Source organism: Balaenoptera physalus, assembly GCF_965194825.1.
Source record: "Balaenoptera physalus genome assembly, chromosome: 4".
In the NCBI taxonomy this organism is placed as follows: Eukaryota; Metazoa; Chordata; class Mammalia; order Artiodactyla; family Balaenopteridae; genus Balaenoptera; species Balaenoptera physalus.
In genome coordinates, this window is record NC_138891.1 from 78,433,975 (window position 1) to 78,578,153 (window position 144,179).

Sequence of the window (144,179 nt, forward strand, 5' to 3'; positions counted from 1 at the left end):
ACTGAGCCTGCGCATCTGGAGCCTGTGCTCCGCAACAACAGAGGCCGCGATAGTGAGAGGTCCGCGCACTGCGATGAAGAGTGGCCCCCGCTTGCTGCAACTAGAGAAAGCCCTCGCACAGAAACGAAGACCCGCACAGCCAAAAATAAATAAATAAAAGTGAAATTCTAAAAAAAAAATTAAAAAATAAAAATAATTGTGCAGCATGAAGTAAATCAGTTTTAAAAAAAGAGTATACATCTTATGATGCCTATTTAAAATTATAGAAAATACAAACTAACCTATTGTAAAGGAAAGTGAATCAATGAATCAATGATTGTCTGTAGGGCTGAGGAGAGTAGGGAATGAGATTCCAAAAGAGCATGAGGTAAATATGTGATAGATAAATTTATTTTCATGATTGTGATGATGGTTTCACAGCTTTACATGTATGTCGAAGCTTATCAAATTGTACCCATTAGGTAAGTGCACTTTGTTGCACGTCAACTATACAAACCCATGTTGTTCAAGGGTTACCTTAACCTTTGCTAAATCTTAGGAAAGCCTTAAAAAGTGGTTCCAAATAAAAGCTTAGATGTCCCACTTCTCTTGGAAAATTAGGTTGGCAACCCTGTATGGTCTCTACCATCTCTCTCCTTATGCCCTGGGAAGTGCAGCCTTGCCTTGGTGGCAGCCCATATTGGCGAGCAATGAAGGCTGCTGCCACTTGAATCAACAGAACTGCTCGCTGGGTCACAAAAGACACATCCTGGGACTACAGGACTGCCCTTCTCTCTATCCTTGTTTTCCCACCGGTAGAGCAATGCCCTTGAGGGAACAGCCCAGAAAGGCTATAGGAATCCACAAACCTCAGCTACAGGAAATACAGTTATGGAGATCCTGAGAATTTCTGTACACACTGATCACACAGGACATAGTCACTGGAGCATTTGTGGACGAACTTTTGGAAGAGGTACATTCCATCTAATTTACTGCAGTCTCCTCAACTCCCTATTAATCCAGTGTTTCTGCACCAACAAAACCAACCCCCCCGAAAACCAAGTCCCCCTGGTAAATTTATGATTAACATCTCTACACAAAACTGTATTCCTTTTCTTGTCCTGACCCTGTTCCCCTCAGGATTGAGGAGTATCAAATAAAAGCAGGACCCTGCGGGCCCTCCTGGGTACAAAAGCCCCTCCATGTGTCCCTTGTTTGTTAGCAGAAAGAGGTTTTAGTCTCCAAGGTCTTCCCTGAGTTCCAAAGAGCAGACTCAAGCAGTTCCTAATTAGGGAAGTGAGGGAATACAGAAACAAAGGAAAAGCAGTCAAGGAAGAAAAGTAATGACAGCTTAAACAACAGTTCAGCAATAAATCAGAGTCCTTGTTCCTCCTCAAGTGATATATATAACAACAATCTGACACATTTCTTTGTGCTGTTCGACAGAAACCAAGACCCCACCCAGGTGGAAGATGGTGACTAAATGCTGTCCACAAGCACAGGGACCCCAGACTGGTTGGAACTAGCAGGCTGATGATTAAGATAACTAAAACATCACCCTGTTACCTCAATACTAAGAAATCAGAAGAAAGTCCACGAGCTGCAACACTGAAACCAAATGTTGCCTTTAAAAACCCTTCCTTGAAAACCATCGGGGAGTTCAGGTCTTTTGAACATTAGCTGCCCACAATGGGCATTTTTTGATGAGCAGAAGTTTTTCATTTTGATGAAGTCCATTTTTTCTTTCATAGTTATTGCCTATGACATGTTTTAAAAATATTTATCTACCCTTAGGTTCAGAAATACATCTTCCTGTATTTTCTTTTAGATGCTTTATGGTTTTAGCTTTTACATTTAAATGTATGATCCATCTGTGAGGGAGGGAGTTCAAGTTTCTTTTGTTTTTCTTTACAGACTGCTAGTTGCTCCATACTACTTACTGGAAAAAGCAAAACAAAACAAAAAACCTTCTTTCACCACTGAATTTAATCAATGCAGTTGTTGATTGACTATATATATAGTCAATATATACAACTATATAAGTGTAGATCTATACACTTACTATATAAGTGTAGATCTATACACTTACTATTAAGTGTCTCTTTCCCATCAGGTCCTGATAAGTCAAGAGAAAGGGGAAAAGGGACTTCCCTGGTGGTGCAGTGGTTAAGAATCTGCCTGCCAATGCAGGGGACACTGGTTCGATCCCTGGTTCGGGAAGATCCCACATGCTGCGGAGCAACTAAGCTCATGCGCCAGAACTACTCAGCCCGTGCACCGCAACTACTGAAGGCCATGCGCTCTAGGGCCCGTATGCCACAACTACTGAAGCCCAGGCGCCTAGAGCCTGTGCTCCGCATCAAGAGAAGCCACCGCAATGAGAAGCCCACGCACCGCAACGAAGAGTGGCTCCTGCTCGCTGCAGCTAGAGAAAGCCCGTGCGCAGCAATGAAGACCCAACGCAGCCAAAAATAATAGATACATAAATAAAATTTAAAAAAAAAAGAGAGAGAAAGGGGAAAAGGCAGCAAATTTCAGGTATCTTTCCAAGGAAATCTAGATCTATAGAGTAAGGCACATGGAAGGAAATGGTACATGTTTGTTAAGTTTGTCCTTCCCTCGTCCCTAAGAACTATATTCCTATAATGCATATAGTTCTTCTGTTGGTAAAGGCATTAAATGCCAGGTTTGTAACCAGGTTATGTGAATTTAGGGAGTGACCTAGCCTGTGACTGAAGCTTTCAGATTTTCATCCTTTCCCCAATCCACTTTGCTGTTACTATACTCACCTACTTTCCCTGTCTCATCTATTAAAATTTACTCTTAGGAAAGAATCTGCAAAATCTGTCACAGAAAGGTACAAACGACTAACAAAAATCTTTCATGGATGTTGACATTCTGGCTGGAGTAAGTGCTTTGAGATGAAGAAATACGATGGTGAAATTTTATATATGAGATGAGCAAATACATTTTGGGAAATAGTTATAGTCTATTAATCTATTAATCACACCAGTTAGGTCATCACCTCCCCTTTTTACAGATAAAGCAGTGTTTCCTTGATTCAAAAACTTGTCTGACTTTGCTAAACCACAAATGCCTCTTCTACCTCCATCCTTGTCCAGGGACCCACCTTTATCCATTCCAACAACCTAAAGTTGGCGGAAGTTGCTCACAAGAGAGGAGGTAGTTTTTTTTTTTTTTTTTTTTTTTTTTTTAGCAAAAACCAAGAAGCAAGTAATTGTAAATTTCCTGATTAGAAAACTTAATGCTTTAGCCTTCCTCTCCGAAGCAGGCAAAGATAGACAAACTTAGGCCTGCCCAGCAATTAATGTTCCAATATTTTACCCTATTTGAAATGAACCAGACAGTCAATGAATTCTCTTCATTTAACTTAGTTTAGCTTCAAGTTACCAAAATCTGGAGAGACTATTTTAGATAGATATTCCCAAAACATAATTATTCCTATATGGTTTTTCAAAAGCCTCTCTTCCTTTTCTTCATTTACTCTTAGAGATCACATGTGATTAAAGTTCCTGAGAACCCAGGTAGATCATCTACATCTCAAAGGCACAAGAAGAGAATACCAATTGCCTCTAGAGAGCTAGCTTAACCAGTTACAAAAGCCTCACTTGGCTACAATGGCAGAACCGTCAGGGGCCATCGTTCTCCAGATCTCTTGGCAGCCCCCATTCATCAAGGACAGCCACCCGGGGATTTCCCCCATAACTTTTGGGATCACCCCTGGAACTTCTGGGCCCCACGTGTTAGTGGACAGCCCCCCACAGCTTTCCATTCCCCGTCGTGTATTTCTCAACATCTCGGCACTCGGGAGTTTCCTTGGTCTCCTGGCTGCTCCGCCAGTTGTTGGGCTACACCCCGCAGGCCTACAAGGCCTGCACTGGCCCAGCTTTAAAACCGAAGAAAGAGCCCGGAGTCAGCAACAGAGACATCAGTGGTTTAATGGATGGGAGAGCTGACAGGTCTGAAGCAGGGTCCTGGAGGGACACCCCACCACGTGCAGCGGATGGACGGTGGGCAGGACATGGTAACAGACTTTCTCCTCGAGGAGGTAGTTTTATAATATGGGAAAAACATGTTGGATTGAACAATTCTAGAGAAGAGCTGAAAACTTTGCAAAAAAGTATCTAATTGTCCCCATGTGTTTACATTTTCTTAAATTTTCACTAGATTTTAAACTCTATTTAAATATACAATTTAGTGATTGGTGTCTGCATTAAATCTTCTTTAATATTTTTTTTTCCGTCTCTTTCTTGAGGTATAACTAGTGAATAAAATTGTAAGGTATTGGGCTTCCCTGGTGGTGCAGTGGTTGAGAATCCGCCTGCCAATGCAGGAGACACGGGTTCGAGCCCTGGTCTGGGAAGATCCCACATGCCGCGGAGCAACTGGACCCGTGAGCCACAACTACTGAGCCTGCGCGTCTGGAGCCTGTGCTCCGCAACAAGAGAGGCCGTGATAATGAGAGGCCTGCGCACCGCGATGAAGAGTGGCCCCCGCTCGCCGCAACTAGAGAAAGCCCTCGCACAGAAATGAAGACCCAACACAGTCAAAAATAATAAATAAATTAATTAATTAAAAAAAAGTTGTAAGGTATTTAAAGTGTACATTGTGATGATTTGATATATATGTACATTGTGAGAGGATTCCAGCATTGAGTTAATTAACACCTCCATCACCTCAAATATTTACCTTTTTTGGGTGGGGGTAGTGAAAAACTTCAGTCTACTCTCTTAAAAAAATTCAATTATTCAATACAGAGTTATCAGCAATAGTCACCATATTTCTCATTAGATCTTCATACCTAGTCATCTCATAACTGACAGTCTGTACCCTTTTACCCTCCTCTCCTTATTTCCCCCATCCCCAGCCTCTAGCAACCACCATTCCACTCTCTGTTACTATGAGTTCAATTGTTTTTTTTCCCTTAGATTCCACATATAAGTGATACCATGTGGTATTTGTCTTTCTCTGTCTGGCTTATTTCATTTAGTAAAATGCCTTCTACGTTCATCCATGTTGTTACAAATGGCAGAATTTCCTTCTTTTTAAAGACTGAATAATGTTCCATATATCTTTATCTATCAATATATCATCTATCTCACATTTTCTTTATCTGTTCATTTGTTGATGAACACTTAGGTTGTTTCCATACCTTGAATGCTGTGAATAATACTGCAATAAATATGGCAGTATTCTTCGAGATAGTGATTTCATTTCCTTTGGCTATATACCCAGAAGTGGGATCGCTGGATCATATGGTCACTCTATTTTTAATTTTTTGAGGAACCTCCATACTGCTTTCCATAGTGGTTATACCAGTTTACATTCCCACCAGCAGTGTACAAGGGCTCCCTTTTCTCCACATTCTCCCCAGTATTTGTTATCTCTTGTCTTTTTCTCCCAGCTTTATTGAGATATTATTGACATATAACACTGTGTAAATTTAAGGTATACAAAGTGATGATTTGATGTATGTACCTATTGTGAAATGATTACCACACAATAAGGTTTGTTAACACAACCATCACTTGACATAGCTGCCTTTGTGTGTGTGTGTTGAGAACATTTAAGATGTATTCTCTTAACAACTTTCAAGTATACAATTACAGTATTGTTAACTATAATCACCGTGCTGTACATTGCATCCCCAGAACTTAGTCATCTTATGATTGGAAGTTTGTATCCTTTGACCACCTTCCTCCATTTCACCCACGCTTGCCCCTGGCAATGGCTGATTTACTCATTGACTCTCTGTTTCTATGAGTTTGGGTTTTTAAAAATTTTGTTCTTTTTTTTTGTTTTTTTAGCTAGCATATATAAGTGAGGCCATAAAGTGATTGTTTTTCTTTGACTTATTTTACCTAGCATAATGCCCTTGAGGCCCATCCACGTTGTCTCAAATACCAGGTTTTCCTTCTTTTTCAAATGGCTGAATAACATACACACACACACACACAAACACACACACACACGCATACATGCATATATATATATATATATATATATGCTTTATACATACATAATGCTGTAATAAACATGGGGGTGCAGATATCTTTTCAAGATAGTGATTTTGTTTTCTTCAGAAAAACCCAGAAGTGGAACTGCTGGATCATATGAATTAGAATTCAAGAATAAATCTTTCAGCAACCTGCAGCTTTTCTCACTTCAAAAGGGAGTGTAGCATCGATCAACTTCTTCTCTGCAGGACAAAGGAACTGTGATCTCAGCAAACCCAATGGCTCTTGGGAACTCTCAGAACAATGTAGAAAAGCTTGTATGACCTTTGCTCAGTAGCTTGGTTTCTGAGTTACATTGTGTTATTGCCCTTTGAGGGGACAGGGAAGGGAATTACAGGGGTTTACACACCCTGGATACTCATCAAGTGACCTGGCAGAATTGGAGTTGGCTCAGTCAATTTTTTATGACAAACGGTGAATGCCAGGGTGGAGTAGTATTATGCAATCAATGTTACTGCACCTCTCCCTAGGGGGAAAACTCTGTCCTGCTGTATACTCTAGGATCATAGGCGTCTCCCAGCATGGCTTCATGTCAACTTACACCCTGGGAAAAATGGACTCATACATAAACTTAAGGCTGTGCTCTCAAAGGTTTCTTGTTATATGTTAATTTATGAGTTTGGCTTGGCATGGGCTAATTGTGCTGCCGGTTCAACTTAGTAGTGCTTTCCAACATATGATCTCGGGGCCACCTACACCAGAATCCCCTGGGATGCTTGTTCAATGCAGATTCTGAGCCCCATCCCACACTTATTAAATTACAGTCTCTAGGGTGAGGCTTCGAATCTGCATTTTAGAAAAGCTCCCCAGGCAAGTCTTGTGTGCATTAAATTTAGAGACCTAGCAAATAACAATGTTGGTGTCCTAAGCTTACAGATGTAGTAGGGCAGTGAAAAGGAGGAAATCTGGAAGACCAGTCCATTGCTACTTGGAAGCCATTTTTACAAAGAGAAAACAAATGAACACAGCTCAAGGAAAGAGCTAAAGCAGATGTTGGTAATGTGTTGTTCATATCAAGTTAAAGACAAGTCAATTCTGGGTTTCATATTGTAGCACATTCAGCTGGGGGCATGTAATGAGCCAGTCCTTAAAAGTGCTTGTCCTAGTCCAATGGCCATGGCCCCAGTCCTAGCTGAGGATTCTGTGACCAGGCAGGTTAATTTATTTTTGGCTGTGTTGGGTCTTCATTGCTGCATGCGGGCTTTCTCTAGTTGCGGTGAGCAGGGGCTACTCTTCATTGAGGTGCGCGGGCTTCTCATTGTAGTGGCTTCTCTTGTTGCGGAGCACGGGCTCTAGGTGCCCAGGCTTCAGTAGTTGTGGCACATGGGCTCAGTAGTTGTGGCTCACGGGCTCTAGAGTGAAGGCTCAGTAGCTGTGGCTCACGGGCTTAGTTGCTTCGCGGCATGTGGGATCTTCCAGGACCAGGGCTCGAACCCGTGTCCCCTGCACTGGCAAGCGGATTCTTAACCACTGAGCCACCAGGGAAGTCCCAGGTGGAGCTATTTAATCAGCAGAGGACAGAAGATGATCATAGCCCCACCACATTGTTAATCAAAAGTCAAACTGATCAATATTTCTCTACAATCTATGGAATCCCTTTGCCTACTGTGTCATTTCCACTTTAACCTTTCTAGTGTTCCCTTTCCCCTGCACTGACTTAGCCACCCTGGGAAAGAAGGTAAGACAGAGCTAAACATTAAACCTTCTCTTATTTTACATCCACTGATATTTAGAAATACTGTATTCTTATAGAGGGCTTTCTAAAGACTGAAATGGAGCGTTAGCAACCCAAACCTAGCATTAAACTGAATAAATGAGGTCTTGGCATAATATTATTGAGATCCTGGGAAGCTAACTTAAAGGCTCAATTGCACAGAAACCCAGGGGCAATATTGCTAGGAATTACTGAAATACACTGGCAGTTTATGACTTTACAAGGTCTCTCAAATTCACCCTTCCTTGATTTCTCAGGTATCACTCCATCAAAACCGTCCTCAGGGCTTCCCTGGTGGCGCAGTGGTTGAGAATCTGCCTGCCAATGCAGAGGACACGGGTTCGAGCCCTGGTCTGGGAAGATCCCACATGCCGCGGAGCAACTAGGCCCGTGAGCCACAACTACTGAGCCTGCGCATGTGGAGCCTGTGCTCCTCAACAAGAGAGGCCGCGACAGTGAGAGGCCCGCGCACCGCGATGAAGAGTGGCCCCCACTTGCCACAACTAGAGAAAGCCCTCGCACAAAAATGAAGACCCAACACCGCCAAAAATAAATAAATAAATTAATTAATTAATTAAAAAACAAACAAACAAACAAACAAACAAAAACTGTCCTCATCCCCTTACTGGATTATTGCTGACGCTTCCTAGGTGGGTCTCGCCCTTCTAGTTCCTCCTGAAAATCAAACTCTTTCTCATTCACCATAAAAAATGTTGCTCCATAACTTGGGAATTTCCCGTCATCTATCAAATCCACCGTAAATTCTTAAGAATCGCACTCAAGTACTCAAGATCCTTCTTGAGCCAGCCTCCTCCCTCGGAACTCCCCTCCAGATGAGTCCTAGTGTCTCTCATACCCCTTCTTCATTCTCATTTTTGCCTCCACGTTCTTGCTCATACAATGCCCCTTCACATGGATGTTATTCTTCCTCTTCTCCATCAGTTTATGTTCAGTACTGCTTTCAAAAACCACACCACCCAGAGCTTTCTGCTTCCCCTTAGCTTTTGGTTTGCACTATATATATTCCTGTTCTCGCAGGTATTACACTTATATTTTGTTTATTTTCTCCACAATCTGATTGTAATCTCTTCCATGGCAGACCCTGTTGTCTTGGCTGCTACCCGTTGTATTTCCGAGGTTATCAAACACAGCATCTGCCTAGCAAATGTGTGAGAAAATTCATGTCTCGCCACTTTCATTTCGGAAGAAGGGGTCAACCACCCACCATAGACCTCTGGAGTCCTTGAAGGTCATTTGCTGAACACGTTTTGGTCAAGTTCTCCATTTTTCAGTTGAGGAAACTGAAGATCAGTTTGGGTTCATGGTGCTTGTTAATCATAGGACTGGGACTGGACTTAACTACCAGTTTAAATGATCTTAAAAACCACAAAGAAAGAGAAATCCAGTCAATCACTTTGCCGGCAGGCTGTAACACCTTCTGGTGTCTGTCTGCTTATTTGTGTCTCTCTCATGATAAAACATAGTTTCACATATATAAGAATGATAAGGGTCACATTCTTCCTCTTTTCTTGTTTCCCTTTCTTTCTTCTCTTCATACAGAGAAGCTGGGCTTACATTTTCCAGATAAGCTGAAAAATGTTTTCTGTATTTTCATACAGAAAATGGTTGGGCTCTAGAGAGACTGATAACTTAATGGCAAGAAAAGCAGGACACCCCTGGCAACTGTGGGTAGCCAGAGCCTTGGTGATCTCTGTCTTGGGCAGCAACTGAGGGCTAGCCAGGAAGCAGGTCAGAACTGATAAATCTGTGGAACAACTGAAGCAGGTTTCAAAACTGCCAAGGGAACTGTTGTTTGGCCCTGGTTATCATTCCTTACACATCTGGGTTTAAACAACATTCATCAACATTCATACAACAGCCTTCAATTTTCCATCTTGAACTGATTATCTATTCCACCCTGCAATATTCTAAAAAGGATTCCAATCAGCCTGCCCAGGTGCTTAAAACACATCAACAAGATAAACATGTACCATATGTAATTAAAGAAACAGGGAATGGAGGAGGGAAGAAAAATAAGGGTAAGAAGAAAAAAAAAATGAAGCCAAGGTGAGGTTATTACACTAAATGCTGGCATCTCTAAGGTAGGGTTAGTTGCTGGAGACAAACTACAAATTTGGCTTTTAAGGTCCTTGGAACCAAAGCAAAGAAGGAAACAGGATTACTTACACGATTCATGGAGATGAGAAAATAAGCTGAGAAAACCATAACTCAAAAAGACACATGTACCCCAATGTTCATTGCAGCACTATTTACAATAGCCAGGACATGGAAACAGCCTAAATGCCCATTGACAGATGAATGGATAAAGGAGATGTGATACATATATATAATGGAATATTACTCAGCCATAAAAAGAAATGAAATTGGGTCATTTGTAGAGATGTGGATGGACCTAGAGTTTGTCATACAGAATGAAGTAAGTCAGAAAGAGAAAAACAAATGTCGTATATTAATGCATATATTTGGAATCTAGAAAAATGGTACAGATGAATCTATTTGCAGGGCAGGAATAGAAACACAGATGTAGAGAACAGATGTGTGGACACAGTGGGGGAAGGGGAGGGTGGGATGAACTGGGAGATTAGGTTTGACATTAATACACTACCATGTGTAAAATAGCTAGCTAGTGGGAACCTGCTGTATAGCACAGGGAGCTCAGCTCAGTGCTCTGTGATGACCTAGATGGGTGGGGTGGGGTGGGGAGGGAGGTCCAAGAGGGAGGGGTTATATGTATACACATAGCTGATTCACTTCATTGTACAGCAGAAACTAACACAACATTGTAAAGTAGTTATACTCCAATAATTAAAAAAAAAAAGAGTTTCTAATGATAAGCATATCTGTTTCCTGATAGCAAGGCCTGATAGACTTTTCTCCCATGGGCCTAGAAAGAGAAGTTATGTAAAGCAATGAGGGCTGTCTTCAACACATCCTTACAGTAATTGCAAGTTCCACAAGGCTTACGAATTCTGTTTCTTATATACGGGTGGAAGGGCAAGGCAGAAAAAAGATATTTTGGACTTCCCTGGTGGTCCAGTGGTTAAGACTATGTGCTCCCAATGCAGAGGGCATGAGTTCGATTCCTGGTTGGGGAAAATCCTGCATGCTGCATGGCGCGGCCAGAAAAAAGAAAAAGCAATTTAAAAAAAATAAATAAATTTATTTATTTATTTTTGGGTGTGTTGGGTCTTCGTTTCTGTGAGAGGGCTTTCTCTAGTTGTGGCGAGCGGGGGCCACCCTTCATCACGGTGCATGGGCCTCTCACTATCGCGGCCTCTCTTGTTGCGGAGCACAGACTCCAGACGCGCAGGCTCAGTAGTTGTGGCTCACGGGCCCAGTTGCTCCGCGGCATGTGGGATCCTCCCAGACCAGGGCTCGAACCCGTGTCCCCTGCATCGGCAGGCAGATTCTCAACAACTGCGCCACCAGGGAAGCCCCAAAAAAGCAATTTTGAGAAGCAAAATAATCAGTGTAAAAATCCCTTGAGTTAGTTTAATCCAAAGATAAAATCAAAGAATCTAGAAAAATAGATTCATTGGATCTCCCCTGAAATAACAGCAATAGCTCCCCCCGGTCTCCCCCTTCAACCATGCTCCTTTTTTTTCGGCCGTGCCATGCTCAGCATGGGGGATCTTAGTTCCCTGACCAGGGATTGAACCCATGCCCCCTACATTGGAAACATGGAGTCTTAACCACTGGACCATCAGGGAAGTCCCAACCATGCTCCTCTTTAATCCATTCTTCACACAACAGCCAAATATGAAACAGCAAATCTGATCATATTGTTTCCTTAATTAAAACCCTTCAATAGCGTTCCATTGTCCTTAGGATACAGTTCTCCCTCTTTAACATAGCTCACAAGCACTTTCTGATTTGGTTCCTGATAAATTCTCCTAGAGTGCCTTTCTTGCTGCCTCTACTCATGCTGGAAACCTCTCCCAGTGCTTCCATTTGGCTGGCTGATTCTTCTTTATCCTTCAGGCCTGTTATGGGCTGAAGTGTGTCCCCCCTAAATTCATGTGGTGAAGTCCTAGCCCCCAGTATCTCAGAATGCAACTGTATTTGGAGACAGGGTCTTTAAAGAGGTAATTAAGTTAAAATGAGGTCATTAGGGTGGGCCTTAATCCAATATGGCTGGTGTCCTTATAAGAAGAGGAAATTAGGACACAAATATATAGAGGGAAAACCATGTGAAGAAAAGGGAGAAGATGGACATCTAGATGCCAAGAAGAGAAAACAAATTTCTATTGTTTAAGCCATCTGGTCTGTAGTACTTTGTATGGCAGCCCTAGCAAACTAACACAAGACCTAAGCCCTGGGGACACGATCTCCCCCAACTCCCCCTCCCTCAACTTCCCCTCCCCTCACTGCCAACTGTATGCCTCTGCTAGATACTCCTATGGCACTTTATGATTGTAATTTCTCTATCAGAGCTTTTACCACAGTGTACTGGAATTGCCTGTTTTGCTTTTTTTAGATTGTTTATTTTTCTTCTTATTAGTTTTTTTTTTGGATTGTTTATTTTGCTTTTGTTTTTTGGTCTGTGCTTCTATCTAAACCATAGCTTCACAGGCAGGGACCATGTCTCTTTTGTTCCCTACATCATCCCCAGTGCCTAGCATAGTGTCTTACACATTCCAAGCATTCAATAAATAGTTGAATGAATGAATGAATTGAGGATGGTTAAAGTCCTACAAGTTAAACTAATGTTAATTAAAAGTCACCTAGACCCAGAGGCTCAGGATGTAATTTTGAGGCTTTCTCTGAATATTCAGTGTCAGAGATCAGTTAAAAGAACATTAACCAGCACAAGTCATAGCAATCAACCCTCTTCTACCATTCTGGTTACACAATAACCCTGAAACCAAGCAGAAGACACTAGAGGATGACATTGTTGATTGAAACAAACCACCTAATATCTCCAAATGGAGCTAACTGATTCAGATAGAAGAAAAAAAAATAAAGTGCTTATAGGTGAGGTCAGGCCCAGATTCAGCAATGGCAAGCACGTTCTTATCCTTCATATCCATCATTCTGCACTAGACATGCCTCAGACAAGCACCATTCCTCCTTCTGAATATCCCTGCTTGGCCTCATCTGCTCTGCAAGCCTGTGCAAGAGGGTGGGGATGTCAAACAGCCAGAGCAGAGCTCTGAGGATGGAGTCAGGAGCTAGGAAGTCCAGGACAAGTAGTCAGACCAGATTTACCCACCAGGTTCTCAATGACTCACTTAACCTGTGATCCAGGACATTTCATAACCTGTATGACATATTCTGATTACTTCCTGGTTCTGCAGTCAGCTGTGGGAAGACTGCAGTACAATTTCCTCTTTGGATCAGTAATTAGTGTACATATGGTTTGCAAAATACTTTTCTTAAGCACAGTAGTATATGAGAATTAAAAAAAATAAGGAGCACATTTTCCATGGGATAGCCAAGAAATTTAATTAGTACAAAAGATTTCTTTGGTGAGCAAGGAAGCCCAGCCAGGGCTGAGATCATCTCAGGAGATGTTTCTTTTCTTTCTTATTCTCCTTGTTAAAGACCTCTGCTCTTTTTTATTTTTAAAAATCTTTTTATTGAGGTATAGCATATACGTGGTACACAAATCGTAAGCTCAATAAATGCTTAGTTTTTCAAATAACATTATTTCTCTGCTTATGAAAACAACATATGTGCATTGTAGAAATATTTAAAAATATGGAAAGGAAATAATTATCATTAATAATCCCATCACACAGAGATCCCTTTTGCCAGCGTTCAGTGGGTGTTCTGTAGGAGCAGTTCCACGTGTAGATGTATTTCTACTGTATCTGTGGGAAGGAAGGTGATCTCCGCGTCTTACTCTTCCGCCATCTTCTCTCCTCCCCCCAGAGATCCCTTTTAACTTTCCAGCCTTTTCCTATAGACTCTATTCAAGTATGTCCTTCATAAAATTGTGACTGTACAGTTCATATTGCCTTTATTATTTTTATTGTGACTAGTTCCCTATATTATCACATATTCTTCTACAACTTGACATTTAACTGCTGCATAGAATTTTATCATGTGATCTTACTCTATTTAAACAATTCTCCATTATTGAGCATTTAGGTTGTTTCAATTTTTTGCCAATATAAATAATGCTGCATAAACATTGTTCAATATAAACTCCACATATGTTTATTGATTAGAGGATGTTAGTATATCAATTTCCTTAGTGAAGATGATCAGATGCCCTGAATTTTGGGATTAGGTTTAGTTTATATTTTCAAGTCCCAGGATCCTTGGTATTACAGAAATACAGGGACAAAGTAGAGAGAATACTCAATTGAGAAAAGTGGGGTTAAAAGTAGAAATTAAATTTGCCAACTTAGTTAAGTAAGTGGGTTGATGACACATACAAAATTGTGCACGCGAGGCATCTAAGAGCCTATGTAAATACTGAAAAATAAAAGAATGGCCAGATAGTATTTCAGATATTTATCTATATTTTTGCTCTTCTTATACATCTCCCCTGCCCATTCAAGCTAGTGGTCACGCTGTCCTCATTGTCTTAAGGAAGGGATGTTGCATGTCAGAAAGCAGAAGTCTGCTAGACTTTCTGGCTTCTGTTTCTAAGAGGTTACGTTCTAGAATAGGGAGAGGTAAACAAGGTGTTTGAAACCAAAGTGAGACTTGAAAATATTGTCCTGGCTAAGGGGAAGGGAAGTGATGAATGAACAGAGATCGTGGGGCCCTGGAGCAAAGGAGGGTGGTAGCAAAACCCTAAAAAGGAAGCAGCTTCAAGGTGCAGCCAGGCATGTGGGATGCTAGGCAGCCTTGCAAAGATCCCTGTGCCCAAGTGAGGGGTGGGAGCAGAGGGGCAGGCTGATTGGAATGGTGGACATCTCTGTTGAGACTTGGAACCAGACTGTGACCCGTATTCCCCCATCTTCGGCATCATGTAAGGTTCTGGAACAACAGCACAACCCAGAGAAAGTAAGGGAAACCCCCAAAGAGTTAAAGCTGTTTCTCTGTGAGATGAGAGCTCAAAATAGGAATAGAAATACAGAAAATCAAGTTATATTTCTTTGATATTTAGACTATGGTTTGAAATTTATATCCACTCGTTTGTTTTTCTACTTTCTGTAGAAATTAATAAAAATTTTCCAAAATCCTAACAAAAGTACTAATGAGAAACAGGGTCATTCTCAGCTACATTGCTTCAAATCCAGGCACATAGTTTTATGGGGCATAAAGCTTTATGGGGCAGAATGGTAAGATATAATCCATCCAACATCTGATAATATCATGGAGTTGAACAATATCTGACATTCCTTCACACTATTTCAAAGGAATAAAGCAGTGATTTGGATATTTTAAGAATTAATTTATAGTAATCAGAAACTTTAGGGACTTCCCTTGTGGTCCAGTGGTTACGACTCTGTGCTCCCAGTGCAGGGGGCCCGGGTTCGATATCTGGTCTGGGAAATAGATCCCCCATGCCGCAACGAAGATCCCGTGTGCCGCAACTAACACCTGGCGCAGCCAAATAAATAAATATTAGAAAATAAAAAGCTTTAGAACTTTAAAGTATACTTTAGTTTTTATTAACTTTCAGTCATGTTAACGATGTCACGTTTTATAATTCAGTAAAGTCAAAGAGTGGCTTATCAGGGTCTCTAATGTTCTGACTTGATCTAATAGTCAAACTTGGAGTATTAAGAGCCTGAGCTCCACTCTCTCTGGCTGTCCTGCAAAAATAACATTTCTCACAACCAGGTTTGTGATAAGGATTGGATAGAGAACATTGCAGGTAAGATTATCTGGTAAATTCCCAGTGGACAACTTCTCTTTGGAGTCTTTTAACCTGGTTTGATTGGCCAAATAACTCCTAGGGGACTTTAATTATTCAAACATAAGTGACCTAATGCTTTCCAGGGAGGAGATGTTGAGATGAGACAGGTACATAGATGGCTAGACTGGACAGATGGATATGATAGAGAGACAGACAAATAGAATGAATGGATAACAGCTTTTCTAGGCAGGTCTGAATTGAGTCCTAGCTCCTCCTTGGTACAGGTGAGCTGGAGTAAGTGGGTTAAACCTCAAGGCCTCATGTGCCCCAGGGTGCACATGGTCTGCATGGACTTCACAGGGTAAACAGGCTCACACGAGAGATGATGTGACCCAATGTTGCTCTGCTGGCTCACCTTGGGCACTCAGTATTCACGCCCCCAGGGCATCTTTCTGATGAGGCTCCTTAACAGGGAAAGACTTATTTACAAAGATGGGCCATTTTATAATGTCCCATCCTTCCAGGAGAAGTTTTAAGGCTGCTCGTCACCAGGTAGGGGTTTAAAAGCAGCTAGCTTCTTTCTCTCCTCTACAGTTTAAAGACATTTTATGCAGATGGACCGTAACTGTAGATCTCCTACAGTTTTATTCTTGTAGCAATTGTAACCAGTTACGTGGTCATCAAGCTGATCAGATCTTGTCTCATGGTCTTAGGCGAACAGGGGAGAAGGGCAAGTGCAGGAACCCTTGCTCCCTCTCATACTGTGGATTCTGACAACGTGGAAGAAAGGAAGGACTGAGAGGAAGTGAAGTCCAGGTCTTACCTGGAACCCGTTGGTCCACGGAGAAAGCTTAAGTTAGCCATCCTCCCTTACACAGGAGTTTGTGGAAAACTGGTGTTCTTTTCCAGCAGAAAGGAGAAGTGAGGCTTCTGGGGGGTGCTTTCACACTGGGAGTTTTCAAGTCTAAGCAACTCTAAGGCGTTGATTTTCAAATGCACGAGCACAAGCCTTGGAATCTCCTTGTGGTGAGTTGAGAGGAAGGACATGTAAAGTTGAAAACCCATATTTGTACATGCTTGGGAGACCAAAGTTAGCTACCTCTAAAATATCGTGAACTACAGGGACTTCCCTGATCGTCCAGTTGTTAAAACTCCGCGCTTCCAATGCAGGGGGCGCTGGTTTGATCCCTGATCCCGGAGCTAAGATTCCACATGCCACGCAGCCAAAAAAAAATTGTGAGCTACATATGATGTGACATCTTTCTAAATCTTCTCTAATGGGATGTGAGTAAATAAAGCTTGAGAAACTGCTTTAGGTTGTAAAAGAAGGTGTAAAAGAAGTATAACCCCAGTGCTAGTTAAGTAGGGAATCAACAGCAGTTCAATCAACAGAGACAGGGGGCTGGAAGGGAGCTCAGAGGCCATCCAGCCCGGGGTCAGCAAATTACAGTTGTAAAAAAAGAAAAAATCAAAAGAAGAATAATATTTCATGACATGTGAAAACTATGTAAAATTCAGGTTTCCCACTGTCCATAACTAAAGTTTTACGGGGACACAGCCCTGCTTATTTTTTAATGTAATGTCTATTGCTGCTTTTGTGCTACCATGACATGGTTGAGTGGTTGTGACAATGTGTGGCCCACAAAGCCTAAAACATTTATTAACTGACACTTTACAGGAAATTTGCTGACCGCTGATCTAGCTCAGGGTTCAGGCGAAGAAAATGAGGCCCTGATAGGGTAACTAGCTAGCTCAGATGGCTAAACAGTAAGTGGGCTCTTAACACTTTACTAAGAGTTGAGGTTCTGGAGCCTTGCTTGTTCAATATGATGGTTACAGTTGAGAAAGTCCAGGACAGAGATGTCTGGTGCCTTCATTAGCGTGGGGGAGGGGAGGAGGGTCAAGAGATTGAAAAAAGAGGACACGCTGAGGAATGCCAATAACTTTTTCTTGGTTTCATATTTGGTTTAAAGTTTACTTACCACATCTGTATAACGAAGTGATTTTTAAAATTTTTCTTTGAATGTTTTATCTTCTACCTTATCTAAGGTCACTTAATATTGACCAGGGTGTTGGGAAGTGGGTTAATGCTCTCCATAGCCTATCCAATCAAGAATTCTGGTGGATTTAGCCTGCAAGTGATTTCTTCTAATCTACTGTCCATTGTATCTTGGCTTTATTAGTCCTTAAATCATAGCTAAAGTACCTCAGGTTAGGCTGTGTTTGTTCCTCTTCTCTTCCTGCCTCCTTCATTTCAATGAAGTTATGTAACTTTACAAAAGAAAGAAGCAAACAATAAACTATTTTCCTCCCCTGTATTCCCTCCTCTTCTTTTCAATGAAACTTTATTCATGTTATTCTGTGTGGACATACTATTCTGTGTCCTGCCCTCCCCCTTGCTATTATTTCTAAGCTTGATTACCTGCTTTGACTTAGTGCACATGCCTGTCACATCTGATGTTTGTGGGTGGGCTCTCCTGCAATGGGATCATTGCATAATTTCCTCAGCCATCCCCTGGGTGTTGGGTGTCCGGACTCTTTCTTATCTGCATCTCGGGACCTCAGCAGTGTGTCTGTGCTCCCCTGGGTTCAGGCCTCCCCGCATGTGGCCCCAGTGGGGGCTCATGTAGTTGTAACACATGTACTAATTGATTTTGCTGCCTGTTGGCTTATTTCCCTGGGAGTATACTCATAAAAGAAAAATTACTGGCACTAAAGCTAAGAGGGATCTGTTAAACCTATTGCCCGAGGACAATCCAGAAAACTTGAACCAGCCCACAGCTGGTTCATTTAAGGATAGGATCATAACAGATCATGTGAAGATCCAGGAAGACTTGTCTTTCATCAAGCTCCAACAAGGCCTTTCTGATATACTCCAGAGAATTGCTTTTTGAACCTTGTTGTAAAGGTCTTACATTAAAATTTTTTTGCTTTTCAACTAAAATTTTAGCTGCTTGGCAGACTTTCAGGTTCTTTTTGTTTGTGTGTTTGATGGACTAACTTCTCTTGTGATGAATAGGGCCATTCAAATCACTGAAATCTTTTGTGTGATTTTTTGACTGGTGAATCCTTTTTTATCCTTTGGCTGGTTTTTAACATTAATTTTTTAATGGAAAGTTTTTAAAAAATTTAAAAAATAGGAGTAGAAAAATGAAGCTCTATGTACCTATCACCCAGTTTCAACAACCATTAACTAACTTTCTGCTGTTCTTTCTTATCTTTCTCCCTACATCCTTATTTCCTCCCCCACTGTGGTATTTAAAACAAATTCCAGGCATCGTATGATCGCAACCATAAATACTTCAGTGTGCATCATATTTTGTTAAATGATCACAGTGTTGGCAACAAAGCAAATGTGGTAAAATGTTAATAATAAGTAAGTCTAGGTAGAAGTAAGTTTGAAATGATTTCTAAATAAAAAGTAAAAAAAAAAAAAAAAAAAGAGCAAACAAAAAACATGACCATAATATCATCACATTTGATAATCCAAGAAACAGATTTTTCGTGTTTTACTATAAGTCACACTCCTGGAAAAAAAAACCAGAAAAAATATTAAAAAGGAAATAAGAATCACTCATAATTCTAACCCAGACATAATCACTATTAAACGATTATGTATCTTTCTCCAGGCTATTCAACAAACACAGACAGACACACAAACTTTTGCATATCATTTAAAAAGTCCAATAGTGCTAATGAGCTTATAATCAAATTCCCATCCTCCCACCCCTCCAGTCCCACCCCCTGCAGTGCTGGCCCCTGCTTGCTCTCTCTTACCTGCCAGCAGCCTCTCTTTCATGGCAAAATGCCGGCTGCAGTTCTGTCTTCAGCACAGTATCTTTCTGTTCTATCTACCACAGCTGTTAAGATGAAAGGGAATCAAATTTTGCTTATTTTTTCTCAGCAGAGTGTGTTTTTCATTTTGTGTTTAACTTTTATTTATTTTTTAAAGATTTAATTTTATTTATTTTTGGCTGTGTTGGGTCTTTGTTGCTGCACGCGGGCTTTCTCTAGCTGCGGTGAGCAGGGGCTACTCTTTGTTGCAGTGCGTGGGCTTCTCATGGTGGTGGCTTCTCTTGTTGTGGAGCATGGGCTCTAGGCATGAGGGCTTCAGTAGTTGTGGCCCACGGGCTTAGTTGCTCCGTGGCATGTGGGATCTTCCCGGACCAGGGATGGAACCTGTGTCCCCTGCATTGGCAGGCGGATTCTTATCCACTGCGCCACCAGGGAAGTCCCTGTGTTTGATTGTAAACATGCTTTGTTTGTGGACAGTGGATACTGCAGACTGGCTCATTCATCATCCACCTTCTTCCAGCACGTTTTCCTGTACTCCAGAGGCTGGACAGCAAAGGCCACTTTTCCAGACTCTCTTGCACATAGAGTTCTGCATGTGACTGATGGGAGTCTTGGAAATCTGATATTAATGGGGCCAAGCACAATGGCAGAGGACTTTGGTTCCTCCAGCTGCAATGAAGGTTCTAGTGTCTGGTTCTGTGGGTCACAGGTGCTGAGTGCAAGGCATGGGAGGTAGTAAAGTTTTTGCCAAAATGACCCCATGGAGGAATTAAGCATTTCTTCTGGTTGTATTGTTCCTGATTGTGTAGCATTCAAACTTGGATCATTAGAAGTTTATAAGCTTCCTGGGAATTCCCTAGCAGTCCAGTGGTTAGGACTCTGTGCTTCTACTGCAGGGGCCCGGGTTCGATCCCTCGTTGGGGAGCTAAGATTCTGCAAGCCGTGTGGCACGGCCCAAAAAAAAAAAAAAATGTTTATAAGCTTTCTTATACCCTATAACAAATCCCCTTCTGCTTAAAGTTGCTAGGGTGGATTCCATTGTCTCTAACTAAGAAACTTGATAGATGAAACCATTGAATTCCATGGTACTTCTTTTTTTTTTTTTTTTTGAGTATTCAAAAGCAAACCCTTTTAACTTCAGTCACTTGTAGTGTTAATGATTTTCCATAGATTTCCCACGTTCCTGAAAGTGACTTTACATCAATTATTTTATTTGGAAAGTAACAATAATTGGTAATTATGACAGGTAATATTATATCCACTTTATACAAGAAAGCGAGAAAAAGAAAGATTAAGCAACTCATCCAAGGACATATAGTCTATCTGCTATGCTGCTTAGAAGCCCACTCCTGGTTTTACACTATTCCATATAGTGGAATAAATAAAACATGAGTAAATAAAACAAAAAATATTTCCGTAGAAGTCCTGGGACCAATTAGAGCTCTAGCAAAACTTTATAGGCGTGGCCACTGACCTAACAGGGTGATTCTTATTTAATATGGTATGCTCATCTGTTTAAAACTTCATTACATGGTGTAAGTATTGTTACTCCAGCTTTCTTTCGATTTCCACTTGCATGGAATACCTTTTTCCATGAAATCTCTGCTTATAATTTGAATATTTTCAGAGATAGAAACAAAAACATTTAGAGAAAATCGGGAAGTTTTGAGCAATAACCACATCTTTGGGCTGATGTCAAGGAGAACAGCCACATTCTTCAAAAAACATTTCCTGATGCTTTTGTCAGGAATCAAATCCTGTACCAACCCTGAGAATTATCTCTGGCTTTGATCTCTTACCTATTTTCACTATACTCTCAGGCATTTGCCCTCCATGCCCTGGGAACTCAGTCTTAGAGTTAATTGCTCATATTGGTTCTAACCTCCTACTACCCTAGCTAGTTACTCAGACAGCCAGTATCCAAATTTCAGAGGGAGGCAGCTTGTGATATATTTCTATTTCTACTCCCTTCCTCCAATCCAGCTCTTACTATATAAACAGGTACCCCTACCTCCACTCCAAACTCCCTCCACTCCAGTGCGGGACTTGGGGGAGGGAGGGATGTGGTGGTCATTCCAACAGAAAAGAAGGTGCTCTTAGCCCCGCTTGATGCTTGGGTCACAGTTGTCCCTCCAGTTCCTAGATGCACTTTCATGATGGTTCTTCCCAGTTTCCTGCCCCTGCTTGGCCTTCTTTGAGTAGTTCACTTCTCTTACCACCGGCTGAGCAGTTCCCATCAAGGCTAAAATTCTCCGTATCCTCGGAATGCACCTTTATTATTTCCATGGCTGGTCCTACCCTGTATGTATATCTCTGATCCCTACCTCTCTTTCTTTCTTCCTTCCTTCCTTTCTTTCTTTAATTTATTTTGTCTGTGTTGGGTCTTCGTTGCTGTGCGCGGGCTCTCTCTAGTTGTGGTGAGCGGGGCCTACACTTTGTTGCGGTGTGCAGGCTTCTCATTATGGTGGCTTCTCTTATTGTGGAGCACGGGCTCTAGGTGCATGGGCTTCAGTAGTTGTGGCATGCAGGCTTCAGTAGTTGTGGCTCGCGGGCTCCAGAGCTCAGGCTCAGTAGTTGTGGCGCACAGGCTTAGTTGCTCCATGGCATGTGGGATCTTCCCAGCCCAGGGCTCGAACCCATGTCCCCTGCATTGGCAGGCAGATTCTTAATCACTGCACCACCAGGGAAGCTGCTACCTCACTTCTTGCATAACAGCAAAATTCATTCAAATTTCTCGTCCAGGGACACCTAAATGTCCATCGACAGATGAATGGATAAAGAAGATGTGACACATATATACAATGCAATATTACTCAGCCATAAAAAGGAACAAAATTGAGTTATGTGTAATGAAGTGGATGGACCTAGAGTCGGTCATACAGAGTGAAGTAAAAGTCAGAGAAAAACAAAGACCTTATGCTAACGCATATATATGGAATCTGAAAAAGCGGTACTGATGAACCTAGCTGCAGGGCAGGAATAAAGACACAGACGTAGAGAATGGACTTGAGGACATGGGTGTGGGGGGAAGGGGAATCTGGGATGAAGTGAGAGAGTAGCACTGACATATACACACTACCAAATGTAAAATGGAAGGCTAGTGGGAAGCTGCTGCATAGCACAGGGAGATCAGCTCGGTGCTTTGTGTCCACCTAGAGGGGTGGGATAGGGAGGGTGGGAGGGAGGATCAAGAGGGAGGGGACATGGGGATATATGTACACATGTAGCTGATTCACTCTGCTGTACAGCAGAAACTAACACAATATTGTAAAGCAATTATAGTCCAATAAAGATATCTATATAAAAAAAAAGTTCTTGACCAATCCCTAGTATTTTTCCATGATTAGTGACAGGAAATACAGGGTCTCCTGGAGACGAGTGATCTCACTATAACGACTTCCTTCCACTTACCCCAATTCCACCCAGCTTTGGGAGATGCCTTTGTCTCCAGCGGACTCCTGAAGTGAGTAGCCAGGCTCAGAGCAATGCAGGCCGCCTCCCCCAGTGATTAACCAGCGCCCCTTACCGATGTTCCCCTGCTCTTCCAGCACTAACGAGTTCAAATGCAGGAGACGAGCAGAGGGAAGTTCTGGCTCCATGCAGAGCCAGCCCGCAGCTTATATGGATTGAGCCAGGCCAAGAGGAGAAATAATGTTGTCCTGAAATGCAACTTCTGGAGACAGAGGTAGGGCAGGCCTAATTTCCCCCAAGTTGAAACTAACGCAATTCAACAAGTTTTGATGATCATAGGGACTTTCAGGGTGAAATGTTATATACTGATCATTACCCCTAAGTTCCAATGTAAATTCTTAGAATCTGCTAAGAAACTCATTTGAGTGAAAATCCTTCATAACTATGTAATTCACTTTTATTTTCAAAAGAAAGATTGTCTCCCATTGCCAACGGACTCTAAAGAATCTTTCCAAAAACTTTTTTTTTTAATATTTACTTAATTTATTTATTTGGCTGCGCTGAGTCTTCATTGCGGCACACGGGATCTTCCTTGTGGCATGTGGTATCTTTCGTCGCAGTGGGGACTTCTCTCTAGTTGTGGCGTGCGGGTCTTTTTCCTCTTCTCTAGTTGTTGCGCACGGGTTCCAGAGCGTGTGGGCTCTGTAGTTTGTGGCAGGCAGGCTCTCTAGTTGAGGCACACGAGCTTAGTAGTTGTGGTGCGCGGGCTTAGTTGCCCCGCAGCATGTTGGCTCTTAGTTCCCCGAAGAGGGATCGAACCCTCATCCCCTGCATCGGAAGGCGGATTCCTAACCACTGGACCACCAGGGAAGTCCCTCCAAAAACTTCTGACTTCTTTTATACAAGAGAAAAACAAACTGCTTTTTTGAAGCTATTATTTTTCAGGTTTCTGCTACTAACAGAAAATAGACTGGGAGAACACGGCCATTAGTTGTCTAAAACCAAAACCCAGAAAGACTCGGAACACAAGGTTTATACTTCCCCAAGCAGATAGGAGGAAGGAAACTGTGGAGGAGAGAGAGGGAGCTAGCTGGAGGGGAGAGCGCTATAGCAGGAGCAGGTGTAGCTCTCTGAGAAAGGCCGTGGCCTGTTGCCCTGAGCTGCTGAAGCTCAGGAAAGGAGATGACAGTGAAAACGCTGTATATATTAGTTTCCTGTTGCTCCTGTAAAAAATTACCACAAACTTAGTGGCTCAAAACAACATCTATTTCTTAGGTTTTATTTATGTATCTAGGCTTATTACAGTTCTGGAGATCAGAAGTCCATAAAAGGTCTCACTGGGCTAAAATCAAGGTGTTGGCAGGGCTGGTCCCTTCTGGAAGCTGTGGGGGAGAGCCGGTTTTCTGGCCTTTTCCAGCTTCTAGAAGCCACCTGCATTCCTTTGCTTATGGCTCCCTTCCATATTCAAAGGCAGCAACACTCAGCGGAGTCTTTCTTACATGGTATCACTCTGACGCCGCTGCTTCTGCTTCCCTCTTTTACGGAGATGTAGTTACATTGGGCCCGCCTGGATAATTCAAAATAATCTCCCTATCTCAACGTCAGCTGATTAGCAACCTTAATTCAATCTGCAACCTTAATTCACCTTGCCATGTAACTTAACACAACCATAGATAGGTTCTAGGGATTAGGGCGTGGGCATCTTTGGGGGGCCATTATTCACCCTTCCACAAAGGCTTGTACAGGTTTGGCGATAAGCGCCCTGTTCCTCCTCTGGCGTTTTGGAAGCTTGTTAGCCTCTGTGACTTCTCCATACCGTCATGGGGAGGCCGCCGTCAAGCAGACATGGCAGTGGAGGGGCCAGGAGGGAGGGGCCTGAGAGCTGCCTGGTCATTCCCAGGCCCCAGGGCTGTCTCATGAGAGATCTGGCAGGCCCGGGAGGGGCCTCGTAGTTGGGACAAAGTGATGCAGCAGTGAAAATCACTGTGGATCCCATGACTCGGGATACATGGGGATGCGATGCCTCAGAGAATGCCAGTGTGGAGGCATAACAACTACTGAGGGTCAGATAAGAATGTTCTCAGAGATGTCAACAGGAGCTGCAGATGTTTGGGGAACACCGCCTCCTTACGCTACAAAAACCTTCCTGTAAGCGGGAAGGAAGAAACCTCTGAACAGATCCCCAGAAATCTAAATCGGTTCAGAAAGCTCTGAAGTTACTGAGAAAAACCCAGTTTGACTAAGATGAAGTTTCTGTCATTAGGCTGAATGGGAATTTGAGAAAGAAACTAGGTTGTTACAGAAAAATAATGAAGGTTCATATTTGACACCCCTGGTTGTGCGCTGAGAGTTGCGCCTGCTACGTATGACTGAGGACAGTGATGCCGTCTCCCTTCCTGACAAGGACGTGGGGAGAGATGACTTTATCTGCAAGCACTTGGTGAAGTGAAGCTCACTGTAAATGGTGTGTGTTTCCCCCGACGAGCCTCTTCCTCCAGCTCAGCCACGAGGGTTAGCTGTTTGTCACACCTGGGAAGTGTGAGCTTGAGTGTGCGGCACTCTGCAGAGCAAAGTAGCTGTTTCCGCATAGTTGTTCTGACCAATAAGACAAAAACCCAGCCATCAAATTTTCAGCCATTTCTTAAAAAGTCCAAGTAAAATGTTAAATATAAATCTTCACTCAGCTCTGGGCCTTGCTCAGAGGCGTAACCAGGGTGGGAGCGGCAGGCTGGGCCTGGCTTGAGGGAGATGGTGCCTCACCAGGTCTTCCTGTGTGACACCTTCTCCGTGTCTCACAGCGGTGCTCCCACGTGGCGCCCTCTAATGCCTTTTCATCCAGACTGACAACCATCATTTCCACAAGTCACTTTAAAAATCGTGGAAAGGTGGCCCTTTGGAGAAAAATGGTCAGAGGAAGAAGTCATCAGGACCTGTACACTTTGTGGCCTCACACAGATTTGATTGCTCTACCTGACCTTGGCTTAAGGGCAGCATTTAGAGTGACCTGGGAAACTAATGCCGGAATGGAATGGTCTCCCCTTGGTGCTAGAGATCTGGGTCTGGCACCACAGAGGTGGAGGTAGCATGGGGCGCTTGGGGGAGTGACCTTCTGGCTTCACCATGAGCAGTGTTGCTCAGGACCCCTTGAACTGGGCCCTAGAGTTCCAGGGCTTAGTATGGAGAAAGTTATTGGGCTCAGTGAGCTTGTTGTTAAAATCTGAATGGTAAATAAATGTGTTGTTTTGTATTTTAAACACGTGAAAAAAAATTACAGTAACAGGAATAATATTAACTAATATTTATTGACTGCTTATTATGGGCTAGGCACCATGCTAAAGTAGTTTACATACATTTATCTCATTTAATCCACATAAGAGCTCTGAGGGAAAAGAATGATTATTACCCCCATTTTAGACACAAAGAAGCTGGGGCTGAGTGAGGTCAAGGTTCCCTGCCTGTGGTCACGCAACTTGTCATTGACCACCCCAGTGCTTGAACCCCGGTCTCTCTAGCTCCGGAGCCTGACTGTTCAGCAGCATGCCGTTCAACATTCAATCCTGTAACTCCCCATGGGCAGACTCCCACTGCTGGAGGGGACGTAGGTACAGCATTTGGGGGGTAGAGTGCCAGGGTAATACCCCATGAGAGCGCTCTCAGAATCACATTTTCTTACCTCAGCAACTGGTAGGAGGCCAGTGACCTGCGAGCTTATTCTTCGCAGGGGAAGGCATGGATTTGGCTTCAGGAAGCCTTTGGGGCAGGGAAGCGGGGAGCTTCTGGATCCCTGGGGCCCTGAAAGGACTCACATAGGGCTTAGCTCATGGGGGTGCGGGTGGTGGGATGGGCAAGGAAAATGGAGCTCAATAATACTGCCTTATATAAACCAGACTGGGGCATTTTTTCCCCGTTTATATTGTCCACGGACTATTAACAACAGAAGCGTTTTCTTAAGGATAAAGCTACGTATGGCAATATTAATTACAGCTACAGCTCATTGCATTCATGTAGTCCCTGCCCTACAATGTGAGGTGATTCTTGTGATCATGGAATCTAAACACGACATCACTAACCCATTCTGGACAAAACCAGATGTCCTGGTACAGGAGAGGTGCTCACCTTCTCGATGTCACATGATAGCAGCAGCAAGTAAGAGTCTAAATATTTTATGGTTTTCATAAATAGGAGGGGACACATTCACCTTACAGTTTTGGACATTTCAAGTTCTTTCCATCGTCAAGGTGTTGGGCAGTGCTGGTGACATTCTGTCTTTCAGACTCAACTCTAGTGGTGGTCAATCTGATGTTCTGTCACTCTGCACACTTTTGTCTCTGGACCAGGCTGTCTGCAAAGTTCAGGGCAGACATTTCAATATTAAAACCAAAAACCAAAACCCAAAAGACAGGGGGGAGTAGGTGGGTAGTTTAAAGCCTTGGTTTCATCTCTGGGCTGTTGAGCGGGATGGAACAGAGGAGGAGAACAGCGGCAGGGACATGAACAGCGAACCTGACTACGGGGATCTCAGCGCTCTGACAAATCCAACCACAGAAGCACACAGCTCTCCTCTTTTTAATTTTAAAGGGAACATTAGTCAATTCACTGTCGTTTGTGGCAGTGCAACTAAGTTCCAGGCATTTGGGGGTGTCTCATTCCTCCTTCCTGGAGGAAAGGAGTCTGGGGCGATTCCTCATGCCTGTCGGAGACCGTGATCCCAGGAAACCTCTCCGGAATTCCCCCTGGACTGGCCTTCTCCTTCCGTTTTAGGAACGCAGCATGTTTTCTGCGACAGTGCTGCCTCCCCCGCTGATGACAAAGCTCCGTGAATTAGACACTACGAGTGCTGGGGACATCTCTTCCGGGCCCTCCGTCTCTGGCTGGTGGTCCCCACCCACAGGCCCCTGCAGGTCTGTCTCCTGGGCGGTCAGTTCCGAGTCTGTCTCCCCGCACTGCAGCGGGAGTAACGCCTGGTGCCTGGTCAGGGCGTCGTTGTTCTTCTGGGCCTCCAGGGAGTTCTGGTGCGTGGAATTCCTGTGAGCCATGGCGCTCTTCTGGGGCTCGTCAAAGCTCAGCGAGAAGGTGACTGTGCCACTGCCGAAAATGACCTTCTGCTTGCATCTGGGCTGCTGCTGCGATTGCTGCTGCGGCTGCAGGGTCGAGGGCGGCCGCGGCTGCGGCTGCTGCGCGCACTGGGTCAGGGCCAGCGGCTGCTGCTGCTTCTGCCTCTCGGGCTGCGGGAAGGGGTCCTCGCTGTTGCTCTTGCTGCTGATGGAGGAGGGAGGGGTGGATCCCGTGGAGCCCCCAAGGCTGCTGGACCGCTGGCGGGAGACATTGCTGCGGCGCAGCGTGGCGCGGGCCGCCACCTTGAAGGCGTGAGCCGCGGTGCTGCAGCGCACCTCCTCGATGGTGTTACGGGACGGCTTGAAGAGGATGATGTAGACCTTGTTGAAGAAGATGCAGGCCAGCAAGCCAAAGCTGGCCGCCAGGATAGCGATCACCTCCACGGCAGAGACAAACTTGCCGTAGGTGCTGGCGTAGGCGGGAATGAACGAGATCCAGACGATGAAGAAGATGAGCATGCTGAAGGTGATGAACTTGGCTTCGTTGAAGTTCTCCGGCAGCTTCCTGGACTTGAAGGCGAAGAAGAAGCAGATGGCAGCCAGCAGGCATGTGTAGCCGATCAGGAAGCCCAGTGCCATGAGCGAGCCCTCGTGGCAGGTGATGAAGATGATCTCATCCTCCAGCTCGTGGTTGCGGTAGCTCGAGGGGGGCGCGGTGTTGAGCCAGATGGCACAGATGACGATCTGCATGAAGGTGCAGAGGAAGACCAGCAGGAACTGCAGGTTGAGCCCCCACCACTTGCGGTGGAAGCTGGTGGGAATCTTGGCCTCAAACACCAGGAGGACGCGGTTGGTTTTCACCAGGATGCACGAGATGCAGAGCACGAAGCTGATACCAAAGGCCGGCTGGCGCAGGCGACAGGTCCAGTCCTGGGGCTCCCCAATGAAGAACAGGGAGCTGGAGAAACAGCAGAGCAGGGAGAAGAGGAGGAGGTAGGAGAGCTCTCGGTTGGTGGCCTTGACAATGGGCGTGTTGCGGAACTTGATGAAGACGCCCAGCACGAAGGCAGTGAGGAAAATGCCCAGCACAGCAAAGAGGGTGAGTGCGATCCCAAAGGGCTCAGTCCAGGACAGAAACTCAATCTCCTTGGCAATGCAGGAAGTGTGGTTCTCATTGGACCAGAAGTCATCAGGGCACTTGTCACAGGCACTCGCGTCTGTAAAACGTCCCAGTAAAGGGTTAGTACTGTGTGGCAAAGACTGAAATTTGTGAGTGTGAATGTGGTGGTGAGGGCACTTTAAATTTTCTTTATTGATGAAATAATTGTGATTTTTACGTTATCAAATAATGTATTGAACCCTGACTTATGCTTAATAATATACTTAATTTCATGTGTCTTTGATGGTTCTATTATTTTTTTCCTTTGTACATAACGGAGCTACTTGTTTCCTTTAACACTCCTTGCTGATGGTTTGTAGCAGAGAATGATTAGTCTTGCTGGGTAGGTGGCTGCCCTGCACGCTAAGGGTCTGGCACTGTCCACCAAATTTTACAGTGCTTCACGCTCAGCCTGACTCATTTTGGACATAAGGATGGGCTTTGTAGACATGCCAGAGCAGACTTCTTAGATCAAGGCAAAGTATTCCACGCATGTGACCTGTGCCTTCCTCATCCACGGCTTTCTAGTGAGGGAGTCTACAGACTCATTTGACCAACAAATGTTTATTAAGTCTCTGCTATGTCTCACGCAGTGTGCAGTTTTGGGGAGTGAAAGGAGCATGGGCTTTGCAGTCAGAGATCTGGATGGGAATCCTGGCCCTGCCATTTATTAGCTGTGTGACTTTCATCAGGCTACTTAAACATTCTGAGCCTCAGTTTCATCATTTGTGAAATGGAGGCAATAATAACCCCATTATTGTGGTGAGGATGAAATGAGTTAAAAACAATGATAAAATAATAATAGTTAATATTTATAGAGTGCTTCCAATATGCTAATCAAGGTTTTTATTTAACAAATATTTATCTATAATTTACCATGTGCTTTACCAATACTAACTCAATTAATTCCCCAAACTCTTTAAGATAGGTTTATTATTATTTCTACTTTATAGATGAAGAAACTGAGGCACAGGAAAAACATAAGTAAGACAGTAAGTACAGTGCCAGTCACTCAGCAGGCAATCTATCATGGCCTATTAACTTTGGAGACTGGAACAGACAGAACTTTGTTTATTCAATAGCTATATTCATTGTCTATTCATTGAGCTATAAGAAAAAGAAAACAATATTGGAGAGCAGTATCGAAGTAAGAGAAAGATGTGTAACAGGTGTGTTTGTAAGCTTTTATGGTATTACAGAGACTAACATTCCTCTTCTTACCCCTCAGTGCCCAGCCCAGCGTGATGCTCAGACACACCTTGTTAAATGAGAAACCGTGCTAAGCACCATCTCAGCCCAGCCCTTCCAGGGACTTCGCTGATCCCAGGGCCCCAGAGTGAACTGAGCTCTGCATGGTGTCCACGAGGGGCTGCTCCTTTACCTGTCTCATCACTATACTCCCCATCAGGACACTCCACGCACTCAAAGCAGCAGGTGGGTTCCCCCTCAATGATTCCTTTCCTGGTCCCTGCCAGGCAGTCTCGGCTGCAGTTGGAGAAAGGCACCTGGAGGACAGAGATCACAACAGTGAGGGGCTGCAGCCGCAGGATCAGTCTTCCAGCTCCACTGACACGTGTAAGACGGAGGGGCTGGGCACTAGGCCCAGTGCGGCAGACTCAGGCCCAATCCAGGCATAGGAAGGTCCAGAGGTCTTTGTTCCTGTTATCTGTGAAAGGGAGGGATGCGTATGGGCAAGTGCAGGCGTGCGCGCGCGCACGCGCACACACACACACACACACACACACACACACACACACACACACACACCTCAGTGGGATTCTAGAAAGATTAATTGTTGGGAGTCTACGCAGTGACAAAATCCTCCTTAAACAGTCTTCCCTTCCATCGTCTCCAAGTCCCATAATGAGACATCTGTTTACTTTCCATAGAAGTAAACGTTTGAAACAAACTAAAAGACACAGGGACATGGACCTACACACAGAGGGAGAGTCACAAGGGGAGATGCTGAGACGAAGGGAAATTTATTTGAAAATGAGACTTTGAACTTTGTAGTGAATTGCAATTCCTGTAATTTTCTTTTAGGCTTTATAGGGTGATTTCTGAGATCCTTGCAACAGCTCAGTGAGGCACGCAGGACAGGCAGGGAGGAGCCGGAAGTAAATGGATCAGAAAAACATATCAGGTAATTACTAACCAAAAGAAAGCTTCAGTAGCTACATTAACTTCAGATAACATAGATTTTATTTTATTTATTTATTTCCGTAGTGGACTTCAGGTGCACAGAACTTGATTAATCATAATCCTTGTTTCTTTCCATCATTACTTGTTCATGTTTGAACCAACTTTGGTGAGTCATTTTTAATGACTACCATCCAAGACAAAAACTAGGACTCGGACAGTAACCTACATCTAACTATACACTCCCCTCTCCACTTACTTCCTCCTCACCACATAGTCATACCTGAGATGACCATCATCCTGTGTTCACCACAGGCAAGTAGTACTAAACTCTCAAGGAATAGAGCAACCTAATTTTGTACAAACTCTATCAGAGATCAGGAAAATAATTTTTTTTTTTTTTAAAAGGAGTACCTTCCAACTCAGTCGTGTAAGGCCAGTATAATAACCCTGATTCCAAAACAAGACAAGGACAGCATGAAAAAGAAAAAAAAAAAAATTACAGGCCCGTCTCACTTATTAAGTTGTCTTCAGAAGCAGAGCTGAGTTGAGGATTTGTGAAGTGATTTATAAAGAAAGTTCTCCCAAGGGAACCAGGAAGAGACTAGAGGAAGTAGGACATAGAAGGGAGGAGAACAAGCAAGGGTGTGATCCCGAGCAAAGTCCCTCAGACTTCTGCCTGATCCCCCAGGGGAGCTCTGGACTGTAGGTTATACCCCAGAGCTGTCCTGATCTGAAGAAAAAGGGCTAGAGCTTTCACACTTCCACACCTCTCACAGGTTAAGGGAAATGTAAATTCCTAGGCTCTTCTGAGGTTCTCCTTTGCCTCTCTGAGCCTGTGAGGAAAATGGGTTCCATTAGCCTGCAGGCAGTCTTCTGAAAAAGAGCATCAAGTCCTGGTTATTGGAAGTAAAATTGTACAGAAGTCCTGGAGATACATGCAAAGTGTAAGGAATCTGAAAGGATCTGGAAAGAGTACAACTACTTTCTACTACTCAAAAATAGATGAAAAAAGCTAAAACTCAAAGGATATGAAAAAGAACATATACCGTGATCATGCGGAGTTTATGCCAGGAATGCAAACAAGTTTAATATTAGAAAATCTGTGTCATTCACTGCAATAATAAATTAACACAGAAAAATATGATCATCAATGGATGAAAAGTATTTGATGAAATTTAACACAAACTAGTGATAAAAACAATGAAAGAGAGTAGGAAGAAATACCTTTACCTTGAAAAAAACCCCCAAAATTCTTAAAAATCATTCTATTCTAATACACAATATTAAAAGCATTTACTTTAAAACAAGGCTGCTCAGTATCACCACTATTATTATATATTGCACTGGAGTTCCTAGCTGGTGGAATAAAACAAGAAAAATAAGGGCAAACATATTGGAAAAGGCGAAATAAAACTGTTATTTTTAATAAAACTGCAGATGATATGATTGTCCACATTAGAAACAACTGGAGAGCAGCCCCAGGCTAAAATGCCCAGACTGCCACTGTTCTTACCTGAGTTTCATTAGTTTTTCTTAAAAAAAAAAACCCTTCACCTTTTGATGTATGCTATTGGTTGATTTCTAGGTTCTTAAATGGTTGTTTTTGACAGTTCTGCCCAATTTACCATTGCTTCACCATTTCAGAAGTCCTGCTTCTATCTCATTCTCTGATCATGCCAAGTAACTGAGTACATTCTCTAGAAACTTATTGGGTATTTACTACCTAACAGTCTATGTGTATCAGAGATAATAGATGTATCATAAGAACGAAGTATACTTTGCAAAAGCATATGTTTCTTGAAGGTAGGGAGCAAGTCTTCCTCATTTTTGTAGCCCCAGTTACAAAGCCTTGCATAATGCTTGATATGTGGTAGGGCTCATACTATTTCCAAAATATCTCTTTAATAAGACTGTCCCCGTCCCCACGACTGCTTGAACTGGAGACATCTTACAAAGTTAAACACATGGAAAGCGATAAAATAATTATCATTGCTTCCAGCAAAAAAGAAATAACTGGCTTAACAAGGAATTTCAAAACACTTGAACAGAAGATGATTGGCACTATTTTCTAATGAAAGAGGAATAGAAATGGCCGTATCAGACCTGATGATTGCTAAGACTCTCAGGACCCTGGTTTGAAGGAAAGGATAAACTACATCTACAAACATTACAACGTTGTAATGTTTGGCTATCATTATGTTCCTGTAAATTCACTGCAAATTCTACTGGATCACGATATATTATATATTTTATACATTGGTGGTCCAAGTTTGTTGATATTTTATTTAGGATGTGAGCACATCTATGTTTATAAATTGGCCTATAATTGTCTTTTCTTGTACTGTTATTGTCTGTTTCTGGTGTTAACATTATATCAGCCTCATAAAATGAGTTTAGTAGCTTTCCCTCTTGGCTTCTGTTAGGCTGTGAGTGGCAAAAACCTCAAAATAACAAAATAAAAATGGTTCAATCTACACCAATTAGAGACAATCAATAATGTGCATCAATGGAGGTAAAATATAACCTGGATGAGTCAACAGCAGGGAAGACTTGATAATACAGCTGATCAATTTAGACTTCAGTCAGTTGAAACTTGTGATAATTTAGACAAGAGTATAATTAGTGGACAGAGGGATATAACCTCTGGAACCCCAAAAGTTCTGTCTGGAAAAGGTTATGGCATGTTTATAATTGAGAATCCACCCCCTGAGGTAGAAGCTAAAAAAGACTTGCACACTGTGGATGATATTCGCTATCTATAGGAGACCTTCTCAAAATATATCCTATATATTGGGAAACAGTGAAATTGTAGTATTTCATCAGAAACCCATCCACCTAAGAAGCATTTGGTAAAAAGATGAAGTTGAATTTTTGGTCATGTTATAAAAAGTGGTTCAAGACACTCAAAGGTGATAATAGAAAGGCAAAGGCAAAGAGAAATGTAGTGGGTCTCATCCAGGCTTCTTGGGAGAGTTAAAGAGGATGCCCGGTCCAGGGTCTGTTCCTACAGAGGATCCGGGTCCTCAGCAGCCTACTATATTCTAGGACACAACCATCATAGAATGGCTATTATTTCAGCATATCATGTGTCTTTTCCTTAAGCGCATATTCATTGGGTAATGTGCTTCTGGTTGTTAATCAAGCTTCTAGATGCAGTGGTACTCATGGAAGGGGGTCCTGATCATGGTCACAAGCATCCTCCTATTTGTTACAGGTCTCCCATAGCAGGAGAATAAATTGTCCTTTTGACTTATACGTCAATCCTGAGCTATCTGGATGACAGGGAACTACCTCTGTGTGAATTGTCCATGCCCTGCCTTGAGTGATGTTTTGCTCTGGTTGGGGAAAGTTTTAGCCAAGGAAACTATTATTAGCCAAGGAGTCAGGTTTGTAAAGAATAAACTTGTTTCAATATAATAAGTATGGGGCTCAGGTTCTGAAGATTCTCTTCTGTACAATAAACACTCATGGATTTCACAGGGAGCCCTGGCAATGCAGTTAGTGAGTTGAGGGAAGTGGACTCATGATTCTGGAAGTCCAGTGGTGAAGTCCAAGGCCCTCCCAAAGCCCAGCACAGTTTCTGCTTGTGGTGGAGGCATCTGGTATCCTGATGGACAACACGTACCTCCCTTGAGAATCCACTCCACAGGATTTTCTCCTCATTGATGAAGAGCCTTTCTCCTTTCTTGGCATAGACATTGTAATATCCAACTTCCTTAAACACTATGGAGCCATCCTCTGGGGAGAGGTGCCAATTGATGATGGAATAGTTCCCTGCCAGGTCTCCACATTCATCGAAAGTTACCTGCTCCCCCATGTTGTTGGTAAAGTTTAGGTGCCGTAGGTGCTTCAGGACCTGAAGAACAGAGATGAATATTCTGAATATAAGCCACAGGCTGCCATGTATGGTTATGTAGGTTGAGCGCTACACAGGACAGTAAACTATCTTGTTCAAACAAAGTGGAAGGAACATGACTTGAAGAAGAGAGGCCTTTTTGCAATTCACACTAAGGTACTTATATGTGTTAATGGCAGCCCTGGTAACCCATGAACTTTATTTGATACTCAACTTTATTTGATACTCAAATTGTAACTGGGGTAGGAAACACTTTCTTGAAGTCAGGAAAGGAAAAGGAATACATCTCACCATGGCCACTGGCCAAATCAAGACTTTTGCAGGTGCACCATCACCTGGCGGTGTCCAGGAGGGGGTCAGAGTTTGTAAGCCAGAGCCATCCCTGGTGTCTTCTGAGATGGGCTTCGGAAAGAGTAAGTACTCTTACGCTCTGCACCATCTTTCCCTATGCTACTGCTTCTGTAAAAGTGTCTTGTTGCCAAAGATCACAGAGGGAGGGTGGAAGGAAGAAAGAAACAAGGCTGTGAGTGGAGTCTTGGCCATCATTGTTGTAATAATCATGGCCAGTCCTTTACTTTTTACAGGGTTTTATGGGTCACAAAACCCTTGTACAAAAAAAGTAATGATAATAATTACTAAACCTTACTAGTCATTTTATTACCTTTGAGGCACAATGCCAAATACTTTATATTCCTTATCTAATCTTCACAACGAATAGTACTATTACCCCCACTTTATTGATGGAGAAACCGAGGCACAGAAAATAGAAGTATCTAGTCCAGGGTCACACAACCAGCAAGTGGTGCCAAGCCTGCGTCCGTAGTGGCTCTGCTCCACTGCAGCGTCATTAGGCTCCTGCCTCTGCTTCCTGTGTGCCCCTGACTTTGGTCAAGAGGGAGCAGTGGGCACTTTGCAGCTTATCTTTCACGCGGGACCCACCCAGGGCCAGGGGGTCATTGAGGCACCAAGAGAGAGTGAAACACACACAGTCCAGACTGTGAGAGTAGTGGTGCTCACTTCCACTGTACCTCACGACTCACGGGGCTTTCTCACTCTCTGGCTCTGAGTGCGTTTCCTCACCTGCAGGATGAGAGGGCTGGGCCAGAGAGGCTGCAGGAACCTCCAGGTTCTAGTATGAACTTCTCTCTGTTCTATGGTTTGGCGTACCCCAGGAGTACATTTAGAGGTCCCGCTCCCTTTTAGCATAGCTTTTTTTTTTTTTTTTTTGGCCGCGCTTCGCTGGATCTTACTTCCCCAACCACGGATTGAACCTGTGTCCCCTGCAGTGGAAGTGCAGAGTCCTAACCACTGGACCTCCAGGGAATTCCCTAGCATAACTTTTAAGTTACCTAAAAAAACAGTATCTGATCTGACACTGGGAAAACTTTGGGCCCAGCACCTATTATCCACATGTGTGACAAAGGGAGGCACCTTTCATGTTCCACTCCACTCCAGAGATGACACAGCTTTTAAACAGTTTATATCCGTATTGACTTTATTTCAAAGTAAGCATTTATCGTAAGGAAAATCAAATGAAGAAAAGGAGCCACCTGAATTTGCTCATAAACAGCCCTGGGAGGAGTTTGGGGATAGAGTCTGTGGCCGGCCACATGTGTGCACGGGCACAGCACCCTGGGCGCCTGTGTGATTACTGCTGTGTGTGGTTACTCCTTTAGTGCTCTCACTGCTGCCCTGGCAGACGCTGGCTGCCCTGATTTTTGTCCCAGGCCTGTGGGGGGAAGGGGACCCCTTACTCCCTGCTGCCTGGCTCTTCTGTTCTGCAACCAGAGCTGCTGAGTCATCCTCAAAAAAGATGGAGAATGAATCCTACCAAGGATTCATGCCACCCATGTTCTCCCAAGCCTTCCTCAGGGGTCATCAATCTTACTTTTTTCCCTTCATTTTTACTGAGCCCTTAAAACATTCCTCAGAGAGGTGGTGCCACTGACATACTCCTTTCGTATACCTCCAACTCTCCTCCCTTTGTCCCCTTGCTCTTGGGATGATCTCCTCCTATGCAGTGGGGCACATCCTTTTGTCTCTACCCTAACACACCCCTGTCCTGATACATCTCCTTCTCTTAGAGGAACACACGTTCCTTCTGCTCTATAAGGCCGACCCCTCTTGTAGTACTCAGAACCTCATTCTTCCCACCTACTCTGCAACTTTTCTGACATGAACAATCCACCTTTCTCCATTCCATAACCATAACCATGCCCCTCCTACTTCCTACTGGGGATCTACCATGGTTCAGATGAAATATGCTTCAACCTTCTCTAGGTAGCTTCCTAAGCCTTCTATACTTTGGTCCCATGTAACTACCACTCCTTGTTAATGCAAATGTTTTATCCTCATCATATCCTTTCCACATGTTATGCTAACTCTGTCTTTGCTCTGATGTGTATAAAAGATGAGAAGAGTGGAGAGGTAGGGGACTACCTCTTATTTACACTTCCTATGTGCCAGACATTGTACTAATGCTTTGCACACACTATTTCATCTAATCCTCATAACAAATCTATGGATAGGAACTATTAATATCTTCATTTTATAGATGAGGAAACTGAGGCATGGAGAGATCAAGAAACTTGCCAAAGTCATAAGCTAGAAAGTTCTCCAGCTGTGATTCAAACATGTGCTTTTTGCTACACCCTCCTGCCTCCAATATAAATTGTTGAGAGTGTTGATGGCAGGTATTTGTTAGTAATGGTTCCTCATTAAATATATTTTTAAAAAGCATCATTCTTGTTTGAAGAATACTTTAAAAAGCATATGCAGCAGTAAAGCTAGAGTAGTTAGCATAAATTTTCTTCCTCCTATCCAGGTTTCAATTCCTAGGTTCTTATTCTCCAGGCAACAAGCTCCCTCTCTCCTTTTCTCAGTCTACAGCTTCTCTGCAGTGAAACTCTCCAGACAACAGTGGGTGAATTGGAAGGGGAACTGGAATAAGATCATTTCATAATTAAATGGTCATCTTCCACATTAGATTGGACAGAAAAGTGACTCAAAGATCATCACTGGCTATAATTCTTCTGCATTGCTATTGGCACAGGCTAGCGATTTCTACCATAACCTACCTTGAAAGAAAAGGGAACCAATCAAAATCATTTAAAAGTTTTCTATTAAAAAACTCATTGTAGGGCTTCCCTGGTGGTGCAGTGGTTGAGAATCCGCCTGCCAATGCGGGGGACACGGGTTCGAGCCCTGGTCTGGGAGGATCCCACATGCCACGGAGCAACTGGGCCCGTGAGCCACAACTACTGAGCCTGCGCGTCTGGAGCCTGTGATCCGCAACAAGAGAGGCCGCGATAGTGAGAGGCCCGCGCACCGCGATGAAGAGTGGCCCCCGCTCGCCGCAACTAGAGAAAGCCCTCTCACAGAAACGAAGACCCAACACAGCCAAAAATAAATAAATTAAAAAAAAAACTCATTGTAAATACAATGTTAGATTTGTATACTGTTAGAATCAATCAACAAACAAATATTTATAGGTTATCCACTGTGTGTCCTGAACTGGGCTGCAGTAGTATAGGATGTAATAGTAATAAAGTTCTCATGGAGTTTACCTATGGATTAGGGTGATAAGATATAAGACATTGGATGATAGAGCCAACAGTGCAAGATAAAATACAGTTAATGCCTAACTTATGGGGTATCAACTCTAAGTACAGAGAAACTCAGGGGAGATGGACATTAAAAAGGGCTGAAATGGTCAACACAGGCTTGAGGCATGGTAGGAATTTGTAGTGGCAAAGAACAAGGGGAAGAAAGGTGTTAAAGACAGTGGGCACAACATGGGAAAACAAGTATCAATATTATGGAGGCAGTGAAGAGACCAACTTCTCAAAATTTATGTAAGTGCTAGAGAACAAGGGAAAATAAAGTTGAGAGGCAAAGAGCAGTCAAGGCAAAGAGGCTAGATTTCATATCAAAAGGCATAGGATCAGGTAATAGCTAGTGTTGATAAGAATGTAGAGAAATTGGAATCTTACATACACTGCTAGTGGAGATGTAAAATGGTGCAGTCACTTTTGAAAATAGTCTGGCACTTTCTCAAAAAGTTAAACATAGAGTTTCCACTCAACCCAGCAATTCCACTCTTATGTATATACCCAAGAAAAATGAAAACATAAGTCCATACAACAACTGTACATGAATGTTCATAGCAGCATCATTCATAATATCCAAAAAGTGGAAACAACTTAAATGCCCATCAATTGAATGAATGGATAAACAAAATGTGTCATACAATGGGACACTATTCAGCCATAAAAAGAAATGAAGTACCGATACATTCTACAACACGGATGAGCCTTGAAAACATGCTAAATGACAGAAGCCAGTCACAAAAGACCACATACTTTATGATTCCATTTATATGAAATGTCCAGAAATGTCCAAATATATAGATACAGAAAGATTTGTAGTTATTTAAGAATTGGGTCATACCAGTCAGAATGGCCATCATCAAAAAATCTACAAACAGGGGCTTCCCTGGTGGCGCAGTGGTTGAGAATCTGCCTGCTGATGCAGGGGACACGGGTTCGAGCCCTGGTCTGGGAAGATCCCACATGCCGCGGAGCAACTAGGCCCGTGAGCCACAGCTGCTGAGCCTGCGCGTCTGGAGCCTGTGCTCTGCAACAAGAGAGGCCGCGATAGTGAGAGGCCCGCGCACCGCGATGAAGAGTGGCCCCCGCTTGCCGCAGCTAGAGAGGGCCCTTGCGCAGAAGCGAAGACCCAGCACAGCCAAAAATAAATGAATAAATAAATAAATTAAAAAAAAAATCTACAAACAATAAATGCTGGAGAGGGTGTGGAGAAAAGGGAACCCTCCTGCACTGTTGGTGGGAATGTAAATTGATACAGCCACTATGGAGAACAGTATGGAGGTTCCTTAAAAAACTAAAAATAGAACTACCATATGACCCAGCAATCCCACTATTGGGCATATACCCAGAAAAAAACCATAATTCAAAAAGGCACATGCACCCCAATGTTCATTGCAGCACTATTTACAATAGCCAGGATATGGAAGCAACCTAAATGCCCATCGACAGATGAATGGATAAAGAAGATGTGGTACATATATACAATGGAATATTACTCAGCCATAAAAAGGAATGAAATTGGGTCATTTGTAGAGACATGGATGGACCTAGAGACTGTCATACAGAGTGAAGTAAGTCAGAAAGAGATAAACAAACATCGTATAGTAACACATTATATGTGAAATCTAGGCAAATGGTATAGATGATCTTATTTGCAAAGCAGAAATAGAGACACAGATGTAGAGAACAAACATATGGATACAAAGGGGGAAAGGGGGGATGGGATGAACTGGGAGATTGGGATTGACATATATACACTACTATGTATAAAATAGGTGACTAATGAGAACCTACTGTATAGCACAGGGAACTCTACTTGGAGCTCTGTGGTGACCTAAATGGGAAGGAAATCCAAAAGAGAGGTGATGTATGTATACATATAGCTGATTCACTTTGCTGTATAGTAGAAACTAACACAACATTGTAAAGCAACTATACTCCAGCAAAAATTAATTAAAAAACCAGATGAATGGATAAAGAAGATATAGTATACACACACAATGGACTACTACGCAGCCATAAAAAAGAACAAAATTTTGCCATTTGCAGCAACTTGGAGGGCATTATGCTAAGTGAAATATGTCAGACAGAGAAAGACAAACACTGTATGGTATCACTTATATGTGGAATCTAAAATATATAACAAACTAGTGAATATAACAAAAAGAAACAGATTCACAGATATAGAGAACTAGTGGTTACCAGTGAGGAGAAGGAAGGGAGGAGTGGCACTATAGGGGTAGGGGAGTTAGAGGTACAAACTATTAGCTATAAAATAAGCTACAAAGACATATTGTACAGCACAGGGAATATAGTCAATATTTTATAATAACTATAAATGGGAATATAACCTTTAAAAATTGTGAATCACTGTATTGTACACATGTAACTTAAATAATATTGTATAGCAACTATGCTTCAATTAAAAAAATAAAATAAATTTAAAAAAAGAATTGGAATGAGTTGGTAGGGAGTGACAGCTTTGATATGGTGAAATGTTCTAAAACTGATTGTGGTTATGGCTGCACAACTCTGTGAATATACTAAAAACCATTGAATCATACACTTTAATGGGTGAACTGTATATAGTATATGAATTATATCTGAGTAAAGCTGTTGCAAAAAAGAAAGTATAGAAAGGGATTTAAAATATACAAATATGACTTCATTGGTGGAGCTGACGTTCAGCTGCAGGTAGAGACCTTGATACCAAGGTGACCTCTAGGATACTTGGTGCTGAGAGTTTACTAATGAGACCTGGTAACTCTAGCCACAAATGGGACAGGAGATAAAGACAGGCAGAAGGTAAGAGTTAGTAGTGCAAACATCTTATCCAGAAAAGAAAGCACCCTGGAATCTTTGTTGCTAGAAAATTTATACCTACAGTTTATTAGACCGAGCTCCTCTAAAGCAGATGCTTTCTTATTCCTTTCTGTATTCCTAATGATTTGTAGAGGGCCTGAATTTTAATGGCTACTCAAACTATGTGTGTTAAAGGTTTTGGTTAATAGAGTAAACATTAAATCAACACTGTTAGGTTTGTCAAATGGTGACCAGAATGAGGTTTTCACCAGTCTGAGGATAGATGAGAAAAACAAGGTCAATGTGAGATCCGTATTAGTTAAAGAGTAAATAGGCAGAAGGACCATAAAAATTAAGGCTTTTATATAATTGGTTGCAATTTAAACCTATATATTAAAAAGCAGAATACTTACAATTATACTATGGGATTAAGGGCCAACACAATTTCTCCTTTTGAGGTATAAATGTAACCTAAGTTCTTGGTTTCTGATTTAAAAAGAAAAATCAAACTTCTAGATTCAAACAAACAAGCAGGCAAACAGGGAAATACTAGAATTTGTTTTAAAATGTGCTAGAAGATTTTACTTAAGTGTGATAGATAGATATATCCTATCACACTTAAGTAAATTACAGTCTTCATAGGATAAAATAACTTTCTCTTCACGAAGGACAAAGAGGCATCTTGGGTTTTTCTGAGGAAATATTTCCTTTGTGGTCTTTTTAGAAAGCTCGAGCTAAATATTATATTTTGCATGTCATGTTTTCGGTTATAGGTATAATTTAATTCTCAGTAACCATTCAAAACATGGAATAAAGTGATTATAAAACCTCCACCACTTTCCTGAGGGAAAAGAGAGTTGGAATCACCATAGTGTAATAATGTTGGAGTAAGAGCTGGGAGTTGCCTGAGGAGAAGGCTAAGTCCCAAACACAACTGTTCCATATAAGAATGTGACAGGAGGATGTCGGATGAAGGATGAAGGGAGCAACCAACACCTAAAATGTAGGACTGGAAGTTTCTTAATATAGAGAGAACCAGAATTATTCAATTAGCTATGACAAAGTAATTCAGACTAATTGCATGAGGGATGAGGCTTCCTTTTTTTTTTTTTATAAAAAAGGCCAAAATACTATTTAAAAAAATAGTTTATTATGTATAGGCAGTATCCTAAGCACAGTATGCATACTAACTAATGTCATCCTCATAAAACCTCATGAGTTTCAGATAGAGGTATCTATTCTTCAGGAGAGGAAAGTGAGGCACAAGCACATTAAGTGACTACTCAAGGCCATAAAGCTGTTATGTTAGGTAGCAACTGGGATTTAAATCCAGTTAGCCTGGCTCTAGAGTCCAAACTCTCAACCATTACACTCTATACTTAGATTATACAGCCCATCTACTAGGTTGTCTATCTCTAGTTACAACAGGTGGACCAGCGTAAAATTTAGGTTGAGAAGATGGACATATTTTAAAAATGGGATGGTAGAGACACATATAATGCTTGTGGCAACCCAAGAGGCAGTAATAGGAAAAGTGGTCCAAACTGAATGGCATTCAGATCCCCGTGCAAGCCCCCTTCCCTGGGGGCTTTCCATTGTTTTCCATTTTTAATCAGTTTTATTGAGGTACAGTTTACATAGGATAAAATGCACCCATTTTAAGAGTGTAGTTCTGAGTCTTGGCAAATGTATTTGCCTGTGTAACCACCACTCCTGTCACCCCAAAAGGTTCCCTAATGTCCCTTTCAAGTCAATCCTCACCCCTTTTGCAGCCCTAGGCCACTGCTTTTTTTCTTTCTACAATTAGAGATAGAGTATCATATAAATTGCACAATACTGTTTGTACTTTTTTTCAGTCCAGATTTTTTCACTCAGCATGATGTTTTTGTGATTTACCTGTGTTGTTGTGTGTAATTGCCTTTGCATTTGACATGTCCTTCAAGGAATAGATCCTTTTCACACATCTTATTCATCCTTAAAGGCCTAGTCAGATGATATCTTTTACTTTCTTCCTTATTTCAAATCCTAACCTGCATAGTACCGTAGTGTTTCATCCTCACAGCAGGTATGCAAGTAAGATCACACGAGTGTTGCATTTTCCTAGTCAAAATTTGCACCTTGTCCACTAATAATCAATTATCTGTTTACTAAGTCATGTCTTTAAGTCATCTCTTTAGGCATCTTTAATATTTCTTTTGGCATGTTGACTTGCATGTTTTGCACTCGAGCACCTAATTTTCTGCATCATACCTTGCATAACAGGGAAGGTGGAGATGGGAAAAATTTCACCCTTAAAAGCAATGATAGGGAATCTTTAAATTGATAACCACTGAACCACAAAAAAGCAACATAAGCTAAAAAATAATTTAGATATTTCCCCCAGAGAAAACACTCTTCTTTTAGAATTTTATTTATTTTTATTTTTTTATTTTTGGCTGCACTGTGCAGCTTGTGGGATCTTAGTTCCCCGACCAGGGATTGAACCTGTGCCCTCAGCAGTGAAAGTGCAGAGTCCTAACCACTGAACCGCCAAGGAACTCCCTTTTTTTTTTTTTTTTGCTTTTTTTTGCGAATTTTAAAAGAAGGAACTAATAGTTCCATTAAAAAAGAAAATACACAATTTTGTCGATACTGGAGATTATAATTCTGTATAATATACTTCTAAATTATTTTATTTGGGGAGAAATATGAGAAGAAAGAAAAAATAAGTGAAGGGGAAGAGAAAGGAAAAAAGCTAAAAGAAAGACTTAAACATAGAATATAACATACAGACAGAGACTGAGAGACTCAAAAAGAAAACCAAACACCAAGAAAGACATACTAAAAGAGGGACAGAGGCGCGTAACACGCGTCACTTAGATGGTGATGTATTATCTATTATGTGGTAATATTTCCATCTTGTGGCCTTTTAGGGTATTTCCTCTAAAGGGTTTTAAAGTCAAATTATTGCTCATTATAAGCATAAATGGGAATCACCTCTGGGTATGTACTCTAAAGGTCAATTGAATTAAGCCAAAGACTAGAAACTAGAATTTCCAGAGCTTACATACGGCATCACTTTTTAGCACAGAGGGAAAATGGGATGGAATGCACGAAGCACCCCATTCACATAGATAATGAGGGACAGTTCACAGAGGTAAGGAGCCTATTGCTTCTTGGCCACTTCCTGTGCTAAGTGTAGGGAAGTCCAGGACCAATTGCTTTCTCTAACCTCAGTCATATTTTCTTATCTCCCCTCCATCTCCTCTGGCTCTCACCTCAATTCATCCCCTTCCCCCAAACTTCCTGGACAGATCAATTCCATTTGACTTCTGTTATCACCATGGTTCTTTTATCATGCATGCCTTTTTTTTTTGGTGGGGGCCGCGCTGCACAGCTTGCAGGATCGTATTTCCCCAACCAGGAATTGAACCTGGGCCCCCGCAGTGAAAGCGCCAAGTCCTAACCAAGTCCTAACCAGTGGACCACCAGGGAATTCCCATGCATGCCTATTTTTTGACTAGTGAGTGGTTGGTGTAAGGTGGGGGAAAGTAGGAAGCATGCCTTGTGCACAGTTGTCCTGAGATAAGGAAGCAGGTGGTTCCTTACCTACTTATTTACATGATGTTCCATTCAAATTTGATTATTAGGCATGTGACCCAGGCTCATCTGATCAGAGTCTAGAATACCCTGGCCAGAGTCATTGAGTCAAGGCTGGGTTATTGGGTAGAATAATTCTCTGCAAAGGACTCTATGTCGTGTTGTCAGGTCAAATCAACTAGATTGCTACTCATTCATTCATTCACTTATTCTACGCATATTCAGGTGTCAGGTGTTCTGGACAGAGTGCTGAACAATACAGACATAGTTCCTGCTCGTATGAAGCTCAGAGTATTGCAGAGGAATCAGAGGGAAGAGAGAGCTGAGGAACGGTGTGAGGAGGGCTTGGGGTCTCTGTGGAGGTCAGGAGGAATTGGGTGTTGTGTGCTCTTAAGTTACCTGTTGGTGTTACTTTAAAGGCATATGACTTGATTGATAAATTTTAGGGGGAGAAAAGATCAGCAAAAAAAAAGATTATGATTGACCTTATTTAATCAGAAGTTTAGTTGATAGGAATCTATTCTGGTTAACTGAAGAGCTGGGTAAGATTAACCTGGGTACACATAAACGGCAAAAGCGAGGAAGCAAGCATGGTCAGCAAGTGTGTGTGTGGGAGTATGATCTGAGAAGACTTCCAGGAGAAAGTGAATTTTGAAAAAGAGTTAAAAGTTCGTGGTGGACAATGATAGAGGAGACAAAACTAGATAGCTCTTCAGGTGAAAGTACTGTGCCAAAAACTAGTAAGTGCTTGTGGGGAGGTGCCAGGCAGATTGGCTTATAAGAGAACTGAAAGAAGGTGGGGCTGGAATTCCAGGCTGAGGTACTTGGATTAGATTGTATAGATTGTATGAGTGATAGGTTTCCATGGAGGTGTTAGTAATGAGAGTGAAGAATTGTTGGTCCATCTCCTGATGGACAGAGACATGGCCAAGAGCTTAAATTCCAGAATGCCCACCCAACCGCCTGGGTTCCTGAGGCTTAAAGGAGACTTACCGCAAGCACACAGGACACGTTGGGCGATGCCCACATGTTGCTCCTCCCCAGAGCTCTGACCCTACTTTCCTATCTGTCTCCTCTCCTGGATGAATTGTGCCAGACCGTGTGTGAGCCAGGAGGACACGAATTTACCTGTCCGAGGGTCAGCTGAGGTGTCTGTGTAGTGGCTACTTTTTATTTGGGCCACTTTGCTACTCTTTCCTCCTCCTTTTGGTAAGAGCATTCTGATTGCCCTTTGGGGATCCAACGCCCCTCTTACTCTCAGTCTAAGTAGTTTGGGAGAACTCCACTCCTAGCTTCAGGGATGGACTCGTGATCTCAGGCTGTCTAATCAACGTGGTTTCTGGGACTTTTCCAAGAAATCCTGGGAAGTAAGGAGAGCCTAGCAGTAAGGATTTTATGAGATTGGAGCTGCTGCAGAGGCTGAAAACTGCTAAGCCCAAGGAAAAGGAACAAAGAGATGAAGATGAGAGCATCTAGTTGTACCTGGGGTATTTCTGAGATTTTTCAGTATGGTGAGCTAATAATGTTCCTTCTTTTGTTTAAGCCAGTTTGGTTTGAATTTTCTATTGCATGCAGCTGTAAGTCCCACCCTTGACTATAGCCTAATTCTTGGCTTTTTTTCTCATATGTCCATGCTTTGACCTTGGCCATCTGGATTTTACTTCCTTGTCTGGGAGAGGAGTCCCTGAAGAGCAGAACTGTCAGACTACCTACTGGAAGCCTCTTTTCCCTTCAATCCCACCCTGGGATTTTTCTTTAGGCTTTTTTTCCCCCATAGGCTTTTCAAGAGGGAGAGGAAGAAGGAGAGGGAGACATGGAAGGGAAGAGAGAAAGACACTAGTATTTACTAAAAGACTGTCCCTTTATTCCTCTTTCTTAAAACTCCACTCCATAGCATCAAGGCTCCTGAAGTCTTTCTGGTCTTTGACCTTCATTAGAGCTCCCTTTCTTTGCCAGGCAGTGTGTGGGGTGCAATGCGAGGAAGGAAACTTTCAGTCCCTCATAAAGATTAGAAACTTTAGCCAACAATGATGCCTGACTGAGACGTCCCACGCACGAGAAGGGCTAAGAACTTGTAGGTCATTTTGGCTCATTCTACCAGCCTAGACAGTCACTCCTCATCCCATGAGAATCTCTAAAGTGACTGACATAGGATGTACGTTCTTTTTTTCTTGGCATCTTTTCCCAAGGGTTTGTGGTGGTTGGGTTCTGTATGCAAAGCTGGTTTCATGATCATGTTTTACTCAGTTGATTGATTAATTTGAGGCATATTGAAATCCTACTTAAAATAATCACCACCTGTTTAGAGTTTGACAATTTACAAATTGCTTTTACATATATCATCTTATTTCCTCTTCAAAAGAAACTTGGTTGGAAAGTAGGCTGGGTATTAGGGTCATTTTACAGATGAAGAGACTGGCTTGAGCAGAGCAGTGTCTTTCCTGAGATGATGCAGCCAGTAAGTGGGGGAGCCATAGCTGAAGCTGGAGGCTGAGTCATTCAACCCATATTCAGAGATTCACACCCTCCCCTCACGCCCCACCCCCCATCATGCACTCTCTGATAGCTCAGTCTGGGACTGAGGAAAATACAAAAGGAGCGTAAAACACGGTCTTATTGAAAAATCAAGCTACATATGCAAGACATGAGCAGCTCCATGGGATATAAGTTGGGCCAGACTTTTATCTTCAGAAGCTCTATGAAATAAAAAAGATTATGATGTCTCTCCTGCGTATAATTGAAAAATACAAAACAAATATAAACTAAAGCGTAGGGATTCCACTTAAGTTTTGATTATCTTTTATGACAACTACTTCAGTGCTTCTTTTTGAAATATCCAATATCCTTTTAAGAAGAGTTTTTTCTGTGCCCTTGATTTGCTTGTGTCCTAAGCTTAGTTGACTTATTGGAGGGTGGGGTCTGGCACATTATATTTTGAGTAATATAATGGCAAAAGTGGTGACTAAACATAGTGACACTAGTTTTATGGTTTTATGCCCCTTGGTATATGGAATATAATAGGTACTCAAGAAATACTTGTTACGTACAAGGGAACAATATATTTAATTTAAGCACTATAAAAACACTCCACTCAGTACTAAATCTGTCCCAGGATATTTAAAAACATTTAAGGACCATACTCCTGATATTTTGAACCACTAGACTAAAGAATAGTTGAGCTCAAGGGTTCAAACAAAGAATCAAATTAAATTACTATCAATTTTGCAGAAGTCAGTTGTTCAGATGTTTGAAAAGGCAAGTTGAATCCCAGGCTACATCTAGTGACCTCATTTAGATATTGGCTTTTTGAGATAACCACTTTAATCTGTCTTGCTTGGATCAGTCTAACTCTGCTTTATTACACAGTGAACTGCTATCTAAGTGAAGGATGTACCTGCCAAGCTTCAACCTTCTTGATATCTGCACAGGAACCGTTGGTGAAGAGCCCTCTCCCGGGTATGCAGGTGTATATATCTTGCAGGGCATGAGCAATGGAGTAGACGGCTAAGTAGACATTGTAGGATATCCGTAAATGTGTATAATCCATGTAAGGGGTCTCGACACTACTGATGTTCTCATCCCCTGTACAGAGAGGTCGGAAGGCAGTAGAGCTGTTGCTTATCCTGCCACCACCTTCTTCGTGACCTCTCAGGAAGGTGTCCACGGGTAATGGTCCTTTAGCACCTTCTTGGAGGTGGCAGTTAAAGGTTTCTTCCCAAAACTCCTTGGCAAAACCGTTGTGGACCGACTTCCTGGGATGGACTTTCTGCAGGAATTCCCGGAAACCTGGGATCTGCCCAGCCTTCAAAGCGAATCCAATGGTGCCTCCGACCACATGGAAGTATTCAGGCATGGCGATCAAGGAAGAGCTGGCCCAGGCCTCGCTGGCCAGCCAGATCCTACCCGTGATATTTCGTCGGACGATTTCCTTGATGAGGGGTTCCAGGTCTGGGCCACTGGAGAAGACGACGATGACTTTGGCTGTGGAATTCTGGATCACCTCCACCACTTGCTGGATCTCTTCCTCATCAGAGTACTGGGAGATGAGTTCGCTGAAGTCGATGCAGATGTCCCTCTCCTCAGCTTCCTCTCGGAACTTCTCGATCCCTGGCCGACCATAGTCATCATCAGCTGCAATTGTGCCCACCCAGTTCCAGCGGAAGTACTCGATGATGTCAGCCATGGCGGTGGCCTGGTGTTCATCATTGGGGATGGTACGGAGGAAGGACTTGAACTGATTTTTGTTGCTGAGGAGTCTGCTGGAAGAGGCATAGCTGACCTGGAAAGAACACAGAATGAGTGAGTGATTGCGGTGCCAGGTGAGCCTCCAGACTGTGTGGAGGAGGCTTTTTGAGCATTCACTGATCTAATATATCAAACGCTGGTCACTGCAGACAGGATGAAGGAGTGAAGACGACCAGAATCTATTCCTCTCCAGTGTGAGCACTCAAGCATCTGTCAGTCTATCAAGGGCATTCTAATTCCCAGAAGGTGATCCTTCACAATGCTACCTTCAAAAATGGGTCTGATCATAAAGTCAACCCAACAACAATAGGATCTACTTATCCTTTATGCACTGTTCCATAGTTTCTCCTAACTTCCTCTGTGCTGCCTCATTGGCTACAATATATCCATGTACATATCTTCTGCCTGTGGGGTCCAGGTTCTCATTTGAACATTTTAGCTTCCCCTTTACTATAACGAACACTTTGTCCATGACTTACTTCTGGAAGGAATCAGGTTCCCTTTGGGTTATGAACCTAAGGCTCTTTAGAGAAGCCTCTGGGATTCCCCTTTCTTATTCTGCCTAGTTTCTCTTTTCCAGTCTCCAGCTATTCCCTCTCTCCCCTCCTCTATCTCCCCACCTCCTCCACGCCAGCAGTACTTTAGATAAAAGTACCCTCAATTGCAGTCATTTCTAAGAACTGTTTATCATTTAGGCTCAATTAGCCATTTAGGTTCATTAGGCTCAATTCCCCTTCATCACAATAATGATGATGTACATCATTAAATATAGTCAGAAAAACATCCTTTCCTCTCCTGGCTTCTCAGTGAGTTCAACCACCACCGGCAGCCCTTTCCTCTGTGCAATTTCAGGTGGTGGTCGAGGCCTCTTGACAGGCTTTTGATGTGGGTCTCCAAAACCTAGAGAGGCTGAAAAGGAACCCTGGAGAAGCTGTCTTGATGTGTTTCCACTTTCTAGGACATAGCCAGTACTATATTCGAGCATGGATGTGGGTCACCAAGGGTAGAAAGCCTTACCTTTTGTGATAAATGATCCTTGCCTGAAGAAGCATCCAAATATCATGTAAAGCATTCGTTAGTGCAGAGCTTCCCAATTTCTTTTCAAGTTGTGGCAAACATAGAAGGTGGGGTGAACGGAGGAGGCTGACCAGCCCTGGTGGGTGTGTTCTGACCACCCTAGACCCCACCCACCATCCCAGACCTGGAGAGGGTCAGTATCTCAGCCTATCTGCAGCACTCTTGTGTGTCTTGGCTCACCAGTTAGGAAGTTCCAAGTTACTGAACCATTTCTTCTGAAGGACAAAGTATTTTTATTTTAATTTAATTTGAGGTTTATTCATATTTCATCCTTGCATTCTTTCAGCATTTTTTGCCATTAGCAGTCTTGTCTTTCAACTCTTTGTTTTTTGAATTTTTGAATTTTATTTATTTTTTTATACAGCAGGTTTTTATTAGTTATCCATTTTATACATATTAGTGTATATATGTCAATCCCAATCTCCCAATTCATCCCACCACCACCACCCCCCGCCACTTTCCCCCCTTGGTGTCCATACGTTTGTTCTCTGTGAAGGACAAAGCATTTTTACACTGAATGGAATTTCTTCTCGGTAATGAAGGAATGTTTAATATCTCTTGTTCTCCAGTTTTCTAGAGAGATTGAAAACTTCTTAAGAAAACCATGTTGAAGAAAGTTGGGGGAATGCCTTTTTAATATTTTTCACTGATTGAAACAATTAGTTTTCAATGTTCAGTGCTTTAAAATGAATTCTTTCTATATATTTCTCCTTATTAATGAATAGTTTCTACATCAAAAACATAAAAGACATTGATACATGAAAGACCTGGTCCAACTTTGCTAATGAGCAGGCATTATTTTTCTGACAAGAGCTTTGATTTTGAGAGTTATAATATGAAAGTGATTTTTTTCCTTTTATTAAAATAAGCTCCTTCTTGCTCTACTGTGACACCTCATGAGGCAGCTAGTTAGACTAAGTAATTGTTGAGATGTCATTGTTTTTAGAGAGCTCTATTTGCAGACCCAAACAACAGGCTTCTCGATCAGGTTTTTGCAAATGAAAAGTCTACTCAGGCCTTTTGTAAATTCATTCATTATTGCTTACTTCTTGATACTCTTTTGAAAAATGGGCCAAAAAGGGTTTTAAAGATATAAAAATTACAAACAAACATATCCTCCATGGATATGTTTCTCTTAAAGAATGCATTTATAATATTTTTCCACTTTTTAAAAGGTAAACTACAAAAGTGGGGATAAATACCAATTCATTACCCACTCCCCCCCAAAAAACCCCTTAAAAACACACAAAATTTTTTTATTGTAAGAGGGGAGAGTTTCATGAATGATTCAGAAAACTTCTAACCACAACTTGTTCTAGCTGGTCTGCTTGTTCCATCCACTTGGTGGCGTGAGTGGCATAAGAAGTTCAACTGGGGCCGCTGCCTTCACCCAACAGGGCAGTGGTTCCCAGCTCTGCTGCACATTAGACTCATCTAGGGAGCTTTCAGAACTCCTGACGCCCAGGCTGCATCTCATATCAGTTAAACCAGGATCTCTGGGGGGTGAGTCCCAGGCATCAGTATTTTTAAAGCTCTTGAAGTGATTCCAACATGCAGCCATGACAGAGAACCACTGCTGCAGATACACTTACATTGGTTTGACTGATACTCATTATAGTCTTCTCAGCACTTTTATAATTCAAGTTCAACTTAACCTTATATTTCATCCAAACCACAATGAATTAAAACCCTCCCCTTTGTGTTCTTTATTTACTTGATGGCAATTACATCTTATGTCTGTTGGCTATGACAACCTGCTTTAACTGTGTGTTTAAAATACTACTGCACAATATGCCAAATATAAAGATGCATATTTGCATCTTGCCCAACACATTTACTCTTGTGGGCTTTGTCAGATCATTTGGGCACAAAGATTACAAAGCCAGGGTTTCCCCATGGGAAACACCTTTAATTCCCTGAAGTAAGGATTCGGGAAATGATGACGAGACTTTTTCAGTTGCCACATGTATAAAAAGGGATAATGACTATCACCAAGGAAACAGAGACCTCCCAGCATAGAAGTGTGAATTTATCAAATCAAACAAATTTTAAATACTAGACACTGAAGAAAATAATTTAAAGCGTGATATATAATTAAATTTAAAAATTGATATATGAGATGCAACACAATTGAGCTGATTCTCCCATCCATGGACATTTAGGTTGTTTCCAATTTTTCACTACTATAAAATGATGTCACAGATCTATAAATATTAATATGAAAAAAAGGTTTGCTCTATAGTGTTAATGGGAAAAAAAGCAGGTTATAAAATGGCATTTAGAGTCTGCTGTCTTTTTTTGGTGAAAAACATATGCAACTTTGAACAGATGTTTATTAAAGCACTTATTTCAGTGAATTGTTAGTATCTGAAAATGCAGACGTCTATTTCCCTGTCTAGGCTGAGTTCCTGCAGGGTGGAAACTGCTTATTCATATACACTCTACAAGTATTTGTTGAATGAAATAGAATATTTTCCATTTCTAGAATGTGCAAGATAATGATTAAGTTCCGATTTTGTGAGAAAATATGCCCTGCTTTCCTCTGAGCTAAACTTTCAACCAGGGGAGAGAGAGGCAGAGACTTTTAAGGGACTAGGATTTGGGGCAGATATTTTGGGTTTGAAAGGTGGGATTTACATCATTTGGTCTCATTCCTTTTAGTAAAGGCAGAAGAATGGCCATTTACTGAAGGAATGGAGTGGAAAATAAATAACTGAACCCTCTGGAAAAAAAGACAAAGTTTTATACAAGGTATGTTTAAAAGAATTTTGGAAGAATTGTGAAGGCCCAGTTGACATTGTTGACTCTGGGATCTCAAAAATCCCCAGTGGTCATGATACAGATAATTAAAAGATCTTTTGTGCCAAAGTAAAGCCAGAGAAGGGAAAATAGCAAACTGTATGGACACTGGGTGTGGCATCCTCCCAGCCTGCTTTCCTGGCCCCTGCCCACATCGCCCCATCTGAGATGGCACGGGTACCTGGGGGATGTAGAAGAGCCCCAGCAGGTTTGCCACCGCTGTGGAGATGCCTGAGCCAGTTGCTCCCACCACCGCGATAGTAGAGGGGATGTGCTCTGAGCAGTTGCAGAACTCATCAAGGTTCAAAGAATCGATTTTGTTCTGGGCCACAAAACTCAGGGTGGCTTCCAGGGCTTTAGAAACAGTGTTGCAAGTGTCGAATATCCTGTATCCCAGGGTCATGTTGGGAAGAAGGGCCGGGCTGCTGTTTATTTCCTCTATGGCAAATATCATAGCTTGTAGCCAGCGAAATCCTCGGAAATTATACCTGGAAGAAAGAAATGGAAGAAAGCAAGAGGCTTTCTGGTCAGCTTCTTTAGAGTACAGACTGGGCAAAGCTGGTTTGAACCTGGTTTCATTACTCTGGTTTCATGACGTTGTGTTTTTTGAGACTCAAAGTCCTCTCTGTAAAATGGGGATAACACCTACTTCAGAGGGTGGCTGTGAACATGAGATAATTATGCAAAATTCTCAGCATGGTGCCTCACACAGAGTTAGGGACCAATAATAACAAGGATTGTGGTTAGTAATAGAATGAATCATTTGTATCTGCCTCATCCAACAAAGAATTTGAAATAACTGATATGAGGTACTTTAGTAAAAGTAATACAGAGATTAAAAAAAAAAAAGGACCAGGGAAAATATAAATAGATTAGGAGTTGAATACATAAGAAGCTAAAAATAACTTCAGATTTGCAGTCACAAATTTAAACCGACATTCCTGGAGGTTGAAGAGGAAAGGGAAATGAGTGATATCATCTTCATAAACAAACAAGCAAACAAATATTATGCATAGGAAGGCTGTTCACAAACAGTGGTCACTTCTGGGTGGTAGAATGATGAGTTTTAAAATTGCGTGCTTTTGTCTTTATACTTTCTATTTTAAAAAATAAGCATGCATTGCTTTTCAAAGAACATTATTTTAAATAAAAATCAAGCAAATTAACAAAGAGAAACAGGGTCAGTGACATAGTTTTCACTCTTCCAGGACACAGCGCATAGTGAGAGCTTGATAAATGTTCTGAATCAGTGTATCAGCGCCCAGAGAAGAAAACCTAACAACTCTGCAGGTTCTCTCTTTGTATCTTGGGTTTCAAGACTTGAACTCAAAGGCAGGGGGAAAGAAATACAAGCTGTTATACTTCACTGTATCAGTCAGGTTCCTAAAGGTCCTGGTCTAACTTTTAATGTGACATTTTCTCTTAGTCATTTTCTTCATGTTTCCTTCATTTATTTATTTTTTTTAAACCTGCAAAGTTATGAAGATCTATTACAGAATATTTCATTACCTAAAACATGTATACTGCTAAACTGATTTTCCTATCTTTCTTTAATACAATTAAAATATATATATATATTATTTCAGAACAAGCTCTTGCTTGATCTCAGGTATGTAAGTGGCACCTGCACAACTCTGTCCAGCAAGGGAAAAACAAAAAGGTTATTTGTCCACATGGGTTATGTGAAGGATATAAACAGCATCAGTGAAATTCTACACTTAGTTTTTCTGCACTCATAAAAAAATGTGAAAATGTTATCTAATTTGTGAGCCCTCATTAGAACACGAGCAGAAATCCAGTTTTGTTGGAATGATTCTAGTTTTCATTTTCATTTTCTAGCTATCAGGAAGACCAAGGGAAAGCGCTGGATCCCTTCTGGAAGTTGCAAATCTCAAGAGAAAGTGCTCTTCTCTCTCAGAAGATGGGTCAAGCCTTGAGGTGCAGTAATGGTCTCTGATGTCCAGATTAAGGGAGGTGATATACAGCCCTCTGTACTCTGCAGAAGTCAGATACTATTTGAAGGAATTGTACCTAGTGTTAGATGCCATATTCTAAGAGTCATGATAAATTAGGGAACATCAGAGAGAGGGCATCCAGAATGGTGAGGGTCTGAAAATCATGTCATGAAACAGTTATTTAGAAAATTATTTGGTCTGGAAAAGAAATGATTCAAGGGGGCATGTTAGCTGTCTTCAAATGGCCGAAGAGAGAGTCCAGTGAGAGAGTTAAGATGGATTCTGTGTTTCTCTATCTATGTAGATGGATTCTGTGTTAGCAGGGGGATTTCAGCTTTCTATAAGAATTTCTAATGGGAGTGATTCCAAATGCTACGGACTGCATTTTGAAGATGCCCAGGTCATGCCAGCCACTGACGTTTCTTTCAGCTTTAAAATCCTTAAAAAAAATAAGAGTGAGGCAGCCAACACTCAGGTATTATGACCACTGGGGCACTTAAGGTCATTAGGAGATTTTACTACTCAGGTTTGCAAAACCTACAATAAATTTCTTTCTAGGTACTTGGTCTTCCATTAAGTAACACAGCCTCCAGGTGAACAATGATGACTCAGTTACCAAGTGACCAAGCACGGCTCCAACAGGCCATGGATTTTTCTATTCAGTATTTTTGACATTTTATTTTTGGAAAAATTTCTTTTAAAAAAATGAAGGGGGGAATAATAAGCTTCAGCATGGTTACCAATCACCATTTTTTAAAAGAGAGAACCAACTTTGAAAGAATTATTTCTGGTTTGGTACAGCTTTTCTCCAACCACCAGGAGGAGAAAAGACTCTCCAAGGTGGCTCCTGACCTTACCTGATACATTCCACAGACTCCGGCCTCGACTTTAGATCTTGATCTTTGGCTGCTACTCCAAAATGAATAGGAAAGAGCCCCCCAAGGATAATGTCCCCTTTCTTCTGGGCTCGCTGGTCAGGCCCATAGGCAGAAGTGCACCAGGTAAAAGCCAAGAAGATCCAACAGCAGCTATAAAATGCCATAGTTCTGCTTTCTCTCCAGGGGGAGGGACAAGGGTGCTGGTGGTCTGGGGGCCCCTGAGAACTTTCCCCCTTGGTGCGACTTACTCCCTGCGGTGGAGGCACATGTCTACAGAATTAGTAACAGAATGGAACTGTGGTGTTTGAGTTTCCACTTCTGCCCTCTCCATTGCAGACTAGTGAGGTAGGTGGTTCTTGAGTCTTCAGAAACCACATCATGCAGAGACCGCCTGTAGTACTTTCTAAAAACAAAAGAGAAACAAAATGAATTCAACTAAGCCTAAATCCCATGTTGTTATGATGACTGAAACAGAAGTGGCTCAGAATTTCCATTTAGAGAGGCTGAGGGGTAGCAGGTGGGGAGGGCATGGCTTAGCGCCTCATTTTTATAGCACTTCATGTAAGATACAGAAAATTTCAATTGCCCATATCAGAGAAGGATGATGTTCATTTTAAAAAGGCCACTGATAAGCTAAGGCCTTCACTGATGTTGCCACTGGATTTTAATCCCTTCATTCTTCCGTGTGAATAATGCACAGAATTGGCCTAGTGGTAGCAGTTCCTTGTATTATAATACTATTAATGCTATTTTATTCAGCATATATGTTTGTATGGAAAATACAGAATGAGTCATATTTAAGTTTAAATCTGACTCCAAATCAAACAAAAATATCAGAGAAGGCCACTTATTTTTATTTATTATTGTACTCACCCCCCCTTTCAGGGCCTCCTCATCCCAGATTTCTGGTTCCATTTATAATATGATACTCTATAAACCTTTGAAGAATAGTTCTTGTAAAGGATGCAGATAAATCAAGGGTTGGATTATGTTGTACCAAACTCTACAGCTGGATCTAGGCAATGGTCCTTCTGCTTTAGCATGATTATCCTAGTAGGAACTCTCTGCTCTTCTCACTCCACACTCTATCTCACCCACGCTGTGGGTCAATTACTAATTACCAGTTACATGCCAATGTTGACTAACTACACAGCCTCTCCTGAGATTCAGGCCCAAGCACTGAACTGTCGACTGGACACCTCCACCTGGATGTCCCACAGGTGCTTCCAACTTGACAGACTCTAAACTCACCTTCCTCCCAACCTTGTTCCTCCTTCACTGTCTTCTTCCTCAGCAAACGACATGCCATCCACAAAGACACAAAATAAGAAATCCTCCTTACCTCCTCCCTGTTCTCATCATCATCCTTCATATTCAAACAACCACCAAGTCCTGTAGACGCTACTTCCTAAATCTCTTTGGAATCCATCCACACCTTCCCATTTCCAAGGCCATCTTAAGTACCCTGGCATTTCTTATTTGGGTTTATGCAACTATTTCCTAACTGGTCTTCCTGCCTTCAGTCTTGTCCCTTTGCAATCCACCTCTGCAAGTCTTTGGATGCCATGGAACAAGTGGTTTGAAGCATAGACTCTGGAGTTAAACCTGGCTTTGAATCACAGTTCCACTATTTCCTAACATATGACTTTGGGTAAGTCACTTAACCTCTGATCTCAATAAAATAATGCATGGAGAGCCATTAGCACAGTGTAACTAGTAAACTCACAGGAAATGCCAGCTGTAATGAATACCTTTCCGGCCTCACTCTTGCTAGTCTTCCCTTTGAACTCCATACTGCATGCACACTGAATTTCCTTTAGATCCTCAAGTTAGGCCTTTTAAAAAATTCTCAGACCTCACACATGCTGTTCCACCTCCTTGGTCCCTCTGGAAAACATCTACTTGTCTTTTAGCTTTCAGACGTCCATAACTGTGGGAGCATGGCTTGGTCAGCTGTGGGGTCGTTGTGTGAATGGAGAATAGAACTCCTATGGGCCAGATACAACCTTGTACCAAGATGTCCAGCTTGGGGAGTGGAGCACAGGTTGGATTTCTACCCACACTAACCCCTCAGTTGTGCAGTGAGCAACTTTGAGGACTCCTTAGGGAGACCTGCCCTGGACTCTCAGATCAGGTAGGTCCACCTGTTAAAGTCTTTTATATCTTGGATCTTGGAGTTCCCCTCTTGGAAGACTGATCACACTTTGTTATAATTAGATGCATAAATGTCTGATTCCAGACCCCAAGCTCTTAACCATTGTCATATGCTGCCCCTGCCCCTTAGGAAGGGGGCTCTTTCTCCAACAGCATGACAAGCAGAGGGTGCTGGGCCCCAGATGGAAGGAGCACTCCAGCAGACACTCAGCAGTCACAGAACTGTTGAAAGAACATCTGAACATCCATGACCATCCTAGTTCTCTGACTCCAGGCCTGCTCTTAGATTTTTGGCTTCATTTCTTGACCTTGGTCATATATTCATTCATACATTTAATAAGTACACGTGCTAAGGACTGGAAATATAAAGGCACCACACACATCATGTTCCCCGCCCTCAGGAGCTCCCCAGCCAGTGGGCAGAATTTACCTCAACATTCAGAAGTGAAAAAAATATATATAGTAATTTTGTTTCCAATGACTAAATTCAACTTTGCTCCCCAGTACTTAGCACAACGTCTGAAATAGTAACTGTTGAATAAATGCTGGTTGAATGCATGCACAAGAAAAGGAAATACTTTGGGAGGAGACAGAAACTAGCATTTATTGAACCAAGCATAGTGTCAGGTCCTTTACACATCCAATGTATTTTAAACTTCACAATGGTAAAGAGGGCAATACAAACTCCACTTTTGAGATGGGGGACCGGATTACTCAAGTGAGAAATTCTGGCACTTGAATTAAGAAGGCCTCAAGAACTCAGAATATTAAGGAGTACTGTGTGGTGTACTGAATTAGGAAAGGGAACATTACAACTGGCTAGGGGAAGTCACTGAGACCTGTTAGATTTTTTCCTGTGAAAGATTAACTACTTGGAGAAGTTTATTAACTTCATTAGTCCATTCAAGAGAACATTCATGGCAAGAAGTAATAGATGAAGGAGAGATTTCGGGTCAATTTGTAGCAATTAACTCCTCGAGTCTAATGTAGTCCCCAAACCACCCTTTTTAGTCCAATTACCAGAGTCTAATTTGCTTTCAAAGCTAAGAATCATTCTAGATCCTCCCTGCCCCTTTCCTCCCATCTCCAATTACGCTGTCTTGTTAATTCTACCATCTCTCTCTACTCTGCCTTCCCTTTTCCATTCTTGTTGCCACTGCCTTTGCCAGACTCCCATCGCCCCCACCAACTTCCTTATTGCAAAAGCTTTCTTTTCTTTCTACCTCACTCCTCCTACCCACTAGATATCGACAATCACAGCAGTACCAAGCATGACCCTAGCACAATGGATTAATTATTGGGTTCCTCATTGTGACTTCATCTTGCAACAATTAGAATACAAAAGTTCTTGAATAATCACTAACATTTCAGTTTTAGGATCTATGGAAGAGATTTTAAATTGTATCCCTTGTACCATACTCCTTTTATGGCACAGTAAAATAGTTTTTAGCTGGACAACGTTGTCCAGAATAAAGACTACTTTCTCCAACTTCTTTTTATAATTATATGTGGTTATATGACTATGTTTTGGCCAGTGGGATGTAAGCTGAAGTGCCCTGAGGCAGCTTCTAGGAAACTTTGCTTAAGAGACAGTTGGCGTTTGTTCTTTCATCTGCCTTCCTCCATTCTGCTGCATGGAGGTGGGTGTGACAGCTGGAGCCCATATTGAACCATGAGCATATCCCAGGGAATGATGGTGCCATGAACTGAGGATTTCATGGAGCAGAAGCTCTATATCAGACTGTTCCTGGACTTTTACATGACAGAGAAAACAAGCTTCTAGCTTGTTTAAGCCACTGTTATATTTTTCTCACTGCAGTTATATTAACAGTATCTATCCAAGAGTCACAAATAAACTCATTTGTTCTCTTTATTGTAAGTTCATTTCATTTAAATCATATATAATCATGTTTACCCTCCTGCAAAAAGTATCGCAAATACAAGCTGAAGCTAGTATTTGTTCTTTATCTCAATGGCAGATATGTTTGGAAGAAGAAATGACCCGTGGAACAGCTGGTTTTACATTTAGAACGTCCTTGAAATCACGAGGAGTGTTTCAGTACTGACAGGTGATTGATTGATCATTGAGCTCCTCATCCAAGAGACTTGGAATGGGAGGTCAGAGCAGACTGATCTATGGTTCCACAGGTTCATGAACTTCTAAATTCATGCAACTATTTATTCACTCAAGAAACATTGATTGAGCTCCTCTGTTTGCTAGACACTAGGGAGTGCAAGGTACTGAGGAAAGAAAGTTGAGACTGTCGCCTTCAATGTGCTCATGGTTTAAAAGGAGACAGGAAGATGTATTATAATTACAGTGATACAGAAGCTAGGAAGAGGCATGAACTAAGCATTGAGAAAGTACAAAGGGAGGAGTGACATTCTTTCTGGTGACTGCCAGCAGAGTGAATTAACTCAAGGTGGGGACGGACGCTTCATGAGGGTAGGGCCCGTCTCTTTTTCTCGTTGTAGCCTGGCACCAAGCACAGTGCCTAGAGCTTAGTAGATTCTCCACAGATATTTGCTGAATGAATGAATAAAGCATAACCAGTAAAAACCAGGGGCTGGTCGGGCAATTCTAGGACAGAACAGGGAAGGGGTCACCCCACAAGACTGAAGGTTCCCAAGGGCAGGGGCCTCATCATGCTCACAGTTGCATCCCCAGCATGGAACAAGGAACCTGGTACTGAATGGATGCTCAAAAAAATCTGTTGACCTTGCATTTGTCCAAAAAGTTGGATGGCTCATCCAAGTTCCAGAGTTAAGGACAAATTAACACAGCATAGCAAGGCAAGGTTAGGGTCAACACAGTAATACTTCAGTGCTCATCAAAGTAAAAACCCTGGCTCTTGCCCCTTGGCTTTAACATTTCTGGAAATTGTGTAACTCTAGAGCAGAATGATTTTGCCCACATTTCAACTAGAGAAAAGAGAGGCATAGATCTTCTGAACATAAAACCACTCTTGTAAATCAGAAGCACAGCAAGCTCAGAAGCTACAACTTCTCAATTCCTAGGCTGCAGAAATAAAAATTCTAGGTTGCCTAGAAAAAAGGTGGAAACCAAAATTGATTTCCAATAGAGATCATTTATCATTTATCTTCGTAGGGTGAGTACACTGATTTGTCTCCGGTTTACTGTACTGTGATCTTTGCCCTCTTTCGTCACTCTGATCATAAAGAATACTAACAGTAAGGCGTGAAGCCACCACTGCAGAAAGGTGAAACGTGTATGTTTTAATGAGGGTGAACAGGGAGAAACCTGAGAAAGTTCAACCAATAATCACAAAACCCCACGTAGCTGGCTCTGGTTACAGCTTTCTTTACCTCTTGCTGAGGACACATCCACAGCGTGGGTTGTTCTGTGACCTGGTGCACATTTGCCAAAGAATTAGGGACATCTCAACTGTCATCACAAATGTGACCATCCTCAGTTCTGTGTCAGACTTCATTCTTTCTCTATTAAAGCAAGGGGCATCTTGTTTTACAATGAGGGCCCTCTTTCAGCACTGGGGGAGCACAAACTGCCAGGTCACACTCGGCTGCCTCCCTCCAGCCCTGCTTGCTGCCCGCCCGCCAGCTGCACAGGGTCTTACCCTCCATCTCCCTGACGACAGGTGTGACTTTTGGAGAGTCCATGCCTCATTTAGCTCTGGTAATGGCTTCACTGAGTCGGAAAAATGCAAGGACAGGAGCGTGATAAAAACCAGCTGAGTTGGGTCCCCGTTAGTCATTGGAAAAAGCTATCAGGGAAGGGAGGTGAAAGGATGAACGAGAATGGGGAGGAGCAGCACGGGGGGCGCCGAGCAAAGTGGGGCAAAGAGCCGAGACAAAGCAAATAAAGAAGACAAATAGGAGAGGAAACGAACATTCATTAATGTTGTACTATAAGCTCCTTGACGCAGGGCCTGGTCTGTCCCTTTCGTGGCCTGGGACCTGGAGGGGCTCCGTAAAGGACTGAATATGTGTGGAGTGCCCATGGCATGATATACTGTCTTAGAAGTTTATGAAACTATTGCAAGAAGAAAGAAAGTGACAGAAGAAGAAAAAAGAAATAGAATGGGTGTTGAGGGGGGTGAACAATTAAGGTTAAAAAATGACAAGAAATGCTCATTTCTCCGGTCCAGGATCTTGTGAGTTGAAAGTAAGTGGACACTGGCTTTGGGCGTTAACATTACTAATGCAGGGAGGTCCAGGACTGAGTGAGTTCCTTGGGACATGGGACACGAGTTACGAAATTCCTTGGCCTGGAACATTTCCCTTAAGTAAGCTCTGCTGATGGATATGTGGATACCCACAGACTTAATGAAACGGTTCAGGTGAAAAGCAAAGACATGTAAGTCATGTTTTTATAAAGAAAAATGCCAGAGCTTCAAGTCCTACGTGAAAGCAATGTTTCTGTGGAATAACATCCTCAGTATTTCCTTTCAAAATCGCAAGGAACCCTGACTACCCAGGCTGGCGTTTTTCAGCCTGGTGTCCCAAGACGTGCCACCACAAGGTATTCTCATGTAAGGTAAGTTTGGGAATTGATGTGTACTCTGTGCCAAAGGGCACATTCATCTCCCAAAGGCTCTGATAAGTCCTGCAGTAAAGAAAACTGCTTCACTTTAACCCACTCATTCCCAAATTTATTTCGGCCTGGGACACTTTTCTCCCTGCAGGACACTTGTTACAATGCTGTGCAATACAGGCTTGGGAAGGGCTCACCTAGTGGAAAGCATAAATCCCTTCACCTGAGCCTCTCCCAGTCTCTCTGCATGCATTTTTGAATGGAGAGGTATGTCTACCTCTCACTGGACCTAACATTTTTTGTAACCCCAGCTATGAAATTCCAAAGGGTAGTACCAGAAAGAAAGAAGGACTGAGGTGGGTTAGGTGAATGCTGATGCAGTCTGCCATCATTCTCTGGTCTCAGGCATATATGCCCTCTCTCTTCTCCTGAGGGAGTTTCTGCTATACGCAATAAGTTTGCACACTGAGCCCTTCTCTCTCCTACTTGTAGCTCTTCTGGCCTCGCATTGTGTCCCCCTACAAGGACATTGGAACATGCAGCGGAGTGCTGGCAAACCAGCTCTCTGAAGGCAAAAAGAAAAAACAAACAAAAACAAACCCCCAAATGCCCTGATTTGTAGTGTTTGCTGAATACTCCCACCATGGCTAATTTCAAGCTACCAATGGTTTAACAGCCAACTTGCAAAAATCCTTGATATTTAACCATTGGCTCTTGAGAACCGGTAGAACCTATTGCAGCATACCACTGGGACACATCTCTAAGTAAATGGAATCCTGGTCTTTGGAAAAACTGCCCAAATTACTTTATAGGCATTGTGAATCTTTTATCTCCTCCTGTTTCCATCTCTGCTCCAACTGTGAGGAAGCTGCAAGCCAAATTTGTGGCCCAGCTCTAGCTAAGATAGAAACCAGAAGTGTGCATTTTTGTGTTCTCATATTACTTATAGTATTACTTTTTATTTCTTACTGCTCTTATTTCACTCCAATTTCCTCACCATGTTAAATCTTCCATTTTTATAAACAGTGATAGGGATATAAACACACACACAAACAAACAAATGCATAAATCTAGAGTTTTGCTGCAGGCAATTGTGTCCACAGGTGAAACTCCCTGTGTAATTAGGAGGAAGGGGCCTGGGAAAGTCACTTTTGCCTCATTAACTGAGTGGGTAGATTTAAACAGACCATTTGGGACACCAGGTCATTAGTTTAAAATACAGAATTTTAGAGGTAAAAGGGACCTGGAAAGTTTATCTGGTTCACCCTGAAGGCTTCTGACACATTGATGTTTGGATTGTGGTGGCCAATTTTATCATAGTAGGAATTGGAACTCAGAACTCATTGAAAAAACTGTGTGAGGTTTAGTGATGAAAAGGAAGTCATTTTCTTTTTTCTTTTTTTTCTGATTTGTCAGAGCACCCTAGTGTGTTTTAGTATTATTTTAGGTCTTCAGAAGATTAAACTTACTTTCAATTATAGCCTAAAATCTATTATGGGAATTCTCGTAGTTTTACTGGACCTCAGGTGCACAAATTGGATTAATCATAATCCTTGGTTGGTGACGTATCCTTATCATTGGCCCATGCCTGGTCCTTTTTTATTTCTTTATTATTATTATTTAAATTTTTTCTGTTCTTATATCTTTCCCATTTTTTCATCAGAGTTTTGGTCCTTTTCCCCTCAAATTTTAAGAGTTCTTTATATATTATGGATTAGCCCTTTATCTGTGATACATGCTGTTAAATGTTTTCTTCTAATTTGGCAGCTCTTCTTTGACTTTACCTTACTATGCAATTTTAAAAAACATTATTATGTAGTCAAATTTATGAATTATTTCTTTTATTGCCACTGGATTTTGAGTCAGTGTTAGAAAGCTTCTCCTTACACTGAGTTTATAGAGGAATTCACCATATTTTCTAGTTTATTAAATTATTTTCTATCTTTTTTTTTTTACATTTAGTTTCCTAATCAGTGTGGAGTTTATTTTTGTGTATGGTGTGAGGTATGGATCTAATTTTATCTTTTTTCCAGGTGGTTGCCTCGTTGTGCCAGCAATGTTTATTAAAAAGCCCATTTTTGCTTCCATGATTTAAGATGCCACGTTTATTATTTCCATATTTACTCAGATCTAGTTCAGGTCCTTCTATTCTATTCTACTGGTCTGTACATCTATTCTTGTGGCAGTAGTACCCCGTTTTCATTATGGGAACTTATAGTATGGTTTAATACCTGGTGGACTAGTCCAGCTTTTTAGCTTTTATTTCTTAGTGTGTTCCTGGCTATTCCTGCAGGTTTCTTTTTCCTTGTGAACTTGAGCATGAACTTGTCTAGGTCCCTAGATATTTTTATTGGAATTGCGTTACATGTTTATGATGAGGAATCTTCCTAAGAACAGAAATGCCTTTCCTTTTGTTCAAGTCTAATTTTGTGTCTTTCGAGAGTGTTTCATCTTTTAGGTTTTGCACATTTTTGTCAAGTTTATTCCTAGGTATTTAATTACCTTTGTTATTATTATAAATGGGGCCTTCTTACCATTATCTCCTCTAGCTGGTCATCGTTTGTGTCTATGAAAGCTATTGAGTTTTGTATGTTAATGATATATCCTGATACCTTACTGAGTTCTTTTATCATTTAAACTAGCTTTATTGTTCATTGATTCTCTAGTATTTTCTACAAATATTATTTCTTTTTTAATTGAGATAAAATTGACATATAACATTATATTAGTTTCAGGTTTACAACATAATGATTCGACATTTGTATATATTGTGAAATGGTCACACAATAAGTTTAGTTAACACCGTACATAGTCAAAAGCTTCTTTTTCTTGTGACGAAACTTTTAAGATCTACTTTCTTATCAACTTTCAAATATACAGTACAGTATTATTAACTATAGTCACCATGCTGTACATTACATCCCCATGACTTATTTATTTTATAACTGGAAGATTGTACCTTTTTACCAACTTCACCCACTTTTATTTCTCTATTTCTAAGTTATTTTTAATAATGAATAAGCACCTGTGAATCTACCATCCAAAACTAAGAACGTCAGTAGTACCCTATGTTCCCCTCTTGCATTCTGTTCTCCTGCCTCCCTCCCACCAAAGAAGCCATCATCCTGAGCCACGTGTTCATCATTTCTTTGCTTTCCTCCCCACCCGCCATAACACCTGCTTAAAAAATTTTTTTTAATTGTAATGAAGACTCGGAGGATACACATCAAAATGATAAGAATGATTAGATCTCAGTGATGGAATTATGTATTTCTTCCTTGTTTTGTCCTCTGAAGAAAAAGTATTATTTTAAAATCAGAAGATGTTATTGTAAAATGTTATTTAAAATGATGGCAATATAAATAGACATAAACATTAAACAAGAAGGAAAAATTGTAAAAAAAGAGATTTTACTGTCTACTCATACTATAGATGCTCTGAAATATATATAGAAAAATACGCTTATGGATGCTTCTTACTTCTTCATATCCTCCATCCTTTTTTTCCCCTTTTACCTCACCTTTTCTATCCCTCTCTCTCTTAAAATAAACGTTTAATTGACATATAAGACATCAGACCTGTGCACAAATCATAAGAGAATTTTCACAATGTAAACACATCCATGTAGGCAGCATCCAGATGCAGACAAGAACCAAAACCCCTGAGGCCTCACTCATGACTCTTCCCAGTCGCTACCCTTCACCCAAGGTAACCACAGCCTGGCCTCTATCATTACCAATCAGTGTCCCATGTTTTCAACTTTGGATAAATGCAATTACATAATGTATACTTTTTTGTGTCTGCCTTCTTTTGTCCAAAATTATGTTGCAAGATTCATCTGTATTGTTGTGTGTAACCATAGTTTGTTTTTCTCACTGTTATATAGAATTTTATATGATTATATCAAACATTATCTACCTCCCTGTTAATGAACTGTTTGGGGTTTTAATGAATGGTGCTTCTATGAACATTCATTTTTTTTTTTTTTTTTATAGATTTATTTAATTAATTAATTAATTAATTTTTGGGCTGTTTTGGGTCTTCGTTGCGGTGCGAGGGCTTCTCATTGCGATGGCGTCTCTCATTGCAGAGCACAGGCTCTAGGTGTGCAGGCTTCAGTAGTTGTGGCATGCGGGCTTCAGTAGTTGTGGCATGCGGGCTTCAGTAGTTGTGGCTCATGGGCTCTAGAGCACAGGCTCAGTAGTTGTGGTACACAGGCTTAGCTGCTCCTAGGCATGTGGTATCTTCCCAGACCAGGGCTCGAACCCATGTCCCCTGCATTGGCAGGCGGATTCTTAACCACTGCGCCACCAGGGAAGCCCCTATGAACATTCTTGAACATGTCTTTTGGTGAAATATGTTGAGTACATACCTCGAAGTGGAAATGCTGGGTCATAGAGTTTGTGTATGTTTAGCTCCAGTAGATACTGCCAAAAAGTTTTTTACATGGTTGTAACTAGTTTATCTTCCCATCAGCAGTATATAAGAATTTCCATTAATCCATCCTTGCCCACCCTTGGTATTGCCAGTCTTTTTGATTGTAGTCATCTCTTGCTTTCCTTTTATATAGATATATTGTATCTACCTGTATTCCTAAAAAGTATTTTAAAAATTTTTAGTTCTTTTAAACTTTATGCAAGTGTATCATGCTGTAATCTTTCGAGACTTTTTTCACTTAATATTATATTAATAAGATTTGCCTATGTTACTCTGTTTTACTATAGCTCATCATTTGATTGCTGTATAATAGTCCACTGTGTGAATATATCACACTTTATGCATGCACTTTCTCACTGATGGGTATTTGGCCTGTTTCAATGACATGGCAATTCTTTCCTTCAAGTTTGCTCCAGGACTGTTCGGGAATCATGCCAAGAGCTCTATGAACTTCTAAAGGCACTTAAAATGGATAACTGCTATTAGCTTCTTGCACATTTGCAAGGCCAAAATGACATGCCCCAGTGTTTTAATCATGCTGTTTTAAAGAAGATTTTTTTCCTCAAAGTTAATGAAAATCACATACATTGGGTTGGCCAAAAAGTTCTTTCAGGTTTTTCCATAACATCTTACAGAAAAACCTGAATGAACTTTTTGGCCAACCCAATATTTTAAAAATTAGGGCCATTTCCTCTTGCTTACTTTACCACTGCAATGAAAGACCAGAGGCAGAAAACTCTCATTCATTTAAAGGTAGAATAGAGTGGTCTTCATTTTTTTCCAGGCTTAACAACCCAAATTTCTTTCAAATGTTTCTGCTTAGGGCTATTTCATATTTTCTAGAGATATACGCTAATATCCCATGGACTTTCTCTAACTCCTTTATGTCATTTTTTAGAGTATGCTAACAAAAATTGGTACCATGTTTGAGACTGACCTAAGGTTGGGAGGCATCATGTCCCAGCCCTTCCATGACTGTGTTTTGTTGCCTTTTGCCCGTAACTCCATAATTTGGCTGACTCACATCCACATTCTGGTCATTTAGCTCCTCTTCATTTTTCTAATATACATTTGCTTGAACAGTCCTATCCGAACTTGTATTTGTATTTTTTAAATCCCCAAATATATCACAGTGCAATTGTTGAATTTGCATTTTATTACTGAAGAACTATAGCCCCCTGTTAAATTCATTTTGGATTTTGTTCCCATTTTTGAAGGACCATGTCTCCCTGTCAGAAAATGTCAGCAAAAAATTTAAGGATTTATCAACTGGCCTCTCCAGCTTAGCGCAGGAGAATCGTGAGCCATCATTTAAAAAATAAATCCTGCAATATGCCACCTTCCATTGCCCCTATGAGAAGATGTTCCATTGCTAATGACATCTGCAGCTGTTCTGGAGGAAGCCTGTCTCAAAGTAATAAGCCTTCCCCCAAATAAATCCCATGTATGTTTCTATAAGCCTGACTTTGAAGCTGGATTATCCAACACACCCTCACACATGGTGGAAACCCAACCAATTGATTTTCTGTAATGTGGTACCCCTCAGATAGAAATGTGACGGTATAAAGAGCCTCATATCTGTCAGGCTAGGTACAGGGCGAAGTGAGGTCCCTGCATCAGCAGCAGTACCTGGGAACTTGTTAGAAATGTGAGTTCTTGGTCCTACCCCAACCTACAGAATTAGAAATTCTGGGGGTGGGACCAAGCAACCTGTCTTTTAACAAGCCCTCTGGATGAATCTAATGTACACTCAATTTTGAGAACCACTGCACTAGCTCGGGTTAGTAGTCTGGTCTTGGCCCTGAAAAATCTGTTTCCTAAAAATGATCTTCAAAATGAACGTTTTTTTTTTTTTTTCCCTAATACTATGACTCTCCCTCCCCCACCCCACCCCTGAGCATAACCTAGCAAAACAGAAATGCACAGGAACACAACAGTTTCCTGTCAATGTCAATTCATTCTTCAGATTCCTTGAAATCTTTCTCATGCAATAATTGCTAACATTTTATGACACTAGTTTTCCAGGAAACACTGTTCAGAAATCATTGCTCCATTGCTAGGGTAACTTTCTGAATCTATAATCAGTATGCATATTCTGTGAACTACAGAAAATGCCCATTTACCATAGACCAGCCACTTCTTGCCTTTTCTCCCAGAGAAATGGAGGGGATTTACCTATCTGGTTACCATTCTCTTCTACCTTTCCCTGGCAGATGCTTTACCCCAAGCCTGCTGGAGGCTCTACCACTAGAATTTTTTTTATAGTAGAGTAAAAAAAGGATTCTGAAAACTTGGGGCCTCTATATAAACGTACAGTCTGATTGCAAGTAAAGAATACAACGGGCTAAAGTAAAAATGCTGAGGTATTGCAAGGAGGTGGAGGATTAATTTGATGATCTTATTCCAACGTCGTCTTTCCTGCGATTGCTATCTGGACATGCGGGTGTGCTTGAAAGGACAGCGTGCAGCCAGGAGCCCGTCACACCCCTAAACCAGAGAGAGGTCCTGGAGTCTGAAGCTGCTATTGCATCATTATCTAAAATGTTAGAAGAGAATATAGAGAAGACTGACATGAAAAAGTGTATAAAGCTAAGATAGTTCAGAGAGTTCTTATACATATATAGTATTCTCGGGGGGGTGGGAGGCAGAGAGGGTATACGAATCTAGCTGAGATTCAGCTGATGAAAACCATGGCTGCTCGTTCCAGAAAAATGCACATCTGCACATGATTCTAAATGTCTCAGGGGTTTCATGTACCTGAAAAACAAGGTTATGTGACTTGCCCACAGAGGTAGAGCTAGAATAGAAGGCTTGTTTCCTCATTCCTCATGTAGTATCCTTTCCCTTATGACAAAATGTTTATTCCATCATGAGCGGCAACAGGGCAGAACCTTTGAAGGTACGGGCTCTGGATGAAACTGGGGTTCAAATCTCTGCTTCGACAACCACTAGTTGGTGACTTGGGGCAAGTTGTTTAATTTCTGTGACTTTGTTTCCTCATCTGTATAACAATACAGGAATAACAATAGCAGGTTTGCTTATATTAAAATACTTGTAAGAACTTGGCATAGAGCCTAGCACATAGTAAATGCTCAAGAAACTTAGTTCTTAATGTGATGAGGATAGTGACGCCCCACTTGAATTGAGCAGAACTGTCAGTTTGCCCCCTCCCTCTGGTCCTAGAACACACCTGGTTTAGTTCACCTGCAGCATGGCTACCTTCAAACAGCAAGTGTATGATGACGAGACAGGACTGCTTCAGAAAGCCAGGCAAGCTACCCGACAGCTAGGTTAGAGAAATGGAACCCTCCCAGATGCAGTTAGCATCCTGTCCACAGGGTGGATGAGATTAGCTGTGTGACACACTCTTACATGCGATCATGATCAAAACATCCGCTGACATCTCTAAGGTGACACAGGCCAGATGGCGACATTCAGAAAGCTGCAGAAAGTCTGAACTGACGGCAAGCAGAACAAGCAAGGAAAGTCTGCTGTAGATTCCACAGGGAGGGATGGGTTTCAGGTTCCAAATGTGCAAACCCAACAATTTGACAGGTCAATGCAACAACTTGGAAGCCTGCCAGTGAAGAAACCAAGAGAAAGCCCTCGGGCTTAAGAAACCTGGCAGAGGAGACCGTGGCCTAGAAGCGGTCTGGAGACCGTGGTTCTAGTCTCGGCTTTGCCACTGCCCCTTGGGACCAGCTGCTGCCCTTTTCTGGGCGTTGGTCTTTTCTTCTGTAAGTGGGCCGGAGTTGAGCAGCGCGGGTTTCGTGGGTCCTGCGAGGACCTGTCTATGCAGGCGGAGCCTCAGTGACGGCTGGGCTTAGAAGTGGCCACTCTTCCTGTCCCCTCCCCTCGGCTCGTGGGTGAGAGGGTCTCCCTCCTCCTTCCTACCCACCGCCCATCTCCTGGGGGCTCAGCCACCGTCCTGCGGCCAGGGGCGCCGTGCAGGGAGAGAAGGGCTCTCCCCGGACGCGGGCTCCTTTCTCCGCCGTCAGCAGCCAGCCGGCCTTTCCGCCTGCGCGTCCATGCCCACATCCGCCACGGGGCTGGCTGTGCTGGAGCAGAAAGATTGAAGATCGATTTTCAGCCCCAACCCGGCCGTGGCGTCAGCAGGGAAGAGAGATTGTTTTGACTTGTGATGCATGGGGCTAGAGGAGGGGCCCTCTGGCCTCGGGCGCCGGCTCCACGGCGCGGGGATGCTGCCTTTGAGCCTTCCTGGTCCAGGCCGGCCATTCCTCCGAAGGGCCGCCCCTGCGCGCCCCTGCTGGGCTCGGAGCATCCCGGCCCAGGGTCCTAGCTCCTCCAGGGGTTATTGATAACTTAAGACCAGCGACATACTCGAAGCAGAATACGTAATTAGAATCCAGTAATGCCTGGGCCAGAAGGCATCTCGGAATACTTTTAGCTTAAATCTCCCATTTACAAAAGGGTAAACTGAGGCTCAGAGAGGGGAAGCAGCTTGCCAAGGTCACATGGCCAGCCTCTAGCAGTGCTAGGAGTAGGATGTGAATGTCTCTCACTCCATAGAGCTTACTTAGGTAAGGAATGGAAGATTTTCGAAAATTTTTTAGTGTATAAACTTTTTACAAAAGAAAATAAAACAACGGAAATGATGAAATAATTCATATTTTAAGGCATGACAAGAGAAATTTAAACATAAAAATTTTCTCTGCCCATTTTGGCCTCCCCCCTCCTCTCTATTGTGCATTATGCCTTAACTAGACCTCCCCAATGGCAGAAATACCTGCTCAGCTATAAAAGTTAAGTTTTCTTCTTCTGGTGCCAGCCCTGTAGCTCCCCAGAAGGTAACATTCCTTTCTCAATCCCGTAAGGATGACCTTACAGGTCACAATGTAAGGTCACAATGACTTGCATGTGCAGACATCTTTGGTGAACGTTATGTACAAATGCCAACGTATTATTTCCTTAAAGATATTAATTGGTGCAGACTGGTCAGCTGACCTGGGAAGATACTGGGCCGCACCTAATGGAAGTTCTTAGCTTAAATACTTATTTATGACCTTATTAATGTTACTAGCTGTATTACTTGTATTCTGCCTATTTTATAAGATTACTGTTTCTTGCATTACCAAATGTGTGACTGAGTCTCCGATAAAATTAACAACTAGGTGACTTGAAACAATTGACCAAATATATAGTCCTATAAGATCAATGATTTTAACAGTGTAACTCCAGATACGGGAAGAAGCAATAAGAGGGAAGCATTTCCTGGACCATAAGAGACTAGTAAGACAGGCAATCCAGAGGCTTTTGGGCACTGTTAACAGGGCCTAGTCCAATGACAGCACATTGAGTGGCCTATCAACAAAATCCTCACCTGACCTGGGAATGAGCATTCCTAGTGCCCTGGAACAAACTGGTAGCGAAATGCCTCCCAAATCTTGGTCAAAATTAAGACTGAAAGGGAAGGGATTATAAAATAATGTTGCCTGACCTCTTGTTCTATATGAATCAAGTCATTTGCCACTGCAGTCACTGACCTACAGTACATCCTAAAAGGAACTCAGAGCAATAGCACAGGGAGATCAGCTCAGTGCTTTGTGACCACCTAGAGGGGTAGGATAGGGAGGGTGGGAGGGAGACGCAAGAGGGAGGGCATATGGGGATATATGTATACGTATAGCTGATTCTCTTTGTTATACAGCAGAAACTAACACAACATTGTAAAGCAATTATACTCCAATAAAGATGTTTAAAAAAAAAAAAAAGATCAGGAAAAGGGACTCTGCCCCGGGAAAACTGACAGAAGTGGCCCTCAGATAGATATTTTCGGAAGAAATTTTTTATGAACCTGGATTCTTGCATCTTCCCATACTTAGAAAAGCACTAAAACCGTTAACTAAGATGTCTGGTCCTCATGACCAGCAGCAACCTTCTACCAAGACATATGCTTGGTTGCACATACCCTCTTCATCAAAATCACATATATTCTGACCTCCCCGCTTACTTCTTCAGAACAGTTCTCAGAGCTCTCTGAGAGACTGACTCCCAGGTTATAATCCTCAGTTTGGCTTGAATAAAATTTTCTATTTCTTTCTTAGATTGACTATTGGCTAATTTGTTTTTGTTGACAGAAAGATCCATCCCACTGGAACATTTACATATTATGTCCAAATGATACGGAATTTTAAATTTGGAAAGGATATTAGAGGTCTTCTGGCTCACTCCCTCACTTCAGTCATGGACTGCTTAGTGGCAAAGAAGAGCAGAGACTCCCACAGACCCTGACACTGCTCCAGCTGTTATTAAATAAGGAAACTCATCTTAATAGAAATGCAAATAAAATCCATACACACAATCCAGTAAGAAAGTAAAAAATTTTGCTTCTACTGTGTGTCCTGATTTTGAGGGTAGGGTGGAGTGGGAGGGAAAAGTATGGAGGCTGGTAAAAAGTGTTTAGCAGACTTAAAAGTGTACATTTAAAATTTAAGACTGTTAACCATAAAATATACACTTAGTATAGAGTATCTTTATAGTGTTGTGGGATCACTAAAATTTAAGCTCAAAGAGTTTGTCTATCTTGTAAGGACGTGATTGCACACAGGCAGGGCTGTGTAAATCAATTGTGGTAACCCTAAGGATCTGAGGGTTAAGTCATTCATAATAAAATGCTAAATATGCGGTTGAGAATGGCAGAAAAGATAAATCAGCGAGTATCTGACGGATGTATTTGAAAGGAGTGGGATGTTGGGGGATGGAAGGTGGGGACAGGAGGCATAGGAGGGGGTGGCACAGTGGTGGTTCTGTTCTTAGGGGATAACCTTTGCCTCACAGTGTTGTTTTAGCACACGTAAAAGTGTTAGTCCTCAATAAACAGACACAGCTCTGGCTGTGTTCTACTCAGACCCTTCCCCTCTTCAAAGTTACCAGCCCTTCAGTCCCTCGGGTTTTCAGGGTCTTGATTCCAGCCAGAGACAGATGGGTCTGTGTAAGTAGAGCACAAGAGGTGTGACCTCAATCTGAGGAGCTCAGATTCCTTCCTTTTCTCTGCATCTGGCAACACTATTCATAACAGCAAATAATGGAATTCCATGCCCAACAAGTGAGGACGGGCATGCAAAGATGGTACCGTCTCACAACAGAAGACTGTGCAGTCCTAAAAAACACATGGTAAAACTACCTAAACACATGGGACAATACTTATGATATGCTGTTAAATAAATTTAAAAAACAAATTTACAGAACAGAATGTACAGTGAAACTAATCTGTTCTGAAAATATGAATAGACAAAGGAAGAAAAGATGGAGGAGTATTAACATCCCTGTGGGCTAAACAGGGAAGAGATTACTAGTGTTAGTCCCATGATGCTGAAAACAAACAACAGCAAAAACAAAATTACTTGAGGTTCACGGGGATTAAGCAACTTACTTGCCCAACATTACATAACTGGTAACTGACAAAGCCTCAGCTGGAACCAGATTTCACATTCCTGATTCAATGTTCTTCCACTGGACCATTCTAAGCCACTCCTTCTCCAGATTGCTGGTGTCCCTCATAGGTATAACATTTCAGGAAGGACATGTTACTTTAACGTAGCCATACTGACATGGCCACAGGGTCATTTAGATGCCTTTAGAAAGACATCCTCCCTGCTTCCTGAATCTCTCATCGGCAAGTCGTGTGGGCAAGCTGCCAGGCACTTTATGCACACACTCTCTGCACCTAGGCTATCAGAGCTGGAGGGGACCCTGGGAAATACTTAGCAAATGAGAAAATGAAGGGTCAAGACAAAGTGAATTGTCTTTACCCCCAGCTGGGAATGGACACTCCTAAGGGCCTCGTCCAGTCCCCATTATCTCACTTTGTAGAATCTACTCTGAAATAATGCTGTTGTCTTTTAGAGGCTATCCCAGAAGAAGACCAATCCCACCTGAAACCTGAAAGAAAGGGGCCAGCAGTTCTCCTTTTCTGGTAGAATTCTTAGTTGATGTGCCTGGGTCAGGAGGAAGGGGCTTGATAGATGTGGATGCAGGTATCTTGTGTGGAGAATGTGCTAGCTTAATGGGATCTCAAAGGAAGTAGGAGAAGATGAGAGCTAATAGACAAATGAGAGAGAGGTGAGTAAAAGGTAAAAGGTATCTGCCATAGCTGTTCATTAAACCCTCCCAACGATCTCCACAGATGTTTTCCCCGCTCACAGGATGAATTTTGTGACACTCAGAGATGTGAAGCAATGTGGCCAAGTCACACTGTAATAAATGATGGAGAAAGAATTTAAACCTAGGGTGGATTGTTCCCAGAAGACTTCACTGGTGTACTGGAGATTTTTGTTGTTGTTTTTATTGTTACAGTCTTTCTAGCTGTAATAGATCAGTAAAGAGTCTACATCTTTAATAAAAGATTTGAGTTTAAATGGCTTAATAAAAACTGCAGAATTAGAGCCTCTTCCATACCAATTAGGTTCATTCTTAATATCTCTTAAATGAAAGATTAATAAATTCAGAGCTTCCTCCAAACCTCTGTAGATCCTCACTCTACCCCACTGTGGACCATCCAGGTGAAGATCTGCTATGGGCAGGGAGAGGCTGGGGCTGGGGTGGGGGCTGGGACAAGAAAGACTTTAACACCAAATGGTGAGGAGTGATGATTCTCCAAGGAAGGCAGTAAGGGGAAAAGAAAATGAATGATAGCCTTAAAGTGGAATTTCACAAAGTGTTCTTGGTCAAATATATATGGAAACACAGTGTCAAATAAAAGTAAACATGTCTCTTTACTGCAGGATTTATACAGAGTCTAATGTGCATCGTATAATCTCCAAGAAAAGGACATAGTAAATAAAGTTGAAAGTTAAGACAAAATAATGTCATTTTGTTAACTTTCTTCTTATTTTTTCTCTTCCCTGGATCTCAAGTTCAAAGTGCTGTAAGTCCTTGATGTTCTATGATTTATTTAATTCATTTGTGGTTAACTGTGATTCCCTGATGATGATGAACAGGGATGCTGCTCTGTGTTTCTCTAGAAATTTTCAGTCCATGTCACACTGGGTTAGTTGGAAATAATCAGTACTATCTGACACATCACTGGCTTCTGGCTTATTGTCATAAGTTGCCAAACTTTCTGCGTGTTGTTTGGTATTTAGCATTGGCTGGGATTGAGATTGGGAGAAGAACAGGAAGGAGTGGTCAGATGCAGGCAAGCTCTGGGAGGAGGTAAATTGCTGCTCCTTGTGATTGACACCAGAATGGACCATCCTTATTTGTCATCTGCCTTGGAATCAGGTGTCACTTTTCTTTCTCTCTTTTATAAAAGCATTTTTACTGAAGTAAAACTAACATACAACAAAGTTCACAAATCATAAAAGTACAACTTGGTGAATTTTTACAAATGTATAACATCCATGTAACCGCCAATCAGATCAAGACATAGAGCATTCCCAGCACCCCGGAAGACTCCCTCATCCCCCCTCCTAGTCAATTACACCCCCAACTACTGTTCTGATTTCTATTACTTGAGATTAGTTTTGCTTATCTTTAACTTCGTATGTAACTCAGAGCATGGCGATGCTTGTTACCCTGCAGGATAATGCACCTTAGTGTAGCCATTACTCACACCCCAGCTGCCACATGTGTTTATCATGGTTGACACAACGTGTGTATACACCTATGTGCGTGCAGGTATACCAGCATGGGAGCACTGGAATGAAACTTGTTGCAGAATTCTGAATATTTTACCTTATGTGCAAAATGTTGTTGAAATGGCAGAGAAACAGAATGGAATCATGAAGCCAATTATGTTCCCAGCAAGGGTACCAAAAGGCCTTATGCTCTAGATCAAACCAAGACTGAGAGGCAGGGACTCCTCCTGTCTAAATCACAAAGAAATAAAGAACATTGAGATCACACTATTTGCTATTCTACAATAGATCTCAAATGTCTGACTCATCCTCCAAATGTCTCATCAAACTGGTGTGATAGGCGGCATGTCTCCATCCTTCTAACCTTTAACTGGCAGCTTTGCCGCTCTAACCTCCATGGTTGGCCCAGCCCTGACCCAGGTTTTGAACCAGTTCCCACTTCTGGTGCCAGGAAGGCAGCTCTTCCTGTTGAGACCTAGCTCAACAGATTTCCCCTTCACTCTGGGCTGCTGTGACTTTGGCGACCCCAGTCTTGGTGAACTCTGATCCCAGTTACCCTGGTGCCAGGTTTGAGTCTCTGATCCCTGATCCAGGCTGGGTCTCCCTAATGCCAACAACCTGCTCTTCTGGAGCTTGGACTATTGCAGCCCCATCCTTGCCTGGACTCAGGAAATGAGCCCTATATTGTTTCTGTAGGTAGGTTACACCAGGCTGTCAGCCTCTGCAAATCTGCAAATGAATCATGTCACCACCGCTTTAGGGGCCATTTGGATCTTAAGTGAAGCCAGTTAGATTTATCTACGAAGTACAACTATCCACCTCATATCTGTCTACCTCTCCCTGATTCACCGACACCCCACCTAGTCCAAGCCATCATCTTCTATCTCCTGAATGACAGGTTCCTAACTGGTCTCCTTCCTCTCACGCTTCCTTCTAAATAATCCATTCCCCACCCCACCCCATCCCCATTTTTCACATAGCAATTAGAGTAATCTTTTAAATACCAACTGATCTGCCTCTCCTAAATGATCTAAATCTAAATGATCTGCCTCTCCAGCTCCATTTTGTACAATTCTCCCTTTGCTCATTATATTCAGCCATCCTAGACCCTTACCTGTTCCTGGAACACACCAAGCTCTTTGGCCTTGCTGTTACCTCTACCTGAAATGCTCTTCTTCTGTCTGCCTCTTTCTCATCCTTCAGGTCTGACCTCAAATGTCTTTCCTGACTAATATATCAAAAGTTGCCCTCACCTAGTCTCTGACATTCCTGTATATTTTAATTCGTAGCACTTATCTGTAGTCACACACTCTGTAACACGGAATTATAATTTGCAAAGGCAAGCATGTAATTGTTTATCTGTTTACTTACTTATTATCAACTCTCTAAGCTCCAAACCTAGATTGTAACCCCTTGAGGGCAGGGACCTGCCTGTATTGTTCATAGCTGAATTTTCAGTACTTAGCATATGTTGGAATTTAATACGGGTGCTATAAATATTTGCTGAATGAACAGACTATTCACCCTCCCCTTTCCTACCATCCAATTCATCACGAGATCCTATAGACTTTTGCTTCTTAAATAACGCTTGATTCTTCCCACTTCTTTCCAGCTTCACCACTATCACCTAGGTCAAGTTACCATCAGCCCTCACGTGGCATGCTGTGATGGCCTCTCACACTGTCTCCGTGCATTCACTTGGGCTCCCCTCCCCTCCAATCCATGCTTCTTTTTGCAGTGGGAGTGATCTTTGAATACAGGAATTTGGTCATTTCATGTTCTTGCTGAAGTCACTTCAATGGCTTCCTTTGCTGTGAGGGTCAAGACCGCAATTGTTATCATGGTCTACAAAGCCCTGCCTTTTTCGGTCACCGCCTGCCCCCAACCTCATTTTCTGCTCCACACCCATCATTCTCACTACTCCAAGATGTGACTATGTCCTGTTCTTTCCAGCCTCTGGGCCTTTGCATCTGTCATTCCTTCCACTGGGAATCTGCTTCTCCTCACTCTTTGCTACATTTGTCTTGCTCATTATTTGGATCTCAGCACACCTGTCATGTACTTAAGGAAAATTCCCCTGAATCTTCCCTACCCATTCCCCATTCATCCACACAAGATTGGGTCTACTCAGCTACATGACATCGTAGAATTATACTTTCCCATCATTGCACTTAAGTTCTAATAGAATATTCATTTCCGTAATTGTTTACTGCTTGTCTCCTTCACTATACAGTAAGCTTCACGGGGATGAGGGCTGTTTGGTTCTCTGTTGTATCTCCAGTGGACACACAATGACTTAGATGTAGTAAACACTCAATAAATATATGATGAATAAAAATTAAAAAGCAGACATTCCAAATGGTGAAATTATATCTATAAATTATGTATGAGTAGTAGTAGCTCATTATTGCTGAGGTACTCTTTCATGCGTCAAAAGTCACTGACAGGGGCTTCCCTGGTGGCGCAGTGGTTGAGAATCTGCCTGCCAATGCAGGGGACATGGGTTCGAGCCCTGGTCTGGGAAGAACGCACATGCCGTGGAGCAACTAGGCCCATGAGCCACAACTACTGAGCCTGCGCGTCTGGAGCCTGTGCTCAGCAACAAGAGAGGCCGCGACAGTGAGAGGCCAGCGCACTGCGATGAAGAGTGGCCCCCGCTCGCCGCAACTAGAGAAAGCCCTCGCACAGAAACGAAGACCCAACACAGCCAATAAATAAATAAATAAAAGTCATTTGTGAGACAAATATTAAAAAAAAAAAAAGTCACTGACAACATATACACTGACATCTTTCTAACTTACAGAGTCAATAGATTCCAATCTTCGTGTTAATAATAACATCAAAGATAATAGCTAACATTTATTGAGCACTCTTTATGTGCCAGACTGAACTAGTACCTGAAATTTAGCCCACCCAACCACCTGTTAGGATGGTACAGTTTTGCTCCCATTTTTCTAGATGAGATAACTGTAGTTTTAAATCTTTCTTCCCTTTTTAAATGCATCATGGGAACTCAGATTCCCTTGTTCTGTGAAAAATGATTTGATGAGTTTCAAATGTCAAAAGAACTTTCAGGTAAATAGTAAATTGATCAGATCCTTTTAAAATTCCAAGATAGACACCCCAAACTGAGATCATTCACACCTGCCCCCTACCCCAGGCTGCTGAAAGCTAGAAATGCCAGTGGTGATGAGTCAAACTGTGTCCCACTGGCCTTCTCTGATTTCCCTTGCCCATGCTTGGGTATTGGAAAAATCAGGTAAAATGATCATATGGTCCAGGGCAAAGCAGCCTCGAAGGGCTAATAAACCTGCAGCGTGAGGAGAGCAAAAGGGAAGAGAATGGTCCTGCTCACTTATGCTTTGATGATGTGGCCATGGAGTGACTGTGTTTGTAGGAGGTGCATCTACGAAGAAACAAGATTAATTTGACAAACATATGTAAATAATAGTGCCTTACATTTGTATAGGGCTTGACAGTTTGCAAAAGAGCTTTCATGTCCATGACCTAATTTGATTCTCATAACAGCTCATGAAAAGTGGACATTATGAACATCCCATTAAATATGAGCAAACAGAAGCTCTGCGAGGGTAAAGACCTGATTGAAGCCACAGCCCTCAAGTTAGGGCACAAACCTGGCTCGGTTCCAGAGTTTATGGTTCCCTAGGTTTCTGCCACCCCAGGCACATGTCCTTCAGAGACAGCCCCTCAGAAAGCAGCTCTTGTTGATGTTCAGAACACTTCTGATGTGAGTGCCCCTCTTAGAGCCAATTTCTGAGCTGTCCAAGAAAATCAATTACACCTGACTTGGCAACAAAATCTTGTTACTTAGCTTAATCATTACCTTCACCAGACTTAGCTGGCTCCTGGCAACTTGGACCCATTTCTGAAAATCAAATCCTCCTTCAAAGGTGGAAACTTTGCCAAAACTGAAGATATTCAAAAGAATGGGAAATACAGAGAAATGCCTGTAATAATGTTCACCAAATATTAATGATGAACTTTCAGGTGTTTATAAAAAATCTTCTAATATTTGTTCTTTTCTACATTACTTGAAATTGCTATAATAAACCATGTTTCATTTTAATGAGAAACAATAGAAAGAGATTTCTTAAATAAACAAAAATGTTGGAAGCAAATATGCCCAAATATTAAGAGTATCTAATTCTGAGTTGTTGATGTAGATGGCTGTCATTTGTGTGCATGTGTACGTTTTCCTTTACCCAGTTCCCCAACAATCTTTTGAGCAACGGAAGCACCACGGAATAAGTGGAAAACCTTTCAAAAGGCTTTTCTTAAAAGAAGACCACACTCGTTTGGCTGTGCACACACCAGTGTGTTGGTGGAAAATAAATTAATAAGTTATTTTATGCTTCATTCGTAGGCCAACTGTCCAGTTGTGCCCTTTGTTCCCACCTGGAGGCAGAGGTAATCGTAATATGGCCCACCTTACTCCTATGTGCAGGCAAGGCTCTTTATCCATTTGTTAGATGGTGCAGCATCCACAGTTGAGAAAGTAGCAAAGGCAAGGATAAACCTACTTCCTCCTTTCTTCTACCCTCCCCCTTACAGGTCCAGAAAACTCTGGTTTATGTCCTTTCAGTGACACAGATTAGTCTCTTGGTGATGCATTCCACACTCCTGAGGTTAATAAATGACTCTGAAGAAAAGCAAGTCATTTATCATGGGCTTTTGTGTGACCCTCAGTCCAGTCAATGAAAAAACACTGTGCTATGGGCACTTTCAAATAAGGAATTGGCCTTATTGCCTCGTTGCCACGTGTCCCGTTAGGGCAAATGGTCTTTTTTTTGGTCATTTTCATTCCAAGGACTCCTTAGCAGCCAAGAAAAATTTTATTTGGCTAAATTTTAGCCATTAGAGTCTAGACCGTAAAGCATTCCTATACAGTCCAAGTACAAAGTGAATGACAACAGAGCTTACTTGAACAGTGGTACACCTCTCCCTGTTGGGCTAGAGCTGGGACTCAGATGTGGCATTAGATGCTCCTGATGTGCCCAGCCCAGCACCCCCACCTCCCACCCACCCCACTGTCTCCTGGAGGTTTATAAACATTCTGAACTAAGAGAGAATAAGGTTGTGTCTCCACGCTCTTGTCTGAGACACACAAATGAGAAACTGGAGAGCTGGGTTTTCTTCCAGCTCTGAAACTGCTTGTTCACCACTCCCCTCCCATAAAGCTACTATGGCATATTTTAGAGAGGTTCAGAAGGAAGCTTTGTTTCCTTTTTTTCTCTTTTTTTTTTAGAAGACAGAACAAAATAAAGACTTTAATGGGTAAAATGGATATTCTCCATTAAAGAATCTTCAAACGGATTTTGTAGGTAGAAAAAAAGAACAGAGTCATAAAGTAGAATCAACAAACCTAAAAGAGCAAATGACAGACTCTGGCACAGAGACCAGAGGGACAAAGGGATAAGGAAATAGTATACAAAACAACAAAAATGCAAAAATGCAGGCACTTCTAAAAGTCACCGTGGAGTTTTCCAGAAGAGGGGATGACACAGGATCAAGTGTTGAGGAGCTAAATGTGGGCAGACAATGCACTGATATAGGTCCTGGACAGCAGGCAGAATCTGGTCAAGAGGAACAACCACATGGGAGAAATGAGAAAGACAACTTCAAGTGGAGGTCTTGCACCTCTTAGAAACTACAGATGAAATAGTCAGGAGCCACCCTGAGCAAGTCATCCTAGATTATCCTTGACCTTTCCTTGCTATGGTCGTCAAAATGGCAAATAGGGAATAAGTGATTTCAGTAATTCAGATAGGTGTTTATGAAACTGGCTTAGTAACTATTTGTAAATAGTTAGAAAAAAAGACAAAAGAGTCTATGATGCCTCGTAAAGACAATACATGAGCCTCAGGGTCAGGTGATTACTAAAAGCAATGTATCGTTAGCAAGGACCAGGGGGACCAAGAACCCTATCAATCTCAGCCTTGGCCTAGACTTCATATGCAGTATGGTGTCCAAGTATGAGTACTTCCGTCTCAGAGAAGGGGACCCAGACAAGCTGGCCTATGTTCAGAGAAGGCGAGCAGGACAGTGAAAGCTTGGAAATGAAGCCATGGGGAGGAAACAATTGTGGGAACTAACCCTGAGAGTCTGCCTGGAGAAAAGAACTCTTAGTTGGGACATGGTTTGGATCCTCGAGATGCTAAAAGAAGTCTCAGATTTTTTTCTAGGTGGGTACGGAGAATAGGGCTGGACAGACAGGCAGAAATTCCACGGCGATAGATTTTGGTGTGATGTAAGGAAGAATTTTCTAACCTCAGAATTGTACAGCAACGCACTAGGCTTCCAACACAGCACAAGAAAAATTTCCCATTACAGCAAGTAGGGCTAGTCAACAATGGAAATAATGCCTCCCAAAGTGAAAGTGAAAACATTTTCAGAAAAAGGCTAGATGATCAGGTGTAAGGGAAGCAGAGAGGACATCGCGCCAGGGTAAGTGTGGACACAAGAAGTGTAGGTCCAACTAGAGGAACCTGCAATTCTAAGAATAACCTTGAATTTATATTGCACTTTTTTTTTTTTAAGATTTTTTGATGGGGACCATTTTTTAAAGTCTTTACTGAATTTGTTACAATACTGTTTCTGTTTTATGTTTTGGTTTTTTGGCCCCGAGGCATGTGGGATATTAGCTCCCTGACCAGGGATAGAACCTGCACCCCCTGCATTGGAAGGTGAGGTCTTAACCACTGGACAGCCAGGGAAGTCCCTGCACTTTTCTTTCTTGGAACTTAAAGTGCCTTTACCTCTAGTCTCACAAGATTCAGTGAATCACAGAACAATGAAGCAACTTGCTTAAAAATTGTTTGCAGCCAATTTGGGATCAAAACCCTTCCTAGGAGCTCCCAGTTTGGGCCTCGTATGCGCCCCAGCAGTGATGCTGCCCACAGGGGCAGCACAGCCCTTCTGTGGGCCTGTCAATCAGCGGCCACCAGGCTCTGGGCCTCTAGGAAACACTAGGGGCCACAGAGAGCTGCAGGTTAAAGCAATGGGTTTTGTTGTTGTTTGTTAGTGGGGATGACAGAAGTGGTGCTTTGCAAAAGTAGATTTAATATTCTTAATTTAAAAATCATAACATTTATTTTGACAGTTCAAATAACATTAAAGGAGAATGATTTAGGGACTTCCCTGGTGGTCCAGTGGCTAAGACTCTGAGCTCCCAACGCAGGGAGCCCGGGTTTGATCCCTGGTCAGGTAACTAGATCCCACATGCCGCAACTAAGAGTTCACATGCCACAACTAAAGGTCCCGCACGCCGCAACTAAAGATCCTGAATGCCACAACTAAAAAAAAAAAAAAAAAAGATTCCACATGCCACTACTAAAAGATCCCGCATGCTGCAACGAATATCCCGTGCACCGCAACAAAGACCCAGCGCAGCCATATAAATAAATAAATAAATCTTTTTTTTTTTTTTAAAGGAGAGTGATTAAAAATATTTTTTAAGGCATAGCTTTTAAATAATTGAAAAACATGTAGTTTAAGAAGGCTTTTTTGATAACTTTTTAAAAATGCTTGCATTTTTTCCCTTAATGTCTTAAAAATATAAAAGGTATGAAATATTCCCTTTTAACACATAGGTACTATTTCAGTTTCTCTTTGGACGTTGGGCATAAGGCCTCACTGCCGTTCATTCTGTGATCATAGCAAGAAGAATCTGGGCCCCAGTGAGCCAGTGGGATCTGATGTATCAGTCTGAGAAGCTGAGTTTTATCATTAAAATTAAGCTGAAAACATTAAAAACAAAAAACACCAAAACCCTTCCTAGGAATATAATTCTCAGTGGTTTCTATGCACTTATACCTATGAAGCTACTTGAGTTTACCCAGAGGCAAGATACTACATAAATCCAAGGCAAGCTTTTCAGATTTTATACAGTAAATATGGGGATACTGATTTTTATGTTTTAATATGTCAATAAATTGAATCAAGCAGTCCTAATGACAAATTTGTAAAATAAAATAAATGAATGAATGCAGTTACTCTGGTTGACTTTTGGCAAGTCACTCCTGCTGTCTGGGCCCTGCTGGACCAGTGAGGATCACCTCTTCAGATCTTTCCAGCTCTGATATGTTGTACACTATCAAAGCCAGAGGCAGCTTTAAGACATGGTGCCCCAGAGAGCCAGCTAGTCCTTGACAGGGAGGTGGCTGGCAGCAGGTATGCAAGGGGAGTGGAGAACTCATGCCCTTCTTATTTTTATCAATTGCTTATTCACACTGTTGATGAGTAAAAACCTAGATTCGAAAGCACCATATGATTCCAGTTCTCTGTGTAGAGTTAGCCTTTGGCTCTCTCTGGCACCTCTGGTATTGCCTTCCCTCCAGCAGGGCAAAGCCCCAACCTCTTCTTCGAGTGACTCTCCCTGTCCCACTCTTGCCCCCTCGCAGGCCCTGAGCCCAAGTCAAAGCGTCTCTGGCAGGAATTGCAGCTCCTCAAGTGATGAACGTGACTTTAAGCCTTGTTTGCTTATAGTACTTCCCCTTTTCTTTTCCACTTTAAAAATAAATCCAGGGCTTCCCTGGTGGCGCAGTGGTTGAGAGTCTGCCTGTCAATGCAGGGGACACAGGTTCAAGCCCTGGTCTGGGAAGATCCCACATGCCGCGGAGCAACTGGGCCCGTGAGCCACAACTACTGAGCCTGCGCGTCTGGAGCCTGTGCTCCCAACAAGAGAGGCCGCGATAGTGAGAGGCCCGCACACCGCGATGAAGAGTGGCCCCCGCTTGTCACAACTAGAGAAAGCCCTCGCACAGAAACTAAGACCCAACACAGCCATAAATAAATAAATAAATAAAATTAAAAAAAAAAAAGAATAAATCCAATTCATTGTGTGATGAATTGGGAGATTGGGATTGACATATATACACTAATATGTATAAAATGGATAACTAAGAAGAACCTGCTGTATAAAAAAATAAGTAAAATTCTAAAAATCAAAAAAAAAAAAAGAATAAATCCAGTTTATCTGCTTAACAGGAAATTTGCATTAAGTCTGTCATTTCCTGGGACTTGGGTTTCTGTTTTATACAGCACTTATTGTCTCACTAGGCAGAGGCCTGTCTCTATGTGGAACAGATCTTTACAAGGAACCATGGCTTAAATGGTCATCCTGTTACTTCTCCTTCCCAAAGTTACACAGGTCTCTTATCGTTCCCCTCAGTGTTCTTTGTGGGATGCAAACTGAATGATCACCCCTACCTGATGTATTTGCTTATTCATGGTCTCCCTTCATACTTTCCCATGAGTTCCTTCCATTGTTCATTGTCTCAAATCTCCCATTTCCTCCTGCATTTCCCTCTCCTTCCATTCTCCCATGTTTGGAGGTAGCCGTCTGTCATCCTCCAGGGGTGCTACTCATGGTAGCTGCTGTCACACTCTTGAGTTTTCCTCCTTCCTTTTCAGGTACTTTAATAATTTTGTTTCCTTGTCTCTGTTCTGCCCAGTGTTGGGATGTTTTAAAGAGACAGTATTAGGACAGTGTTTTTCAAAGTGTGATTCCAAAACCAGCAGCATCCACATCACCCGGGAACTTCTTAGAAATGCAAATTCTCAGGCCCCAACTTAGGCCTTTCAAGTCGTAAACTCTGGGGTGGGACCCAACAATGTGTAATTCTGATACCCACCCACGGCATTATAAGGTGGTTTTGGCTGGGGACTCAGAACTACTCAAATCCTGCCCTCAAGGTTTCAGAGGAAAATGCAAGTACAGAGAATATTATCTGGGTTTTCCCCCCCACCCCCACCCCAATGTCAAACTCTAGTAACTGAGGGTGAACCACACGGAGGATCCTCTTTCTCCACTACGTTAGCCTAAATAATCTAGGCTAAGGCAAGCAATCGTGCCCCTTTCTCCAAGGCTAATCTTGAGTTGAGCTCTTTCCAATTAAGTATGAGAAAAGTGTACTCCAAAATACACAGAAACTTGGTGCTACAGGTGCTGAAAACAACAGGTAATGATAAAATGTTAAAAGTCTTCCCTTCAAAATCAGGAAGAAGACAAGGATGCCCCATCACCACTTCTCTTTAACATTTTCCCAGAGGTTTTAGCCAGTTTGGTAACATAATGAAAAGATATCATAAGTGTAAGGTTTAGAAAAAAAATAAAATTATCATTAATTATAGACAACATGATAACCTTAGACTCTACATTCAAATAATTAGAATAAATAAGAGAAATTAGCAAAGTTACCAGACATATACTATATAAGTCAACTGCATTTCTATTAATCATCAATAACAGAAATATATACTTTGTAAACAGATACTATTTATAATAGAAAAAAAGTAAGTTTCTTAAAAATAGAATGAACTAAAGATGTGTAAGAATCTTTGTACGGAAAAATTTCAAACATTATTGAAAAACTTTTTGAAAAAACTGAAATAAATGGAGATCTCTACTGTGTTCATGGATAGTAAGACTCAATATTGTTATGATGTCATTCTCCCCAAACTGATTTATAAATTCACTGCAATCCTAATAAAAATCTCAACAGGTGTGTGTGTGTGTGTGTGCATGTGTGTACTTGACAGCAGGTGTGTGTGTTGCATGTGCACAACTTGACAAACTTCTTCTAAAATTATATGGATGAGCAACAGGCTGAGAGTAGTCAATAATCCTGAAGAAGAACATGGAAGGAAGGCTCACCCTACCAGCTGCCAAAACAATACTACGCTGGAATAATCAAAACAGTTGATAATGGCAGAGAAGACAGATATTACAGAACAGAGAGCCCAGAAGCAGATTCATGCATACATGGAACTGTGATAGTTGACAGATGGCATCTGTACTGGTAGGAGAAAGGGCAGACTATGCAATAACAGTATTGGGACAACTGGTTAGCCATGTGGGAAAGAAATGAATTGGACCTGTACTCAGATCATACACAAAAATCAACTGCAAATGGCTTGAAGGTTTAAAAGTGATAGACAAAATTTTTTAAAATTTAGGAGAAAATATAGAACGTCTTTATAACCCCGAATATGGAAAGATTTCTTAAACAAGTAAAAAAAGCACAAACAACAAAAGAACAAATGATAAATTCAACTATATTAAACTAAGAACTACCATTCATAAAAAGACCCTATTAAGTGAAAAGATAAGTTGCAAAAAGGAAGAGGATAGTTGTAACAATATAACTGAAAAAGGAGTGGCATCCAGAATATATAGCATTCCTAATGTAAGAAAAATAGAAACCTCCCAATGGAAAAACAATGGGCAAAGGACATCAACAGACATTTCACAGAGGAAAAAACTGAGCAGACAAGGAAAGAAACATATACACATTTGTAAACAAATTAAAACCACAACACTTTGGCAACAACTCAACTCTTGGAAATGATGTGAATAAATGAGAAGTTGCATACGCTAATGATGGAAGTTTGAATTCGTAAAATCACTTTGCAAATCCATTTCACATTATCTAGTAAACATGAAGATGTCCATACTCTAAGCCCAGCCCTTCTTCCCCTAGGTAGAATGCACTAGAGATTTTTGCACATATGCCAAGGAGTCATGTACAAAAATATTTATAACAACATTTTTTTTTTTACAACAGCAGGAAACTGCAAATACTAGTTGCTGGTCGACAGGAGAATATATAAATTTTAGAACGCTTGTACAATGAAATTCTATACAGCAGTGAAAATGAATGAGCCACAGCTATAGTCATTAACATGGATTACTCTCACAAATAAAATATTTTAAAAAATGTACATTGAAGAAGAATGCAAAGAACATGACTCCATTTGTACAAAATTCAAAACAATGCAAATTAAACAATGCATTGTTTAGGGACACATAGGTGTTTCTCATATAAGGTAATATATGTATTTAAAAAAAAAACCTCTCTCATCCTACAAAACCATGCATTAAAAGTAACAGACTTAAAAGCTTTTGCACAGCAAAGGAAACCAGAAGCAAGACAAAAAGACAACCCTCAGAATGGGAGAAAATATTTGCAAATGAAGCAACTGACAAAGGATTATTCTCCAAAATTTACAAGCAGCTCATGCAGTTCAATATCAAAAAAAAAAACAACCCAATCCAAAAATGGGCAGAAGACCTAAATAATATTTCTCCAAAGAAGATATACAGATTGCCAACAAACACATGAAAGAATGCTCAACATCATTAATCATTAGAGAAATGTAAATCAAAACTACAGTGAGATATCACCTCACACCAGTCAGAATGGCCATCATCAAAAAATCTACAAACAATAAATGCTGGAGAGGGTGTGGAGAAAAGGGAGCCCTCTTGCACTGTTGGTGGGAATGTAAATTGATACAGCCACTATGGAGAACAGTATGGAGGTTCCTTAAAAAACTAAAAATAGAACTACCATACGACCCAGCAATCCCACTACTGGGCATATACCCTGAGAAAACCATAATTCAAAAAGAGTCATATACCACAATGTTCATTGCAGCTCTATTTACAATAGCCCGGATATGGAAGCAACCTAAGTGTCCATTGACAGATGCATGGATAAAGAAGATGTGGCACATACATACCATGGAATATTACTCAGCCATAAAAAGAAACGAAATTGAGTTATTTGTAGTGAGGTGGATGGACCTAGAGTCTGTCATACAGAGTGAAATAAGTCAGAAAGAGAAAAACAAATACCATATGCTAACACATATATATGGAATCTAAAAAAAAAAAAAGGTCATGAAGAACCTAGGGGCAGGACAGGAATAAAGACGCAGACCTACTAGAGAATGGACTTGAGGACACGGGGAGGGGGAAGGGTAAGCTGGGACAAAGTGAGAGAGTGGCATGTACATATATATACGCTACCAAATGTAAAACAGATGGCTAGTGGGAAGCAGCCGCATAGCACAGGGAGATCAGCTCGGTGCTTTGTGACTACCTAGAGGGGTGGGATGGGGAGGGTGGGAGGGAGGGAGATGCAAGAGGGAAGAGATATGGGGATATATGTATATGTATAGCTGATTCATTTTGTTATAAAGCAGAAACTAACACACCATTGTAAAGCAATTATACTCCAATAAAGATGTTAAAAAAAAAAAGTAACAGATTATGGACTGTTTTCCTATGGAAAAAATGAAAAAAAATGCTATATCACTTTGTAAACTGAATATTAATAACACCAATAAAAACCCTAATAAACAGAATATTAATAAAACCAATAAAACCCCTAATAAACACATTAGTATAATCACAACATACATTGCACTCTTAATAAATAAATAATACTGCAAATATGAGAAAAGAGGAAGATAGCTTCTTAGGAGAAGGTTTAAGGAAGGTTGAGGAAGCTGCCTTAGGACAAAACGTCTGACGATCAAGGCATGTGTAACAGGCACTTCCCACACAGGGTATGAGGCCAAAGTGAGCCAAGAGAACAACTTGGAGTGGATGAGCTTTGGAACAGAGATTCACAGCTTGCTGCATTCAGCTGTGTCAGTGCACTCTGTGTCAGCTGCTGCACCTTGGTGATGCACATTTACATGTGGGTAAAAATACTGTATAAGCAATGTGACTCCTGTGTATATTGACACAATTCCCTTATTTACTGATTGCATATGAACCAATGTGCATTACAGTAACACCAAGTTGTAGCATAATGAACTGAACATATGTATCTCATAAAACTATAAGGCAAGGGAATGTGAAATACAAATTTGGGAGTGGTTACCTCTTTGGAAAAAGGAGTAGGACTTGACTAGAGGCACATACGGGCTCCAAAGAATTAATTTTCTTAAGCTGAATTATAAGTACACAGGTATCCATTTTATTATTATTCTTTAAACTGTAATATAACTGATCTCTGATATGAATGACAGATTTCATAATAAGAAGCCAGGCAAAGGATGTTTGATGTTTTCATTGTAAACAGTAGGAAAATATAAAATAAACGATCAAAAATTGAAGTTATTTATGTAATTTACTGAAAAAAAACTAAGATTTTTCTTTGTTTAAAAACAAAATTTGCTAACTGTAAAATATGCAAGCAATGTAGAAAAGTATAAAGAAGAAATCAAAAGAAACAGAAAATGAAAAATCATCCAAAAAGTTCATCATCAAGAGACTTCCTTTTGCTGACTCTATACAGACGTACATGTATAATTTTACAAAAATGGGATCCTCTTATACATTCCGGTCTGCAACCTAGTTTATTTATTGCTATAAATACAGAATAATCATATTCAATGACTTTATAGTAGTATATATGAGTCAAAATGTACATAGCCAATCATCTACTGCTGGGCATTTAAGATATTTCTTATTTTTTTACTATTACAAACAACATTTCAATTAAGCTAGTTTCAAATACTTCTTTAATACTTGCCAGAGATCGTCTTAGGATTCATTCCCAGAGGTGGAAATTAATGTTCTGTCACGAACTCTTTTTTTGGTTAGTCAGGGATAATATATATATATATATATATATATATATATATATATATATATATATATATATATATATATATATCTTATAGAGGGAATGCTAATTAATGTTTTGTTTTAGTATTTTATTTTCTGAGGTTAAACTGTTCCTTCTACAACTGATTAGGTCCTAAAGAAAAAGGCATGAGTCAGAAAACTCCACACCCCTCTCAGGACAGTGTGTGGTGGAACTTTTTTTTTTCAATTAAAGAATTGAATTTATTCTTTTTTTTTTTTTTTTTTGGAACGTGGTTTTAAAATACCTGAAACAACGCTTCAGGGAAGGCCCAGATCAAAGGCTGAAATGATCAGACCAAGGATTACCAGCTAAATGGAGAATATACAATAAGTCCCCTATCCATGAACGAGTTCTGTTCCGAGAGCGTATTCGTTAAGTCCAACAAAGTTAGCCTAGGTACCCAACTAACACAATCAGCTATATAATACTGTACTGTACTAGGTTTATAATACTCTTCACACAAATAATACATAAAAAGCAAACACAAAACATAAAGAAAACATTTTTAATCTTACAGTACAGTATCTTGAAAAGTACAGTAGTACAGTACAACAGCTGGCATACAGGAGCTGGCATGGAGTGAACAAGCAAGAAGAGTTACTGACTGGAGGAGGGAGAGGAGGTGGGAGATGGTAGAGCTGAAGGATCATCAGCAATAGGGGACCGAGGGCAAGATGCAATTTCACTCACTCCTGACGTTGATGGAACGCACGTTCACATCTTTGAAAGTTTGCAACTTGAAGGTTCGTATGTAGGGGACTTACTGTAAATAGATAAGAGACAGACAGGTGGGCCCGATAGAAACAGAAAAGGGGAATACAAAGGGGTTGATGAAGCAAGCAGCAGAGAGATGATGAGAGTGGTGAGAGCAGAAAGAAAAGCTGAGGCAAGAATGAGGGCACTTTGCAAAGACGCCTTGAGGCCTGAAAGAAGGAGAGGCAGTGTGATGAGTGCAGGAGATCAGTGTGAGTCAATGGCACAGGCAATTGGGAGGCGACCTGGTCAGGACACCAAAGCACACTGGGCTAATGAGAAAAAAATGAATGAAAACCTACATTAAAAAAAAAAAAAAAAAAGAAACTGCAAAGATAAACTCAGTGTCTGGAGAAATGCTTGTTTGTGGGGGAAATTATAAATATAAAATGGGAGCACTAGTAAATGTGAACAAAGACTGCATGTTCAAACAACATGCAGCCATTTTTCCAATTAAAAAGTAAATAAATAAATACAAAATTAAAAAAAACCCTCAATGTCAATTTAAAAAGTAATTATTACATATGAAAAAGGATACAAGAAGAAAATAAAAATCAGTCTTAATTCTATCTCCTTTATCTCACGACTCTTCACAGTTTTTATATATGCTACATATCTGAAATCCTATAGTATGTTATTTATTACATCATGAACACATTTCTATGCCACCAAATATTCTTTTTTCCAAATAATTTATAATGACTGCTTGGTATTTCACTGTTTCTATGTATCATACTTAATTTAGCCAATTCCTTTCTGTTGGACATGGAGCCTGTTTCAAATTTTTCATTTTATGAATATTGCTGCCCTGAACTTCCTTAGGGTTAAGTCTTTACACATACTAATGATTATTTCCTTAGCATAAGTTCAGGCATGGAAATTGTTAGATTAAAGGATAAGAACATTTTTAAAGCTTTTAATATGTATTGCCAAATTGCCCTCCAGAAAGGGTGTACCCATTTATACTGTCACAGTGATGCATGTGAGAGCTTTTGGCAAAATCATTATATTTTTTGAAGGATGGAAGAAAGCTCCCAGAAAGTAAATTTTGACTATGAGCTTTGGAATTATGTGACATAGGTTTGTATCTAGCCTGTTCCACTTACTGGCCATAAGACCTCAGGCAAGTCAGTTAACCTCCTAAACCTCAGTTTCCCCATCATATTGGGATAATACCTAACTAAAGTTTTTGACAGGATTAAACAAAACAAGGTATAAAAATGCTTAGCACCATGCCTAATACATTGGAAACACTAAAGAAACAGTAAAGGGCAGTCCTCAGAAAGACTTTTTTTCCTAGGGTTTCACTCTGAAGGCATCCAAGAAAATGGAATGAGGCCCCAAGGGGAAGGAATTGAGGCCCCAGGAGACACTGAAGGAGAGTATCAGGATCACCACCGAGCTGGCTCATAACCATGGGTCACAAAAAGCCACCTGAATGGGAAAACTAATTGAATCTAAAATCATGTACTAGTGCAGGTGTCAGTTTAGCAGTGTAGCTCCACGAGGCGGACACAACCAATACTTTCATCTAATGGACAGGGAGGAAATGAAAGCAACACGGAAATCTCACCCTTTCGCTACGAGGCCCAGTTGCTCTGAAGACCCCTTACAAGTTTTGGGAAAATTACAAAAGGAAGCTTACAAGGCCTGAGATGTGTATGCTATCAGAGTGGGTTGATAATACCAACCAAGCAATATCAGGAATGATGACCTCAGAAGGAGGAAGTGAGAAATGAAGGGAGGGAGAAGAGGAGGAAGAGGAGGGAAAAGGGGAGGGGAGGAGAAAGGAGAAAAGAACCAAAGTGTACAGACCAGGTGAATGTGTCCCACTGTACTGGCCCTAGGAGGTTTCATTAGGGGGGAAGTGACTCCGAAGATGTACAAGTTAGGAGTGGGCAAGTGAGAACTTCTTGACATATACTTGAATGAAGACAAGGATGGAGAGTGAAACTCTTGTTTTACTGGGAAGTAAACACATGAGGGGTGTCTGGAAACCCTCAAGAAGAACCAAGGGTTTAAGGGCACTGCAGGTACTTTGCTGCCCAGTGCACGGCCGCATGGAAACCTTCCTTCTCATGATACTGTGGAACAACAGGGCAAACACCAGCAAACCACCCACAACTGCACTGCAGAGAAGGGGATTAAGAAGGGTTCAGCCTGGCTTATTTTTCACCTTCTCATTGATGTGGCTTGATTTTACCATATTAGGAAAGGACAAGGTAGAGACTGGGGGGATAGGAAAGGAGAAGAGTAGGAAGGGGAATAAGGGAGGCAATCAGTCCCCACCATGGCTATTCCAAGGGCGACCGAGAGATGCAAGGGATGGGCCCTTCCTTCAAGGAGTTCCAAGTCCGGTTAGAAAGACAAAATCCTTTGGTATGAAAATGCAAACACATATGATAAATGGCCAGATAAGAACAAAAGATGCAGAGGGGTGTGGGCTATGGGCAGGGTATAGCTAGGAAAGCTTCCTGGCATAGAAGGCCTGGATGGGATCTGGACAGATTCTGAGGTGAGGGGTGTTCCATATTGGGGAGCTAAGCAGCTGGGACAGGACTGAGAAGGCATGTCACTGGAGACTTGGTGACATGTACCACTGTGTGAAAGAGGTAGGACAGTAAAATGGAAAGTAAATTGTTCTTCCCACTTACTGGGAGTCCTAGTACTTCAGTTTTCTCACCTCTAAAACTAGGATAATAATGCCCTCTTTTCAGGGTTGTTGAAAGGGTGAAAACATGATATGAACAGAGCACTAACACAGTTACTGGTACATGACAAGTGCTTTGGAAAGTGATAGATAAGTTTATTATGTTACTACTCCTGGACATAAAAGCACAGCATAGAAATAAGAGGACAGGAGAATGAGAATATAAAAAGCAAGTTGAAGATTTCCAGAAATGAAAATGTTCACATTAAAAAGGGACAACGTAAGGGGTGTTAAAAATTAAGGCATAAATGTAAAATAGATAGTTAGTGGGAAGCAGCCGCATAGCACAGGGAGATCAGCTCAGTGCTCTGTGACCACCTAGAGGGGTGGGATAGGGAGGGTGGAAGGGAGACGCAAGAGGGAGGAGATATGGGGATATATGTATACGTATAGCTGATTCACTTTGTTATAAAGCAGAAACTACCACACCATTGTAAAGCAATCATACTTCAATCAAGATGTTAAAAAAATTAATTAATTAATAAAAAAAAAATTAAGGCGTGACAAGACCTGAATAGGATCTTACTGTAAGCTGAAGGGAGTTTTGCCCTAACTCATGGATTGTGCAAGAATGAACTGCTGTTGGGTTTGACTGATTGTAGATGGGTTGTGGTGTGGTGTATCTGAAGGCTACTGAATGCAACTTACAATGCTTAATAAAAATGTTTATTCTTTTAGTATATAAAAAAAATTAAGGCGTGGATTACAGCAGGGCTACCTAATGTGTGGTCCATGGGTCAGCCTCACCAGCACCACCTTGGGAGCTGCAAAACGGCGGACTTCTCTCCACACCTACTTAACCAGAATTTCTGGGGGTGGAGCTCAGCAATCTGCAGGTTAAAAATATCCCCATCTTAAAGTGTGAAAGCCCTGGACTGGAGGATGTGGAAAAGTTTCTTGGCCAAGAGATTAGGTCAAAGTAGATATACCTGATTCCAGTTAGCTTTGCCCTCAAAATTAATCTTTTCACATGTGCAAGAGGGTTATTAATTTATAAAGAGAACCTGAGAGATTCTACAAGGAAAGTGAAACTATGAAAAAGAGTTAAGATTCATTCTTAATTATAATAGTAGAAAATAGTCACAGTAAGTGGGATAAAGTTATGTTAGTTTACGTTATTCTATCATGTTCTCCTGATCATAAAGTTCTAAAAAACCTTTACGTTTTTAGAGCTTTGAGGATTTTAGAATTGTAAACCTATATCAATTCATTTAAGTCACAAAACTACCCTGTTGGGATAGGTACTCTGGTCATCCCCAGTGTATAGATGAGGAAAGTGAGAGGTGGAGAGGTGTCTAAGCTTAAAGGCTAATAAGTGGCAGAGCCAGGATTTGAAGCGAGGCGGTGAGACTCCAGGTCCATGCTTCTAGCTGCTAGTCTGTGCTGCTTCACCCCCACCATAAATGACTTACCCATTCCCTGACTATTGGGCACAGTGGTTGTTTCTAGTGTTTCAGGTTCATTAATAAACACTGTGAAGAACATATTTGGGTATAAGTTTTTAACCATATTTCTGATGATTTCTTTAGGATAGAGTTCCAGAAATTGAAATCCTTGGTCAAGGGTGATCAACAATTTTAAGGCAATTGTTTTCCAGACAATATGTTAAGAGGGTAGCCATTTCCTTACTCCACCTTCATTATCTTTAAAGTCTTCGTATTCTTAATTATTATTTATTTATTTTTATTTTTGGCTGTGTTAGGTCTTCATTTCTGTGCGAGGGCTTTCTCTAGTTGCGGCGAGCGGGGGCCACTCTTCATCGCGGTGCGCGGGCCTCTCACTGTCGCGGCCTCTCTCGTTGCGGAGCACAGGCTCCAGACGCGCAGGCTCAGTAGTTGTGGCTCACGGGCCCAGTTGCTCCGCGGCATGTGGGATCTTCCCAGACCAGGGCTCGAACCCGTGTTCCCTGCATTGGCAGGCAGATTCTCAACCACTGCGCCACCAGGGATGCCCCTAAAGTCTTCGTATTCTTGATCAACAAACTGGTATATCATTCTAAAAATTCTTACTTCTTTTGTCGAGTCAAAATATTTGTATATGTTCACCAACGATGTGCTTTTCCTCATTTGAAAAGTGTTATAGCCTTTGCCCATTTTTCTGAAGCCATGGTTTTAAATTCTATGAGCTCTTTAGATACTGAAACTTTTAACCATCTGGCATACTTGCTGCAATATTTTTTAGTTTATTTTCCTTTTAATTTAATTATGACTTTTTATACGTAAGTATTTTAAATGTTTTAAATGCTTATGTAATACAATCTATCAAAATTTTCCTTTATGATTCTCTGTTACTTTCTCACTTTGAAAGAACTTCTTCATTCTCACAAAAAATATCCTCTGCTTTCCTCCCCACACCCCAAAATAGGAACTTTCCAAACTTCAAGTTTTAACTCGAAGTTACTATTTGAGGATATTTACAGTAAGATTCATTTTTTCAGAGAGCTAAACAAGTTATGTGTGTTCATTTTTTTCAGGTGGATATTCCTTGAGTTCCACAACACCTGTATAGGATCGAGAGTCAGATAGTGGGAAGAGCAGAGGGCTAGAGATAGAGTCAGGAGCATTAACCAGGTCTGTCATTTATATCATTTATAGCTGTGCTTTCTCTGGCAAGTCACTCTACCTTTCAGTGGGCTGGTTTCCTCATTTGTAAAAGATGACACCTAGCCTGCCCATATCCCTTATGAGTGCTTTGTCAGTCACTTACTGCCATACCAGCCTGTCTGTGTATTAGACTTGTTCATTCAGTACGCTCCTCCAATGTACCAGGCACTATGCTGGATTCTGGGGTTTCAGTGTTAAATAAGACATGCTGTCTGTGCCTGATGACCTCGAACAATGTGTATTAGCTCAATGAGTCCTTTAACAATCAATGAGGTAGATAATATGAATAACCCCAGTTTATAGATAAGGAAAGTAGGGCATAGAGTGATTGAACAACTTGCCCAAGGTCACACAATTGGTAAGCTGTAGAGATGGGACATAAGCCCAGGTAATCTAACTACAGAGCCCAGACTTTTAACCAATGTACTGCACTGCCTCTCCTAAGATAAGGCTGAAAATTGGCTGACAATGGCACAGAGCCAAACTTTATTTGGAATATTTTCAGTTTTAAGAGTGCAGAAAGAAAAGGTCACTTGGCCTCCTCACTACCTTCCTCTCCTGATCACTTAGCACAAAAGGTGCCCTGTGGACGTAAGGATGAGCAGACCTGGATCCTGACCTGAAGGTGCTCATGATCTGATGGACTTGTGGTCTGAAGCTGTGATGGAGAACCTCGGCCTGAGGGTTCCCCTCTCGCCAGCTCTTTCAGATCAACTGGCACCCCCTCCTCTCCCTGGCCACCCTCTTCCACAAGGGCTACCAGACTGGAGATCTGGGTACCACAGTTGGCATCTCTGAGTGAATGGTGCCAACATAATGCCTGACACGCAGTTGGAACTCAGCTGATGCTTGTTGAACTAAACTATGTCAAATTATAGAACATTTAGAGAGACTCTGAGGATATGATCATTCTTTCAACCATCAACCTCTATTATGAGGAGAAAAACAAAACTTTTTCTCCCCTAAGGGCAAACAGTTCACAGTTATTAGGGGGAAAAATTACAATCTCTTTGAGCCTGCTTCTTTCTTTCTACGTGAAAAACAACAATTTAAACAAGAAACATGCATGTTAGGAACTCCACCAACAAAGAAACATGGGTGAAAGAAGTCAAATAATTCCATTTTTCTTTGATAGTAATTTTGCTTGTGTGTATTGAAAGATTTGTTGAAAGAAGAATATCTAAAATTAGCTTCCTCTCTGCAGGTATCATATTACCTTTGCCCTCATCACTGATAAGCATTCCCTGAGGGTGGAGGAAAACAGGTTTCCAACCTGGTTCCCCGGGCGGTGGGGGGATGGGAGGGGGGTGATCAATCATAGATGAGAAATACATAAAAGCCAATTAATTCAGGTTACTTAACCTAAGAAACCTTCATCCTTCCTGCTTTTTCCATGTAAGGATAAGCCTCAGAGACGAGCAGGGGCAAAGGATACGGGCCAGGTAAGCAGCTACCATATGCCAAGCACTGTGTTAAGCACTTTCCATATACAGTCCATTTAAACCTCACAACTACCCTTTGGAGGAAACATTACCTCAGATTTATAGATATCAAAGGGATAACCACCAGTAAAAACTGAGGCTCACAGAGCTTAGATATATTGCCCAAGGTCACAGAGATGGAATGTCCACTTTTTTTTTTTTACTTTTATTTGCATTTATTTTTTGTGGCATTTATTCCCGGGCCATAAGTTTTTGTTTCTTCAGTTTCTTCTGGCATATCTTTTTCTTCTGTGAAATGTCCTCTTCTGGTTTAGGAACAAACTGTTATTTTTCAGTAAGGATCATCTCAATGTGGCAGAGAGAGTTCATGTATGGGTTGATCCAACCATGATCTCTGTAAGTCCTGTGCCGCATCTTGGGGGCTTTGTTCACCTGGATGTGCTCAATGACCAGAGAATCTACATCTAAGCCCTTAAGTTCAGCATTACTCTCTGCATTTTTGAGCATGTGCAGTAAAAATTCAGCACTCTTTTTGGGCCACTGACCCTGCGTCCAGCCCCACTGTTTGGCCTGGGCACACCTACCAACTCCACCATTGTAACGACGGAATGGCACACATTGCTTCTTTGAAGTGACATCCTTCACATACTTAGTGGCTTTTCGGATCTGCATACCCTTAATGGCCTGGGCAGTTTCACGAGTGTTCTTAAAGTGAACATGAAGATTTGAACATCTTGACTTGCATGGTTTTGTGGGGTTTTCTGGGTCAGGTGAATAGCGAACCATTTTTAGAGGTCACCTCAGGCTGCTTATCGGAAAAGGGAAAGTCCACTTTTAATCAAATTCTAGACTGTCCATGGCAGAAGCAGACCTTTTTTTCCCCTCGTTTCACATTTTGCCACCTCACTCATTGGCCCTGCCTAATTTAAGGTCTGTTCATTTCTGTGGCTTCAAGTAATTAGACAGTTGTTCAAGCAACTGAATCCAAGAGAACCACATTCAATCAACATTTCCCAGGATCCACATTTGGGGGGTACAGGCATAAAGCTCCCAGCAACTTTTCAGCAGACACTATCACATATGTCTGGATTATTTTCTGTCTTATGAATGGACAAATGTGGTTACCAAGACTACACTGTATTATAAAGTTGGGACCACCTAAATCCTCTAATTCTCACTGACTTTAATAAAGGCACCTTGGCCAGAGATTATTGGATTGTGGGAGGACACTTGAGAAAAAAGAAGGAAAAATTCAGTCATGCTAGTGTCAGGCAAGAATTGAACCAAAAGTACCAGGCATGAGTGAGGGTTATATGTGCCACATTATGACAATGGCAAATGGATGAAGTCTAACGTTCGTCCACCTTGAACTAAAAGCCTCCCAGAAATGAGAGAGAGAGAGAGAGAGAGAGAAAGAGAGAGAGACAGGATGAATGAATGAATGAAATTTGTTATGGATGAACTAGACCTTCCTGATCCTATTTAATGTTATGAGATGGAAGTTGTCAAGGGGTCTCCTAAATGAGAAAGACAGCTTTTTTCTGGTACCAATCATTGAGTCCTCAGTATATAAGCACTTCCTAAATATCTGATCCCCAGTTCTGCTTGACACCTGGCTTCCTTTTGTTTATCCTAAGAACACTTGGATGACAGTACCAAAGGATGACAGACCAGAATCCCACTTGTCACAGCTAATGAGTAATTGAGTTCTGTGGTATTTACCTTGCAGACATCTCAAGCACTTGTCTCCTTTTCTCCATGCCTACGGCCACCATGGTTCAGGCCATCATCACCATCATCTGAATGGTTATAATCTCTTTAAATGGTTGCTCTCCTCCAAACTTATCCCCCTTTAACCCAGTATCCACATGCAGCCAGAATGACAGCGTTCTAAACAAAAATGCTCACTAAGTCACTTCTCTACGTAAAACCCTCCAGTGGCTCCCTTTGTCCCAGGATAAAAAAAGAAAATAACAGCCAACAACAAGTGGGTGCATAATGTGCCAGGTACTCCATGACTTAATCCAGTTCTTGCAGCAACTTTATGAGAGAGATACAACCTTCGTTACCATTACTTATTGAGGCTAAGTGATTTGACCAAGACCCCACAGCTAGAAAATGGCAGAACCATGACTCATACCTGGGACTGTCTGACCTTAGAGCACATACTTTAATCACAATGCTATCGGTGTGATGGCATGCAGGTTCTGTGACCTGGCCTGCCCGCCACTCCAGCCTCATCTCTTCATGAGACCCTCTTTGCTCTTTATGCTTCAGCTCTTTGAGACACTTGCAGGTCCTGGACCTTGACACTGTTTCATGCATGTCTTTGTTTGTTTTGGCACATGGATCCCTCTTCTATAATGCCTTCTCCCCTCTGTCTATCTTGTGGTATGTCTCATCTTTCAAGATTCAGCTCAAGTGTTAACTCCTCCATGAACCTTTTCTGGACCCCTCCTCTCCTTTTCTAGTAGAATTGACCACTCCCCTTCCTTATGCATCACTGTACCTTAGTTATGCTTCCATTATAGCAACCACAATGCTTTCCTACCCTTACATAGACAAGTATGACTCTCTCCTCTTACACTTCTGTGAATTCCTTAAATGCTGGGACTGACTCTTACTAACCCATTTTACCCACAGTATCTAACAGAGTGCTAGGCATATTAAAGGTTCACTGTAAATATTGTTGACTGAGTAAAAATATTTGCACATGAAATATGATGCTTGGTCAAAACTCACCATGCCACTATATTGTGAGATTTATGATAATTTTACTTACAGCGTCAATGCAATTAGTAATTTTTTTCTTTACCTAAGGACTGTATATGAAACTTTGAAGAGGTACATGCAGCTTTAGGGTAACTAAAACTAGAGCAGTGGATAGGGGTGGAGAGAAGACACTGTAGCTGACCTGCCACACCTGTTTTCACCTGGGAAAGTATTCAGTGACAACAATGAGCTATCACCATACAAGCCAAATTTGGTATGGGAGTTATGTACATATCTACCTTAGCAGTGGAAATATGGATGATTCACATTTGAACCACAATGCACAAATTTTATTGTGCACAATAAACTAAACTGACAAGAGTAAAATGAATCTAAACATTTAATTTAGAAGCAAGAACAACAATAATGGAAAACCATGACCAACTCAGGGCAGTACAAACAACGCTGTGATAACAAAGCATCCTTCCCCCAAATTCCAGAAATTCCAACTCTACATGTGTGCATATGCAGTATTGCAGACACTACACCTGGCTTCTTGATTACTGGTAGCCAAATGGAATTCCTAACTGATACATTCTGGTCCTACCTCAAAGCCATATATATCCCCAACATTCCCACCTACCCTTGAATCTCAGCTCAAGGGAAACCTCCTTGAGAAAGCCTTCCCTGATCTCAGAGGACAGTCTGTATACACCCTCAAAGACCTTTATTTCCTTCCTTTAGAAAGCTTATCTTAGGGACTTTCCTGGTGGCACAGTGTTTAAGAATCTGCCTTCCAACTCAGGGGACGCGGGTCTGATACCTGGTCAGGGAACTAGATCCCATATGCATGCAGCAACTAAGAGTCTGCATGCCGCTAAACAGGCTGTGAGCCGCAACTAAGACCTGGCGCAATCAAAATAAATAAATAAAATAAAATAACAATGAAAAAAAGAAGGAAAGCTTAAAAAAAAGGAAGGCTTATCTTAGTTTGTAATTACATATTCAATACTTAGTTATTTTACTAATGGTGGCCTCCCCAAAGCATCTGTAAACTCCAGGAGATCAGAGACCTTGCCTGGTTTTATTCATCATTTTTCTCCCAGTGATTGGTACATAGCCAGGCATTCTGCAAACATTTTGAATGAATGAATGAATGATGAATGATTCCTTCACGTCTTACTTACTCATTATTGCCTTGTTCTGAGAATTACACCCAATTCCTTACCAGTCTCAAGCTGGTACTCAGTCCATCCCTCTTCATTATTCCCCTACCCTACCACAAGGCTCAGTCCTTATTTTCCAATCCTCTCCTCTCCCAATCCTTCATTTAAAAAGCTTCTTAGAAGTGGCAGCTTCTAACCAACCTGAACTTCCTGAACTGTGTGGGATCCAGGTCAAGGTCATACAACATGAAAAAATGAACACAGCAAAGGAAAACGCAGTGACTGGAGTAGCTATTAGGTTATTTTAAGTAGTCTACACAACTCCTAAAAAACTCTATTAATTCAGGAAAAATAATTTAAACCACTTCTATTTTATCACATAGACAAAAGTGGGTTGATTTGCTGATTTTTTTCCCCACTTCTCAGTGTGTTTTGGCCTTGCATAGAAAAAGTCTTGGAAAGTAGTTGATTGTGTTGGTTGATGGCAAGAAGTAAGCTGCATGTGTGGTCTGCTGGCCAAATTATCTGGAGGTTGTTCCTAAATGACAGGGCCCCGCTTCCAGGATTCTTCTCCTCTTAAGGGTCTTGGCCTGCTCCTCTCTTTCTAATCCCCTGATCCCCTCTAACTCTTTCTTCTATATCTTCCTCTCCCCCCTTGTCTACCACAAAGGTATGTCCCTGAGCCCCTTCACAAATATAAAACATCCACCCTATGAGATTGCTACTGATGAAAAATCCTATGCCTGTTACTTTGCTGGTCCTAGGTGAAGGCAGCAGAGATAATGGGAGGTATGATTGGCAAAGTTCTGCTTTCAGGAATAGGAACTAGTGAAGTGTTAATTTCTGGAAATCTAGAACACTTTAGGAAATTTCCTTCATTAATTTTCCTCAGTACCAGACTCTACTTAAACTGCATTTGCAAAGTCCAGTTTAAGGGAAAGAACAGGTAGTACAGAATTCGTCAGGGGCTCTGCCCCAAAGCTCCTTTCTTTGAATCTCTGGGACAGTTAAGACAAGTAAAAGAAATGTCCGCTCGGGAGTGGGCTCCCTACCCCAAGGGCCACCCGGGTGAAAGACTTTTGAAGAGAGCAGGGGTGGCACCAGCGAGGAACGCTGGAGATTAAGGGATGCGGCCAGTGGCGGTGACGTCATTTTCTTTTGGTACTTTCATTAGGCAGGAGGTGAGATAACGAATCAAAGGGAGGGGACAGAAGAAGTAGAGTTGAAAAAGATATGGGTAAAAAACAAGGAAGGTATAAATAGACACAAATGCAAGTATAGGAATATCTCTACAAGTTAAACTTGCATTATTTGATTTTTTAAAAAATCATCTATTTAAACTATAATTTATTGATTAAAAAATAATATAAAATTCCATCAAACTGGTACTTCTTTTTTCTCCCCAAGGAATATAGCGGCTGGTGATAAAGCCCCGGGACTGACACCTTAGTTTGGTGTCACTGAGACAAGGTCCCCAAGGCAGCTGGAGGCTTGGGCCAAGGATCCTGCTAGGGGACTCATGGCCCAGAAGGATGGATGCTGACGCTGTAGCCTTCCTTATGCACACACGCTAGAAAACTGCCCGTTCCCTTGTTAACACACGGAAAGGGAATACTTTCTGATTGTGTCACAGGCAGAAACAAGGCGGAGGCACAAGACGCTACCCAGAAGCCGCGTCTTGGTGCGCATTCCCGTTCATCCGCGAGGGCGACCCACTGCCCCTTCTGAGGACCGGTGAGCCCTTGGTCCGGTAAGGTGGACCCTGACTTCCCCCACGCCCCACGCCCAGTGTTCCGAGGCCTGAGCTGCGCCAGCGTGCGCCCTTCGCTTAGCCCCCAGCCCGCGGCCCCCAGCCCCGTCACTGCCCCTCCCCCACTGGGGCCCTTTCTGACCGCCCTCGCGGCCCCTGGTCCAGGTTACCTGGCGCCCCGGCCCGGGCTGCCTCACCGCGAGCAGCGCCAGCCCGTCGGCCGTGGGTTTCCACAAGGCGCGCTCAAGACGGCGCGCGGGGTCGGTTCCCGAAGCCAAGGTCACGGTCTCGGAGAGGCGCTCGTCCTCGGGTATGTCCAAAGCAGCCCCCGCAGACCCTCTGGGCGGCAGCCGCTGCCCCGGCCTCGGAGCTCCGCCCCTCTCCCGCTCCCGCCCCCTCGGGGTCCCCGACTGCCGAGTCCAGTTCCCCTCGGAGCCGCTCGCGGGCTGCTCTTCAACCCTCCACCCCGGGCAGCTCCGGTTCCCTCACCGGCTTCCCAGGTCGTGCTGAGCTGACTCCGCTGGAGCCAGGCGCCGAGGGCCCCGCGTCGGGTCTGGTTCTCGGGGCGGCGGGCCCCGCGCTGGCGTCCTCTCCTGTTCTTTCCGGTGCCGCGCTGGGAGGTCCCGGACCCCAGATCCTGCTCCCGAGGTTGGAGAGACCCCCACTTTCCTCCTCCTCCTTGGAGATGGAAAGAGGCTTAAGAGGTTGGGGGCCTACGACTCCTCCAGCGTTCTCTGTGCTCTGTGCTAAGAGTGGGAAACTTTTTTTTTTTCCGATAAAAGGCCAGAAAGTCACGGTAAAATAAATACAAATCGCGTACCAAGATTCTTACTCATTCTGCAAGACTCAGGTCAGGTGCTGCCTACGTTGCGAGATCTCCTCGGTGCTTGCAAACAGCTCCCTCCTTCCACTCTCTTGCGCGAAAGGGCGCTTCGGTCCTCCCTGGTCAGAGGCAGACACCTGTTGCCTGTCGTTTCCTCTGCCCGACCTGACCGTGCGCTCCTTGAAGACCGCGACTCGGCCTGCCCTGCTCATCCCTGTACCCAGTCCCTGGCACGGCACCTGCCACCTATCAGGGGATCGAATACTTTATGAATAAGTGGGAAATTGATTTCTTTTGTAAACAGCCAGTTATTTCTTTTTATCCTCAAATAACACATACTCCTTTGGGTGAGCAATTTGCTAGTCTCTATAAAGAGCCACAAAAGTTGTTATCCTCTTTGATGCATTAATTCCATTCTTGGGGAAATTTCCGGAACAAAATAATACTTATGTGCAGATGTTCGTAGCAGGATCTTTTATTACAGAAAACAATAATTTAAAAAACCACAAAAAGAAAAACAAAACAAAACAAAACAAAAAAAACCACAAAAAGCAAAGAAACAAAGTCAAACTGTCAACAATAGGAAATTGGTAAAATAAATTATGGTAGGGTAACTAAATGAGATATTTTACAATCGTTAAAATGAGAAACATCAAGGCAGGAGTGCCTCAAAATGTTTTTAGAACAAGGAGGGAGTATTTATTTACTTATAAAGCAAAAAAAAAAAAAAAAAAAGGAAAATATGAAGCAATGTGAGAAAGTGTTTACAAAATAATATTAAGCCAAAAGAATAAGAAATTGCATAGTTACCATGCTTAACAACTTCAAGTGAAAATGCAGATTTCTTCTTAGTAAAATGGGGTTAACACCTACCTTAAGGGGTTCTTGGAGCATTAAATAAGTTATTGGAGAAAAGTGCCTGATACCACATGGGTACTCAGCAAAAAGTTTCCATTTTCCTACTCCAGAAGAACAGATGCATCTAGAATCACAAATACATCCTCATCCTAGCCCAGTTCTGCTGGTTTGACCACCTTCTCTTCAAATGTAGGGTAAGAGAAGGAGTTGAACAAATGTTGAAGCACCAGGTTAAAGTGAAGGGGAGAATCTAGTTAATAAGAATAAATGCCTAGTCCTCCCTCAGGCCCAAATGCCCAGCAATACAAGTTAACAATGGGGGATTTGGCTCAGCAGCAGTCCATATCAAAATATCTTAGAGATTTTAGTTGGCTACCAGCACAGCCTGGTCAGTGCCCAAAGGCTGAGTTAATTCAGCCCAAAAGCTGAATGACACTGCAATCTTAGCCCGAATTTATACTCTTCAATCACCAACTTACAATTGGAGCAAAATAGTCAAATGTCTTTAAGAAAACATCACTCCAAAGAGCTATTGTTACTTCCATTTTGAAGATGAAGAAACTGGTTAAGGTGTATAGGATTGGGCAGCTAGGAAGTGGCAGAACAATGACCTGAATCTGATCAGGTTGACCACTACCAAGCTGCTTTGCCAGTGGGTCCCAGTGTGTACATCTCCCACTAGAAGTATAGGCAATGCTTTTGAGTGGTACACAGACAATGTTAAATAACAGTGGATCACGTGGTGAAAAAAGTTATGCTCTCTTCCATTCTCTTGAACCTATGGATGTTAAGAAAGAAGTGTCATTTTTGTGGTGCTTTGTCCTTACACCTCTCAACACTTGCTAATCTCCTGTTCTAACAAAGCGAGAGCCTGCCTCAGGGTCAGCACTCTTGCCAGGCAACAGTTCCTGAGTAGAATTTAACATCATCACTTTCTCTTCCTTCTGATATTATTCCTTATGCTGTTAATTTCTAATTGGTGTGGGTTTTTCATTTACAAGGTGATGTAGTTTCCATTTAAGGCAAAGTTACTTGGCTAAGAAAATTGGGTAATTTGAAAGGGAGATATTAAGGAGCTAATAGGACCAGAGATTCTTAGATATGGTAAAAAGGACAAAATGTGGAGGTGGTACACAGGTGCTTGATGTTTGGGAAATACTGCCCTACACTCTGTTTTGATCAGTGAGTGCAAGGTATGGTGAGGCGGGTTTCAGTTCAAAATGAATGAGAACTTTCTGACAATCAGAGCTGTCTAGGAAGATGAAAAAGGGCTGCCTTGGGGGTGTTAACCACATTTCCTTCACTCTGGGGGTTGAAGCAGAGGTTAGATGCCTGTTTGTCATGAATGATGCCATGAGAGGTCAAACACCAGATAGACTAGAAGCTTTATAGTTTCTGCGAACCAGAATCTGAGATTTTTGAAAGCAGAGCTTCCCAGGGATCTGACCACCTGAAAGACTGGATTTTGGAGTGAGTTACATTAACTTCCTTTGAGGACAAATCCCAAAGAAGAGTTCCAAGTGAGCTTTGAGCAATAGTGGCACCACTGTGACAACTGTATGATTTATGGAGCACTTGAAAATGTTAGGATGCTTGTTTACAATTCAATTATTTACTCTCTAATTACACTTTCTTTTGAGTAGCCTGTATTCATAACCATCCCCAAGGGCCAAGAGGGTGGGGTTGCTCCTTCCTTCCACACATCAGCATCTGCCAGCTCCAGGCTTTTGTGGTGTCTGCTTACCCCAAAGCAGCTGCTTCTGCTGTTCATTGTAACCCATTTTGACTGGAATAAAAATACGTGTGTGGTGAAAAAGGTAAATAGCAGTTAAAAAGTTACTTTGCTGTAGGAAATTTACTTTGCAACCATTTAGCCTAAAATTTATGATGTATAGACCACGTTCTGACTGCCTTAAAGTTCTAGAATACTTTGCACATGAGCTATCTTAGAGGTCACCTAGGTCCATTGCCTCAAAGGGCAGAGATCCTCTTAGGAGCTTGTTTGGCAGGTGAGCTGGAGGGAGAAGAACGTTCAGAGGGCCCCATGAAGGAATAACTGCTTCCACTCGGATAACTGCATCAAGGGAAAGCTCATCTAACTGTCAGACAGCTCTTTGGGTTAGGAGGTTCTTTCCTGAGGCATTCGTGAGACCTTTCTTTCCCTCACACTCCATATCCAGTCCATCTGCAAGTCTTGCTGGCTCTGATTTCCAAATACATCCAGAATCATCCTCTTTTCTCCACCTTCACCACTGCCAGTTTCTCTAAGCCAGCATGATCTTACTCTTAGAAAACCTCCTAACTGGTCCTGCATCCACCCTTGCGGATATCTCTATAGTCTATTCTTCACACAGCAACTGGATTGATAGATTTGAAACAACTTGGATGTGTAATTTCTCTGCTCAAAACCTGGTCTGTAATGGCTTCCTATCTCTCTCAGAGTAAAATCTAGTAAAGGCCATGCCCCTTGGAGACCAGCATTATCTGGCCCCTTGCTATTTCTATGACGTCATCTCCTACAGTCTTTCTTGGCTCCACACACATTGGTTCCTTTACTGGTTTTTGGATGTGCCCAGCATATGCTGCCTTGGGGTCTCTGCATTTACTTTTCTCAGTCTGGAGCACTCTTCTCCCTAACTTCTTTTGCTCTCAATTCTAAGTGTTACCTTTTCAGAGAGACCTTCCTTTGGGATTCCTGTCCTCTAATAGCATAGCCTCTCTTTCACCCCTCTTCATCACTGTTTATTTATCCTGCTTTACTATGTTTTAAAGATGTTGTAAACTTTACTGATGGTTTGAGAGCAGTAAATTTGGGGTGTGTGTGTGTGTGTGATGGGGTCATAGAGAGGTTAGAGCAAATCACGGCACGGAAAACAACTTAAAAATGAATATTAAATACTCTGTTCTTTAAAAACACTTAAGGAATCCAGCTACTGTGAATTTCTCATTGGCTGTCTTTCCTCCATGGTTCCCAGTCTCCTGTTTCATTACTGTTGGGTTTTCTCACACTCTCACTTGTAACCCAAGTGCTCTTTTTATTCTAACCCCGCTCAGGATACTCTAAAAAGCTCAAATGGGGCCTATGTCTTTTGCTCATTTTTGTTTTAATTAACTAATTTCATTTAAGTATAACATATGTTTAGAAACATGTACAGTTTGACCAGCGTTTATACCATTTTCCATCCTCTAAACCCTCCAGAAAGTAACCACTAGCCTGACTTCTAACACCATAGATTATTTATATTTATACCAATGGAATCATTCAGTAAATACTCATTTACATCTAGCTTCTTTCACCCAATAATTTGTGAGATTCAGCCATACTGTGCAGTAGTTTGTTGCTTTTTCATTTCTGTGTCCTATTGCAATGTGTGACCATGTCACAATTTATTGATTCATTTTACTATTGATGGGCATTTGAATTGCTCTCAGTTTTCAGCTATTATTAATAATGCTGCTGTGAAATTCTTGTATATGTCTCGGTGTACATGTGCGTGCATTTCTGTTGGGCAATATGTAGGAGTAGAATTACTTGGTTAAAAGATATGCATATGTTTAGCACTAGAAGATATTGCCAAAGAGTTTTCCAGAGTGGTCATACCAATTTATATTTCCACCAGTAGTAAATGAGAATTCTTACTTATCTCCTTACCAACACTTGGTATAGTCTTTTAAAAAAATACTACTCTTGTGTGTGTAAAGTGATGTCTCATTGTAGTTTTAATTTGCATTTCCCAGATGACCAGTGAAGTTGAGTGCCTTTTCATATGTTTATTGACCGTTTAGATATTCTCTTTAATGAAGTGTCTGTTTATGTCTCTCTTCCCCTTGCCGTTTTAAAAATTAGGTTATCTTTCTTTTTCCTTACCAATATATGTTATTTTCTGATATGCTAGGCTTATATTTAGGTTTTTTTTGTCAATTATTGATATTGAAAATACCTTTTCCATTTCTGTGGTTTGCCTTTTCACTCTTTTTTTAAATTGAAGTATAGTTGATTTACAATATTGTGTTAGTTTCAGGTGAACAGCCTTTTCACTCTCTTGATAGTGCCTTTTCATGAAGAGAAGTTCTCATTTTTAATGTAGTCCAATTTATCTGTGTTTTCCTTTATGGTTAATGTGTTTTGGTCCGGCTTAAGAAATCTTTGCCTACACCAAGTCATGAATATATTCTCCAGTGTTATCTTCTAGAAGGCTTTTTGTTTTGTCTTTTACATTAAGATCTGCAATCCTACTGGAATTGATTTTTGTATGGGTCAACTTTCATTTTTTTCCCAATGAATTTCCAATTGACTTGGCACCATTTATTGAAAAGATCAACCTTTCTCTACTGTTCTGTGTGTCACCATTGCTTTGAAGTACCCATATATGTGTGGTTCTGTTTATGAACTCTCAACTGTGTCTGGTTAGTCTATTTATCTATTCTTTTGCCAAAATACCATACTGTCTTATTTATTGTGGTTTTATAGTAAGTTGTGAAATCTGGTACAGTAAGTTCTCTAACTTTATTCTTCTTTAAGATCATCTTGGCTGCTCTTGGACATTTGCATTTCCATATACATTTTTAGAATCAGCTTGTCAACACACACACACACACACACACACACACACACACACTCACGAATTTTTCATTGGGATTATGTTAAATCTCTAGAACAATTTTGGAGAAAATTGACATCCTGAAAATATTTAGACTACTAATGCACAAACACAGGATATCCTTCCACTTATTTAAGTCTTCTTTAATTTCTCTCACCAATAATTTACAGTTTTTTGTGTATAAGTCATGCACATATTTTGCTGGATTATTCCTAGGTATTTGATGCTTTTTGATGCAATTGTATTTGACATCCTTTTAAAATTGTATTCTTAATTGTTTGTTGCTGATACCTTGTTATATTTATCTTCTTAGGATACATCACCTCATCACCTGATATACTATATATTTATGTGTTATTGTCTATCTCTCTTCCAAAATGTAAACTATGTGAGAATAGATAATTTTGTCCATTTTGATCACTTCTTTATGCCCAGTGCCTTAACCAGTTCCTGACACATAATAGACTTCATATATATTTATTGAATTGGATTGACTTATATTGAGCTGAAATCTTCTTGCAACTCATACTTCCTTCCTCCAGAACAATACAGAATAAGTCTCCTTCTTGTATACTGTGGGTTGTCATCTATCCCCCAGCACTATTCCTTTCCCAAAGCCAAGCACTTCAGTTCTTTCAGCAGTTCCTCATGAGGCAGGTTTTAGAATTCTCTCATTATATTGTCTGCTTCCCCTTAGTACATGCTCTGGTTTGCCAATATTCTCTTTCAATCTGGGCTCCCAGAATTGATCTGATCAATGTGTATGATAAATTTGAATATTAATTGCCTGAGCTGGATCATTTTTATTTGCTGTGTCACAATATTGATGCATAGTAAGATTGTGGTCAAACAATATCCCCCAGCCTGTATTTTTGAAATAAAGTTTAATTATTTTAATATAGATGAAGGAGTATTGCCAGAAGTACTTACACCCTGAAGCTAAAAAAGTTTAAGCTTCAGGGTCTTTTATTTGTATGGCCCCTGTGAATGTAGGGAGATGTTGGGAGTTGGATAAAGAGATCTAGCTCCAAGCCTGGGGTGATTTCTTTACCATGCTGATAAATATTCACTTTTGTATTTTATTTCTTTATTTTTTTTGTATTTATAATTTTTTTAAATTAAAGAGGCCCCTCCAAATTCTGTAGGCTTCAGGCCCCACAATTCTTGGATCTGCTCCTGCTAAATTTTAACCTAGCATTAAACTCATTGAGATCATTTTGAGTCTTGATCCTGTCATCAATCATATTATTAAACCCTTGTGTATCTAGAAAATTTGATAAGCAGGTCCTCTTATACATTATTTAAGTAACTTAAAACCTACAAACCTAGATAGGGTTAAAGACCAGGCCCTGCAGGTCTTCACTTATTTACATCTTTGGGTAAATACCAATCTCTTTATCAACTCTTTGTAGATACACTTGGTCAATCAGCTGCAGAATTGCTGGCTATATTATCATCTAGCTCTTATTTAACCATACAAGTAACATTACTATCATGAGAGACTTGCCCAACTCAAGGAATCTAATAACACCCTTCCTGTTGTAATCCTAGTAATTCTGTAAAAAAAGAAATGACATTTGCTTGTTTCAACTTGTATTATTGAACCGAATGACCCTTCATTCTAAATACTAAAAAAAAAAGTTTAATTTTTAAAAAATTTTGTCTAGAATCAACACCTACCTTATTTGTCTTTTGTGTCCAGAATCCATTTGTTGCCCCTTATTTGAAAATAAGGAGAGTATTTGCCTTCTTTATCCATTCTTTACGGTTTCTCAGTGTGGCATACAGGGACTTTTAGATCATATCTTTAACGTTTTCTACCTCATTAGAATGAGGTTTTCTGGAATCTGAGGATTCAAACCGGTTCATAGGGGTTAGGTATCTTTATTATCTCTCCATCTACCTCAGACTTTCTTTCCGATGTTAATTCTCCCCTTTTCTGTTGGAAGGCCACTTTGATTGATTGAGAAGATAGAAGCAAAACAGATCTAGAATAGCTTTGCCTTTTCTGCACCGGTAAACAGCTACCTAGGCGTACGGTTGGAGGAAATTTAGTTTTCCTCTCTTTGCCCCAGTCCCAACACAGTGTCCTCCCTGAGCTACCATCCTTTAGGAATGTTAGGATTGCTCAACTTTTCATATTTACCAGGGGGTCTATTGTCCTAACCCAACTTCTTCCCACAGTTTTTCATGACTCAGCACTGATAGCCTGGTTATAAATTATTTTTGAGCTAGCTATTAAATTCCTTTTCCATAGAGAGTTTTAATCTCACTGGGAAAAAGAGACCACACTCATGCAAGTATCAGAGAATTAAAAAAAAACAAAACCCACACAATGAAGTCTTTTGTTTAGCAGAACTGGCAAAAGTCCTGGGACAGACAGACACTACTCTTCAAAGGTGTGTAATTTGCAATTTGAGACAGCTCTCTGGACCCAAGCTGTTGATCGTCACCCTTCTCCAGCTTCTATACACGTAAGAACATTCCTTCACCTTCCTAACTCCAGGTACCAGTCTTGATATCATCTGTAACAATACAGGGGCCAGCTGGGCCAGTGGTAGGTGTGCTGCAGAGAACATACACCTTCTCCTGACCTCTGCTTCTCTTTCCTCCCGCTGATTCCACCTTTGCTTTTGTCTTTTCTCTCAAGTCTCCTCCTTTTCCAGCTTGGAGGAGAAGGGGGAGGAGTTGGAGCAGGTCCCAGGTACTGGAGAGAAGATGGAGCTGAGCCAAAGAAGCAATTTGCAAGTTTTCTTCGTCCAATTTTATGGTGGCAACAAAGGAGGGCTAGGAGATAACTTTTTAAAAACCATTAGAGGAAAAAAAAGTGAACAAAGAAAACTTGATTAAGCAACAAAAAGCAGGAAATAGAAAAACAAGACCCAACAAGAAAGCATAATAAATGGAGAACATAAAAGAACATGACTGGAATAGATCCAACACATCACTAATCATAATAAATTATTAAAAGGCAGAAAATCTCAAGTATAGTTTTAAAAGCATCCAGCTATATGCTGTTTCAAAAGACACACCAAAAATAAAATGACACGAGGATATTTAAAATTATAGGAATAAAAATATACCTGATAAATGCTTACACAAACAATAGTAGTAACAGAAAAGGCTGAATTAAAAGCTAAAAGCATCAGATGGAAAAAAATTTACACTGGTAGAAAGTATGATCCATCTAGAAGATAGGACAGTTGTCAATTCTTTATGCATCTATCAAGTTAGTTTTGAAATAGATCTTGTGGGTATTTTTTTTACAACCTTAGGTATAAAAATTAAAATGAAACAAATTTTTCTGTAAGTGAACTTAAATTTTGTTTCAACTGTTCATGCTGCTAGATGGCAGAAATGTAATCTTATTTGGTTCAGGCGAATCTCAGCTGGTTCAGATTTTCCATATTCCATTTATTCTACCTGACAAATTCTTTGAGTTGAATTTGTGTTCCAGGGGACATACTTAATGTCAGGGGGGCATCATTTTCTGTCTGTTCTTAGCATCTGCTGAAATGCTTGTTCCTGATAGGTCTCTAATCATTGGTCCATGTGAATCAGTGAGGCAGTATTCTTCTTGTCCTCATTTCAAGACCTCTTCAGGTCTGACCCTCTCTTGGTTACTTCTATGCCCCTCCTGGGAAAATTTGGAAACCTCTACAACACTGTATGAAATATTTGCCTAGTCAGTGAATGCAGCCACCTCTACTCTACTGCTCCCATTCCATATTTCATGATAGAGAACTCTGAGTATTTGCCACTTCTTCAAGCTTCACTCAGGAAGCAACGTGCAGGTCCTCTATGCTCTTAGATCTTTCAACCCTGTCTGGAGTTTTTAGTGTGTCCTCTAACCAAAGTAAGTTAGCCCAGAGTGAGGAGGGGAGAGGGAGCTGGTCACTTTCTCAAGGAGGCACACCAGTCTCCAACTCTCTTAATTCCTTTCCAGTCTCCTGATCCTAGCCCAAGGAATACTGATCTAGTCTGAGAGAGTAAAAGCTAGCTATTATAACATCAGGAATTCTTGCAAATTTGTTTTATGGCTTTGGGCTTCTAATCCATCATGATTTAGACCTTTGAAACCCAGGTATGTGCAACTCAAAAGCTTTTGACTGATATCGGACTTTATTTTCTTCTGTTTTTGTGTAGCAGCCTTCCTCCTTCAAAGAAATGAATGATTCAAGGTCTAGTTTGAATGGGGGAAGAAACACTGGGAAAAAAGACATTACCAAGTGCAAAAAGCACATCAGCTGATGCACCAAAAATTATCTTGAAACATATAAAAGAATATGTATTAGAAGCACAAAGATAATTGTCAAATTGACATTCATAGAGGGAGAATTGACACCTTTTTTTTTTAAAGATACCTTTTTAAAGAAATTAAAAGATCAAGTAGATTAAAAAATGAGTAAGAACATATGCTATGTGAGTAGTACAATTGAGGTTAAACACACACATGTGTATGCATAAAAGTTTGGGGTCCATAGAGAATATTAATTCCTTTTGCTCACTTCTAGAATATATTTTTAAAATTGTCCATGTATTAGATCACAAAGAAAATCTCAACAAATTCTCCAAAGTAGACGTCATAAAAGCCACATTTCTTAATTATAATAAAATAATGAAATACACAGACATTTAAACTCTCTACAGTTGGATTTTTTTAAATCTTTATTTAATTGAAGTAGAGTTGATTTACAATTTTGTGTTATTTTCAGGTGTACAGCAAGGTGATTCAGTTATACATACAGTATTCAGTTATACATACATATATATCTATTTTTTTTCAGATTCTTTTCCCTTATATGTTATTACAAAATATTGAGTATAGTTCCCTGTGCTATACAGTAGGTCCTTGTTGATTATCTATTTTATATTTATTAGTGTCTACAGTTGGATATTAACAAAAATTATTCTAAATAACACTTAGATTAAAGAAGTAAAAACTGACATTATAGATTGCTTAACAATAGTTAGAACATATAAAAACCTGTTGAATTTAGCCAAAGCATTATTCAGAGAAAAATGTATAGTCTTAAATTTTCTCCTTGGGAAAAAAATAAAGACTAAACATAAAGTACCTAAACACTTAAGTCCATAAAAGTACAGTAAATTGTCTAAAAGTGTAGAAGACAGGAATTAATAGACGTTAAAGACAGAAACTAATGAAATACAAACATACAAAAAAAAATCCAGTGCTTCAATTAAATCAGATACTATTTTTTCTTGGGGAAAACCAATAAAATAGATAAATGTTGTCAATCAAAAAAACAAAACAAAATCATGAAGTCATTAGAAACAAAAAAGTACACAGAACTACAATGGTTGAAAGGAAATTCATTATGTCAATATATTAGACAATGTGGATAAAAATGGAAAAATTAATAGGAAATCATAAATGATCAAAATTTAATCAAGCCCTTGACTTCTGGAATGACAGAGTAAGGACTTCTGAAAATCTCCATAAAAGCAATTAATTAGAACACTGGCAAAAATGGACAGACCAAGTTTTTCAGAACTCTGGAAATTCACTAAAGTCTTACAACAATCAGAGGAGTGTTTATTCAAGAAAATCTCCTGAAGCTTACTTGGAATGGCAAATCTTGTGGCATTTTACCTTGCCTTAATCCTATCTCCCTCTCCCCAGTTGTGTGGTAGCCTTGAAAGCCAAGAGTAATGCAGTTATGGTAGCTGTGAAAACCAGCAGGCTAGAAGCTACTGAGTGAACAAAAAGAGTTTGGAGCTCCCCAAAGCCCCATCCCCAGAGAATAATCACCATTTTACCTGCCTAGAAACTTGTTTAAAAGCTCCATTCTCAGGGCTTGCCTTTATTAGACCTCACTCAAAGCTCACCGCATGCAAACTGCCCTGCCTTCTGGGTATTCCTTGGAAATAAGCAGCAGTAATTAACATCACAGCTGCCTGATGTGGCATTATCAGTGAGGCTAACAAGAAGTTGAAAAACTTGATAAAACATGGGGAATAAGATGTCCATAGGGAACTTTAAAAAGCTGTGACATATTTCTTGGACTCTAATGTGCAGGGCTGTGTGGGAAAGATCTGAGAAGGCTCTAACTTCTCACTTCTGGCCTTGAGATTCTGTGCAAACAGGAAGTGGAGGCTAAAACAGAGTTGTAAACTGCCTGTGGGAGCATTGAAGGCATATCCCAACACAGAGCCTTTCAGCAAAGGCTGAGGCTATTGGTACCAGGCATTTAAGGAAATCCCTGTCCAACTAGCTGACTACTAAACTAACTAAGCAGAGATTTCAGTGGCTGTACACCACAAAGAACATAGACTTTACAGAATTCGTCCAGGAATGTTACCAAGCAAACAAACAAACAATAAATAACAACAACAGACTTTGCAAGAAGCAGGATCTGATTTCCATAATTGATACACTATGTTATTTTAAATGTCCAGCTCTCAACAAAAAAATTACAAGACATGCAAAGAAACAGGAAAGTATGGTCCATACAAAAGAAAAAAGCAGTCAATAGAAATTGTCCCTGAAGAAGCCCAGACATTGGACTTAATTAGACAAAGACTTTAAATCAGCTATTTTATATGTGGTAAGAGAACTAAAGGAACCGATGCCTAAATAATTAAAGGAAACTTTGAGAACTATGTCTCATCAAATAGAGAATATCAATAAAGAAATAAATTATGAAAAGAAACAATAGAAATTCTGTCACTGAAAGGTAAAATAATTGAAATAAAGTTTTTACTGGATGGACTCAACAGCATATTTAAACTGGCAGAAGAAAGAATCAGCAAACTCAAAGTCAGATTAATTGAAATTATTCAGTTCAAGAGAAAAAAAAGAATAAAGAAAAAATAAACAGAGTCTCACAGACCTGTGGAATAATATCAGGAATATCAATATACACATGATGGGAGTCTCAGAAGGAGAGAAGAGACAGAAAAGGGCATAAAGGATTGTTTGAAGAAATAATGGTGGGAAACATCTCAAATTTGATTTAAAAAAAAAACAACTATTAATCTGCACATTCAAGAAGCTCAATGCATCAAAGTAGAAAAACTCAGATAAACCATATCTAGACATCATAATCAAACTGGCAAAAGGCAAAGACAAAGAGAAAATAACTAGAGAAAAGCAACTCATCACATACAAGGGATCCTAAATGAGATCAACTGCTGATAGAATTCTCAGAAACTATACAGGCCTTCAGGCCCCACATGATAAGGCAGAGGGATGGCATGTTCAAGTACTGAAAGAAAAAAAATGTCTAACAAGAATTCTATAATCAGCAAAATCGTACTTCAAGACCAAAAGAGAAATTAAGACATTCTCAGATGAACAAAAAGTGAGAGACTGGCCCTACAAGAAATATTAACTGTTATACTTTAGGTTCAAATGAAAGGGCACTAGACGACAACTCAAATCCACATAAAGAAATAAAGAACACCAGTAAAGGTAATTACAGAGATAATTATAAGAGGGGATATAAATGTATTTTTGTTTGTAATACTTTTCTTCTCCTATCTAATTTATTATTATTTTTTTCTACCAAGGAAAAAAATAATGGTTTTTTTTTCTTCTCCTTTCTAATTTAAAAGATAACCACATAAAGAATAATTATAATGTTGTGTTGGTGAGCTTTGAAGGAATTTTATACACTATTGAAATTAAGTTGGTACTAATCTAAATTAGATTGTTTTAAGTTAGGATGTTAACTGCAATCACTAAGAAAATAACTAAAAAATATATAGTAAAATAAACAAAAAGGGACTTAAGGTGTTATACTAGAAAATATTTTATCCGATAAAAGGCAGTAATGGAGGAATAGAGGAACAAAAAGACCTAAGATTCACACATAAAACAAACAACAAAATGGTAGACATAAATCCTACTTTTGCAGTAATGTAAGTAAATGTAAATGGATTAAAAACCTCAATCAAAAGGCAGAAATTGGCAGAATGAATTAAAAAAAACATGATCCAACTATATACTGTAATAAGAGACACAAGATTCAAAGACACACTTAGGTTTAAAATAAAGGGATGGAAAAAGATGTACCTTGCAAACAGTATCCAAAACAGAATTGGAGCAGCTGTACTAATACCAGACAAATATGCTTTAGGACAAAACTTATGACTAGAGATAAATAATGTTATTTTTTAGTGATAAAAGTGTCAATCTATCAGAAAGACATAACAATGCTAAACATATATGTACATAACAAGAGACCTGCAAGATACATGAAGCAAAGACTGACAGAATTGAAGAGAGAAAGAGACAATTCAACAGTAATAGTTGGAGATTTCAGTACTCCAGTTTCATCAGCTGAAACAACTAGAACAACTAGGAAGAAGATCAACAAGGAAATAGTATAACTTGAGCAACAGTGTAAACCAATTAGAACTAAACAGATAACTGTTTAGAACACTCTACCCCTAAACAGCAGAACATGCAGTCTTCTCAAGTACACGTGGGTCATTCTCTAGGATAGACTGTGCTATAGACTAAATGTTTGTATCTCCCCCAAATTCATATATTGATCCCTACTAATTGATCCCTACTAATCCCTAATGTGATGTTATTTTCAGGTGGGGCTTTTGGGAGGTGATTAGGTCATGAGCGCTGAGCCCCATAAAAGAGGCCCAGAGGGCTTCCCTGGTGGCGCAGTGGTTGAGAATCTGCCTGCCAGTGCAGGGGACACGGGTTCGAGCCCTGGTCTGGGGGGATCCCACATGCCGCGGAGCAACTGGGCCCGTGAGCCACAATTGCTGAGCCTGAGCGTCTGGAGCCTGTGCTCCGCAACAAGAGAGGCCGCGATAGTGAGAGGCCCGCGCACCGCGATGAGGAGTGGCCCCCGCTCGCTGCAACTGGAGGAAGCCCTCGCACAGAAACGAAGACCCAACACAGCCAGAAATAAATAAATAAATAAATAAAAATTAAAAAAAAAAAAAAAAAAAAAAAAGAGGCCCAGAGAGCTCCCTTGCCTCCTTCCCCATGTGAGGACACAGAAAAAAGACAGTCATCTCTAAACCAGGACGTGAGCCCTCACTAGACACTAAATCTGCTGGTGTCTTGATATTGGAGTTCCCAGCCTCCAGAACTGTGAGAAATAAATTTCTGTTGTTTACAAGCCATGCAGTTTATGGTATTTTTTTTTTAATAGTAGCCTGTATGAACTAAGACAGACTATATGTTAGGCCATAAAACATACCTCAATTAATTTAAAAAGATTGAAATCACACAAAGTATGTTTTCTGACCATGATGGAATGAAGTTAGAAGTTAATTACATTAAAAAATTCAGGAAATTCACAAATATGTGGAAATTAAACAGCATTACCCCTAAATAACCAATATATCAAAGAAGAAATCATAAGGTAGATTAGAAAATTCTTTGAGATGAATAAAAATGAACAACATACCAAAATGTATGAGATGCAGGCAAAGCAGTGCTTAGAGAGAAATGTATAGCTGTAAGCAACTCTATGGGAAAGGAAGAAAGATCCCAAATCAATAATCTAGTTTTCTACAATACCTTCCATGAGAAACAACCCGCAAAATCAGGCAAACTAAATCTAGAGCAAGCAGAAGAAAGGAAAAAAGGACTGGAGTGGAAATAAGTGAAACAGAGGCTAGAAAACTAATAAAATCAGTAAAACAAAAATTTGATTCTTTGAAAAGATCAACAAAATTAACAAACCTTTAGATTAACTAGGAAGAAGAGAGAAGACACAAATTATTAAAGAATGAAAGAGGGGGCATTATTACTGACTTTACAGAAATAAAAAGATTATAAGAGAATATTATAAAAAATTATATGCCAACAAATTAGAAAACCCGGGTGAAATGTATAAGTTCCTAGAAAGACACCTACCAAGACTGACTCAGGGAGAAATAAAAATTGGAATAGATCTATAATAAGTAGATATTGAATTAGTAATCAAAATTCTTCCTACAAAGAAATGTCCAGGCCCAGATGGCTTCACAGATGTATTACACCAAACATTTAAATAAGAATTAACACCAATCTTTCACCAACTCTTCCCAAATATAGAAGAGGAGAAAAAACTCCCTAACTCATTGTATAAAGTCAATGTTACTCTGATATCAAAACCATTGAAAGAAATCACACAGAAAGAAAACTACAGACCAATATCCCTTATGAATACGGAAACAAAAATTCTCAACAAAATACTAGCAAAGCAATGTTGGGTTAACATCTGAAAATCAATTATTGTAATACACCACATTAATAAAATAAAGGACAATGTTCATCTCAATAGATGCAGAAAAATTATTTGACAAAACCCAACACCCTTTTATGAAGATAAAAACACGAAAAAACTAGGAATAGATGAGAATTTCCTTAACCTGAAAAAGGGCATTTTTGAAAAATCCACAACTATCTTCACACATAAAAGTGAAAGACTAGATGCTTTCTCCTTCAGATAAGGAACAACAAGTATGTCTGCTCTCACTACTTTTACTCAACATTGTTCTGAAGGTTCTAGTAAGAATAGTTAGGCAAAAAAAATAAAAAGCATTCAGATTGGAAAGAAAGAAGTAAAACTATCTTCATGACATGGTCTTCTATATAGAAAATATTAAGAAAAACTATAAGACCAAATGAATGAGTTCAACAAGTTTGAAGAATACATGATCAATATAAAAATCAAGTTCCTATACACAATGAACAATCTGAAAATGCAATTAAGAACAAAATTCCATTTACAATAATATTTAAAAAATGAAATACTTAGCAATAAATTTAACAAAACAAATAGAAGATCTGTACTTTGAAAATGACAAAACATAGTTGAGAGAAATTTAAGAAAACCTAAATAAATAGAAAAACATATCATATTCATGAATCAGAGGAGCTAATATTATTAAGATGACAATACTCCCTAAATTGGTCTACATATTCAATGTAATTCCTATCAGAATCTCACCTGAACTTTTGGGTAGAAATTGGTGAGTTGATTCTAAAATTCATATAAAATTGCAAGGCACTCAGAATTGTCAAAACAATCTTGAAAAAGAACAAAGTTAATAACTCACATTTCTTGATTTCAAAGCTACTATAAAGCTACAATCAAGATTATGTGGTACTGGTATAAGGATAGACATATAGATCAATGGAATAGAATGGAGAGTCCAGAAATAAACCCATGAATCTATGGTTAACTGATTTTCAACAAGGGTGCCAAGACCATTCACTGGGAGAAAGAATAGTCTTGTCAACAAATGATGCTGAGAAAACAGGATGGCCACATGCAGAAGAATGAAGGTGGATCCTTACTTCAGATCACATACAAAGATTAACTTAAATAGATCATAGAGCTAAAACCAAAAAGCTCTTAGAAAAAAACATAGGAGTAAATGGAACACATGAAAAGATGCTCAATATCATCAGTCATTTGGCAAATGAAAATCAAAACCACAATGAAATACAACTTTATTCTCACTAAGATGGCTATAATAAAAAATGGACAGTAACAAGTGTTGACAAGGAGTTGAAGAAATTAGGATTCCCATAAATTGGTGGTGGGAATGTTAAATGGTATAATCACTTTGGAAAACAGTTTGGCAGTTCCTAAAAGTGTTATAAATAGAGTTATCATATCACCCAGTAATTGCAGATATATATAGGTATAAGTATATATGCCTATATCTATACCCAAGAGAATTGAAATCATACCTCCACCAAAAACTTGTACACAAATATTCATGGCAGTATTATCGTAATAGTCAAAAGTGGAAACACCCCAAAATCCATCAACTAATGAATGGATAAACAAAATGTGGTATATCCATATAACAGAATATAATTTGGCCATAAAGAGAAGTAAAGTTCTGATAACAGTCTACAACATAGATGGACATTAAAATCATTATACAAAGTGAAAGAAGACAGACACAAATGGCCACATATGATTCAACTTAAATGAAATGTCCAGGATAGGTAAATTCACAGAGACAGAAAATAGATTAGTAGTTGCTAAGAGCTAGGGGGAGGAAAGGAATGGGGAGTGACTGTTAATGGGTATGAAGTTTCTATAAGTAATGATAAAAATCTTCTGCAATTAGACAGTGGTGATCAATGCACAACTCTATTAAGACACTAAATGCCAGTGAATAATGCACTTTAAAAGGATGAACCTTACGATACGTGAATTGTATCTCAATAAAGCTGTTATTAAAATTTTATCAAGACAAAGTGAAAAATTTGAAAATACCAATAAAAATAAATTGAAAAGTAGTCCAGTAAATAAATGAATGGAGAGTAATGCCATTTTATGCATAGAAAGATTTAATATTATAGCAAGGTACTATTCCTCCCCAAATTAGTATATGAATTCAGTGTAGTCTCAAAGAAATTAATTGTTTAAAAAAAATGCTCTTCAGATGATTCTAAAGTTCATCTGGAAAAGTTAATACACAAGAATTACCCATAAAATTTTAAAACAGGAAAAATATCAAAGAGTAACTTGCTCTAGCAGAACAAAACCTATTATGAAGGTAATAATTAGAGAGTATAACACTAGATCCAAGGGAATTCCCTGGTGGTCCAGTGGTTAGCACTTGGCGCTTTCACTGCCAGGGCCCAGGTTCAGGGAACTAAGATTCCCTCAAGCCACGCGGCCCAAAACAAAAAAAAGCTAGATCCAAGAAGACTATGAATTTATTTTGTGATAAATGGACAATTGCTAATTTTTTTTGAAAAATAAAATGAAATCACACTTTATACAAAACTAAATTCCATATAGATTAAATAGCTAACTATAAAAAACAGAAATATTAGAATAAATCTTCTGAGAATATTTTTATAATCTTGGATGGGTAAGACCCTTCTAAAATAGGTAAAAAACACAGGTGTTCAAAAGGGAAAGACGGATGGATCTGACTACATACAAATTAAAATCTTCTGTGCAATAAAAAGCATTAAAAACAAAGAAGGAAGGAAATATTTGCAATATATGTAATAGGCAATATATTTTTGTAATATTTAGAGGTCTTCTACAATCAGTAAGTAAAATATGAACAATCTAATAGAATAGTGGTCAAGGTATATGAACAGGCAATTCACAGATGAAAAAAATACAAGTGGCTGATAATATGAAAAGACAGCCTCTCTAACATTTGTGGAAATGTTAAGTTAAAATAATAATAAGATATCTTTGACCATCAGATTGACCAAATTAGTTTTATGATGAATTTTATAATACCCATGTTTGCAGAAATGTGGAGGAATGAGTATTTTCATACATGGTTGATGAGAGTTTAAGTGGTATAGCCTATTTGGAAGGTAATTTGGCATTATCTACCAAAAGTTCAAATATGCATATCTTTTGACTTAGCAATTATACCTCTAAGAATACCAATCAGTCTTAAGAACATCTCCCTCCAGAGAATAAGTGGAAGTTAATAGAGAGCTTCTTTTGTGTAAAGAAAATGGGATTCCCCTAGTATTGATGGAAGTAGAAACTACTTTACCAATATTAACAAGAGTTCAAAAATTTCATATCATCTGAACTGGTAAATTCCATTGCTGGCAGTTTATCATGAGGAAATTATCATAGCTGTGAAAAAGCTTTATACATAAAGGTATTCATAGCATCATCCTTAATAGCTAAAATTTTGAATTTATTTAAAAGTCCAAAATAGGGAAATGTTAAGTAATCCATGGTAAAGCTGCTCAATAGACTATTATGACACCACTGAAAATTATATTCATGAAGATAATATTAACACAGAAAGTGCTACTGAGATTATATTTTGCAAAAATAGTCAAGGTACTAGATTTTCATGAATTATCACAGATGTATTAAACAAGTACATGCCTATCACTTGGAAAGCCCCTTTCCATATAACAGCCCCAAGGCCTTCTAGCCCCATCTACCTGTTTTCCCTTCCCTGTCCCCTCGACTGCAGGGTTTCTCCTGTGTCTGTCTCTCTCTTAGTCTGTCCACACTGCAGCCAGCCTCTCTACTGTTTCCTGGCTTCTACCCTGTCTTTCAGCATCTGTAGCTGTGGTCCTGTCTCCCCCTGCTTCACCCCACACAGGCACCACCTTTCTTCCTTTATTCCCCAACTCTTCAGGAATACAAGGCGGCTGTCTATATTAGGCTCTGATTGAGGAATTAGGGATAACAGAGAGGAATTTGAAAATAGCACTGGAAAGAGCATCAACATGAATGTACATTACTGTTGCGAGAAGTGGTTGTACTCTTCCCTTAGTGGAATTCTGGTGTCAACTATTAAAATAGTAATGTGTTTTCTTCTCCTAGTGAATAAAATTATGCATCTTTGAACTGAGGAAATATATGGTGGTTTCAATCACACATGCCTCCTGTGGTTGATGGGGCTGCCAAGAGCTCTGTATTCTGAGATTGGAGCGAGGTTCAGCGAGAAGGATCCGCGCTGCATCTGTGGTGGCCCAGGGCTGGCCATCTTAGTAAGGTTAGTGTTAATAGTTTGTGATTAAATAGGCTTACATGCTGAACCCATTTCCACAGGTAAGAGAGGAAATCAAATTCTCTCGCCTCAGATTAGGGACAGCTTGTGCTGTCCCAGAACCACATTAGACAAAATTGTGCTTTCCTGTGAAATGGTGCTGCCCTCATATCCATATGCTGGAAGAAAGATGTCTCATGTGGCTCCGTGCCCTGGTCAGCCATGTCCACAGGCTGTAGCCGGTAGTCAAGGACAAGGCAGGCAATGACCTTGAGTTGCTCACCACAATTTGCTGCTGGAGAGGTAAGCGGCTGGTGTCTTCAGGATATTTAAAGGGTCTGCAATCTTATTAAGCTCCTGTTAATAAGCACAACTTCCTTATTTATCAGGATAATACGGTCTGGGATTAGAGAGAGAGCCTGGTCTTTAGCTTTCAGGAAATAAACTTTTCTTGCAGTCTTACCCCACAGCTGTGAACCCAAGATTAATCATTTTACTCTTTAAGTATTGTCCTTAACTGCGATGTACCAAGCTCATATCTGAGTGTTTAAATCTATCTCAGTTCTCGATTTTTAAAATTATTGTCAGCTGATTACTAAGAAAACCATAATTAGAAATATCAAACTTCCTTTCCAAGTAGTGGTTCAGGCTACTTTGAGAAGGAAAATTGTGGCCTTAGTTTTCTTTGTGGTAGAAGAAAATCTCCTTGAGTTTCAGATGATCTATTGATTGGGTCCATCAGAATTTCCACCAGAATATCTAGGATGATCCTTACCCTTTCAGGTGGAGATGTGCAGACTGTCTCTCTACTTCTCTGAGCAAATCCCTTCTTACTCCATGTCACAGACTGGTTTGGGACTGAGTGCAGTTCAGAGGGAGCTCCTTCTGGGGCCCCGTGAGCAGAGTTCCCTGCAGAGCTAAAGCTTCCATTAAACAATCAGGGAAGCAGCCAGAGGTGGTGCCCTTGTAGGCAGGCCCCGACCCCATCCTCTGACAGTTCATGATTTGGCGTGGGGTGGTGACGAAGCAGATGACAGAATAGAGAAGATAGTTCCTGCTGCTCCACTGGGAAAGTTAAAACATGTGAGCTGACTGAAGACCACCAGGGCATGGGATAGAGCTCTGGTTAGGAAAGAAAGCTCCAGATCCAGGTGTGGGGCTTGGGACAGGGTCAGTGTCCAACTAGCATCATACAACCTTATGTGTTGAGCAGGTGGTTGGCAAAGCCTCTGGCCAGCTTGAGCTTTCCTTTTAGCTAAACTTGACTAAGAGTGTACAATATACATTACCCAGTGCTTTTAATTTATTCATTTAGGCAAAGCATATCCATATTGCTCTCTGCTTTTGTGACTAGGTCTGCCTAGGAAGTTAGAAGGTAAATAAGTCCAGCAAGGCACTTGAGCAGGTCAATGGAGGAAGGCTCTTCTTTTCCATCCCTGAGGGCCTTAGCTAGGCTCAGCTGTCTTTGAATGCCCCTGAGTCACTCTTTGTAGACTTATCACCAGGCCTCTGAAAGCCTCTGTGGGGTCACAGGGACCACCTACTCATTTATCTCAGAGATGCAGCCTCAGTATTTCAGAGAGGCCCCAGTAATAAAAGCATGGCTAATCAAACAATAAAACATTTATTGGGTACCTAATATGTGCTCAGCACTGAGCTGGGTGCTGAAAAAATTAAATATTATAAAAGTGTAATGCCTTTCATATATTAAATATTTAAAAACCCCTAGGATTCTTAATAAAACTGGGGGGGGGGGAACCATAGGAGACCCATTATTATTCACATTTTATGCATGAGGAAACTGAGCCCAGGGTGAGTAAGGTTAAACAACCTGCCCAAGACCATGCAGCTGGTGGAGCAGAGATTTGATTGGAAATGCCAGGCCCTGAGTTCAGGGAAGACACTGGAAGGCACTTTCCTGTCATTTTAGGACTTCTAAGGTCCTGAAACCCTGAGGCTATAATGGCTTGTTTCCCAGATGATGATGACAGAGAAAATGTGGATTCATTGACTGCATGTTCTATTTTCTGTTTTTTTCATAGTCCATATATTTAGGTTTGGTTTTGTGACAAGATCTCCCCTATTATTGTGAGGGCCTTTCTCAAGGTATAGGAGGCATTTACATGCCACTGCTTCAAACAGTACTCAAAATGTACTTTTATTTACCGCACTATCTGTTTGTTCATCTAAGCACAGAGTATTTTATCTGGATCAGGTTCATCTGACAACTCCAGAGTGATTTTTCCACCCCTACATGCTTCAAATCCCTTACGCTAGGAGTTTTATTTTTCTGTCACCTGTTTGTTGGCTCAGTTTTCTCAGAACTTTGTTTCTCAGAGCAAGAGTGACCCAGGCCATGCTAAGTCAGCAGGGCAGCCAGAGAGAGGGAAGCAGAGTCAAACTAGAGTCTATTCCTGTTAGGGAGGAATGGTGTCAGGCAAAATAATAGCCACAGGGATCAGACAATTAGAATAAATCATGATGGGAGCTGTTGTGGAGGTGAGCCAGGCACAGTGGAAGCTCTAACACTCATTCTCTCTCACAGCACCTTGTTTTTCTCTTGCATCATATTTACTACAATATGAAATGAATGTGCTTGTTTAATTACTTGTTTAATGTATGTTCTTTCCACTAGACTGTGAGCTCCATGAGAGCAGGGGTCTTGTGTGCTTTTCACCACTGTATATCCAAGGCCTAGCACTGTGCCTGGCACATGGAAAGTACTCAGTAAGTATTAATTGAACACATGAATGAATGCATGGCAACCATTACATCCCGAGAAGGACCAGGGATTATATCTCATAGTAGGTACAATGTCAACATGTTTAACAGTAAATTAGATATAGGTAAAGATATATTTAGTGAATTACAAGATAGGACAGAAAAAAATGTCTAGAGGAAAAAAACTGGGGGAATACAAACGAAAAGTTAAGAGACAAGGAGGATAGTATGGGAAGGTCTAAATCAATTCATCAGAGTTGCAGTAGGAGAGGAAAGAGAAATTCGGAGAAACAATATATGAAGAGATAATGGATAACTCACTGAAAATGAAAAAGAGACAGCAATATACCAACTTAAGAAGCTAACCAACATAAATAAAAAGAAATCCATACCTAGGCACATCATAATGAAACATCAGAAAGACAAAGACAAAGAGACTATCTTAAAAGAAGCCAGAGGGGGAAAAATACAGACTGCTTTCAAAGGTGTGACAGCTTGTCAGTTGACTTCTCAACTTAACAAGGGAAGCTAGAAGACAGTGAAGTAGTATCTTCAATGCACTGGGAAAATAATTGCCAAAATAGAATTTTATATCTGTCAAGAATAAGGGTAAATAAACAAAAACAGAGAGTTTTTCAACAGCAGAGCATCACTAAAAGAAATTCTAATGTTTTGAAGTGATGGTTTGACTGGAGTGTACTTATCTCCAAACTCATTAAGTTGTATACGTTAAATATGTACAGCATTTTGTATATTAATTATATCTCAATAAAGTGGTTTTAGAAAGAAAAAAATTCTAAAACATGTACTTCAGATAGACAGAATATTATCCTACAGGGAAGATCTGCAATGTAAGAAGAAATAAAGGACGGGCTTCCCTGGCTGTCCAGTGGTTAAGAATCCGTGCTTCCACTGCAGGGGGACCAGGTTTGATCCCTGGCCGGGGAGGTAAGATCCTGCATGCCACGTGGTGTGGCCAAAAGAAAGAAAAAAAAAAAAAAGAAATAAAAGGACAATAAACTAATAAATATGTGGGTAAATTGACTATATAAAACAATAATGACATCTTGTGGTATAAAAAAGATAAGATATTAAAATGCATCATAAAAACAATAAATGTTGGAGAGGGTGTGGAGAAAGGGAAACCCTCCTACACTGTTGATGGGAGTGTAAATTCGTATAGCCACTATGGAGAACAGTATGGAGGTTCCTCAAAAAACTAAAAATAGAACTGCCATACGATCCAGCAGTCCCAATCCTGGGCATATTTCCAGAAAAGATGAAAACCATAATTCAAAAAGATACATGCACCCCAATGTTCATTACAGCACTATTTACAATAGCCAGGACATGGAAGCAACCTAAATCTCCATCAACAGAGGAATGGATAAAGAAGATGTGGTACATATCTACAATGGAATATTACTCAGCCATAAAAAGGAATGAAATAGTGCTATTTGCAGAGACTTGGACAGACCTAGAGACTGTCATACAGAGTGAAGTAAGTCAGAAAGAGAAAAACAAATATCAGATAATATCGCTTATATGTGGAATCTAGAAAAGTGGTACAGATGAACTTATTTGCAAAGCAGAAATAGAGACACAGATGTAGAGAACAAACTTACAGATACCAAGGGCGGAAGGGGGAGTGGGATGAATTGGGAGATTGGGATTGACATATATACACTACTATGTATAAAATAGGTAACTAATGAGAACCTACTGTATAGCACAGGGAACTCTACTCAGTGCTCTGTGGTGACCTAAATGGGAAGGAAATAAAAGAGGGGATACATGTTCACTTTATATACAAAGTGAATGTATAACCATTTCACTTTGCTGTACAGTAGAAACTAACACAACATTGTAAAGCAACTATACTCCAGTAAAAATTAATTTAAAAAAAATAAAATGCATAATAAAAACAACATGTAAGTTGGAAGGGGTTTAAATGGTATTAAAAGTGTTCTGTGGGCTTTGTATTGTCCAAGAGGAGATAGTGATTAACTGTACACTTTGGTAAGTTTGGCTGTTGTAATTTCTATAGTAATCATTAAAATAATGGGAAAAAAATTGTTTAATTTCACACCTAGTAGAGGAAAAAACTAGAATGTTGGGAAATAATCTAAAAGAAGGCAAGAAATGATAGAAAAATATACACAGAAAAGGTGGGACAAATAAAAATCACAAAATAAAATGATATAAACTGAAATATATCAACAATTACAATAAATATAATAATAATTGATAAACTGGATTTATCAAAACTAAAAATAAATGTTTAGACACATCTAAAATATAAGGAAACTGAGAGGTTAAAAGTTAAAGGACAGAAAAAGATACAGTATACAGATACTAACCAAGAGAAGCTGGTATGTTCATTAACATCACGCAAAGAAGACTTCAAGGCAAAAAGAATTACTGTTAATGAGAATCATTCTATAACAATAAAGGGCTCAATTCACAGGAAGACATTACAATTTAAAATTTATAATGCACCTAATTATATAGCCTCAAAATATACAAAGCAAAAATTGACAGAATTACAAAGAGAAATAGAAAAATGGACAACTATAGTGGGAGATTTTAAGTTTCTCTCAGTAATTGATAGAACAACAATCCCCCCTAAAATTCAATAAGGATTTAAATGATTTAATTAACATGATTAAGAGATTTTTACATAATGAACTTACATAGAACACTGTACCCAACAACTACGGAAAGTACTTCCATTTCAAGCCCAAACAGAACATATTAAAGAATTTGACCACATGCTGAGCCATAAAGAAGTCACAACAAAACCAAAGGCTGGCAATTATGCAGATCATGTTCTCTGACCACAATGTCATTAAGCTAAAATTGGTAAAAGCAAAAAGAAACAAAAAAACCAAAAAATCCCTAAATATTTAGATAAGAAACACATTTATAAATGACCCATGTGGAATTTAGAAAATATTTTGAACTGAACAATAATGAAAATGCTTCATAGCATATTTTGGGGATACAGTTAAGACAGATTTTAAAGGGAACTTTATAGCCTTAGGTAGATCAGAAAAGAAGAACGAAAAGACAACTTATGGAATGGGAGAAAATAGTTGCAAGCAATGCAACTGACAAGGGGTTAATATCCAAAATATACAAACAGCTCATACAATTCAATATCAAAATAAACAAACCACCCAATCAAAAAATGGGCAGACTTAAATAGACATCTCTCCAAGGAAGACATACAGATGGCCAACAGGCACATGAAAAGATGCTCAACATTGCTAATTATTAGAGAAACGCAAATCAAAATCACAATGAGGTATTGCCTCACACCTGTCAGAATGGCTATCATCAAAAAGTTTATAAATAATAAATGCTGGAGAGGGTGTGGAGAAAAGGGAACCTTCCTACACTGTTGGTGGGAATGTAAATTGGTGCAGCCACTATGGAAAATAGTATGGAGGTTCCTTAAAAAACTAAACTAGAGCTACCATATGATCCAGGAAGCCCACTCCTGGGCATATACCCAGAAAAGATGAAAACTCTAATTTGGAAAGATACACACACCTCAATGTTCACAGCAGCACTATTTACAACAGCCAAGACATGGAAACAACCCAGGTGCCCATCAACAGACAATTGGTTTAAGAAGATGTGAGATTTTATATATATATATATGTGTGTGTGTGTGTGTGTGTGTATAAAATGGAATATATATAATGGACTATTACTCAGCCATAAAAAAAGAATGAAATATTGCCATTTGCAGCAACATGGATGGACCTAGAGAATATCATACTGAGTGAAGTAAGTTAGGCAGAGAAAGACAAATATCATATGATATCACTTACATGTGGAATCTAAAAATTAATACAAATGAATCTATATACAGAAACAGACTCACAGACACGGAAAACAAACTCATAGTTACTGAAGGAGAAAGGAGGGGGGGATAAATTAGGAGTATGGGATTAACAGATAGAAACTACTGTACATAAAATAGATAAGCAACAAGGATTTACTCTACAGCACAGGGAACTATATTCAATATCTTATAATAACCTATAATGGAAAATAATTTGAAAAAAATATATGTAACTGAATCACTTTGCTGTACACCTAAAACTAACACAATATTGTAAATCAACTATATGTCAAAAAAATAAATAAAAGATTTAAAAGATTTGAAACAAAGAATAAGTGGATTCTCCAAATTATGCTGAGTGAAAGAAGCCAGTAACCAAGCCAATACACACCGTATGATTTCATTTATGTAAAATTCTTGAAAATCAATCTACTATCTATAAACTTATCTTTAATGACAAAAAGCAGATCAGTAGTTGTCTGGGATCAAAAATGAATGAGATGAAAATTGAGGTCAAAAGCCCACCATTCCCCCCAAAGGTAGTCTTCATCCTGCCTTTGTGATAAACCTTTTCTTGTTCGATTTATGGTTTTACAGACTATGTATGCACCCTAATGAATATAGTCTAATCTGCCCAGGACTCCAAATTTTATATAAATAGAGTTATACTGTATGGTTTTTTATGTGTGACTAATTTCTTTCAAACAATATTATGTTTCTGAGACTTATATAGTGTGTGTGCACCTATAGCATCCTCCTTTTAAATGCTCTATGTTGTTCTATTGTATGAATATTTTATGCAGGGTCGGCTTCATGGGGCATACAAATAGGGCAGTCACACAGGGCCTCTGATGGCAGCCTGTCTCCTTGCCCCCAGGAATACCGTGTTCTATGAGCCATCTCTAGGGATCTCTGAGGCCCCCCTGGCTGCTGTTCCAAACTTGCTGCCCATCACATTAACTATGGCCAATACCTCTGATGTTTAAGTGCCACCCCTGGTCTCTGCTATTCCAGAATTTTGTCATCCCCATTGATACTGTAAAGCCCACTTCTGCAGAAGTGTCTTCTACTGTCAGTCCTGGCCTACAGAGAACAGATACTACTGGACTTTTGAAAATGTGTGTCCCTCTCTCACCAGCATGTTTCTCATTGCCTTGGTTAATGAAGTATCTTCCAGGCCCTGCTGAGAAACAGAGACAGTGATAGGTTTTCAGGTTTATAAGCAGGCTTATTCTAGCATTCCAACTTCCCAAAGCCCTTTGAGACTTTCCTCCACAGTTTGCATTTCTACTTCATTTGCTAGATACGTGTCATGTTTTTTTCTAATCTTCAAGCACCATCCCAGTGGTGTATTAGAACTGTCACTCAGAACCCTTTAATAACCAGATGTTAAATCCCTTTTTTAGATTTTTATTCTTCCTCCCTTGACCCAGCACCCCCAGGATCTACTCCCAGTTCCTGCCAGTACATGCTAGCCCGGTCCTGCAGTTTGTTTGGTATATTTTCTCTTTCTTCTCTTATCAAGCCTGTATTCCCTCAGTCAGGTTTTACAGAGTCTTGGTCTTAACTGTGCATCTCGTGACCAGATGGAGGTGGGAACAGATCCTGAAGAGGGCAAGGATTGCCTTGAAAGTGTGGTTGCCAGATTTAGCAAATAAAAAAATAGGATACAGGAGATTAGGATACTAAAATATTATTCATTGTTTATCTGAAATTCAAACTTAACTGCACGTCTTGCACATTATCTGGTGACCCTACTGCCTCATTTGAGGCCTCTTTATAGCCTTTAAGCAGCGGAAGTCCTCTCTCTTCCAACAAGGGAGAGTTGGTCACTTCGGTAGGCCGAGAGGGTTCAGGCAATTCAAAGTTCTCATTAAATCCTCAGCTGTGCCTCCCCTCCAGCTGCAGGGGAGTGAGCAGGGGCTACTCTTGTAGCAGCTCCAGTTGCAGTGAGCAGGGGCTACTCTTCATTGCGGTGCGTGGGCTTCTCATTGCAGTGGCTTCTCTTGTTGTGGAGCACGGGCTCTAGGCAGGTGGGCTTCAGTAGTTGTGGCACGCAGGCTCAGTAGTTGTGGCTCGCTGGCTTTAGAGCGCAGGCTCAGTAGTTGTGGCGCACGGGCTTAGTTGCTCCGCGGCATTTGGGATCTTCCCGGACCAGGGCTCGAACCCGTGTCCCCTGCATTGGCAGACGGATTCTTTACCACTGCGCCACCAAGGAGGCCCTCTCTCCAGGTGTAGCACCTCTCGACTTTAATGAGCGTGTCCACGATGAGGCTGCAGCCGCTCCTGGCGGCCATGGCCAGGGCAGTCTTCCCTTGCTTGTCAACAACCTTTAGGTCACCGCCCGCCTTCCGCAGGGTTTCCACATTTCCAAGATCAGCAGCTACATGCAAAGGAGTTTGTGGCCTCTGATTTAAGGTGCCAATATCATGCTGTGCACTTAATAAGATGTTTACCACTGTGATATGCTTGTTGATAACAGCTAAATGAAGAGGGGACTCCTTTTTAAATGCTGTCAAGGAAATACTCTGACTCTTTCACTGCTTAAAGTTGTTGAGTACAGCTGAGCCTGTGATTTTCTCTCTGCAAAGAATCAGTAGTGATTACCAACAGCTATCTGATCCCACGGTTCTTCCTTACAGTTATTATTGCTCCCATACCCCTCAACTGCCTGACACAGTAGTTCCTAAATTGGTCAACACATTGGAATCATCTGGGAGCTTCTAAAAATACTGGTGCCCGTGTCCTACCCCAAGAAATTGCGATGTCATTAGTCTTAGGTGTGGTCTTGGTTAGGAATTTTTAAGAGATTACCTGGTGACTTTAATGCTAGGACACTGTACCAGTTAGTACATCCCACTGTACCTGTATCCCTCTATAGCTCATTACAGGTAAGCCTTAGTCTACTACCACAGCATCCAGGCAGTCTCAAAATCTACTCCTCATTGTCATCCAGCTGGTGAGTAATCCAACTACAAAATCTCACACTTAGTGTCTACTTCCTAGGACCTTTTTTGGTATCAGCTATCTTAGGTAGGGTTCCCTGAAGACAGGGAATCTTATCCAAGTAACTTGCCATGAATGCTCTTAGAAAAAGAGAGTGAGGAAGGCAGGAACAGGGCAGGAATGAAAACCAGCAGGAATGTGGTCCTAGCTGAAGACTAGCTGTAGAATCTGATCCCATGGGGAGTTCTAGAACAAAGTTCAACTACAGAGTTAGTCCTATCTTGAGGCAAGGGGGCTAACCTTTTGTACCCCTACGTCAGTTAATCATTGGCTGAGGTCTGCTCCCAGAGGGGATGGCAGAGGGCTGGAGTGCAGCTTCTTAGCCAGGGCTAGGACTAGGGTGAGGTGAGCAGGGTAAAGTTAGAGGAGTACCAAAATCTCAGTAATCAAGGTGAATACTTTTTTAATGCAATATTTTAAACAAATCAAAATTAACCCCCAAAACTCACAACGAACAAAGTCAAATGTTAAATAAAGAGAATTAGGGGAGGAGGTTCCTATTTGGCCAAGGGCAGGTCTCAAAGAGAGGGCAGCTGTGGCTCGTTGTCAGTCAACATTCACAGCATCTGGGGGATCCATGCAGATAAAGGGGGCCTGGGCGGGGCACCAGCAACATCCAGTACACCACCTTTCCCCAATTCCATGTATTTAAGTTTGGGTTGACTCCATTCCCCTAGCATTTTGGGGAGGGAGAAGAGGAGCATAATACTTGGACCTGTTTCATGTCAAATATCTCTGGCCATGATGATTACTTTAGGATGAACATGTGACCCAAACAAGCCCAATCAGCTTCCTCTCAAGGATATTTCTGCTGGAGCTAACAGAAAAGATGCTCTGGACAACATAAGTTAGAGTTGCTTGTGGATGTCTTTTCTAGCTCCACCGAAGGAACCTGCCTGTAACAGGAGAAGAGATCAACATGCAGAGAAAATCTGAGCCAAAAATGAAGCTAGAGAGAGAAAGAGAGTGGCCTAAAAATCTTGATTGTTCTGGACTCAGGTGAGCCAAGGTTTTTCTGTTCTATGATGTTTCAATTAGGAATATATTTGTTGTATAGAACAGAAAGTATGACTTAAAGAATAAAACCAACTTGAGGAATAAAAAGGGTGGGAGGAGAGGAGAGGGAGAGAGAAAGAAAAGCATAACTGGAGAGCCCAGGAGTACATTTGTTTCAGGTGTGGTGGGAACAGTGCCTGCATGACATCACCAGGATCTATCTCCTGGATCTGCTTCTTAGGACTGGCTCCATCTTCAGGTTAAACATGAATCAGACAATAAGCTGAGGGACAGATACTCTGGTTTCCTCAAAATCTACTTACCTCTCTTGGCAATAGTTCCATGACTCTTGAATCAAACATCTATGCCTGGATTCTCTCTTCTTTTAGGATGAATGATTCCCTAGCAACACCAGTTCTTCCCCACCAATTCTCTCCTCATGATCACTTATACCTGTCTTAGTGTAGGACAATTTGGGTTTAGACTGCACCTCCCCACTCTGCCCCACTACAGTAACATACTTGCTCACTGTTTTGCTGCTCTCATAATTTATTTTCTTCTCTAAATTCTCATACTATCTCATATCACTACACTTTCCTTTTGGTTCTCCCTTCTCATCTTAAAATGAGTTCTTAAACTTCTACAAGATGATGCACCCTTTCTTCCTTCTTCCCAAGATAATATATGTAAGCTGTTTAACACGGTTCCTGGCATGTAGTGTGCTCAATAAATAGCTATGATGATGATGATGACGATGACAATGGCAATGAGGCAGCATCGACCCCTTACCTAGTGTTGGGAAGATTTGACAATTGTTTCCAATGCTAAACACCCTGATACGAGATCTTTTTCATCTCTTACCTATATTTCCTGCTGCAAATAAACCATTTCTATTAAGTTCTTAATATAAGCAATTACTCAGGGAGAATGAAAATTCTTAAAATTCTCATTGACATGTCATCTTGTTTCTTTGAATCTTGCTACAATATTTTTTTTCCAGCCAGAGTTTAAACCCTGGGGACACTCGCCCATGTTAATATGCATGGCTGGTTTGGACAAAGGAACAAGATTTATTTTTAATGTTAAAAAAGCATTCCTTCTTTTTCCTTTCTTTTTAAATGGATAATGAGAGTCTCAAATATAACTCTGAAGCTGTGACTCCAAGAGAGTTCAACAAGTAAATTGAAAACTGGAGGAAAAAAAAAAAAAAAAGTAAAGGACTGATTTAATTGTTTGGTTTGGCTTTTTTTTTTTTTTTAATGGAATGGGCTTGATGTTTTCCCATCAAGTGGACACAGCTCAGCTGTTCTTACAGAGGTTGTGAGGCCTGAAGCCTGAGGGTAAATACTTGATGTGTGCAGTTAAAAAGTGGCAGGTGTACTGGTGGAAACAGCATGTAACTAGTTTGTGTTACCAGTTAGCATGGTGACCATACCCTGGCCTGTTCTAATAATAAGCTTCAGGTATATGCTCTGGGTTGCAAATGTGAATTTAAGGGAGGGCTTTAATTATTAGGTAACCAGTGTTCTGGGAACAAAGATCCCCTGCTTCCCACTCTGTCTCTGCACTCTCACATCTGAAATTAACCTTTGCCCTAACCCCATGCTGGGTCTATGACATAGAAAAAGGTTTTTTCACTTTGGTGACTAAATCAAAGACTGTGATTGATAATACTATTTTCAGTCTGCCGGCTATGCCTGAATCATATAGTTTTTCTAATATCCAATGTTAGGATTTCTTTCCTCCCATTATGATTGAGTGCAGAGAACTCCTGTGGTCCATCTCTCCTAAAGCAGCTCACTTAAGTTTTCATTTCCCTGTCATTTGCATCTGCTTCTGTAGTGGAGTCTACTTGATCCTGCCTTCGGTCTGATGAGCCTGGGCACTGGGGTCCAGCCTGGAAATATCAGGAGGCTTCTCCTAGTTCATCTCCTTAGAAATGCCAAACTTGTAGGGGTTAATTGTGCCAGTTTCCTGTTTTTCCTGCACACCCCTCCCCCAACAAACCGTCCTCTGCACGACTACCCTTTAAGACAAAGTCCTCCAAAATCTTAGCAGGGAGGCCCTAGCCCTTGAGAGATCCCCTTTTTCCTCTCAGTCCGGCTGCTTAGAATCTCATGTTACACTTAGTAAGGACAGAGCTCTCTGCCACCATGACAGAGAAGTAGAAATTATTACATGTCTGGAAATAATCTTGACAAAGGAAATATAAAGGGAGTCTTAGAAAGATGGCTTTGGCCTCAGACGGTAAGGATGGAAAAGTCCCATGTGCATAACATGATTACATGAATCATCTCAGTCCCTGGGTTTAGATGCTGAGAGACTTCTTCAAGTGAGGCTGATGCGGGAGGTATTGTAGGAGCATTTCTGGCTTTCGGCAGGGTGTGGGGGGACTTCTGGACTGAGTGTTATATGAAAGAACCCACGCCTACCCCTATTACTCCACGATGGCTTCCTGTTCCCATTCTCCTGCTTCTAATGCTCCCTCACCACCGCCAACCCCACCTTGCTGCAACAAGGTACCCAATTGCTTGTTTGCTGAAGCCCCTTCCCTTCCCTTCTCTTCTTTAACTGTATAATCCTTGTATCTTTTGGATTGCCCCTGATTCTATGAGGTAGGTAAGGAGGTAGTATTAACCCTATTTTACACATAAGAAAACCTAGAATCAGAAAGATTAAGTAATTTGCCTAAGGTTACATGCCAACTATAGCAGTGTCTGGTCTACTTGACGGAAAGTCCATGCTCTTGCTGTGTTATACTCTGTCAATGCCCATTTCCCAGATGGTCCAGGTAACAGGAAGCATGGAAAGGCACAGTAAGGTGGAAAGCACCCTTGACTGAAGCTGGGGAACCTGACTTTTGGTCATAGCTCTCTTTAATGTTTGGTGAATCCCTCTCCTCTGCCCTCATTTGCCACATAAAATGGAAGGGCTCTACTGGATGCTTTCTATGTTTCTTCCATTTCTAATAGACTGTTAGGACTATTTAGTGACTCTGTACTCTCTATATTTAGGAAATCCATGAGTTCACAGCATTTAACCTCAGGAACAATGATTTACAATCAGATCATGGGAAGAGATGCCACTTTGCCACATGTGCTGAGTAGTATCAAGCTGGCACTACTGCCAGGGTGGAGAGCTACTTTCTGAAATAAGTTCATGTGTATTTTTAAAAGGCATCTTTTCATAATAAAAACACTTAAAAGGTACTGAGCACTCTAATCGTTGTTGAGTTACACTTGTTTATAAAAAATACTTCATTGTTCTTGTGTACATATGAATAGGGAAGAACATAATTGGTGCCAGCATGAGGAAGGCTAGGTATTAGTTTCCTCTGAAAGTGTCATTAGTAGACAGCCTTGACCTAAGGCATAGCTTCTATGGTTCCCCGAACTCTGTGATTCTGATTTAGACTCTACTAAAGTAGAGTACTACTTTAGGACACTATACATACTGAGATGTATTGCCCTTGTCCACTAAAGAAAATTTATTAATCACTATAATTGAAAGTGTAGATTAATAAGAAATAAGTTGAGCAGTGGGAAATCTTTTTTTCTTTTTAATTAATTAATTTATTTTTGGCTGTGTTGGGTCTTCGTTTTTGTGCGAGGGCTTTCTCTAGTTGCAGCAAGCGGGGGCCACTGTTCATCGCGGTGTGCGGGCCTCTCACTATCGCGGCCTCTCTTGTTGCGGAGCACAGGCTCCAGACGCTCAGGCTCAGCAATTGTGGCTCACGGGCCCAGTTGCTCCACGGCATGTGGGATCTTCCCAGACCAGGGCTCGAACCCGTGTCCCCTGCATTGGCAGGCGGATTCTCAACCACTGCACCACCGGGGAAGCCCGAGCAGTGGGAAATCTTATGTGCTTCTTATAAGATGTGGAAACTACTGATTCTGATCCCTTTTTGTTTCCTTCATTATCATGCCTTTTATCCTTAATGTTTGTTAATGCACCGTCAGCAGGAAAGTATTTTCTTAAGAAAGTTATAAGGAACAGATAGATAGCTGCCTACATAATTAGAAGCATTTTGTTACATGCTGGCAAACAAAGTGTAGCAAGGTTCAGAAATGTTGCTCTAATGGACATTTTTCCTTTTCTAGTCTAATTTAACCTTGCCAGCACCCCACCCATCTCTGAATGAATCTTCACTTTCTTTCCCATCTCTCCAGACCCTGCTTCCCAATTCCTGTGGTACCTAGCCTCCATTTCCCATGAGGGCCAAGGACTATTTGACTTCTTTTAAGCTCTAGAATTATATGATTTCATGAAATGAGAGGTTTTACTTTAGTTAATAAGGATCTCTACTAAAATTGAGGGGTAGATACCTCTACCTCCTGTATAGAGTCAAGTATGTACCCTGTGATCCTGCTTCCTGTTGGCTGGGAAGAGCTCGTCTGGTGTGAACGCTCTGAAATAATGGGTTCTGAAGGCTGAGATGATGGGGGGATGATTATCCTGGGTGGCCAGAGGCAGCTTTTTTAAGGGAGTAAATCCGAGTCATTCTTAGAGTGGGAAACTAAAGTTCTAACCTGGGAGGTGGAGCTGATTGTCAGGTCTGAGTGTTGTGGCAAGGACAGGAGGCAGCTGGGCGGTTGAGAGCTAGGATGGTTGGGGTGAAGATGGCAGGTAGAGCATGAAACTACCCAGACCAAGAAGTTTAGGACTAAGGCTGTGAACAAGAACACTTGCTTATTCAGTGGCTTGAGGTTCCCCTTGGGATACCTGGAGCTGCTCTATATACTGGCCAGTGGCCAGAGTCATGGTGCTTGGTGGGGAAAGGAAGTGTTGGGACAGGAATGAATTATTGCTGGAATGGGTATTCTTGGATCACAAGATACTGTGTCAATTGTGTGCAGCCTGGCTAGTGGTGAGGTATGTGACCCAACAGAAGTAGTGGTATTTGAGCTGAGCTCTAATGATGAACAAGAGTCCGATAAGCAGAAAGAGATGGTGAGAAATATTCCAGAGACACACAGAATAGCACAAGTGAAAACAACCCAGATAACACAAGCTATATTTTGTAAACTAATAGTAGTTAAATTTGGCAGCATCATGGATATCCAATATGAGAAGAGGGAAAAATAAGGTTGGTAAAGAGTTGAGTTAGTTTTGAGTCACACTGTTGATGACTTTGGATTTTAGGCTGAAGGCAGTCAATGGTAGAGTCCTTGAAAATTTTGAATAGTGGAGTTCCAGGTAAGAGTATTGATTAAATACACACATCTAATTCCATTACCTCCTGAACTTCCACTAAAACTAAAGAAAAAATATTTTTTAATTTCAAGTACAAGAATAAGAAAGGAGACAACAGTTTGGAATCTGAAAAACAGATGGATGCCTGGTAACTAACTTAGGAAGGCAGGATAGCCAAATCTTTCCTGTCAGTGTAGAAACCAAGAAACAACCCAATTTGTACGCCAGAGTCATCAAAAGCCTCGGGAAATGGCAAGACTGGGAACAAATTGACAGTGAGTGTGAGGGCCAAAATAAGGAATACTGGGTAAAAGTTGTTAGAGAAGCTGAACTCTCTTTCCCACTCCATACCACTGGGCAACTTTCCGCTCCCACCCTGGCAGAAATCTGGAGTTTTATTATCTGGAGAGGGAAAAGCAGAAAGTGTTTGAAAAGAGGGACATCTCACACATTTGAGGATGGAGTTACCCTACTGAAAACATAGGGACAGAGTAAATTTATACATACTGAATAAAGATTGCAGAGACTCCACCACTAACACACACACACGTACACACACATCCCTCTTCTCTCACTTGTCTCCCAAAATTCTGACAGCCAGACTTCTACCTTTCAGGCAAGATACTGGAAAACTACCAGCCCAACAGGAAAGACCTAAAGATGGTTTCCTGACAAAGCGCTCCTGCCAGATCCCTTTACAGTAAAGCTAAAGTTAACAAGGCCATCCATAGACTCAGATCCTCCAAACAAATCTTCAGTTCTGCACTTTTAACATGAACAGGCAATCAAGGAATATTAGATATTTAAGGAATCCCCCAACATGGATGATATATACCAAAGCAGGAAGAAACAACTTGGAGTATACAGAGACAGTGCAGGAAAAAGAAAGCTTAACCTATCATTAATATCTTCAGAGAGTTGATAGATGATATTGCAACCATGAAGAACAAGGTCCTTGGAAAAAGAAATATTCAGAGAACAAAAAAGAGCTCTTGGAAATTAAAACATGATAGCAGAAATTTAAAAATACAACAGAAAGATTGGAAAATTAAGTTGTAAAACCTTTAAGACATAGAACAAAGACAAAAATACAGAGAAGAGGAGAGAAAGATAAGAAAATAGGAGGATCATTCTAGGAGGTACAACACTGGAATCCAATAATCTAGAATGAGAGATGAGAGAAATAGAGGGAAAAATAATCAATGAAACAATTCAGGAATATTTTCCTGGAGTGAAGGACATGAGTTTCCAGATAGAAAAGGCCACCTCAGTGCTAATAATAGTGGGTGAATAGGTATTTCATTACAAAATTTAAGAACACTGGAGGTAAGAGAAGATCCTAAAAACTTCCACATAAAGATAAGGAATCAGAATATCTACTGATTTTTCAAGGGCAACACTGGAAGCTAGAGACAATGGAAATGATTTCTAATCCAAAATTCTCTATTGAGCCAAATGACTGAGTGAGAGAGTAGGATAAATACATTTTCAGATACACAAAATCTCATTAAATTTAATCCCTACATACCTTTCTCAGAGAGTTACTGGTGGATATGTATGTACAACCAAAGTGAGTGAGTAAATAAAGACAAATACAGGAAATGCAGGAAACAGGAGATCCAGTGCAGAATTTATTCACCAGACCTAGGATCTAGCTTGTTCAGATTGGAACAGGTTCAGAAATGTGTGTCTAAAGACAGTGCAGGACTCTGTATCTATATGTATTTTTTCTCCTGGTGTGAACAGGTAGCCATGGTGAAAGCCAATGGAACCTCACTTTTATAAGATCCATAATAATTCTGGCATATGGGTGAGACTGAAAACTGACACATGAAAGAAGTACGTTTTTAATTTGAAGGGTCATACTAAAGACTGGTATCTCTCTTAATTATCTTTGCAAGATCCTTAGTTTAGGCTCTTTAGGTTGCTTAGGTATAGAGTAAAAGCAAATCTGCCTGAATAAGGGGAAAACACACACACAAACACACACCCACATATAAATGTATGTGTATGTATGTATATGTATACACATACTATATATGTGTATATATATGTATACACATGTTAAACACACATGCACACTTACCTAGAGGCATAGTGTATCTATAGAAAGATGCATAAGAAGCTGGAGATCAGTGCTGCCTCTTCGTGGCTAGGGAAAAGGAATGTGAGGGAGACCTTCATTTCACTATTTATCTGCTTGTTCCTTTTGATGTTTTGGACAAAAAGCAGGGTAAGAGAGACAGTAGACTGGGATTATTTGGTTGGTGATTGTCATGTTCTTGGAATGAGGAAATAAGGGCTTGAATGAGAAAACAGTGGCTGGATGCTAAAGCTGGAGGAATCTTTGCCTGGCCTGGTGATGACCAGATGTGGCAGGAGGGTGGGGGTGGGCAGTGGGTGCCAAGGGAAAGGTCAGAGGGCAGTGGTCAGAGATGACTCCTTGCTTTCTAGCCTGGGTTCACAAGTGTGAGGACACTGAGTAGATGAAACTGGCTTCAGAAGGGCAGAGGGAGGAGGGTGGATTGCAAAAGTTTAGTAAGGGGAAGGAGTTAGAGTCAGCAACCGTAGCTCACGTTTTCTCTGACCAAAAACATATTCATTGGTCATATCACGTGCCTTATCATCAACAGCTTCTGTACTTATGAGATGATGGAATGGCTTCTGGAAAACTCAGTGATGGGTCTTCTGGAGGCACCACCTTGGAAGGCTGAGGTAGTGTAGTGTAAGATGGAGTGTAGGCACTCAACCTGTAACCAACCAAGATGCGGCCTCTTCCATGGCCAGAAAACACAAGGCTGGGAAATAAAGAGGTGGAAGGGATGATGATTCGCAAAATTTTCCCCAGCTCTGCCCCTTACTAAGTTAATGACCTTGGGTAAATCACTGTGACTTCTCTGTGCCTATGTTTCCTCATCAGCAAAATGGGCATAATGGCCCAGTACCTTCATCACAGGGTTGTTGTGAGGATTAGATGGGATAGTGAGTTTAAAGGTTTACAAGAATGCCTGGTACAAAATAAACACCAGTAATATTAGCTAGTACTGTTTCACTTTTCACCTTTCTTGGGGTTCTTTCTCTCAGACTTGGAACACAGAAGGCCTAGAGAATTTAATGTACAAAGAGGGGATGTTTTCACCAGAGGGCATGTTAATGTTTTATTCAATCTTTATTTTTTATTTATTTATTTTTTAATTTTAATTTTATTTTTGGGCTGTATTGGGTCTTCATTGCTGCATGCAGGCTTTCTCTAGTTGCAGCAGGCGGGGGCTGCTCTTTGTTGTGGTGCGCGGGCTTCTCATTGCGGTGGCTTCTCTTATTGCAGAGCACAGGCTCTAGGCACACGGGCTTCAGTAGTTGCAGCACGCGGGCTCAGTAGTTGAGGCACGCGGGCCCTAGAGTCCACGGGCTTCAGTAGTTGCAGCACATGGGCTCAGTAGTTGTGGTGCACGGGCTCTAGGGCGTGCGGGCTTCAGTAGTTGTGGTGCGCAGGCTCAGTAGTTATGGCGCGTGGGCT

The 144,179-nt window shown here is 40.9% G+C and overlaps 1 protein-coding gene and 1 pseudogene across 6 annotated transcripts; both read right to left on the reverse strand.

Annotated features, from left to right (window-relative positions):
• Window positions 1-26,000: 26,000 nt before the first annotated feature.
• Window positions 26,001-113,662, reverse strand: CASR (calcium sensing receptor). Of its 5 annotated transcripts, none has more exons than XM_082459398.1 (8): window positions 104,665-104,988; window positions 70,874-71,033; window positions 55,851-56,274; window positions 53,220-53,526; window positions 48,312-49,196; window positions 34,698-34,928; window positions 30,312-30,435; window positions 26,001-28,988 (listed from the first exon to the last, which is right to left on the reverse strand). In XM_082459398.1, the coding sequence occupies exons 3-8, from the start codon at window positions 56,033-56,035 to the stop codon at window positions 27,475-27,477; spliced, it is 3,246 nt and encodes a 1,081-aa protein (XP_082315524.1). In that variant the 5' UTR covers window positions 56,036-56,274; window positions 70,874-71,033; window positions 104,665-104,988; the 3' UTR covers window positions 26,001-27,474. The 5 variants fall into 5 exon arrangements, with proteins under 5 accessions (XP_082315524.1, XP_082315523.1, XP_082315522.1 ...); XM_082459397.1 differs by lacking the exon at window positions 104,665-104,988 and adding an exon at window positions 104,346-104,422; XM_082459396.1 differs by lacking the exons at window positions 70,874-71,033; window positions 104,665-104,988 and adding an exon at window positions 104,996-113,662.
• LOC309659547 (large ribosomal subunit protein uL22 pseudogene) lies at window positions 98,857-99,348 on the reverse strand (annotated as a pseudogene). Its single transcript has one exon. The product of its transcript is annotated as a large ribosomal subunit protein uL22 pseudogene (transcript).
• Window positions 113,663-144,179: the final 30,517 nt, after the last annotated feature.

Excerpts from the sequence above, each read along its gene's own strand:
- CASR (XM_082459396.1), bottom strand. The coding sequence starts at position 56,035 with ATGGCATTTTATAGCTGCTGTTGGATCTTCTTGGCTTTTACCTGGTGC. Across the intron at positions 53,527-55,850 it reads GAGTCTGTGGAATGTATCAG|GTATAATTTCCGAGGATTTC; the intron begins GTAAGGTCAGGA and ends TCTTTCTTCCAG. Across the intron at positions 28,989-30,311 it reads GGAGTATAGTGATGAGACAG|ACGCGAGTGCCTGTGACAAG; the intron begins GTAAAGGAGCAG and ends GACGTTTTACAG.